General features: G+C 38.1%; 7 protein-coding genes and 1 pseudogene across 12 annotated transcripts; 4 read left to right on the top strand and 4 right to left on the bottom strand.

The window, feature by feature from the left end:
- Positions 1-3917: 3917 nt before the first annotated feature.
- LOC103718193 (cyclic nucleotide-gated ion channel 2-like) lies at positions 3918-39231 on the top strand. 2 transcript variants are annotated; one of them, XM_039134055.1, is made up of 8 exons: positions 3918-4128; positions 4213-4864; positions 7290-7505; positions 36454-36779; positions 37031-37142; positions 37245-37481; positions 38303-38374; positions 38504-39231. In XM_039134055.1, exons 1-8 carry the CDS (start codon positions 3980-3982, stop codon positions 38987-38989), a joined length of 2250 nt encoding a protein of 749 aa, XP_038989983.1. In that variant the 5' UTR covers positions 3918-3979; the 3' UTR covers positions 38990-39231. The 2 variants fall into 2 exon arrangements, with proteins under 2 accessions (XP_038989983.1, XP_038989982.1); XM_039134054.1 differs by having other exon boundaries at positions 38288-38374.
- Positions 39232-40189: 958 nt separating this feature from the next.
- On the top strand, positions 40190-43067 carry LOC103718167. Its single transcript, XM_008806860.4, has 2 exons — positions 40190-40388; positions 41672-43067. The coding sequence occupies exon 2, from the start codon at positions 41812-41814 to the stop codon at positions 42604-42606; it is 795 nt and encodes a 264-aa protein (XP_008805082.2). The 5' UTR covers positions 40190-40388; positions 41672-41811; the 3' UTR covers positions 42607-43067.
- Positions 43068-47029: 3962 nt separating this feature from the next.
- On the top strand, positions 47030-52154 carry LOC103718172. Of its 2 annotated transcripts, none has more exons than XM_017845484.3 (3): positions 47030-47162; positions 49268-49331; positions 49994-52154. In XM_017845484.3, the coding sequence occupies exon 3, from the start codon at positions 50042-50044 to the stop codon at positions 51878-51880; it is 1839 nt and encodes a 612-aa protein (XP_017700973.2). In that variant the 5' UTR covers positions 47030-47162; positions 49268-49331; positions 49994-50041; the 3' UTR covers positions 51881-52154. The 2 variants fall into 2 exon arrangements, with proteins under 2 accessions (XP_017700973.2, XP_017700972.2); XM_017845483.3 differs by having other exon boundaries at positions 47030-47385.
- Positions 52155-55355: 3201 nt separating this feature from the next.
- LOC103718171 lies at positions 55356-64727 on the top strand (annotated as a pseudogene).
- Positions 60377-64263, bottom strand: LOC103718170. 2 transcript variants are annotated; one of them, XM_017845475.3, is made up of 6 exons: positions 64181-64263; positions 63858-63942; positions 63065-63352; positions 62516-62849; positions 62330-62411; positions 60377-61140 (listed from the first exon to the last, which is right to left on the bottom strand). In XM_017845475.3, the coding sequence occupies exons 3-6, from the start codon at positions 63303-63305 to the stop codon at positions 60949-60951; spliced, it is 849 nt and encodes a 282-aa protein (XP_017700964.2). In that variant the 5' UTR covers positions 63306-63352; positions 63858-63942; positions 64181-64263; the 3' UTR covers positions 60377-60948. The 2 variants fall into 2 exon arrangements, with proteins under 2 accessions (XP_017700964.2, XP_038989981.1); XM_039134053.1 differs by having other exon boundaries at positions 63065-63942.
- Positions 64728-68789: 4062 nt separating the features above from the next.
- Positions 68790-76221, bottom strand: LOC103718168 (heparanase-like protein 2). Of its 3 annotated transcripts, XM_008806863.4 has the most exons (13): positions 76001-76101; positions 75384-75537; positions 74963-75101; positions 73614-73782; positions 72163-73533; positions 71561-71597; positions 71251-71434; positions 70907-71058; positions 70598-70831; positions 70271-70460; positions 69719-69844; positions 69510-69609; positions 68790-69424 (listed from the first exon to the last, which is right to left on the bottom strand). In XM_008806863.4, the coding sequence occupies exons 5-13, from the start codon at positions 72382-72384 to the stop codon at positions 69083-69085; spliced, it is 1587 nt and encodes a 528-aa protein (XP_008805085.2). In that variant the 5' UTR covers positions 72385-73533; positions 73614-73782; positions 74963-75101; positions 75384-75537; positions 76001-76101; the 3' UTR covers positions 68790-69082. The 3 variants fall into 3 exon arrangements, with proteins under 3 accessions (XP_008805085.2, XP_008805083.2, XP_008805084.2); XM_008806861.4 differs by lacking the exons at positions 74963-75101; positions 76001-76101 and adding an exon at positions 76150-76221; XM_008806862.4 differs by lacking the exon at positions 74963-75101.
- A 3217-nt stretch (positions 76222-79438) lies between these two features.
- Positions 79439-89154, bottom strand: LOC103718174 (probable galacturonosyltransferase 14). The gene is made up of 6 exons (XM_008806876.4): positions 88714-89154; positions 86083-86141; positions 85803-85958; positions 83233-83820; positions 81848-82150; positions 79439-80292 (listed from the first exon to the last, which is right to left on the bottom strand). Exons 1-6 carry the CDS (start codon positions 88922-88924, stop codon positions 80005-80007), a joined length of 1605 nt encoding a protein of 534 aa, XP_008805098.2. The 5' UTR covers positions 88925-89154; the 3' UTR covers positions 79439-80004.
- Positions 89155-96278: 7124 nt separating this feature from the next.
- On the bottom strand, positions 96279-106312 carry LOC103718175 (probable leucine-rich repeat receptor-like protein kinase At1g35710). Its single transcript, XM_008806877.2, has 10 exons — positions 106103-106312; positions 103284-103431; positions 99923-99994; positions 98993-99064; positions 97523-97594; positions 97305-97448; positions 97059-97139; positions 96820-96963; positions 96638-96709; positions 96279-96552 (listed from the first exon to the last, which is right to left on the bottom strand). The coding sequence occupies exons 1-10, from the start codon at positions 106185-106187 to the stop codon at positions 96462-96464; spliced, it is 981 nt and encodes a 326-aa protein (XP_008805099.2). The 5' UTR covers positions 106188-106312; the 3' UTR covers positions 96279-96461.
- Between the last annotated feature and the right edge of the window lie 6158 nt (positions 106313-112470).

Raw genomic sequence — 112470 nt, 5'->3', positions numbered from 1 at the left:
GGAAAGTAACTTTCCCATGTTTCTCATGGGAAAACTTCCATGAAATGGGAATCACATTCCATGAAATACAACTTTTCCTTCTCTCTCCTTTGAAAACTCCAACCAAACAAGAGCATCTCATTACTTTCCCGTTGACCACACTTTCCCTCCTTCTTTCCCGCGAACCAAACGAGCCCTACATGACATGCACGTCTAGCCAAAACTTCGTATGACAGAGCCATGGGATAGCCTCGTTGCTAATGTTCATCCTTGGTACCGAATACAAACACCTCTAAACTTATTGAGTTTGAATAAAGATGTGGGAATATATTACAACCATCATATCTTTTAGAACATTGGATACCAACAAGGACATCTCGAAAGTAAACTATTTTTACTGCCGAAACTGGGTGAGGTCAAAATAGTCCACATCTAATTTGGTGATCTCTCTATATCATCCTAAATAGTGAAAGCTCTCAAATCATTTCACTAGAGGCCTGATCTTGGAGCCATCTTTAACTCAACTAAAACATTTATCAATCTGCACAAGAGTAAAAAAAGTATGTATGAAATTATTAAAATCTTCCTTATCACTTATGTCAGGGCTGTACATTTTGGCACTCTCTTGATTATTCTTCTCTCGTTTCTAGACATCTACCTCTTTACAAATATAGGAAACAAGGGGCACAAATTGAGAGACAAGGTGAGGCAGAAAGTCACTTGGCAGACCCAAAGGGCATTGTGATACATCTTTCCCATGTTGCATGTTGAATAGATGTAACTCTCAAAGGGCTGTTGGAGGTACCTCTAGGCATGCTAATCTTAAGACAGGACAGAATGGTGGGGGAGATCACTGTGTAATCCTTGGCTAAAATCATGTTGGTGCAACTCCTTGTTCATGTATCAATGCCATCAAGAGGAGTTTTGTTATATATAGTCCATTTTTGGTTCAAGAACTACCAAATGCTTGTTTATTATATTAATGGAAGAGGAGGGCCAAATTTATTAGGAGAAAGGAAGAACATAGTCAAATATTGGACTGATCTGCTTATCATAGAGAGCAATTACAGCAATTTTGCTTCCGGCAATCATGTATATTCTAAAGTAGTAATGGATGTAGCAAAGTTTGACATGAATAACTCCTAATACTCGTTCATTCGCATTCTCTATGTTGTTTTAGATTGCTATAAAAAGCGTCGATAATCTTACGATGCGTTCTACCATCCATGTCATTCTACTTTGGATTTCCTAGATGTAATGTGAGCTTGATAAAATCAATTGCCACCATGGTACACACAATGTGAAAACTATAGGAAAACTTGGAGCTTAGGCACAAGATGCCGAAGGATTGTTACTTGCTAATCTTGGTTTACAAACTAATAAAAGATTCAATGGCAAGATCGCACGGAATCATGCGACGATCATCGGTGGGTGAGTCTTCTGTTGCAATCACAAAATTTTCCATGAAGTATTTTTCAGTAACCTACATCAAGACCATCAGATCGAAATGTTTGCTTCACTTCCTTACTACAAAAATGAAAGATACCTTACAACTACAGAACATTATTTAATACAATAAGATTTAGCCCCAAAACTTTGCACACCACATTTTGCACTAGTTGCATATATGGATGCCTCCAATTAGCCACCGACATGGAAAAGGACCTCTCCAGCCACACAAGTGCAGGGTCCATGATTCACGCCTGCTCTCAGAAAGGTTGAAGAAAGATCACCAGCCAAAAAAAAGGATGGTCTTTCATTTGTGTGTGGAAGACAAGTGGTGCAAATTTGATGAAGGATAGTGCAAACAACATAGGGATGGAAAGCAGTGGAAGGACCGCTTGCCTGCTATTCTCACCCACAACTGGCACGGTCCATCCACAACATAGAAAGCAACGCATATGGACCAGCACTGTGTAATAAAAATAAGAGTACATAAAAATAGAAGAGCAAGAATAGTCTCTGTCCATAAAATATCTTCGGAGCAATGAGCAGCAAAGGCCGCCGTATTTGTCTCCCAAAACACATAAGCAACCTGAAATGAGCTACAACTAACTACCAAGCTCTGGATATCTCTGAGCAGGGAGTGGCCATTGTCCTGTCGTCCGACATTCGGCCGAGTCTCCTTTTAGGATGACGTAGTCTACCCCTAGGATCAGTACTGGTTACTAGAGCAACTTGCACAGAAAAGTATGGCTAGTCACATCTATGTTAGAGGAAATATTATGTGTGTATTTATCAACCTACTAATTATTATGTGTTCATTAGCTGTCTCTTTTAGGTTCAAAACTAGCTTATGATTGGAAAATAATGTGCAAGTAGTGATCCTATTTATATTATTGAATAGTTATCTGTACCTTTGCCAACCTATAAATTATTATATTTACATAAGCTACTATATAATTAAACTTCAAACCAAGTTATCATTTAAGAATCAAAACATAAAAATTAAAATCATAAAATTTAATTACTCGAGCAACTCAAGCTGCAATGCAACTTATGTTACAAGTAGTTGAGTTGAATTATATGTGAAACATGTAGTAGATTTGTGAAATAAATATTTAGTTACCAAATTGTTGGCTTATAAATTTTATAGTAATAGTATTTTGATATTATCTTAGTAATTTTTTATTTACTGAAAGCTATTATTTTATTCATGCTAGTATGTTTCCCTGGAGGATTCTTTTTGAGCTGCTACCTTATATTTTTATTGTATCTCTCTTTTCAGAGCTTAGCTTTTTGGATACATTTTGGGATCTCTAGTGCGAGAGAGAGAAAAAGGAAATAATAGATTGTGTACCTAATACCAAACTAAAATTGAACAGCTCTCTATTATTAGCCATTAATGAAAATTTTTGTTAATCAAAATTTATATTTTCTGTAGCTTAGTTTAGATCATTGGGCTTTGATATTCTCCACAAGCTTGACCTGCATGGTAAGTTTGGGGCATGACAAGAGCCATCCATCCTCCACATGCAGTTTATTTTGATGAAATATTTATTCAACCGGTAGTCGGGATCTTGCATAGATAGATGGAATCGCGAGAAACTTGGATGTAATCTTGAGCACGGATTCCAATTTGCTTAGAAACAATCATTTCAGAGTTTCAAACAGGGATGATCCTATATTCTAGGTGTAGCCTCACAAACTTCCATGCACCCTTGAAATGGATCATATTCTTAGTTTGTGACACCAACACGATTGGACAGGAAACTTCACAAGGACAGCATGATTGGTACCACAACATGCACATAGTCATTATTGCTCAAAAAATAAAATAAAAAAACATCATTAGATAAACAAAATTAAATTGCAGTACCACATCTTCCACCATCCTTTTTTTTTTTCTTCAAAAGATTTTCAAACCAGTTCTTGATTTAGGAAAAAAAATAATTCTGAAACTAATGAGCCAACCATGAAAGCTAACCTAAATAATAGAGGTATGTGTTTAGTGTATTACAAATCTTATATTTAGAGAATCAATAATGAATATAAATTAAAATAAAAAAAAATATCATATTCGGTTTGATTCCAACTTCTATGTCTTTCCATGGTAACAGAGAATTTCTCAGCTTTTTTTTACAGTTTTATTTACATCTAATTATTAGGTGGATCAGAGGACCAGTCCACTAGTCACTCGTCATGTTAATTTTTTCTATTTAAACAATTCAAGATCAAATGGAGGTGTCTATTATCACCGTACAATTGCTTTGGAATTTGGAGACTATGTAATATATTTTACATTTTAAGAGAGAGAGAGAGAGAGAGAGAGAGAGAGGGGGGAGGGGGCGCGTGAAGAGTGTTGTGGTCCGTAGTATTGTCATTTTCGCAAATGTCACCCATCCTCCACGTGTTCCATGACGTGGCACTCACATAGCCACTCTGGCTCCCAAATCCCCAATGCTAAAGCGAGAGAGAGAGAGAGAGAGAGAGCTCACAGCCTCAGAGAGCTCAGAGAGAGAAAGAGGTTTGGTTCCTTTCTTCTAATAGATAACTGACGATGAGCTCCTCCTCCGATCTCTCTCTCCACAGCGATCACATCCAAATGCGGTCCCCCAGCCCTAATACTGTAACCGGATCCGGCAATTCTCTCACCGAGATCACCTCCCCTCGCCGTCGCCACCACCCCTCCGCCCATTCCGGTTGCTGGTAAGCCATCAAATCCAATCCCAACCAAATATCGATGGTCCCATCCTATTCGACGATAATGTGTTTCTTTTTATGTATTTTTAGGTGGACCCGGCTCCTCCGACGATGGAAGTTCCGCCTCGGCGGTGACGCCGACGACGAACGGGCGGCGGGGGATTGCTACGCGTGCACGCAGGCGGGCGCGCCGGCGTTCCATTCGACGAGCTGCGACGGCGCCCACGCCCTCGAGTGGGAGGCCGGCGCCGGCTCCTCCCTGATGCCCATCCAGAACACCGCCCGGGCCTCCGCATCGGGTGCCGGCGAGCGGCGGACCGGGAGGCGGCCGGCGTTGGTGTTCGGGGCGGTGCTGGACCCGCGGAGCGGCGGCGTGCAGCGGTGGAACCGCGGGCTGCTGCTGGCCCGGGCGGTGGCGCTGGCGGTGGACCCGCTGTTCTTCTACACCGTCTCGCTCGGCGCGAGGCCGACGGCGGCGGCCGCGGCGGCGTCGGAGGGGGGAGGGTGCGTGGTGGGAATGCATGGGCGGCTCGGGGTGGCGGCGGCGGCGGTGCGGACGTGCGCGGACGCGGTGCACGTGCTGCACGTGTGGGTGCAACTGAGGCTGGCGTACGTGTCGCGGGAGTCGCTGGTGGTGGGGTGCGGGAAGTTGGTGTGGGATCCGCGGGCCATCGCCTCCCATTACCTCCGCTCCTCCAAGGGCTTCTGGTTCGACCTCTTCGTCATCCTTCCCTTACCCCAGGTGCCCCTCTCTCTCTCTCTCTCTCTCTAGATTAGTATTACTATATTTAGGACTAATCTTCTTCTTCTTCTTCTTAACAAAAAAAAAAATTACGATTGATCATTATCTGAGATTGAGATTAAGTGAGGTAATGATAAATGTTAAATTTAGAAACTAAGAGTCTTAAGATATAAGTAATGGGGGTTTTAGTGGGATTGTTGCATGGTTACACCAATGTTAAGGAGGTAATTAAGGAGTATATGATTGGTGGCTATACTTAAGTTTCCCAATGCATTACTGTTAAATGCTATTTGGTAGTTGGATCTCGAAGTTAACATTGGATTAATGGTTAAACATGGCAAGGGATGTGGTGATGTTGGTTGGTTGTGTTTGTGTTAGATAGGTTTACGGCCAAAATATATATCTTGCATGTCAAAACAATCCTCTTTGATTTTTTTTTAATAATAAATTTAAATATGTAGTTTTTATTGATGAAATATCTTTGGTGGTCCTGATGGTTGGTCATGCAAAACATTGGGCTCGTGTGATGTTTGGTGTGGCAAGTCATGATTCAACACTACTCATGGTTGGTGGTAGTCTCCTTATGCCTGGTGATAGAATGAAAATTTTGTATAATTAGATGAGACCCCTGGCATTACTCTTTTAAAGTAAGTATTTTTCAGGTGTGATACATTTGAGTTATGCTCAAAGATTACATCTCTCATTCGCAATGAAGATTTATTAGATAAAAGTAGTTGTCAAATATAATTCTTTGATATCTAATCCAAATTTGATAATCATCAATCATCTAGACAAAACTTAAGAAGGCATGCATCATAATTGCATTTTGGGAGTTTTTTTTTTTGATACATATGTTCTCTCTTTATTTTACCACGCAAGTTTAGTTAATCATTGGATTTGGATTGCATTCACGGTATATACTTCGCGACAACTTTAAATCAAATAATATCCATTGGGAGCCCTTGTCTCATATAAATTCATACAAATTATACAACCAAGCAATCATTGATGTAAAGGAGACAACAAAGATGCTGCTAGCTCAGTCTACAATGTTCAAATTATTGGTGTATAAATTTAACTGCAAGTAAATCTTGCTCACCCTAATATTTCACATTTTCAGTAAACTAAATTATATCTCCATGAAACATAAAAAAAGGAGGAAAAATCTATATTGTCATGTACTTCCACAAATAATTGGATTCGGAAGGCTACAAAATAGAATAAATATAGTTTCAATTTTGGTAACGGGTCAGGTGCAAAATTTTGCCTGATTCAAGATGACAGCCACCTGTTGCACACCTCGCACGTGTTCTTTGGGCCCCTCGAGGAAAACATGCCTACGGTGTGTGTGGGGGCGGCTCAGCTGTTCCTGTCAGAACAACAAACAGCCTTTCTTCCGCGTCCGCACTCGCTTCACACTCGACACATCACCATAAAAGTGCTGCTAGTTAGCTGTTCATCCCCGACAGCGGATCCGTTGATGGGTCCGGGAGAATCAGGACGGCGGGACGTAAGAGGAGTTACGTGCGATGCCGCCGGGAATGGAAAATTACTACCTACACTGCATACACTATGTAACCATCCGTACAACAACATCAAGCATACATCTTGATATATTATTATAAAAATTAGCAACTATTATTAACTGAATACACGACCATGTTGATGCATGCAGTATAAGCAATATTGTTAATCTGCTGTCACCAGCTGAGCCACAGAGTCGTAGTTCACTTCTTAACCATATTTGTCAATTAGAAATTATTAATTCGATTAAATCCTACAACTCTGTGGATAAATTAAACTATGAACTAATACGAGCAAAGACAGACAAAAAAGAAATAGAAAGAAGCAGACACTATACGAGCATTTATTCGTATTTGTTCGTGGTTGGATTGGTACATCAACTCTGTGGTGGATTAATCCATCAGCTCAGCAGTGGATCTCGTCCAACTAAAAATTTTAATGTTGATGAGTTGCTACCAAGGGCCCAAGTTTCTGATCCCATAAACCACAGCGTCCTGTGGGATTCTCATACGTCCATCAGGCTTACAAAGCTACGTCGCAGTAATTAATATACATCACAATAAATTAATTGTTTTTTTCCTCTGAATATCTTTGCTTTTATAACAAAATAACCTTTCAAGCTGCAAGGAGGGGGTGATTCTAGAGCTTTCTGATAACCATGGCATTTATGTAATTATCAACTAACGATGCTTACATAAAGTTATCTTTATGTACACGCAATCTCTGCATGTCGCCTATTATTAGATTGTGACCCAATTCATGCAATCTATTATTGATTTGCTAAGCTTGACCAAGGAAGTGAGTTGGTCGGGTTTGTAGCTTGTTGGCCTCCATTGATCTATCTCCAGCATTTCACACGTAAAAATTGACTTTTTATTTTTTTTTGGGTAAATTTATGCAGATAATCTTGTGGTTGGTGCTGCCAAAATTGATTAGAGAGGAAGAGCTCAAGCTTATAACAACCGTCCTGCTATTAATTTTCTTGTTCCAGTTCTTCCCCAAGGTTTATCACAGCATATGTATGATGAAGAGTATGCAGAAGGTCACCGGCTACATATTTGGAACCATTTGGTGGGGATTTGGGCTCAACCTTATTGCTTATTTCATCGCATCTCATGTAAGTATGTGCAATTCGCCACCTTAATTTAGACTTGAGAAAGTGTCCTTTGGACTTCGTTTTTAATTATTTTTTGAGTAAAAGAATAAGCATGATTTGGATTGCTTTAGTCCAGATACTTAAACAATGCTAAAGACCTTAGACTATAATTATTGGCTAGTTTTTTTTGGTTTAGATCTTGGATCCTCGCTAAAGATATTAAACCTAATTCTAGCCAAGGCTGACAACAAGTTGTTTTTTTTTTTGTCTTTTTTTTTTCCTTCATTTTCGAGTCAATGATGCTGGGACTTCAAAAGGTACAGAAGTCCATAAAAGAACATAGGGGGCGTTTGGTATGGGGTGATCGTTCCAGGATCAAGGATGATGTGGGTGGAAGTGATAAGATCACTGCGTTTGGTTGCACCACGGTGATCCTACGTAGCGGTGATCTTAAATCACCTTCACTCTTCAAATCACCCTCCAACTCGGTGATGGGATACCCATCGTTGAGGTCGGAAATCCAAGATCACCCCAGGGCAATGATCCTGGGTTGAAAGTTAAAAACAAAAATACCCCTCAATTTAGCAGAAAAATTGATATATCAATATGCCATCAATATATTATGTCAATGTTATATATATATATATATAAAATATTATGTTGATATTATATATTATATTAATGATATATATATAGATTACATTATGTTGATATTATATATTATATTAATGATATATATATATAATATTATAATATATTACTAATCATATTATTATCCTATTATTATTGAAGGATAATTTTAAATTATAGTAGAAATATATTATTATATTTTATATTTATATAATGAAAATATTTAATATATTACTCCTATTTACCTTATTTTTTAATCAAAATAATTATTAGTATTAAAAAATCTATTATAAGTATAACTAAAAATATTAATTCTATAATGAAAAATAACATATTTTTATAAGATTAATAATTTATAGGAGTAATAAATATATTTTTATAGAATATTAATAATTAATATATTTATAAATATATTAATATTTTATTATAATATATTTTATATGATTAATAAATATATACTATGGGCTACTAAAAGTAGAATATATGACAAAATTATGGAGCTATTATAGGAATTAGCATATTGAATTATATTTTTGATTCATGAGAATTAAAAACACATAAAAAATCCATATAAGATATATCAGGGGTATTTGTGGTATTATGTGGTTAGTGATCTTGGATCCCCGTACCATACCAAACAAGTTACTCCTTGATATCCGGAGATTTTTAATCACTAGACTATGTGTTGCCCAGATAGACAACCCAAGAGGGGGGGTGAATTGGGTTTTAAAATAATTTTGCAATTAAAACGTTGTGGATGACTAATTAATGCGTTACCAAGATGATTAATTAATTGCTATGTGCTGTGAATGAAATGAGAGTAAAAGAAAGAGACAAACAATCACAAACACAAGGCTTTTATAGTGGTTCGGAGCTAACCCTTGCTCCTACGTCCACTCCCCAAGTCTCACTTGGAAATTCACTATAACCTCTTGGATTACAGCCGGTTGTTTTACAAGCTCACAACCAAACTTGTTGTTTTACGAGCTCACAACGAACTCGGTCGGTTTTCCCTGGCTCACCGACTAGAACCACCCCGATTGTTTTTCCGGGATCACAATCGAACCCTTACACGTTGGTTTTACACTCGGCTCACCAACCAACCTCTACACCCTTGATTCAATCCCCCGATTGAACTAAGCAAAGACAATATGGAAAGAATAAGAAACAAACAGAAAAACTGAGCTTCTTAAAAAGCAGATTTGCTACAATATAAACTAGAGAGAAGTTAAGAGCCCTCAAACACTTTTGAGTTGGAGTAGAGTAGGGCTTCTTGAACTTTGAGTCTCCTCTGGAATGTCTGGTCGACTTGAATGCAGGAGGAGGCTTCTTTAAGATGCTGGGAAGAGGAAGTTGGATGGAGTTAATGGCGCTCTTCCTTCTTTTCGTTGAAGACAAGTATGCAGAGAATGAATGCTTGATTTCTTTGAATGGAATGGTGCCTCCCTGCCTTGCTACAGTCCTCTGTGGCTATTTAAGCCATCCCCCACGGAAACTAGCCGTTAGACACCTTTTTCTGCCCATTCTGCACACTCTGCACAACCTGACAATATGTCCGTTGGGGGTCGGAGTCGACTCGTGCGATCAGGAGTCGACTCGGCTGTAGCGGGAGTCGACTCATGCTTTTCTGGAGTCGACTCGGCAACTGTTTCGGATTTGAATTAAAGTGGCCTCTTCGACTGGGAGTCGACTCGACTTGACCCGGAGTCGACTCGCCAACTTCTGGAGCTGACTTGGCATTTTCGGAGTCGGCTCATCCCATGAAGTCCACGGAGCTAATTTTCAACTTGGCCCACTCGAGTCGACTCGACAATCCTGGGAGTCGACTCGGCGCTCAGAGCCCGAACTCCCGATCTTCTGTCTTTTGGCTCGTCCAGTCTTGGAGTCGACTCGGACTGTTCTGGAGTCGACTCGGCTCTCAGTTTTCGAAACATGGCCTTCTGCCTTTTTGGTGTAGCGCTGCCTTGGGATCGACTCGAGCTGTCTGGGAGTCGACTCGGCTCTCAGAGACAATAATTTGGTCTTCTGTCTTTTTGGGGTCGCGCTGTCTCGGAGTCGACTCGCGCATTGCGGGAGTCGACTCAAATCTCAGAGTCCGAAAACTGCTTTCTGACTTTTGCCTTGTGAACCACTGAGAGTCGACTCTCCCTTTCTTTGGAGTCGACCTACCAACCATCGGAGTCGACTCGCGTTCCACAGGAGTCGACTCGAATCTCAGGGTCGAAATTCGCTCTCTGACTTTTCTGTCTGTAACTCCTTGGAGTCGACTCATACTACTCCGGAGTCGACTCGGTAAACATCGGAGTCGACTCGCGCATTTCAGAAGTCGACTCGCTGACAGGTTTTGAGTTGATGCTTTCTGCTCGTCTGTCTGTTCTCAGTCGGAGTCGACTCGTAATGATCCGGAGTCGACTCGAGCCCGTGCCAGTGATTCTGATACGCTTGGAGTCGACTCGTAATACTCTGGAGTCGACTCGAGTCTCAGACTTTGGTTCAAACTGACTTCTTAACTTATCCAAAATATTATGAACCAAGTCTAGAAACACTTTAGACAAGATTTTCACTGAAACACTCAATTGAATTCATTAGTAAACAAGAGATATACTCAGATGCTTTGAGCTCATCAAAATCAAATAGGGTTATGATCAATCACTCCACAATCTCCCCCTTTTTGATGATGACAAAACATTGAATATATGTAAAGTGAATTGCTCAATAAACAAGGAAATAAAATCCATAAATGAATTCAAGTGTCTGGTTATTTAATTTATCCAAGCTTGAAAGGTGTGAAACAATAAATTTTGGAATTAAAGCTCCCCCTTTCATTTGGAATTATATAAGCCTTCATATCATGCAATCAATTGTTTGGCTTATATATATTTAATGATTTAGCTTTCTTAAAAATTCAGATTCTCCCCCTCAACATGTGCATTCAACTTTGTTTTGATTCTCTGGATTTCCTTTTAATGCATTGAAGTTTTTGAACTGAAATTTTTGGTTTTTTTTTGGAGGGAAAATCAGTCAATTTGTTCTTGAGTAGGATTCAACTAATCTCCGAATATCCCTTGAATAGATTCTGGAGATTACTCCATTAGGAGCCCCAACAGAGAGATAATGAGCCTCGAGGTACCAAATCCACTAAGAACAAATTATGTTTTAATTTTTGATTCTCATTTTGATTTCTTTTATGTTGATTCCATTTACATATCTACTAAATATTTCTCCCCCTTTTTGTCATCGTATCAAAAAGGAGGTAAGCAGAACAAACAATCAATTAGAGATCAAATTGCACACAATTGAAGAGAATACGTCTACTCATTGTATTGATTTGTATATAAATACATTTGAGAATACAATAAGTAAAGCAAAAAGGAATACATGTCAAAATAAAGTAAAAAGCAGCTAAGGTCTCCTCGAGGATGTGGCTCCTCCTCTCGAGGATGTGGCTCCTCCTCTCAATCTGTTCTGCTCCATGAGGAGAGTGACCGCATCTGTAACATGTCCGAGCTGAGAGATAATGGATGAGGTGGCCCTGCTATGTGTAGTGGAGAGCTCAGTCAGGGTCTCCTGCAGTGTGTCCAGCTTGGCGATCAGTACATTCGCCAAGCGCTCTGCCCCCTGAGTAGTGGTGCGCATGTCATGTCCTATGTCATCGCGCATCTTCCGAGTGGTGCTCGTGACCTCACTCATACTGGAGAACTAGGCCTGGATCAAGCTCCTCACGTTGTAGATCTCTTCCCGTACATGGGCCGTCATGTCAGTCACGGCTGTCAAGGAAGGGACCAACGCTGAAGATGGTGCAGGAGAGGGAGCAGGCACTGAACCCCGGAGCTCCCGAAGTAGATCATCCCGCAGGTCTCTAACTATCTCCTGGCGCAACTCCCGGAGCTGCTCAGGAGCGATCCGGACCTCCATGGGCTGAGGAGCTGAGGAGGAGGGTCCGGCTGAGGTGGTAGGAGCAGAAGTGGAGGGAAAGTCAGGATAATCTGAGTCTGGCTCAGGACTAGGGGAATGTCTGGTGGTATGTGTGGAGGTGGAAGACTTCCTAACCCAGGTCCCCTCTATCTTCCGAAACCCCATCCTGTGTAGGGTCCCCGGACGCATGCGATCTGTCCATCGCAATGCGCGAGAGGGTTCCCCCTCAGGAATGGGAATCTCGGCCTCCCTAAACAAAAGGGTGAACATCATGCCGTAGGGGAGGGTGAGCCTAGGTCTATCTAGTGGCTCACATAGATATCTATAAATAAGTTTTGGAAAGTTGACTGGGGTGTCCTGGAGAATATAGAACATAAGGGCGAGGTCCCTCTCAGAAACAAAGTCGAAGCGCCCAGTCTTCGGGAAGAGGGACCTAGACAGGATGCTCAGGAGGATCCGCACCTCAACTGGAAGTGAGCTAGCGGATACCTCATCCAAGGGGGACTGGTGTGGATGCCCTAGAATGGCCGTAAGGGCCTCAGTCCTATTCTCAGGGTATGCGGGTGCCACCCCAACTTGGGGAAGATGGAGGACCTGAGCAATGATATCCTCCGAAATGAATAATGGGACACCGGCTACCGTGCCCTCTATACCCCCATCGCCCCTGTGGACGGTACCGTAGAACTCCCTAACTAGTCCAGGGTATGTGGGGAGATCTAAGGTGAGGAAATACTCTAAGCCCTGGGCCCTAAGTCTCTCTCCTATCGTAAAGCCCTCCCGGGAGAGATAGTCGAAATCGACGTATCTCCCGGTGGAGACCGCCTTCCCGGCGCACGGCCTCGAGGGAACCGCCCTCGGCGGGGAACGAGCCGGAGGTTGTGGCCTCGCGGGATCGTTCCGAGCCTTGGAACGTCGCTCGGTGCCGGTTGCGGGTTGGGGCCTCTTCCGGCTTGGGACAACGGTTTTACGAGGCATGGTCGACCTAGAATGGAGTAAAACGCTAATGGACGGTGAAAGGTCGACGGGAAAAAGCTTAGGGACGGCCGGAGACGATCTAGGAGTCGGCTCTAGGGTTTTGAACAGTGGCGGCGGTGAAAAGATGTGTTTTCTAAACGATGGAGTTAGGGTTAAAAAGTCGGATCCCGACTGCGAGTCGACTCCACTGAGTCGCGAGTCGACTCGACCTCGAGTCGACTCCAAAATATGCGCGAGTCGACTCTCCTTATGCGCCTGTTTACCTCGAGTCGACTCCCGACTGTATGCGAGTCGACTCCCCCTCTGCTGCCATTGTTTTCGAGTCGACTCCCGTAAATGTGCGAGTCGACTCCCCTTTACGAGCCGACTCTGAAACTTACTCGAGTCGTCTCGAACTCTGGCACGCACCTAAAAATCATGCTATGTTCGTGCCGAATGAGGGAAAATCACTAAGTTATGATCTGATTTGATGATCATTATAAAGAAACTCTAAATTAACCACAATCTAATCATCAAAATCAATGAACTAGTGAAAAACATCACTAGGATGGATCAATCACTCCTAAACCCCTCCTAAGCACACTAAATCTCTCTTCACTTAAGGGTTTTGTAAAAATGTCAGCTAATTGATCATCCGTGCAAACAAATTGTAGTGTCACATCACCATTCAGTACATGATCTCTTATGAAGTGATGTCTTATCTCAATATGTTTAGTTCTTGAATGCTGAATTGAATTTTTAGTTAGATTAATGGCACTTGTATTATCACAATTAATGGGTATTTTATCTTGTTTAATGCCATAATCTTCCAATTGTTGTTTGATCCACAAGATTTGAGCACAACAACTCCCGGCTGCAACATATTCAGCTTCAGCAGTAGATAATGCAACCGAATTTTGTTTCTTGCTAAACCATGAGATTAAGTTTTCTCCTAGGAATTGACATGACCCGCTGGTGCTTTTTCTATCAAGTTTATATCCAGCAAAGTCTGAATCTGTGTATCCTATTAAGTTTAGGCTAGATTCTTTAGAATACCATAAACCTATATTCTTAGTTCCTATTAGGTATTTAAAGATTCTCTTAACTGCAATTAGATGTGATTCCTTAGGATTAGACTGATATCTAGCACACATGCAAACACTAAACATGATATCAGGTCTACTTGCAGTAAGATACAATAAAGATCCTATCATACCTCTATATAGTTTCTGATCTACAGATTTACCTGATTCATCTTGGTCTAATTTGCATGATGAGCTCATGGGGGTGTTGATTGACTTGTTCCCCTCCATATCAAACTTTTTAAGCATCTCCTTGATATATTTGGCTTGATTGATGAAGATGCCTCCTTCAGACTGTTTGATTTGAAGCCCGAGGAAGTAGTTCAGCTCTCCCATCATGCTCATCTCAAATTCACTCTGCATCAAATCAGCAAATTCTTCGCAGAGGCGATTGTTAGTAGCACCGAAAATAATATCATCAACGTAAATCTGCACTAATAACATATCTTTGTTTTGCTTTTTCAGAAATAGTGTTGTATCTACATTACCCCTAGAGAACTCATGTTCTAATAGAAATTTGCTAAGCCTCTCATACCATGCTCTAGGTGCTTGTTTCAAACCATAAAGTGCTTTGTTCAATTTATATACATGATTAGGGTATTGATGATTTTCAAAACCAGAAGGTTGTTCTACATATACCTCCTCATTAATATACCCATTTAAAAATGCACTTTTTACGTCCATTTGAAATAGTTTGAAGTCCTTAGAGCATGCATATGCTAATAATAATCTAATAGCCTCAAGTCTAGCTACAGGAGCAAAGGTTTCATCAAAATCTATACCTTCTTCTTGATTATAGCCCTTTGCTACTAATCTAGCCTTATTCCTTATTACGATTCCATTTTCATTAAGTTTATTTTTATAAATCCATTTGGTACCTATAATTGGATATTCAGAAGGTCTTTCAACTAGATTCCATACCTTGTTTCTAGTAAATTGATTTAATTCTTCTTGCATTGCATTTATCCAATTTACATCTTTTTCAGCTTCTTCTATGTGTTTGGGCTCAAAATGTGAAATAAAGGCTAGATGATTATTCAAGTTCCTAAGGGATGCTCTAGTCCTAATAGGTTGAGACGGATCATCTAGAATTAATTTCCTTAGGATGCCCGTGAGCATACCTTCAAGCTTTAGTTAGCCCATGATCTACTATAGTCTCTTGGCTTGATGATGCATCTTCAATTAATTTTTGATTGTTATCTTGTAATGTCATCCCATCAATCTTTTCTTCAAGAATTTCCGTATCATCATCAAAATTAACTCTCTTACTAGAGGAGATATCACTCGAGTCATCAAAAACAACATGTATAGATTCTTCTATGACTAGGGTTCTTTTATTAAAGACTCTATAGGCTTTACTAGTTGTAGAGTACCCTAAGAATATGCCCTCATCAGATTTAGAGTCAAATTTTCCTAGATTATCTTTCCCATTATTATGAACAAAACACCTACATCCAAAGATATGAAAATAGTTTACCTTTGGTTTTCTGTTTTTCCAAAGTTCATAAGGTGTTTTCTTTATAATGGGTCTTAATAGAACTCTATTTAATATATGACAAGAAGTATTAATGGCTTCTCCCCAAAAGTACTTAGGGAGGTTACTTTCACATAACATAGTTCTAGCCATTTCCTCTAGAGTTCTATTTTTTCTCTCCACAACTCCATTTTGTTGTGGTGTCCTAGGTGCAGAAAAATTATGAGTTATCCCCTTTTTACTACAAAACTCATCGAATAACTGATTTTCAAATTCGGTTCCATGGTCACTTCTAATGGCTATGACTGAAGAATCTCTAGCATTTGTTACTTCCTTATGAAACTTTTTAAAGACTGAAAAAGCTTGATCTTTATGTGCTAAGAACATAATCCAAGTGAATCTAGAGTAATCATCTACGATAACTAGACCATATTTATTTTCTCCTAGACTTGTGGTTCTAGTTGGTCCGAAGAGGTCCATGTGTAGTAGTTCTAGAGGTCTAGAGGTAGAGACACAATTTATAGATTTAAAGGAGTTCCTTGATTGTTTGCCAAATTGACATGCTTCACATATTTTATTCTTTTCAAATTTTAATTTTGGCAAACCTATCACAGAATCTCTTTTAACTAGTTTAGATATTGTGTCCATGCTTGCATGACCTAACTTACGGTGCCATAACCAACTAGCATCATTATCCTTAGTTTCATTAACAACTAAACATGGGTTGTGTTTGGCAAGATCCTCAAGGTCTACAACATACACATTTTCACGTCTTATTCCTTTAAAAACTAAACTATTGTCATTTGGGTTTGTTATGATGCATAGTGATGGTTTAAACATAACATTATAGCCTCTATCACATAATTGACTAATGCTTAATAAATTATGCTTAAGACCATCAACATATCGAACATTATTTATAAAAGTAGAAGGGATAATTTGTACTTTACCTATACCAATGATGTGACCTTGGTTGTTGTCTCCAAAAGTCACAGCACCTCCCTTCTTAGCTTCAAGGGTGAAGAATTGATCCTTGTCACCCGTCATGTGTCTTGAGCAGCCACTATCCAAGTACTAGCAATTTTTGTTGACCTTGGCTGCAAGACACTCCTACACAAGCAAATCATGTAATCTTAGGTACCCAAGTTTTCTTGGGTCCTTCATGGTTAGTTATGTTGGTTCCTTTTGGAACCCATACCCTTTTAACTTTTCTTTTTGTTTTTCCTTTTCTATAATTGCACACATTTGCTTTATGTCCTACAGTTCCACAACAAAAACAGGTTATTTTCTTAGTTTTACTTTCTCCTGCTTTAACAAAGAAGTTACTAAGAAGTTTTTGCTTATTTTTAGGTTTATACCCTAAACCCGCTCTATTGAATACCGCTCGTTGACTGTTAAGTATCATATTCAATTTTTCAGAACTATATGTAAATTTTTCAACCAAAGATTTGTATTTTTCAAGTTCTTTAGTTAGAGTTTGTTTTTCGGTTTTTAGAATGTTTAAGTCTTTTATGAGATTCTCGTTTAAGATTGGTTTATTATTTTTAAGTTCTGAAATTTCCTTAGTTAGTTTTTCATTATCTTTGCTCAAGGTATTAGTCTTCTGAGTTAAGAGTTGGTTACTTGTCTTAAGTTCTAGATTTTCTTTGGTGATATAGTCCTTATCCTTAACTAATTTATCGCATTTATGTAGGTAAGATTGATTAGCTAGTTTTAGCTCTTTATTCTTAATGTTTATAGCCTTATATTCAATCATTAGTTCATTAAATGCATCATACAGTTCATCAAAAGTAAAATTAAGATGTGTTTCGGATGTTACCTCATTTTCATTGGCCATGAAGCAGAAATTGGCCTTTTCTTCTTGTTCTTCATCCGATGATGACGATGATGCGTCGGAGTCCGATAAGGTGGTGACAAGGGCTTTCTTCTTCTTGTACTTGCCCCCCTTCTTTAGTAGAGGACACTCAGCTCTTATGTGCCCCGGCTTTTTGCACTCATAACATCCAATCCCCTCATTTTTCCTTTCCTTACCTTTATCCTTTCGATAGGAATTTGAGGGGCCTCTCCTTTGATGATAGGACTTCTTGTGGTTGATGAATTTTCTGAACTTGCGCACGAGAAGAGCCTCATCATCATCTCCCTCATGATCCTCTTCTTCACTGCTGCTACTGCAAGACAAGTCTTTGTTAGTTGATGTAGATTTAAGAGCTATTACCTTTTTCTTATGGGAGGACTCTTCTTCGCTGTGCTGCTTCATTGTTAGCTCGTGAGTCATTAGGGATCCAAGGAGCTCTTCAAGTGGAAGCTTGTTCAAGTCCTTAGCTTCTTGGATTGCCGTCACCTTGGCTTTCCATGACCTTGGTAGACAGCGAAGAATTTTTCTGACAAGATCACTGTTAGTATAGTTTTTGCCAAGGCTTTTTAGGCCATTAACAATGTCAGTAAACCTAGTGAACATGCTAGTAATTGTCTCATTAGAATCCATCTTAAATAGTTCATACTTATGAACTAATATATTTATTTTGGATTCTTTGACTTGATTCGTGCCCTCATGGGTCACTTCAAGTCTGTCCCAAATCTCTTTTGCAGAATTGCAAGTAGAGACTCTATTGAATTCATTCCTATCTAATGCACAGTAAAGCACATTCATTGCTTTGGAATTGAGTTGTGCCTTTCTCATGTCATGGTCATCCCAATCCTTTTCGAGTTTGGGTACCATGACACCCTCTACATAAATGGATGGGATGTATGGTCCATTTACTACAATGGTCCACATCTCATAGTCTTGGGCTTGGATGAATATTCTCATCCTAGCCTTCCAATATGAGTAGTCGGATCCATTAAAGAATGGGGGTCTTTGGGTGGACTGACCCTCAATGTGGGAAGATCCAAATGGAGTTGTCATTTCGATCTTTTACTCTTAGGGTAGAAGAGTTTAGGCTCTGATACCACTTGTTGCCCAGATAGACAACCCAAGAGGGGGGGTGAATTGGGTTTTAAAATAATTTTGCAATTAAAACGTTGTGGATGACTAATTAATGCGTTACCAAGATGATTAATTAATTGCTATGTGCTGTGAATGAAATGAGAGTAAAAGAAAGAGACAAACAATCACAAACACAAGGCTTTTATAGTGGTTCGGAGCTAACCCTTGCTCCTACGTCCACTCCCCAAGTCTCACTTGGGAATTCACTATAACCCCTTGGATTACAGCCGGTTGTTTTACAAGCTCACAACCAAACTTGTTGTTTTACGAGCTCACAACGAACTCGGTCGGTTTTCCCTGGCTCACCGACTAGAACCACCCCGATTGTTTTTCCGGGATCACAATCGAACCCTTACACGTTGGTTTTACACTCGGCTCACCAACCAACCTCTACACCCTTGATTCAATCCCCCGATTGAACCAAGCAAAGACAATATGGAAAGAATAAGAAACAAACAGAAAAACTGAGCTTCTTAAAAAGCAGATTTGCTACAATATAAACTAGAGAGAAGTTAAGAGCCCTCAAACACTTTTGAGTTGGAGTAGAGTAGGGCTTCTTGAACTTTGAGTCTCCTCTGGAATGTCTGGTCGACTTGAATGCAGGAGGAGGCTTCTTTAAGATGCTGGGAAGAGGAAGTTGGATGGAGTTAATGGCGCTCTTCCTTCTTTTCGTTGAAGACAAGTATGCAGAGAATGAATGCTTGATTTCTTTGAATGGAATGGTGCCTCCCTGCCTTGCTACAGTCCTCTGTGGCTATTTAAGCCATCCCCCACGGAAACTAGCCGTTAGACACCTTTTTCTGTCCGTTCTGCACACTCTGCACAACCTGACAATATGTCCGTTGGGGGTCGGAGTCGACTCGCGCGATCAGGAGTCGACTTGGCTGTAGCGGGAGTCGACTCATGCTTTTCTGGAGTCGACTCGGCAACTGTTCCGGATTTGAATTAAAGTGGCCTCTTCGACTGGGAGTCGACTCGACTTGACCCGGAGTCGACTCGCCAACTTCTGGAGCTGACTTGGCATTTTCGGAGTCGGCTCATCCCATGAAGTCCACGGAGCTAATTTTCAACTTGGCCCACTCGAGTCGACTCGACAATCCTGGGAGTCGACTCGGCGCTCAGAGCCCGAACTCCCGATCTTCTGTCTTTTGGCTCGTCCAGTCTTGGAGTCGACTCGGACTGTTCTGGAGTCGACTCGGCTCTCAGTTTCCGAAACATGGCCTTCTGCCTTTTTGGTGTAGCGCTGCCTTGGGGTCGACTCGAGCTGTCTGGGAGTCGACTCGGCTCTCAGAGACAATAATTTGGTCTTCTGTCTTTTTGGGGTCGCGCTGTCTCGGAGTCGACTCGCGCATTGCGGGAGTCGACTCGAATCTCAGAGTCCGAAAACTGCTTTCTGACTTTTGCCTTGTGAACCACTGAGAGTCGACTCTCTCTTTCTTTGGAGTCGACCTACCAACCATCGGAGTCGACTCGCGTTCCACAGGAGTCGACTCGAATCTCAGGGTCGAAATTCGCTCTCTGACTTTTCTGTCTGTAACTCCTTGGAGTCGACTCATACTACTCCGGAGTCGACTCGGTAAACATCGGAGTCGACTCGCGCATTTCAGGAGTCGACTCGCTGACAGGTTTTGAGTTGATGCTTTCTGCTCGTCTGTCTGTTCTCAGTCGGAGTCGACTCGTAATGATCCGGAGTCGACTCGAGCCCGTGCCAGTGATTCTGATACGCTTGGAGTCGACTCGTAATACTCTGGAGTCGACTCGAGTCTCAGACTTTGGTTCAAACTGACTTCTTAACTTATCCAAAATATTATGAACCAAGTCTAGAAACACTTTAGACAAGATTTTCACTGAAACACTCAATTGAATTCATTAGTAAACAAGAGATATACTCAGATGCTTTGAGCTCATCAAAATCAAATAGGGTTATGATCAATCACTCCACACTATGGCCTACCAAACACATTGATCTTAGATCACTGGGGATCAAATCACCCCAGCATTCAGATCGCCGGGGATCTTAGATCGCCAGGGATCTTAGATCACCATGGTGATCTTGTTGGGGTTCTCAAACGCCCCCATAAGAGATTAATCTTAAGTCCAGATAGAATCCTTTAGATTTTTCCCAAGCCTTTAGGCAATTCCTTTGGCCCTTTGAGAATAGATCAGCTGTTAAGGAAGCAGGAAGCTTTTGGTGATGGCTGAAGCAGGAGAGCTCGAGGAAGATTTCTGAAGTTTCTTTTATTCTAGATGGACCAAGTTACGATCGCAAAGTGCATCACGACATCAAGACGGATGGATGCAGGTCTTTGGAGAAAGAAGTCTTCTTCCAAAAGGAGCAAATGTAACACAGGAGCTTTTGAGTATTTATACAGGACTAAGAAATTCAAAAAATACTCAAAAAATACAACCGCCTAAAGATCTGCCTAGCTTTTTGGCAAGATTTTCTCTGGTGTTAAGTTTATTCAAGAGACCCACCCAAAGAAAGCATCTGATTTAAAAGGGACCCGAGCTTTCCATGGTGATAGGGTCATGGCCCAAAGGATCCCTCTTGAATCGAGAAATTATAATAGGAACCAGAGGAGAAGTTTCTGCGGCTGTTAGGCTTCCAAATAAGCTCTTTAGAAATGAGCTTGATGCAACTGTGAGTCAGGTTTATAGGCCTAAAGTCTAATGGGATTAGTACGAGGGTGGCGTAATTCAATCAAGAGAGATCAACATTTTCTTGATGAAGCTAGGAGAAGAGACAAAAGAGATCAGGTTTGACCAAGCCCCAAGGATTGGAAGAAACAAAAAGATCCGGCCCACGGCTTTTGTTATCCTTAAAGCAGAAGATAGTGTTGCCCAGAGATGGTCACCCAAGAGGGGGGTGAATTGGGTGTTTTAAAAACTTTTGACTAATTAAAAATAAAACACACGAATATATGCACTAAAGTAAAGAAGGAGGAATGAGAAAGGTCAATCGCAAACACAAGGTTTTATAGTGGTTCGGAGCTTCCACTGCTCCTACATCCACTCCCCAAATCACCTTTGGGAATTTCCACTATAATCCACGATTACAGTACGGTAGTTTTGCGAGTTTACTACCCAACTCGTTGTTTTACACCGGGCTCACAACAAACCCTAAAACCCCCAATTTCACTTAGGCTTGGGACGCCTTTCCCTTGTTCCAAGTCCCTTGACTGGAACAAGCACCACAACGAAAGAGTTTACAAAAGAAAGGAAAAGCTCTAAAAAGCAAATATTGCAATTATGAACAATAGAACCCGGAAGAATCCTTTTGCCGTTGGAAGCGTGGGAGATATTGATTCTTCCGATGTGGAGCGCGTAGGATTGAGTGTGAGCTTTGAATCCCAAGCGCACGAGAGTGATTGAGCTTGAAATCACTTGGGAAGCTTGAAAATACTTGATTTCTTCACTTGAATGCCCTCACTCCCTTGAACTTTTCTTTCTTACTTCTCTCTTGAATGATCTAGCTTTGGGTTGGTTAAGAGTTGTTGAGAAGCACTTAAGAGGTCCCTTTTATAGCCCAAAAAGCAAATATAGCCGTTAGAGACAAAGAAAGAAGGATTTGAAATTCAAACCAAACCTGAAAAGCTGTCAGTCGCGTCCCAGTCGCTCCGGGGACGTCTCCGCTTCAACGGGAGACGTCTCGGCTACAAGATTTTACTTTTTCCGTTGTCTGGGGTCGACTCGGCACTTTTAGGGGACGTCTCGGCTTGTTTGCACTTTTTGAATGGGGACGACTCCGCTGATCTGGGGACGACTCCGCTTCTTTATCTCCGAAGAACATGTCCTCTGGTATTTCCTGAGAGAGTCGACTCCGCTCCTTCAGGGGACGTCTCGGGTTGTCTGCACTTTATGCATGGGGATGACTCTGCTGTCTCAGGGTCGACTCCGCTTCCTTATCACCCAAAAAACCATTCTCTGGAAAACCCTGAGAGAGCCGTCTCCGCTATCTTGGGGACGACTCGGGAACTCTCCTTTTTACTTGCGGGGACGACTCGGCTTACTGTGGGGACGTCTCGCGCATATCTCTTGAAAACTGCCTTTCTGCCGCCACTGAGAGAGTCGACTCTGCTACTGAGAGAGTCGACTCCGCTAACGCGGGGACGACTCGGCAGGTGTCGGGGACGTCTCCAAGTGTGCCGGTTCTTCCTGTTTGTGCCAGAGACGTCTCTGAAACTATCCGGAGACGTCTCGGCTGTCCCTGATCTGTTTTCTTTAACTCAAAATATTCTTCAATAAATTCATAAAAATTATGGGAACTTGCCTAGACATTTCTCAACAATATTCTTAATAAGATACATGAATTCCTCAATTAAATTGTTAAGATATAATGGAATTTTACTCTAGTGTTTTGTATTCATCAAAATCTATTAGGGGGTCAACAATCTCCCCCTTTTTGATGATGACAAAACACTGAGTATATGCAAAATTTAAGATTTAAACATATACACAGTATTTGATCAGATGTACAAGTATAATGTTTTGATTAGAACTAGATACAATGTGCATCACTCAAAGTATTCAATTTTCAGTTCTTTCCTTGTGCATAAGATTGATCTTTATAGTTCTTAAATGATTTTAGCATATCAACTGAATTTGAATCAAGTTAAAATGAAGTATTGATGCTGAGGATAATTGAAAGCTAGATTCTTTTTGACTCCCCCTTTCTTTTCCAGAAGGGCAATTATCTTAAGGTCAATATTCTTCAATTTTATCTTTTCTAAATCAACTTTGGAGTATGATTATAAATTTTGCATTCCATATTCAATATCCATATATATAACTGCTCCCCCCTTTCACTATCTCTACATTCAATATCTACTCCCCCTTTTTGTCATCAACAATGAAGGGGACAAATTATCTCTATATTCAATATATTCAGTGTTCATTTTACTCCCCCTTTGATATTCAGGTTGTGCTCCCCCTGTTTCATATGCTTTGATACGTTGTGCCAAATCTGAATACTTAATGTATGTTATGAGATTCTTATGACACATCAAGAGGCACATTCACATTCATAGAAACACATACATAGAGTTGGCAATGTACACAGTTTTCAAAAGGGGTTGTATTCATGTATCATTGTGAACCTTTGAAGTCAGTACATAGTCAAAAAGAAGAGATCATTACAAGTATTGATTTCTAATACAAAAGTGTTTCAAAAATAGCCTAGGATTTACAAAAAGAAGATCCTACAAGATATCCATCATCGGCGACGTTGCTCATGGGCCCTACCAGCTGTATTTTGTTCATAAACCTTACAAGCTGCATCTATGAATGTGTTGATGGAATCCATGAGGGTCTTAAATTGATCTCCTTGTGACTTGTGGAAACCTGCCACAAGTGCCTCAAACTCTATAGTTGCCATTTCAATTCTTCCTCTGAGTTGGGCAACTAAGGTGCTCACATTGCCATCTGGTTTTGTTAGCTCTTTAAGACTCTTGGAAATGCTCTTCAAGCTGTCCTTGAGCTCTAATGATCTGATGGTTTGGGTGGCACCCACACCAATTATTTCTTGTGTTGTAGCTTCAATTTGACTTCTAATATCCTTCATCTCTTGTAGAAGCCCTTCATGTGAAGCTCTGATGGGGACCAACTCTGTGGAGATCATGGATCTCATCTCCTCCCTCATCTGCTGGCAAATGGCAGATGCTAAGGTGCGCATCTGATCCTCTGACAGAAAGGAGGGCCCACTAACTGGAGGAGGTGGTGGCATGGATGTGGAAGGTCCAGCTGAGCTGGAGGGAATATCAGGGATATCCATGTGGCTAGGTGGAGGAGAGTGATGGTCAGACTCATGATGTGGGATCTCAGGCTCTAGGATTTGGGTTTTTCTCTTTGGTACCTTGACCCACGATCCATCTATCTTATGAAATTCCATTCTTCTCATTGTGCCCTCATTGTAATAGTCGGTGTTTCTCAAGGGCTTTGCAGGTTCATTTGTTGGAATGGGAACCTTGAAGTGTTTAAAGATTAAGGTAAAGATCATGCCATAGGGTATACTAAACCTAGAATACCTATGACATAGGGCAATGTAATTTAGCATGAGTCTAGGGAGGTTTAGAGGGATCCCTAGTAGGATGTGGTGCATTATAACTAAGTCTCGCTCCGAAACAAAATCGAAGCGACCGGTTTTAGGAAATAGGACCCGGTTGACAATACTTAAGAGAAGTCTCATCTCTGCATTTAGGTCCTGGGAATTGACAACATCAAGAGGGCCGCAGTCCTCTCTTCCTAAAAGTAAATTTAGGGCTGACTCCCTTTGGGGATGTGAGGTTGGAGCCTCACCGTCCCTAGGAATTTGTAAGACAGTGGATAGGACATCTTCATTGACTTCTACTAATGTCCCCCGGACATATGCAGTGTACCCTTGGTCCCCTAAGGCCATATTGCTAAAAAGTTCTCTAACTAGGCCGGGGTAGGTCAAGGTATTTAGGGTACAAAGGGGCTCCCACCCTTGGGCTCGGAGTCTCTCTCCAATAGAGAACCCCTCATGATCTAAAAATAAGAAATCTATGTACCTTCCGGTCGTGACTGTGCGATTTGCACAGGAAATAGTCGTGGTTGGCGGAGCAACCGGAGGAGACGGCGCGGAGGGTTCTTCCCGCCGATCCTCACCGTCGGCCGCTACCCTAGGTCGCCTTCCACGGGTCGTCCTAGCCTTCTTTGGTGCCATGGATGCTAGGGTTTGTGATGTAGAGCAAACGGAGGCTAGGGTTTGAGGTGGAGAGCAAATGGAGGCTAGGGTTTTTCGTTTTGGTTGGGGATGAAGGAGGAAGCTCGGGTCGGCTCGAGCGATTTCGACCTATTTAAGAAGCCCTCATTCGGTCCCCGAGACGTCTCCGCGACTAAGGCGAGACGTCTCCCCTGGGGGGGACGTCTCTGCGATTTGCCAGAGACGTCTCCGGCACTGAAAAATTTCAGACTGTATTCTATCTTCTCCCAATTTCTGTTTAATCATCCTAATCAACATGATCTCTTTTGATAAACTTAGAGTGAATTTGTTTGTGATCCTCCCCCTTAATGATACATCCTATAATAATTTGATAATGATTTTTGAATTATTAATATTGAAATGAGGAATGTTTGACCAAATTTCGAATACCTATGAAATAGGCTCTGAAAATATCTCCATGAAGAGTCCAAGGGAGGGTAACCATCCTCCGGAAAGTCAAACAGTTCGTCATTTAGCTTACATGAATTCATGTTTTCACTTATGTTTACCTTGAGGTTGATTACTAGTTTGCGCAGCAAACAATGCAATACAAGTTCAATTCATTTGCTAGGATCATACAAGCTCAAAGCATTCCTTAAGAAGTTGAATCTATCTTTACAAAGGGGCTTTGTAAAGATATCAGCCAATTGATTTTCAGTGCATACATATTCAATCATCACATCATTTTTCAGCACATGATCCCTAATAAAATGATGCCTAATCTCTATATGCTTTGACTTAGAGTGTTGAACAGGATTTTTTGTTAAATTGATTGCACTCGTATTATCACACTTAATTGGTATATTATCCATTTTGATACCGAAGTCTTCAAGTTGTTGCTTAATCCAAAGAACTTGGGCACAACAGCTTCCAGCTGCAATGTACTCAGCCTCAGCTGTGGACAAGGTAACTGAATTTTGTTTCTTGCTAAACCAAGAAACTAAATTAGCACCCAAGAATTGACATGTGCCACTTGTGCTTTTTCTGTCGAGTTTGCATCCGGCAAAATCAGCATCGGAATAAGCAATTAAATTTATGTCAGATTGTTTAGAATACCATAAGCCTACATTAGATGTCCCTACTAGATATCTAAAAATTCTCTTAACAGCTTGCAAGTGTGATTCCTTAGGACATGCTTGGTATCTAGCACACATACAAACACTAAATAATATATCTGGTCTACTAGCAGTAAGGTAAAGTAAAGAGCCTATCATACCTCTGTATAATTTGCAGTCTATACTTTTACCTTTTTCATCTTTGTCAAGCTTGCAACTTGAGCCCATGGGTGTGCTGATTTCTTTTGCATCCTTCATCTTGAATTTCTCCAACATTTCTTTGATATACTTGGTCTGACTGATGAAGATGCCTTCCTCTGATTGTTTTATTTGCAGCCCAAGGAAGAAGTTGAGCTCACCCATCATGCTCATTTCAAATTCTCCCTGCATAAGCTTGGCAAACTCTTGACAAAGACTATCATTAGTAGCACCAAAAATTATATCATCCACATAAATTTGTACAAGCAATAAGTCATTTCCTTTTCTTTTAATAAAGAGGGTTTTGTCTACATTTCCTCTCTTAAATTTGTTCTCAATTAGGAAATTACTTAATCTTTCATACCAAGCCCTAGGAGCTTGCTTAAGTCCATACAATGCTTTATGCAATTTATACACATAATCTGGATGTAAGTGATTTTCAAAACCTGGAGGTTATCCTACATAAACTTCCTCCATTATATAGCCATTTAAGAATGCACTTTTTACATCCATTTGATAGAGTTTAAAATCCATGAAGCATGCATATGCTAAAAGCAGTCTAATAGCCTCTAACCTAGCAACAGGAGCAAAAGTTTCATCAAAATCTATTCCTTCCTCCTGATTATATCCTTTGGCCACTAGCCTAGCTTTGTTTCTTATTACTATTCCATCTTCATCTAATTTATTTCTATACACCCACTTGGTGCCTATAATTGAAACATTAGGGGGTCTTTTCATTAGAGTCCAAACTTCATTTCTTTCGAATTGGTTTAATTCCTCTTGCATAGCATTCATCCAATTACCATCTTTTTCAGCTTCTTCTAGTGATTTAGGCTCTATTTGCGAAACGAAAGCAAGATAATTACTAGTGTTTCTTAAGGAGGATCTAGTTCTTATACCTTGTGAAGGATCACCAAGGATTAGATCCTTTGGATGACCATGTGCATACCTCCATTCTTTAGGAAGATCTTGATTTCTTGATGGAGGTTGGTCTTCTTCATCTCGCTGATTTGTATCTTCTTTGATCTCATCCTCATGTTGTTTGTCTTGAGTGGAGAGTTCCTTCATTTGGTCTTCAAGTATACCTACATCACCATCTTCTTCTTTTCTAGAAGAATCTCCATTAGTTTCATCAAAAACAACATGAATGGATTCTTCAACAACGAGAGTTCTCTTGTTGAAGACCCTGTATGCTCTACTAGATGAGGAATAACCTAAGAAGATCCCCTCATCTGATTTAGCACTAAATTTACTTAGATTGTCCTTTCCATTGTTCAAAATAAAGCATCGACAACCGAAAACATGAAAATAACTTATATTAGGTTTCTTACTTTTTATCAACTCATAAGGTGTTTTCTTTAAGATGGATCTAACTAAAGCACGATTTAAGATATAACATGAAGTATTTATTGCTTCAGCCCAAAAATACTTTGGTAGATCCGATTCGCACAACATGGTACGAGCCATATCTGCTAGTGTGCGATTCTTCCTTTCTACCACCCCATTTTGTTGGGGTGTCCTAGGTGCCGAGAAGTTGTGATTGATACCATTTTCTTCACAAAATTTTTCAAAATACTGATTTTCAAACTCGGTACCATGATCACTCCTAATTGCTTTTAGTTTAAGATTGAGTTCATTTGAAACCCTATTATGAAACTTGATAAAAGCGGGAAAGGACTCATCTTTGTGTGCAAGAAATGAAACCCATGTAAAACGTGAAAAATCATCAACAATTACAAGACCAAATTTCTTACCCCCTAGACTAGCAGTTCTAGTGGGTCCAAACAAATCCATGTGAATTAGTTCTAAGGGTTTTGATGTTAAAACTATGTTCTTAGACTTGAAAGAACTTCTTGTTTGTTTCCCTAATTGACATGCAGCACAAATTTTATTCTTTTCAAAGTCTATTTTTGGTAGTCCTTTGACTAGATCCTTTGTAATTAATTTTGAGATTAAATCCATGCTAGCATGCCCTAACCTACGATGCCATAACCAACTAGTCTCATTGACTTTGGGATTCATGGCTACAAGACATTGGCCATCCTTCATGGTGAGATCATCAAGATCTACCATGTAAACATTTCCATGCCTATGTCCTGTGAGTATGATCTCATTGTCAAATGGACTACTAATTATGCATAGTGATGATTCAAATGATACTTTAAAGCCCTTGTCACAAAATTGACTTATACTTAACAAATTATGTTTTAGTCCATTAACTAACAATACATTGTCAATAAATGAGGAGGGTGATATGGAGATTTTACCAACACCAATAATTCGGCCTTTAGCATTGTCTCCAAATGTGACTACTCCTCCTTCTTTTGATTCCAAGGTGACGAAGAGACTCTTGTCACCGGTCATATGCCTTGAGCAACCACTATCAAGATACCACATTCTCTTTTTATTTCCGGCTGCAAGGCATACCTGCAAAATGATCATGTGAAGCTCTTAGGTACCCAAGTTTTCTTGGGTCCTTCGTGGTTAGTGTAGTTGGTTCCCTTAGGCACCCATACTTTAGTTATGCTTTTAGCTTTTACAAATGTATTCTTGTTAGTTTGAATTTTTCTTTGAATACAAGAGTAGGCTTTATGTCCATTCTTTGTACAAAGAAAGCATGTTGGTTTTTCAGTTTTTACATCTTTTGCTTTTACAAAGAAATTCTTTAGATACTTTTGTTGCTCATTAGTTTTATATCCTAATCCGGCTTTATTAAAAACAGCTCTTTGATTTGAAAGAATAAGATTTAATTTTTCAGAGCTTTGTGTAAATTTTTCAACAATTGGTTTGTATTTATGTACCTCATTCTTAAGATTCAAATTTTCTTTGACTAGTTCTTCCTTATCCTTTTTAAGAGATTCAACATTTTGTGCAAGTGAGGTATTATTATCGAGTAGGGATTTTACTTTTAGATTTAATTCCTTAATTAGTATTTTTGCCTTTTCATTTTCAATGCTCAGTTTTGAATTTTTGATTTCTAGGTTAGTAGTGTTAATATTTTTAATGCTCTCCTTTTCAATTAACAAGTTTTCAATATTTTCCTTTAGTTTTTGATTGGAGGCTTTTAATTCTTTATTCTTTGCTCCTAACATACTACAATCACCCATAAGTTCTTGAAAAGCCTCATATAATTCTTCTAAAGTAAAATTTATGGTTGGGTTTTGACATACCTCGTCGTCTTCGAACGCCATGAAGCATAGATTGGCGGTCTCTTCCTTCTCTTCCTCGGAGGATGATGTGTCACTATCATCCCACGTTGCCTTCAATGCCTTCTTCTTCTTCTTTCTAAAATACTTCTTTTGTTGAGGGCATTCGGAACGAATGTGTCCCGGTCTCTTGCAATCATAGCATACGATTGGGTCTTTTTCTTTTTCCTTTTCTTTTTTCCCAATCATTTCTCCCTCCAAATTTCTTTCTTGGGAAGGGTTTCTTTCTTCTCATGAATTTTTTAAACTTCCTTACTATCAAACCCAAGTCCTCATCTTGACTTTCTTCTTCACTCTCACTGCTCTCTTCTTCACATACACTTGAGGTAGCCTTGAGTGCGATTGTCTTTTTCTTTGGCAACTCTTCTTTATGCTGCTTCATCGTGAGCTCATGCGTCATCAATGAGCCCAAGAGTTGTTCTAGCCCCAAAGTGTTGAGGTCTTTGGCTTCTACAATCGCCGTGACCTTTGCTTCCCATGCTTTTGGCAGTGACCTGAGAATTTTACTCACAAGTTCGGGGTTAGTGTAAGATTTGCCCAAGCTTTTTAGGCCATTAATAATTTCGGTAAAACGTGTAAACATGCATGTGATGGTTTCATTAGGTTCCATCTTAAACAATTCATATTTGTGAACTAGAATGTTCACTTTGGACTCTTTGACTTGATTTGTACCCTCGTGGGTAACTTCAAGCCTATCCCATACTTCCTTAGCGGAACTACATGTAGAGACTCTATTGAACTCATTTACATCTAAAGAACAAAATAGTGAGTTCATGGCTCTAGAATTGAGTTGAGCCATCCTATCATCATTCTCATCCCAATCCTCCTCAGGTTTGGGAACTCGAATGCCATTAACCACATGTGATGGTTCTTGTGGTCCCTTGACTATAACCCTCCACAAGGCATAGTCTTGTGCTTGAATGAAGATTCTCATTCTAGTCTTCCAATAGGTATAATTTGTCCCATTGAAGAGTGGAGGTCTATTGGTTGCTTGCCCCTCGGCAGGGACATTGTTAAAGGGTGTTGCCATCTAGATCTTTGGCTAAGACGGTTAGGTCTTTCAAGAAATACACAGAGCACCAGCTCTGATACCACTTGTTGCCCAGAGATGGTCACCCAAGAGGGGGGTGAATTGGGTGTTTTAAAAACTTTTGACTAATTAAAAATAAAACACACGAATATATGCACTAAAGTAAAGAAGGAGGAATGAGAAAGGTCAATCGCAAACACAAGGTTTTATAGTGGTTCGGAGCTTCCACTGCTCCTACATCCACTCCCCAAATCACCTTTAGAAATTTCCACTATAATCCACGATTACAGTACGGTAGTTTTGCGAGTTTACTACCCAACTCGTTGTTTTACACCGGGCTCACAACAAACCCTAAAACCCCCAATTTCACTTAGGCTTGGGACGCCTTTCCCTTGTTCCAAGTCCCTTGACTGGAACAAGCACCACAACGAAAGAGTTTACAAAAGAAAGGAAAAGCTCTAAAAAGCAAATATTGCAATTATGAACAATAGAACCCGGAAGAATCCTTTTGCCGTTGGAAGCGTGGGAGATATTGATTCTTCCGATGTGGAGCGCGTAGGATTGAGTGTGAGCTTTGAATCCCAAGCGCACGAGAGTGATTGAGCTTGAAATCACTTGGGAAGCTTGAAAACACTTGATTTCTTCACTTGAATGCCCTCACTCCCTTAAACTTTTCTTTCTTACTTCTCTCTTGAATGATCTAGCTTTGGGTTGGTTAAGAGTTGTTGAGAAGCACTTAAGAGGTCCCTTTTATAGCCCAAAAAGCAAATATAGCCGTTAGAGACAAAGAAAGAAGGATTTGAAATTCAAACCAAATCTGAAAAGCTGTCAGTCGCGTCCCAGTCGCTCCGGGGACGTCTCCGCTTCAACGGGAGACGTCTCGGCTACAAGATTTTACTTTTTCCGTTGTCTGGGGTCGACTCGGCACTTTTAGGGGACGTCTCGGCTTGTTTGCACTTTTTGAATGGGGACGACTCCGCTGATCTGGGGACGACTCCGCTTCTTTATCTCCGAAGAACATGTCCTCTGGTATTTCCTGAGAGAGTCGACTCCGCTCCTTCAGGGGACGTCTCGGGTTGTCTGCACTTTATGCATGGGGATGACTCCGCTGTCTTCAGGGTCGACTCCGCTTCCTTATCACCCAAAAAACCATTCTCTGGAAAACCCTGAGAGAGCCGTCTCCGCTATCTTGGGGACGACTCGAGAACTCTCCTTTTTACTTGCGGGGACGACTCGGCTTACTGTGGGGACGTCTCGCGCATATCTCTTGAAAACTGCCTTTCTGCCGCCACTGAGAGAGTCGACTCCGCTACTGAGAGAGTCGACTCCGCTAACGCGGGGACGACTCGGCAGGTGTCGGGGACGTCTCCAAGTGTGCCGGTTCTTCCTGTTTGTGCCAGAGACGTCTCTGAAACTATCCGGAGACGTCTCGGCTGTCCCTGATCTGTTTTCTTTAACTCAAAATATTCTTCAATAAATTCATAAAAATTATGGGAACTTGCCTAGACATTTCTCAACAATATTCTTAATAAGACACATGAATTCCTCAATTAAATTGTTAAGATATAATGGAATTTTACTCTAGTGTTTTGTATTCATCAAAATCTATTAGGGGGTCAACAGATAGCTTCTTTAATCTCTTTGAGGATGAAAGGAAATTGGAGGTTCGAGAGGTCCTGATTTGGGTCGGAGTGGAGAATAATGGGAATAACGGATAACCCTTCCTCTTCTCCGATATTCCTGCGACTGTAACCACTGCTGTTAGCTACAGTATATCTTCAAGGATATGCTCCGCTGTATTCCGTTGTGGGATAACAAGCTTACAACCTATATATGTAAAGGTTTATCAATGGAAAACATATCGAGATCTTATATTCTATATGGTATCAGAGCTTTCACTTTCCTCCAACGAGAAGAAATCGATCCTCTCTCATGGCTTCTAGTGATTCATCGAGTGCCACTCTTGCTGTTGTGAACAGCCCCACCACCACTACTTCCCAACTGATCTCGATCAATGCAGCCACCCAACTCCCTCTGAAGCTAACCTCGTCCAACTTTCCTTCATGGCGTGCACAGTTTGTCTCCCTTCTCACTGGCTACGATCTCATGGGTTATGTTGACGGCTCAACCCCGTGTCCGCCGAAGGGAGATGCAGCATCTCTATCTTCTGCATTTCTTTTTTGGTTTCGCCAGGACAAGCTCCTGCTTCATGCCATTTTGGCTTCCATTTCAGAAGCGGTTATTCCTCTGATTGCTACATCGGAGACTTCCCATGCAGCCTGGTCGAAGCTCACTCGGCTCTATGCCAACCGTTCTCGCACCAGGGTCATGCAGTTGAAAGAGGATCTTACCCACCTTCAGCGTGGTTCTTGTTCCGTGACTGAATTTTTACATGCTGTAAAAGCCATTGCTGATGAGTTAGCTACCATTGACACTCCCCTCTCCGCCGATGATATCACCCTCCATGTTCTAAATGGCCTCGAGCCTGATTTTCGGGATATCGCTGCTCCAATCCGTGCTCGTGAGAACTCTCTCACATTTGAGGAACTCTATGATTTGTTACTTAGTCATGAGAATTACATCCGTTGATTGGAGACATCTACTGCCACTCTTGTTGCCACTGCTAACTCCTCCCAATGCTGGACTATAGATTATCACAGGTATCCCGTCAAGAAGAACTCTCGGCCTCAGTATGGCAAGCCCAGAAGCAACCATCGTCCAGCCAAGGATTCCATTGTTTGCCAACTCTGTGATCTTCGTGGTCACTCTGCCAAAACATGTCGAGTGAAATCGAAGCGTGCTGCCTCTGTCAACTGTGCTTCTCCCACTACGTCCTCTAACAAAAACTGGCTTGTTGATTCCGCGGCTTCGCAAAATGTCACTTCGGATCTTGCCAATCTCTCGATTCACTATGAATATGACGGTACCGATGAGGTCGTAATCGGTGATGGCTCAGGTTTGCAAGTAACTCATGTTGGTTGTACAACTGTTTCTTCTCCCTCTCGCCCCTTCAAACTTTCCAATATCCTCTGTGTTCCATCTATTCACAAAAATCTAATTTCCGTTCACAGCTTCACCAAAGATAATGATGTCTTCTTAGAATTTCATCCCACTCATTTTCTTGTAAAGGATCGGAGAACGGGGGCGACACTCCTTCGAGGTAGCTGTCAGGATGGAGTCTACCCACTGCCGGCATCAGTGCACTCGGCTTACTCTACTGCACTATATGGTTCTCGCACCTCCTTTGCTGTTTGGCATCGTCGCTTGGGTCATCCCTCAAATAACATTGTTTCTACTGTTATTCGTCGGTTCTCTCTTCCATGTCGACCTTCTTTGAATGAAGGCTCTCTTTGTGTTTCAGGTCCCAAACAAGATCCAGCGGGCTTGGCTTCGGGGAGGAGAAGATATCCTTGAAAAAGATGTTGAAAACTCCATTGATGTCATTTAGTTTAACAACCAAGAACCTCATCTAAAATGGCTGGCTGAAAAATTTTTGGTTCAAATTTATTCAAATCTAATCATAAGTACCACGATAGATCCTCTATTAACCTGTGCCATAGTGTCCTCTAGTTCATATAGATAGACTATGAGCCGAGTTTATTGTGATACTATTTATCACAATCCAGGAGTTTATTCAAGAAATCTACCGAAAGATATTTTTTGGATTCTTTAGTCCTATATAAGTATTCAAGATTTTTTTCGGTAAATAAATACTTGAGGGACTAAATACATGATTCTCACATTTAGAATTTTGCCATTCCTATAAATATTAGAGATCCAATTGAATTTTTTTATGATAACCTGCCACTTTATGGAAGAAAACGGGGTTGTCATCCCCTTCCATCAGCCACTTTACTTTCGATCGTTGTTTCCAAAAAATTTCTTCATTTCTGAATAATTTGTGCAGCTCGATTTTGAAAAAAACACGGTCCTCCTTCTCCTGAGTTGGGAAAGTGTGGCTCTCTTGACCAATATTAAGATTTTGAATCAATAGAGAGAAGCTTAGATTTGCGCTCTCTCTTTGCTATACAGATTAGAACTCCATTTTTTAAGAGCCGCCTTCACACATCTCAATTTCAAAATAATGCGGTCTATAGCATCATGAAAGGGGGAGTAGAGAGCCAAGCCTGAGAAACAACTTTCTTTAAGGAATCACTGGAAAGCCGGCACCTTTCAAATTTGAAGGAACCTTTCTTGAATTGGTTTATACAGTCAATGGAGAGTAGAATTGGGGAGTGATCCGAGAAGGGTTTGGGGAGAACTTATTGGTTAGAGGAATGAAATAAAGCTTGCCAATTGGGGAAGATAAGGAACCAATTGAGCTTGGCCAGAATTGGAGGGTCTTGATGATTGCTTCAAATGAACTGCTGCCCTTTGAGGTGGAGGTCGATCAGACTGGATGATTTGATAAAAAGAAAGAAGCAATTCAAACACCAAAGTCTAGAATGGCATCAGATGCTATGATTCTGTAGGCTTCCTAGTTTGAGTAGAACTCAATCAGATTGAAGTGCCTCAAAGAATCAATTCTGATAGTACTGGAGATGGTCATCTGAGAGCATGGATAACATGCCTTGCCCCAGAGCAGATTTGGTATCACCTTCTGTAATTGCTCTTTCATATATGTGAGAGTTTCTTGTTGAACTGGTCAGCTGGAAATGCTGCAACCTGGAAATGCCTTGCCCCATGCAGTACTAGATGTAATCTGGAGATAGCCTCAGACTGATTCCTGCCAACCACAGCCTTAATAAATTAGCAATTGCCCCTCCAATTCTCTAGTCTTAAGAACTGAAAGACAAAATCCATTCAGCAAATTAGCTGCTAACATAAAGTCTTGTGTGATGATGAATAGGTATTTTTCATGAAACATCTGTATGCATATATAGGCTCATAAATGCTTGACCCCATTTTGCTGAAGCACTTCTATTAAGCAAGAATGGAGGTGTTTCAGTAATAACCATCATCAAGTTGGATATGTTACAAAATGAAAGTAATGTTGTTGTGATTAGTTGTCGGATAAAATGTTTTCATTATGGTTCTTTTGTGGAATAGAGTTTCAAGGGCTCCTGGTGCAGGAACAAGACCAATGAAATGGGGTGCCACTACGTGTGATATTTTGTATAGATTAATCTCCAGGCTAGCTGAACTGATGAGGTAATTCTGAAGACACTGAAGGTCCATTGAAATCAAATCATGGAGCCAATTCTATCCAAGTTGCCGAATATTTTATCCTATCCAAAGGAAAACATATGAAAAGCTCATTTAATTAGAACCCTTCTCCATATGGGAGAGGACCTGCATGAGTTCGGATTTGGGTGGTGGCATCCCCGCTGTTTTTCTCAGAAAAAAATAAGAAAATAAAACTAAAAAAAAGAAAAGAAAAGTTCATTCTGCTTCACAGCATATGCTCTATTGGCACTTGAACTTGTTCTCATCTTGCAAAACTACTTCAGTTTTATACCTTTCTGGGAAAACAAAAAGTTCACAATCAAATACTATCTGAAAACTAGAAAATTAGGAACCGGCGTAAATCGATGTATTGAAATGATTAAATATGACGACACGGCTAAAATTCTATGTCAATCTTATATACATGGAATGATAAACATATATCCACCAGAAAGATACCCTATAACAACATTGATGTGCTGCAAATTTCATCATACTTTCATTCTTGATGAGCTAGAAGGTTGGTCTAATGTATTTGGCTGCCATTTTCAGGTAGCTGGGGGTTGCTGGTATGTTCTTGCGATCCGACGTGTCGCCTCATGCCTCCAACAGCAATGCCAGAAGAACAACAATTGTGATCTCATGTCGATAGCCTGTTCGAGAGAAGCCTGTAACCGGCCTTCATTACCAGCTGGAATCGATGAACTATCTTGCATTAGTAATCTGACATCTGTTGGAAACCAAAATCTCCATTCATGCTTAAATGTAGATGGGCCATTTCAGTATGGCATATATGATGCAGCTCTTCCTGTCATGTCCAGCAACTCACTTGCTGTTAAGATACTCTACCCTATATTTTGGGGCCTTATGACTCTCAGGTACTTTTCTTTGTCCGAAAAAAAAGAAGGCGAGATAAGAGAAAAGTAACGGTAATTCACGACTGCATTCCTCCCTAAATATGACATATGATATCCATAACTCGCAAAAACATTTCACTTATAAGATTTATGCCACTGTTATCATAAATCTATAGACTGTCGATCTCTCATATATAGCACTTCAAAAAAATAAAAATAGCAGAGATATGGTATTTTCTTTTAATTATTTCTACAAATTTGTTCGGTTGCAGCACTTTTGGCAATAATCTTGCACCAACAAGCCAGTGGCTGGAAGTGATATTCAGTATAGCAATAGTGCTAAGTGGCCTAATGCTCTTTACTCTATTGATTGGAAATATCCAGGTACTTATGAACAATCTTCTAGTTACTTAGATTATCTATGAGTTCGAATGTATATTCTTAAACATGCGACTCTCGAATCCTAACAGCTACGATCAATGCTAGGTGTTCCTGCATGCAGTCATGGCAAGGAAGAGAAAGATGCAATTAAGGTGTCGAGACATGGAATGGTGGATGAAGCGAAGACAACTTCCCTCGCGCTTGAGGCAGAGAGTCCGACAATACGAACGCCGGAGATGGGCCACAATGAGAGGAGAAGATGAAATGGAGATCATCAAAGACTTGCCAGAGGGCCTAAGACGAGATATCAGGCGCTATCTCTGCCTTGATCTCATTAAGCAGGTACTCTTTAAGACTAGGGTGCATATCTAGGACATTCACATGTTGTGAGGTAAAGGATGACACTGTTTATATACCAAGCATGTTTGCTAGGGTATAGCATGTGCCTCAATTCCAAAACCTCCCATGCTATATTTCGAGTGGTAATTCAAACGTAAAAAGGAACAGAGACTGTTAGAGTAGATCGAGGAAGGGGAGGAGGGAAAAGGGAAGAAGAGTCGACATGAATGAAGGGGAAAATGGAAGCAAATAGGAAAACAAAAGATAGTTAGGCTCATGTATAGTTACCAAGTTCAGTAAACTCATGTGAACTAAAGCATGAGAGCATGACATATTTAGATTGTACATATTTGTAAATAATATTTATGGGGTTTCATAGGCTTCTCTTTTGAGAGAGAGTTTCATAGGTTTCTTCCCTTCTATCTTGTTTCGAATCATTAGTTCGACATTGGGTATCCACAACCAGAACCTTTGTGATGGAAACAAGACAAATATGAGATATCAAGGTCAATTTTGAGAATCAATGGCAGAGGCATCTAGCAGATCAATAACCAAAACCGACCAGCATTCATAACCCTGATTTCTCTTTTCTAATCGGCTAAGTTTAAAGGTATGGTGAGTACTCTAACCTAACCGGAATGAGTAGTCCAAGCATTAGCAGAATATAAACCCTGGAAAGAGGATGAGCAATCAAAACATTAGTCAAAGGAGCAACCTGCATTTGCCTATGTCACTAGGATTCAGATAGAAGTTGACAAATACATTATGATATTAACCTGATTTAACACAGATATATAACTGTTCTTTAGGTGCCTTTGTTCCAGAGCTTGGATGATCTTATCCTTGACAATATATGCGACAGAGTTAAGCACCTTGTCTTCTCCAAGGATGAAAAGGTATGCACAGCAACTTACCAGGAAATGCTTTCATCATGCAGTATAATTTTCAGGCACTTTGGCTGTTTCTATTCTTAATAGTGACTGCAGGTTAGCATATCTTGACTTAATCCCTTAATATTTGGCCAGATTATTAGAGAAGGAGATCCAGTACAACAAATGGTTTTTATCGTTCGGGGGCACTTGCAGAGCAGTCAAAAGCTCAGCAAAGGGAAGGTAGCAACGTGCAAGCTAGGCCCTGGAAACTTTCTAGGGGATGAGCTCCTTTCATGGTGCCTACGTCGCCCATTTATGGATCGCTTACCAGCTTCATCTGCTACCTTTGTTTGTGTTGAGCCAACGGAGGCCTTTGGCTTAGATGCATGCCACTTACGCTACATCACCGAGCATTTCAGGTATAGATTTGCAAATGATAAACTCAAGAGAATAGCAAGGTACTATTCATCGAACTGGAGAACATGGGCAGCAGTTAACATACAACTCGCATGGCGCCGTTACAAGGCCAAAACTAGAGGTGTGGTGATCCAACCATCAGAATTCAGTGACAGCGAACGCCGTCTTCGGCTTTATGCTGCAATGTTCATGTCGATGCGACCACATGATCACCTTGAATAGTGGAGAAGAGCTCACTTCTGAGCTGACACATTTCTGTGGGAGCTATCCAATTTGCTAGCAAGGAAAATAAATATCAAGAAGATGGATTCCCTCTGGAACAATGAGAGAAAGATAGAGAATATTTCATCCAGAAAAATGCAAATGAACAGATTGCTTCTTTTGAAGATGAGAAGAATGGAGTAATTTTCATTGTTTTCTGAAAAGAATAAATTCAATAAAGATACTTGTTCTATAGAACTCAATACTAAGTGTCTTTGCTCCATGGACAACTCAACATGGATGAGATCGATGTATGGTATGGCGTCGGATGTCGCAGCTGCGGTTCGCAGTCTTGGAGAGATTGTTGTATGCTCTCTTCGGATGCTAAGGAGTGTTCTTTAAAACAGAGAAGGGATAGGGGGACATGATGTCCTAACCTAAATGCACTACATTTTCTCCATTAATCTACTAACCTCATTTTGTACAATATATATATACACACAGACACACACACACTTATTTCACGTCCTCTAAAATGACAAAATAATTTATTTTTTTATTTTTTTATTCAACTAAACTATTTCAATTTTTTTATTAGGTTTTTTTATAAATATCTTTCTAAATATCGAATTTTATATAAGTATCCTCCTAAATTGATATTTGAATATATACTCTCGTAGAACACTTATTTTACTATTCTACTTTTTTTATTCTTATTTTTACCTATGTAACCATACCATCTAATGCCGTAAAAAAATTAACAATTTTCAATCAAAATAACCAAAATATTTTTAATGGATAGATGCGTAAAAAATATATTTATAAAGCAATCATGATGGAAAATAAAAAGATAATTTCAAATTTTTATTTTATTTTAATTAAAATAAATATGATTCTTATTAATAATGTTAGAAGAACTGCTATATTAGAAGTATTTGTATAAAAATAGTATTTTATCAGGGTATAGGAATGAATACAAATTTTAAAAAAATATTTACATAAATTTAAATTTTTAGGGGAGAGTATTCACGAAAAAAAACTTTTTTTTATTCCAGTCGCAAACGCAGCGGCCGACACTCGCTGGCGGTGAGCGGAAGCCAGACCGCACCACACCGTGAACCCAACCACGTGGCAAACGGGATGGAACAGGCCAAACGACCGCCGGTGTTTCTTATCCCACTCGGCCCCCTCCTCTTCACCGTCAAATCTAAAACGTCGTTAATTGGAAGATCAAGTCCCATCCAGTCTTGGACCCTATAAGAGAGAAGAATCTCGATTCGTTTCATGGTGTCCGCGTGCGTGATGAGGGAGAGAGAGAGGGAAGGAGAGAGAAATAGAGGGTTTCGGCTGCTTCGTCTCTCCTCGATCCTTCGTCCCCTCCTCTTGATCGCAAAATCCCTTTGCTCGCGATCATTAATTGGTAAGATCGCTGTCTGATTTAAACCTTGTAGGCATATTCTTTCTTGGCGTGGGAAAAGAAGCAATTTTTTTGATGAAATATCGGTTTTTTTTTGGGGGTTTACTAGAGAGAGGGATCCGTTTCTCTGTTTTCGATTTTAAGGTGCTTGATTTATTGTTTTTGTGGCGCTTCTTGTGGAAATATCGTTTGCTCTCTGAATTAAATGTTCTTCATTGTGTAATTTGATGTGGGGTCTCAGTTTCTAGATTTGCTTCTTTTTTTTTGGGGGGGGGGGGGGGGGGGGGGGGAGATTTTTTTTTATATTTAAAATCATCTTTAAATGCGTTATCCTCGATCTTTCTTGGGATTTTTATGGCTTTATTCTGCATTTTCTTGGATGTATGATGATCTGCGCGGGCTTAATTAGATTTTTTTTTTTTTTTTTGAACTGTTGGATTTTGTATTAATCTTGTATGGCATGTGATGTGAATTTTTTAAAGTCTTTTTGTGACTTATGCTATACGCCTTCGAATAATGTTTCCAGATTTGGCATCCTACCTATATTTACTAAAACTTTAGCGAAAGGTTAGCTTTACCTTAAAATATTTAAGGGGAGGGCTGGTCATTTAGATGAAGGAGAGCTATATTCGTGTAATTGGTGGATATTATATGATCTCTGACTAGGAAATATGACATATTGCTGGAAAATTGTGGTTGTAATCTGTTAAAAAAAAAATTGATGAATAGTGAGCATAGTTTCAAATTGGTACTATGGTAAGAAGAGATAGATTGATTGATGGATCACGGTATGTATATGTGTTTTGTAACTCAACCTAAAAGTTTAAGCTGATGGTAAGTTTGTGACCTTTCTATTAGATGTTTTGCTGATGACTGTCATCCAGCATTTTTTGGATAAATTGCTTTCAATGTTATACCTTGCCCTGCATTTTTGTTCCTTTTCTGCTGATTTGCCTGCGATCATCTTGAACTTCATTTTCCTTTTATTCTCAATTCATTTGACATGAAGTTCATATCGTCTGTTATATTACATCGGATAGGTTTGATCTATGATACGGATATGCTACATATGGTGTTTATATGTGCTATCTATAATCATTTCAGATGTATTCTTGCTTGTATGCTACATATGGTGTTTATATTTGTCAATGTAAATCCTTGTCTTTTGTTTGTGCAAATAACAGTTCTTTTATATGTAACTTAATCTTGTTAGGTGGCAGGTTTTTCTGTGAGATCTCAGTATAGTATAATCACTTACATCCTTTTCACATTCTTTTGGATTTCAGGTCTCTTATAAGGGACTTTGAGCACTTGTATCGAGCTTGAGGATTGGATGTAGACATCATATCCATCTGTTGCTTTGTTGTCTACACTACCATCAGCATAGATGTCTATTCTTTAGTTTGCCATTCCATCCGCCATCACAATGTGGAGCTTTGCTGGAGGCTTAGGTCCAGAGAACACCTGCAAAAAATCAAGCACATCTAATCCTGATTGCTCAGATGACGAGGTTTCTTCATGCACCAGTAGAGAAGAAGGCCTGGAATGTCCAATATGCTGGGAATCATTTAACATTGTTGAGAACGTGCCTTATGTTTTATGGTGTGGCCACACTTTGTGCAAGAATTGCATCTTGGGACTTCAGTGGGCTGTTGTTAAATCTCCAACTATACCGATCCAGTTACCTCTCTTCATCTCCTGCCCATGGTGCAATCTTTTGTCACTCCGGCTGGTTTACAAGGGTAATCTTACATTTCCCCGCAAAAACTACTTCCTACTCTGGATGGTTGAGAGCATGAATGGTAACAGGGTGAAGTCTCAGTCCTCAATCTATGGGGAGCACCATCCAGCCTGGCCTTCGAATAGCAGCGTGGTCCTCAGAAGTAATGCTTACCGCCATCACAGTGCACGAAGAACTCCAAATACTCATGCAGAACAATCCCGCTCTGATCAAAATCATGCAAGCCTCGTCAGTAATTTCTTCAATTCAGAGAGGATCCATGCTTCGCTACGTAAATCACTGGCTTTCTTTGTTCAAATTACTGCCAAGTTCCCCCTAGTAATCATCTTCCTTCTCATAGTCCTATATGCCATCCCTGCTAGTGCTGCTGTCTTGGCCCTCTACGTACTTGTCACACTCCTGTTTGCAGTGCCATCATTTTTGATACTGTACTTTGCATACCCTAGCTTGGATTGGCTTGTCAGAGAGATCTTTGCTTAGAGTTTTTCCCTTCCGTCCAATCCAAAGCTAGAGCTTCACAGTGTTATTAGCCAGTGAAGGGCATGAACTATATGCATTGTCATCCAGTCTCGTCTGCAGTGATGTACAAAATGGTTATCTGGCGCATGGTCTGGTGCTCAACGTACGTTATTTTGGATGACTAGTCACTCAACATTGCATTGCATATGGATCAGTTGGAGATCGGTGAGTAATGCATGTCATTCAAGGCATTAGCATCATGGTTGACCAAGACATCAATGTTCCACCTTGAGGAGTTAAATGTGGTCATGTTGATGGATGAAACTCTTACATCATTTGTATGTTTAATATTCTTGTGCATAGCAACCCTTTTTGAAGTCATGGCTTGTGATTTTAGATTGTATTGGTGGTATATGATATATCTAGTTCCTCCTTGTATGGATTTTGTTAGTGTTTAATCTTTCACCTTGAGGTGCTCCTTATCTCTCTTTTGGATCGGTTAGGTATGATAAGTTTATTAGGAAACTTAAGACATCTGAAATTTGCTAATCTATGGTAGCGGTGCCTGTTTTTTTATGCTGTGTTTGGTAGAGAGGCTGAGTTTTGGAGGGATATCCTTTGTGCCCTAGAAGGGCTAGGTATTAGTTTTCTTTTGACATTTGAGAAAATTGCCATCTTACTGTTTTTTTTTTTGGTATTTAAAGAGTGGATGATGGCAAGGTAGTAACCAGAGGGGTTAAAACTTTTCTATTCTGTGGGATAACTCTAATTATATAGAAATGATGGAGTAGATTTAAGTATTTACCAACTGTGCTCTGATTTACCTCCTCCTAGGTTTTTGCTGTCTTTTGGTATCTTAGTGATTAAGATGGATGGACTCCTACGATCCTCTTCCTAAGGGGAAAAATGAATGCTAGTTGACATTACTTAAATGCCGACCAATGAAGGCATCCAGTAGAAGTTTACCAAAAGCATCTGCTGAAGTGAGAGTAAATCCTTCAAACAATTTACAGAGTTCATTTGGTTAGCGCTGTATTAACTCTATTTGGTGAGTTGATCAGTCATTTTACAGAGATTGAAACTGCTGCAGAATTGAAACTCTCAAGTCTTCTTGGAGTTGCTGGAGTTTTGTGAGCCACACTCGGTTCTATTTTTTTTTTATTATTTTCTGAATGTTTCAGTACACTGCAAGACTTGGATTTCTGAGGAGTTGATCTTGTCATGATTTCCTTTAGTTGGATCTGACAAAATGAAAGATCTGGACAAAGAATAAATCAAAAGAATGCAATAATTTGGATTTGATCGGCCCTTGCTCCGATTTCAATCTGTCTTTCTCCTAGCTTATTTAAGGACATTACCCAGTTATAATCCCGGCTTCTGAGAGGAAACTGGAGGTAGACCTGATTTTTATTTTATTTTTTACTAGAAAATGGCTACCGTAGGATTTCAAACTCAACAAAAAAAAGTTTGCTGTCCAGAGATACACGATGCGCGTGAAAGCAAGAAAACAAAATCAGTTTCATCGATGCGTTCCTTGCAGGATAAAAAACTTACATGAGAATAAAAATTTACATGAGAATTTGTATTTTTTTAGATAAGCATTTCTCAGACAACATTCAGGCAAAAAAATAATTTACTCATATTTTTTATGCATTAGAAAATAATTCCAGAATTTATTATTTATGTTATTTAGTTTTACTACTTTTATGGATGAGTTGCTTATATCTATCTATATTATCAATATTACTCTTTATTATATAACTATTGTTATAGATAATATATATTATACTTTATTATATTATATTATATTATAGAGTTAGAGGTATTTTAGAAATAAAATAAAAGGAGTTATTTTTCCAACTGATGAAAAAAATAACTTATCCACTTTCTAGGAGGGTAAGGCATTTCAGCTATTTTATGGATAAATGCTATCTATGGGAAATAACTTTTACCCATATAGAGAAGCAAAGCAAAAGAACGTGGTTAAGTTGGTCAATGAAAAAATTGACCAACTTTTTTATGATATCTACCCATCAAAGTTCGGGCATTAAAAGTATGAATTTAGTCTGTTTGTATTGCATGAATCATGCTGTGTTCAAAGAGGTCCAACTTACCTGACTCTAACACCCTTGAGCAGGTTTCTCCAAGGCTCATGGCCAACCGCATAACTATACTCCCCAGAAGCTAAAAAACAAAAATACCAACTCTCTTTCCCTTCATTATGAGTTATGACCAGTGCACCATTAGAAACCTGCAAACTTCTACCTTCTCCTGCATATTTGCAGCCACTGGAATCTAGTGTACGCTAGATACCAATCCTCAATCCGATTCCCACCTTCTGTAGGGAATCCAGGAACTTGGGTTAAGCAGTTGAAGATTCAGGAATTCATAGTGGAACAGGGATTGGAAAGTATTCTAAATATTTATTTTAGTGAAAATATTTTTTTGGAAATTAACTCTAAATCAAGTTATAATATGCAGATTAATTGTATTTTAAGTACGCCCAAAACAATTGAAAACTCCCTCGAAAGGTGTCCTTCATCTGCAAATGTAAATATTGACTTTGGAAATATTCTGTATATGCATGGAAGCATAAAAGAGCTCAAATCTCTGATCGATTAAAGTTTTATTTTTTTATTTACTTGATAAATCATATCCTATATATTTATTTTACCTCTCTCCTTAAAGTTAAGAGTATGGATTAAGCCAAGAGAGATGTATTAAATTGAATTAAGTGTAGTTAAGATGTGAAGAATTAGTTGTCTGATTTAATGAATTTGTATTGTAGCAACATGGATGATGAATGCGAACCTAATGAGTTCTCCATGTTTGCCGCACTTGGTAGCAAGTCAAACAAATTGAGAGTTATTCATTATCTTTGGTTATATTTCCTTAAATTCTTAATATTATTTTTAAATAGGTTTATCCATCATTTTTGACAAAATTATGGATTATTCATCATTTACTCCTAATCCATGGATTTCGGAGACAATCCATTATTTCTACATTGCACACACATCATTAATAAACCAATGACACCGCCCATCTTTTGGCATTATTTTTATGCTATTGTTGGTTTTGTTTTCTAGAAAGTTCGAACTTATAAAAACTTAAAAATTCAGGAGAATTTGGTGCAAATTATTTTCAATTCAGCCAGTGCACAAATTGCTTTTGCTTGGGCCTAAGCCAGCAGCCCTCGACAAATTTAACCGAGATCTATTCGATTTAATATGATTGGTCCAGTCAAGTTTCCACGAGATTGGATTTGTTCAAGTTGCATGCAACACTATATTTTTAGCCAAATCTTTCCATATCTAAGAGATTTCAAGTCTACCATGATAGAATCAAACTCCCTAAATTCTATGCACAACCCACAAGCCCGGAGTCCTCATTGGATTGGCTACTTGTTGAATTTGACTCGCGCCGCCCTTGAACCTTCTTCGCTAGCATAATATGTCTCATAGAGCTTTTTTTTTTTTACCTATGAATATTAAAAAAGAAATCCAGAGAAATCAGAAAATTAATTTAAAATTTTTAATAGTAGTTTTTTTTTTTTTGGCTAATGCCAACCTAGAAAAGATCATTTATGCTCAAGGCTAATGCAGACCTTGCATATAAGCCATAGCCAATTGCTTGCATTGCCACATCAACATTTGATTTGGGATCACACCTAGGAATAGCATTTTTGGGCACACCAATCTCATTACCCAAGTCCACCTATACAAGATGTTTAATTATGGCAGGCACCCATCTATCAACATCACAATCCTTTCAAAGGTGTTTTGATGAAAAAGTTTTTTTCATAAATATCCTCCTAAATATTGAATATTGCATTAATACCTTCTTAAAATTGATATTTTGCTATTTTATCTTTTTTATCCTTATTTTTGCATAAATACCCACACTATCTAACGCCGCTAAAAACTTAATGGTTTCAAATTAAAATGACTAAAATATTCTTAATAGGTAGATGTGTAAAAAGAAATATTTATAAGACGGTCGCAATAGAAGATTAAAAAATAATTTTAAAATTTTATTTTATTTTTAATTAAAATAAATATGGAACGATGTTAGAAGAATCATTATATTAAAGATATTTACGGAAAAATAATGTTTGATGAGGATGCAGAAATAAATATAAATTTTAAAAAAGTATTTATATAACTTTAAATTTTTAGAAAAATATTCATGCAAAATTTTTTTCATGAAATTAAAGTTACTAAGCTAATTAAAAGCCGAAACCCTTCTTAAATCCTAACCCAACTTGCTAAGCAAACAATGAACAATAATTTAACCCCACTTATCAAAGACACCAAAACGAACCTAAATAATCCCCAGCCTCACGTTCCCCACCACCCCTTGGTGGGCAAGCCATGGTTTCAACTAATAAGACCCTAAATTTAACTTTTCCTATTTTTTTCCTTTTATTAGCAAACATAGAGAGAGAGAGAGTGAGGGGAGAGAATCTAGAGAGAGAAAGAGCAAGAAGTTGGACTGTTCAGCGAGGAGAGACTTTAGAAGGTGTTGGGCATCGAAGTCTCTCAAATTCCAACAGCCATTTCCGACCGTTTAATCAGGTTTGTGGCGACGCCTTCTCTCCGCTCCTTTCCGCTAGCTTCAGTTTCCTTCTCCCCAACAAACTCACAATCTTTACTCTTAAAGCAACGCCGAGGTTGCTTGCACGATCCCTGAGAGGGAGGAGACCAGCCTCGGTCTTTCTCTTTCCGAGGAGGAAGGAGGGGAGGGAGTCCTCAGTTGGGTTCCTCCCTCTTAGGTTTCTGGTGTTGGGATCGCCGAAAGGTACGATCTTGATGCGTGCTTTCGACTTTTTCTGAGCTCGAAAGATCTCTTTTGTTTTTTTTTTTTTTGCTCTTTTTTTCTCTTTCTGGTGCTGAGAATTGCCTAAAGGTGCGGTCTTGATGGATTTGATGCTTGTCGTGATCCGTAACCTTCTTTTTTTATGTCTTTATTTGTTTTATAGATAAAAGGTTGGATTTATATATATATATATATATATATATATATATATATATATATATATATATATATTGGAGTGTTTGCTTTTTTGTATTTCTTTGAGTGCTGGTGAACTGTTGAAAGATACAATCATGATTCCTGTTTCTTGAGCTTTTTGTAAGTTGAAAGAGTATACGAATATATCTTCTAATTTGGTGAAATTAAGATGGGGATTTTCCGTGTTCTTGGCTTCTTTCTGGTGATCTTTACTAAAGCTTTTGGATGATTGATGAAATCTGTTTTTACTCTTAAATGAGTTTTTGGATTTCTTATTGGTGGTGAAGAGATCTGATTGGATCTTGATGGGTTTCTTTTGGATCAAGATAAGGTCATTGATTTGATTCTTGTACAGTAGAAAGCTGTTGCTGTTTTAACATGTTCTGTTTTCTCATTGAAACTTGTTAATCCATTTAGTTGAAGAGATTGCATATTTTTTATTCCAAGGCTTTTTAAATGGGTTTCATTTCTTTCCATAGTGGCAGGGAATAGTGAATGATTATGACACATGATCTTGAAACTTGATGTCTTTTTATATATTATATTCTCTCCATAATGTCTTTGTAGAATGATGGTGACGTTTCTTTAGTTTTGAGGTCCCTTAATTTCTCGATTTAGTGGATTTATGTTCTTGAAGCTGTTGTGATTTAATAGATTGCATTATCTCCTCATATTATCTATAGAAAGATGGTGATATTTTCTTACCTTTCATGTTTTCTTGTCTTCCTGATTTGTAAAGGATAGTAAGATTCTTGTATATTTCTTTATTTTCAGCTTCCCTCTTTCCTTCTCTGATCTGTATATTGGATAAAGATGACCTCAGTTCATTTATTTTAGTTTTTCTGAGTGATCATCTTAATGCTGTAAATGCACAATATGCTGGTTTTGGGAATTTTAGTATTCTAAACATTTTGAAATTTTCTCATTTTAGTTTAATATATTTCATTCTTTCTTTCACTTACTGAAATGGATTGCAGAACTATGCAATTTCAAATGTTTATTTTATTAACAACAATTGTTTCAGTTGTATCATACAAGGAATATGTTGGATAGGAGAAAAATGCTGCTGTTTGCCTTTCAATTTAAATGATGTTGCCCCTCCCCTTTGTGTCCTTTGTGTCCTTAGTGTGACAAATTTTCTTGCCTAAAATAAGATCAGGTTTATGTTATCGATGTTATATAGAAAGATTGTCTTCTATTTTCGTTTTCCATTGTTAGATGAAGATTTAAGGTTGTTTTTCTCTTGATTGGTGGTGCAAGTTTGCGGAAGTTCATTGCCTTTATGTTTTAACCCATGCTTTCTTCACATTATGGGTGGGCTCTGCTTTTTTGTTTTCGTTTTCTTCTTGTCATATTGGGGGTTGAAGTGGGCCTTTGTACACCAATAATTCTTTGTCTGTTATCATCTTGTGTGTTTCTATGATTTTGCAAAATATTGTCTAATCTTTCAATAAACAATTGCATGCTATCCTTTCTTAGTTTGTTTAATTTTAACAACATAAACAGAAAATTTACTTTCTATAATTGCTCATTAATGATGGTTGTCTTGGTGTCAGCATGAACATCTGATTGATAAAAAAGAACGAGAAATGTTTTTATGGCTTACTAGATTTCTGAAGAAGTTCTGATGAGATTGTGAATCTCTTTCTGTTTATTATTTGTGTTTCAGGTTGAGAAGCAATTAGAGGATTCACAGCACTCATCCTCAACTCACTTTCAGAATAACACACACGGTACCACTAAGAAACTCTTTCAGCCTTCATTTTTCTGCCCTTTTTTTTGTGTGTGGGTAGATGTTCTTCATCCTCCCTTTTGTGTTGGAGGGGAGGTTGATTGCTATGGAACTTTTTCTTATGTGATAGATCAGGTTAAAATGGACACATGCCTAATGATAGTCTGCTATATATTCACTGAAAAGGCCTTACTTTAGTGTATTGATATTCATCCAGTTTGCACCTGTGATTTCAACAGCATCCTTGTATACTCAACTGGGTTATTTGTTTCTAATGAACCTGCTTTGTGAGTTATGTTGGATTGGAGCATCAGTTAGAACAGTCCTAAGGCATTCTTAGTTGGTCCAGCATTGAAAACTAAAGCTTGTTGAATGATTTGTATTTTATTCGAACTGCTCATTTCAGTTTAATGAAATGACATTGGTTATTCACAATATATACGGGATGTTAATTGTTTGAACCTAGCAGACGAAAGAATGTTTTGAAGCTTTTTTCAGTATCCCGCTATATCCTGTAAATCATATTTGCTGATTAAATATAGTCACTTTATTGCTAGAAATATCACATAATTTATTGAAAACTATGCCTTTTCCTTAGATTGTTCTCTTCCATTCATTTTCTTCCCAACATGTTTGCTAACGGAATTGTGAATCTTTTTGCAGTGGCATGCAATCTTAACTGCCAAAAATCAAGATCCTAACCTTCTCCAAATGGATGAAGAGGCAACTGAGAGGGGTACTATCTTAGCAACCCTAGAGGTTATTAAGCCTATAGGAGGGGTGAGGAGAACTTCGACAGGAAAAACATCCCCCATAGGTTCGCCTTCTTTTTCAAACAGTGATGAAAAGACTCTTCCTCGCTATCTCCAAACTTCTATAAAGTCATGCCATGATTTTTGTAAGTATGGAAGGAAACATGATTTTGAAGGAAAGGAAAAGCAAGCCTTTCTTCACAGATCAAGAAATAATCTTGTCATAGTTGAAGAGCAAAATGAGGCAAAAGGTTTGGATTTTGGAGAAAGAAGGAAGAAACCTGTAAGTAAGCTGAAGTCCTCATCTATGCAGAGAATTGGATTTCCTGATAAACCAAAAGCCATCAAGCAGAAGGCTTTGTCAACAGCCAAGGGACCTGGATTGTTGGACAATCCTGTCAACAAGAAGTTGCAGACTTTGTCGCCTGGCCAGAATAATGGTGCATCTAGCAAGCAGGCAATTCTTTCCCCATCACCAGAAAATGAACATATCAAGTTAAAAAGCCTAAGTACAGTTGGCAGAAAGGAGAGACAGGCAATCAAACAGAAGACTCCGCTTCAGTTAAAAACATTCCTCAACAAGCCCAAAGATTTGGAGCAAAAGGATCTGAACTGTGGCAATGAAGTTGATGCATGTGGGAAACCTGGTAGTACCATGAAGGAAAACACTGTGTTGCTTTCCAAGAAAGGAGTAGCATCTGTTAAGCCCAAAATGCTCAGGAAGATATCTGTGAAGAAACCCATGACATCTGCTATACCCATGATCATTAAGCAAAAGGTGTCGGTGCCTCCCAAGAGTATCGGCATCTCTGCTAAACCTGAAATCTCTTTGAAGGAAAAGAAGACTCCAGAGGTAAAATCTGCATCTACATTAACTCATCCAGCATGTCTGGTGAGTCGAAGGAATCGGGAGGACAAGATGACTATGAGTCTTGGAATGACAAAAGTTGGAGAAAGGAAAGTATTGAAGCCATCAACAGCTTCTTTGCCTACCAAGTCTGCTGCTGATTGTGTCTCAAACTTGAAAGCAAGGAAATATAGGAATGCGAAGCTCGCTCCTCCTGTGAAGCGCCAAGAAAATGTTGAAAAAACTGCACATGATAGTGGAGAAAAGTTTGAAAAATCAGAACATGATATTGACAGGAATGAGGAGAAAATATTGTATGTTATTGAGCCCAAAGAAGAGAATGTTGATTTGGATTCCGCACAACAAATATCTGATGGCCTCCAGACATTAGAATCAATGTCACATGATGAAGAAGAGGCAGAGGAACCTGAAAGTGTGTCTGGATTTAGTAACTCAAGTGAATCACTATTTGATGATGTGGGAACTGAAAGCAAAAGCAGCAATGAACTTTCAAAGGGTGAAGACAGAAGGAGACCACGAAGGACTGCAACTGTTCACCCAGAAGATGGTAATCAACCTTCCAAGTTGAAGTTTAGGAGAGGTAGAGTAATTGAACCTCTGGCTGAGAGCAATGGACCAAGAAGGCTCATATTCAGGAGAGTAAGAGTGGTGGGGGAGAAGCCAAATGGCAATCATCTAGCAGGGAGGAAAAGTTTTAGGCGGAGGAATGGGATAGATGTCTTGAAGGATCCCAATGCAGATGCTCTAGGTGTGGTCCTGAGGCATCAAGATACACAGGGGAAGAAAGAGACACAAAGTTTGTTCAATAACGTGATTGAAGAAACTGCAAGTAAGCTCGTAGAGACCAGGAAGAGCAAGGTGAAGGCTTTGGTGGGTGCGTTCGAAACTGTGATCTCTCTCCAAGATAGCAAACCGGCATCTACAGCATAGGTTGGTAGTTAAGTGATAAGTCTTTCCATGGAGATTACTGGAATGCTCATGGTCAGACTGCAATATAGTATATTGTTAAATATAACTCAGAATTTCTTGAATATGTATCATAATAAGATCGACTCTACAAGTATATATAAACTTGGATTTGTGGAGAGGTTTGTGCATATCTGTTAATGAAGTGGTAACTTGGGTTGAAGAGGTTTGGAGTTTGCAAAATTTTTCTGCTGTCTTGCGGTATATCTTTTGCTGGAAAGGACTTCATTATCTTTTAGTTCATTCTGATTTGGTTCTTCTTGGAACTGTACTTAATAAGCTTATATTCGGTGGATTAAGGTATGTTTGAATGAGTATATTTGGATTTCATTCCATGAACAAATTGGCCTGGTTTTTTTTATAGATAAGGTTGGATTTTGCAAATTACATGCATGTAACTCCGTTTATATTTATAAATAATGGCAGCCAAATATCAACAATTTTCTCAGAGAGGGATTGGTTTTGTGATTTATGTTACGTGCATCTGTGCATATTTATTTATTGATGGCAACCAAAATCGAATGAGGCATCTTGGATTGTGATGGTTTTCTTTGTTCTGCTTCTAGTTTTTCTCCTGTGATTTACTATCACATGACTTTTATTTAAAATTTGGGAATTAGATTTGATGAGTCTATGCATCTTAGATTGCCAACCTTTATCTGAATGTATTAAATATGTGATCTAGATAAGTTAAAGCTCATTCTGAGTTTATGACTTTATGACAAACGAGGTTGAGATTTTCAGGTAAACAGGAAGCACGGTGTATGTCTTTCTGTGCATAAAGGAACATATGTTAAAGAAAGTTGGACCAAAAGGTAGACTGACCAAAAAGCTTTACAGGGCTTGCATGTTGCCTTGCTGTGAGCTAGTGTCTGTTGTTGAAGCGGGTTGGGTCAAGTCGGGTCATGGGTCAACTCGACTTATTTGCAGCCTTATTTGCAACTTAGCTTTTCGATGTAATGGATTTTGCTTCTAGATCCTATTCAGCCCTATCTGTAGTAGTCAAAATAGTCTACATTGAATTTGGAGAACTTTCTGAATTATTCAAAATTTTGTTTTTCGTTATTAATACTTTATATATGCTGACGTACGCACATATATAAACATATACGTGTGTGTGCGCGCGCGCGCGCTACCTAGAGTATTACTACTATACTGAACTTCTGTGCTCAATTTTAAGTGATTAGCTTCAACTAACCTGCAATTGCCCATATATTGATCTCAGATGTTGCTAAGTTTTTTCCTGATTGCACACCTCTAAATTTTATTTAACTTTGATATTTCCTTCTGAAACACTCCAAAAAGGTTAGTAGGCCTCAAATCAATGCAATGCTTGCTGCCTCACTTAAGGAGATAAATATATAATTCAAAACCTTGTGCTGTTTAGTACTATTTTCATTTTTTTTTATTTTAGAAAAAAATAAATTTTATTTTTAAAGTTTAAAAATATAAAGATGTTAGGTGTGCTTAATTATTTTTAATAATATAAATATGATTATGATGGCTACGACGGTGGTAGTAATAGTGGAGATAATGAAGATAGTAGTAGTGATGATAGTGATGACAGCGACAGCGAGGTATAGGGATGGTGGTGGCGACGAGAGCGGTTTTAGGTACATAGATAATATAGTGCTCGTGGCTATAATGGTGGTGGGATGTAGTATAGGCCTGATAGAGATCGTTGTAGCAGTGGCGATAACAGTTGTGACAATGATAGTAGTTGTGGTGGCGACAATGGTGGAGACAGTGTTGGTTGTAGTGGTGGTGATCATCGTAGTAGAGATAATGGTGGTAGAGTGGCGGCGATAGTGGTGGTGGAGATGATGGAGATAATAGCTTCAGCAATAGTAGCAATGATGAGCTTTGTGCCGATGGTAGTAGCATGAGTTTTTTATTTTTAAAAATAGTAAAGTAAATTTTTTTTACAAAATAAAAAAATATATTTTTAAAATAGAAATAAAAATAATAATACTTAACCATAATTTTCCTTGATTCTATGATTCTATTTTTAAAATAAAAAAAAGAAATAAAAACAATGTTAAAGAGGTTCTATCAGGTTTTCAGATTAAATCGTTCAAGGAAAAGCCATGGCTGCATATAGAATATTGCTCTTCTTTATGCCCGCATTACAAGCTTTCTACCATAGAAATTTACTCTAGAGCAAGTCCCTCAGGTCTCTTTAAATCGCACCAACCATCTTATTATCTTATACTATGTTCAAAAGAAAAAAAAAAAAGGAAAGATTTTGATGCAGACTTTCTTGACAGCCCATCTACTCCCCAACTTGGAGTCACAGCCGGCCAAGTTGTTTAGATGTGGCTTCACTAGCTTGGGCGGTTTGATGTCAGCAAAGATGGTAGGTGAATAGATATCATTTAAGTACTTCGGATTATAAGAATACACCCTCTCACCTGCCCAAAGATACTAGTAGGAATAAAATAGATAGGGGAGAATAATGGTTAGCATTAGTAAGAAAACATTAACAAATATTACCTATTTAAAAATAAAGGTGGCAATATTTAACTGTTTAACTTGTTTAAACTTACTGTACATCGAGCTAGATTACCCGTTTAATAAAATAGTCAGAACCAGATTTACATCTACCTTGTTTAATAAATAAATCAGATTTAAGTTGATATATTTTTGATGTATCTTATATTCGATCCAATCTGTACTTTATCTAATCCGATCTGATTGCCATCCTTATTTAGAATAACATCATAGCTTCCCTATATATCTATAATAAGGTTTGAATATGCAACCTAGTGTTAAATTTGAAGTAAGAAGAAATCAAAAATCTAGTTATAGGGATCAAAACATAAAAATATCATAAAATAATAATGAACTTTTTGACTATAATAAACACTCTATGTGCCATCTCTTCAGTACTTTATAAGTATTCTCCCGTTAAGGTCGCAAGTAGGTAATTATTAGTGTTTTATGACGTGTGGCTATGAAATTTTTTGTTTGCGCAAAGGAAACTTAATATTTGGCCTGCAGTTATTGCAGTTATTGAGTTTCATAGGTGAAATGGCTATCTTCTGTTCAGAGAAAATAGTTGGTTGATTGGTTCTAAATGATGAGGGATGAAAGGGTTGTCCAGGTGAAGCATGTATTTAGAGAAGCCAATGAAGCTATAGATTGGGTGGCTATCTATGTGGATAACCATTCCGATAGCATCCTGTAGATGAAGGATGGGGAGCTGCCTCGAAAGCTCTAAGATATTCTATTTTTTGATTTTATTGAGTGCGTCCATATACATGTTATATGAACCACTAGGTCTAGCGGGAAAAAAAAAAGAAAAAAAGAAAAAAAAAAAAAGAGAAGCCTTTTGCAGTGCACGTGCACGCTAGAAACTGTGCACCGCGGACACAATGGAACATCTCCGAGCCTCTAAGCCTCCGTTCTCGCTCTCCTCTCCAGCCAGAAGGCTAGTGAGAGATGGGGTGACGGAATTTTTTATTAAGACGCAAACACCCCCAGAAAAGCGACAAATGTCTTGGTGCTTGTCTCGTGGATAGGGTGGCATTTTCGGAATTCTTCTATTCGCGAGTGGGTTGTATCAACCGTCCTTCCCTGTCGCCATGCGAGCCCTGATCTTTCTTAGTTCTCTCTCTCGCTGAGCTCTAGAGCTAGGGAGAGGGAGAGGGAGAGCGAGAGAGAGAGAGAGGAGGGAGGATAAGAGAGAGAGAGAGAGAGAGAGAGAGAGAGAGAGAGAGAGAGAGAGAGAGGCAGCTTTCTCCTTTTCTTGCGCTCTTCGATGCGAAGAAGGGAAAGGAGGAGGAATTTCTTCTGCAAAGGTGAGAGATTGATTAAGTTTTGTGCTTTTTTGGCGAAAAATGTCGCCTTTTTTGCTTATTTTTGTGCCTTTTTGGGGGGTGGGTGGGTGGGGGTTTGAGAAACTTACACTATTTTGTGTGGGATTTTTTTTAAGTATAGCTGACGGATAGATGATTTTGCGTAAGGTTTTTGATTGGGCTTGGGGTATTTGTTTTGGGAATCGTGGGGGAGGGGAAAATGGGATGCGAGTCTTGCACGCATTGGGAATCGTTGGAATAGGGAATCGGAGAGGAATGCTGGAATTATCATGGATTGGAAGCATGGGTGTGCACGAAGATATGGGATTCGATTGTGAAATTATTTTTAGTGAACCTGGAAAAAATGGATTGAAGATTTTCTTTCCCTTCTCGTTGGCTGCGATATGAGACTTTGAAGTTGGAAACCTACTATTATTTTCCTATAAACTTTGATAGTGAAAGAGTGTCGAATGATGGAATTTTGATTAACGACCTGCGATAAATGTATGAGTGTGATAATTATGTTTTTCTTTTATGGATGAGATTTCATTTAAAAAATGAAAGCTTGATGAATCAATTTTTTACCTCCATCCAAATCTTATTTATATGCTTAATCCTTTGAACCTGAAGCATAAAGATACATTAAATTAAATAGGATATATTTCTATTTTAATCCAGTAAGGATGTACACATGCAGCATTTGATGAAGGTTTCCTGTTGATGCCTATTGTTCTTGTGAAGGTTATGATGCATGACATGGATGAAACTTTTTGATCTTAACCACCATCAGTTGCTGTGGGCCAAACTAAGAGTCATCAACAAATTGACTTCCCCTCTTTTTTGGGGTAATGTGTCAAGATTGATCAGTTAGTAAATTGTGGTGCTTTTTTTTTTGAAATTTATTTTGGAATTTAAGCAGGATTGGGATATGAGAGTGTGATTTGTGCTTTTCCGATTATTATCAGGGTGGAATGATGTTGGTAGCAAAGCAGCACTGCTGCACACACTCATCGACGTGTATATGTATGAAAGGTCATCTGAGGGAGGATGCAATCTTTCTTGTGTTTCAACACCTAAATTGGAACCCCAGATTGATTGCCGTGATGTCATGTGTTTGCAAATAGTTTGATGAGATTGCTAGGCGGGTTCTGTGGAAGGAGTTTTGCCGAACAAGTGCATCAAAGATGATGCTAGATTTGCAATCCAGTGGAAGCCACAGTGTTGATGGAAACTGGAAATCACTTGGGAAGCTTCTGATTTATTGTTCAGGATGCAGCAAGCGGGGTCTGTTTAATACCATCCATATCCCAGGTCACTTTGTTTACAGGACTCGGTTTTCTAGGACTTCGGGGAAAAGTTTTCTTATTCCACAATGCAGAACAGATGTGTTGCATGTATCAGACCCTTGTGAGCATCTTGATCAGGGAGAGGAAGGTGATGCGGGCTTTTTCCGTGGTGTCTTCAAGTCATTCTCTGTTTCGAGAGTTAGGAAGATGCTGATTGACAGGCAATCCAAGTTTCATCCCACAGAGGTGTGTCCATACTGTAAAGCAATGCTGTGGAGCATGCTGCAAGCAAACATGATACCAAGAAGTGCTGCCAGGAGGTTAGGTGCTTATGATGATTGCATAGAGTATTATGTATGCCTCAACGGGCATATGCTCAGAATATGCACTCTCTTACCCCTCTCAGATTCTGAGGAGGCTTCAGAGTAGCAGTGATGCTCAGAATTTGATGCAGGTATCCTCCTGATTATTCTGTCTTCTCACCACGATTTAAATTTTATAGGAACATGAATAGTCCACTGAATCTCCACATTTTGTGCATTACAAAGTATGTAACATGTAGGTATCATAGCCTCACTAATATGTATCTAATTCCATGTAAATCTAATTGTCCATGCAACTATGTGAATATGCTACAAACTTTAAAAAAAAAATAAATAAGAAATAAAAAAAGATTGGCTTTAGCAAGGAGCTTTCCCAAATCTTATGTTCATTTATTTGTGCTGTTATTTAAATTTCAAATAATTGCAATTTCACCTTGCAGTATTGTATTAGTTTCTCCAAAATAATTTTCACTATTCTTATTAATCAAGTTTTCTCAGTTTGCTGATGTTATTGGAAGTAATGACTGCATATCAAAATTACCACCATGAAGGTTATGTTTATATATTTGAGATTTCGTGGTCTAATTAATCTGTTATGTGGTTCGTTATGATGGAACTGACTTGAGTATCCATGCTAAAAAGAGAAAAAACGTGATCCAAATCCAAATTCAAAAAACTTTGAATATGTATAGTACATGATTTATGAATTAATTCTTTGATTTGATGCTTTGGTGAACTTTCTGATCTCTTTTTCTTCTAAATATCCTTTAAATGTTATTCCTTTGATGAACAGATTTCCAAGTGTTGAAGATTAAGATTCTCTTTGTGTTGGTGTATTACATTGTGGATCATGTTGGTTACTGTTCAAGAAAGAGTTGGTAGATTTTCTCTTACTATCATATGTAATAGGGTATGTAGATCATATAGGAGTTTGTCTTTTGGATCTGCAAGCAGACAGAAAGCTGTTCTTAGTCTGTCATTCTATTTATTACTTCAAATGAAAGGATTCACGTGATAGTTGTAGTCCAACATCACTGGAATTGAATTATCATAATGTATTCCATCTCCATGTGTACAAATGTGCTCTGCATATGTAGATTTATGGCATTTTGGCATCCCTGAGATAAATTGTTCTGTGTTCTGCTTGGAAGCATGTGCATTCTTCATTTTCATTGGTATCTTGAGCTTTTGTTGTGAATGCCCAGTCTAGGACCAATCCACTCGATTGGCCCGACAGGGCCCATGGAGCGGCCAAGCGGAAGACTCCCAAAGGGAGTCTTCTTCTCCTTTGGTGACTTCGACTAGGAGTCGGAGTCCTAGGGTCGCCAGGACCCTAGGGCTCCTGTATAAAGGGAGAGCTCTCTCCCTCCAGAGCTCTCCATCCCGAGCAATCCTCCTCTTTTCCTCTCCTTCTTCCTTCTTTTTTTCGTTGAGTTCGCGGCTGCCCGTTATTGTGCTCGCTGGAAATCGGGGCTGCCGCCGGAGCCGAGGTAACGCCTTGTCCTTCCTCTCTTTTCTTCTTTCTTCCCACAATTCGGAATCACGGCCGCCAGCCGAGAAATTGGCCGAAAATTGACCAACAAAAGGGGATCCTATTTTTCTTCTATTTTTACCTGTCCTTTTTCCTTTTCCGACCACCGTCGCCAACACTTGTCGCCAAAGCTCTCGGCCTCTCCCTTGTGTCGGCCTCTAACCGATGTCGGAGCCCCGGACACCGGTGAGCGGGCAAGGACACGAATCCACCGATCCAAGACCATCTCTGTTCTGTCCCTATTTTTCATCATCCTCTCTTTTTCGGCCACCGATCACTACCAACCGCCACCACTTGCAGTCGAACCTTCGATTGTATTGTCGGACCTCCGGCATTGACCCCTACCATGACCGCAACCACCAGTCCACTCTCTTTCTCCCCTGTTCACCAAGAAAGAAAGAAAGAAGAGGAGAGGGAGAGCCCATCCCTCTCTTTAGGAGACCTATGGATCTTAGTACAGGGTCCTATTGACCTGATCTATGAATCCGATTTGATCCCTGAAAAGAGCCCCTAAATTGTCTTAGTGCCTGGGCCACCTACTAGACTGATCACTCTGGCCCTGCTGAATGAAACCCTATTGATGAACCTCGTTGATTGATCTTGGCATGATTGAGTCCGATTCATTGAGTAAATTGTCTAGACCTGACTTACTCGAGACCATTGTATGCTCGGTCAAGTCTTCTCGTGTTATTTTATTAAAGTCATCAATTATAAATTAATTTTACTGTTAATATTTTTAATAGGTCTAGCAGAGTCGCCCAGTGAAGTCTGACAGTCTAAGACAAAAGAGGCAAGTAAATTTTATACTTCTTATTATTTTTAAATTATCATGTTTTCCATGCATATGATATTGCCAACAAAGATGTCATGTTTTCTTAAAATTATGGATCAGCTTATGTGTTATGAAAATTATATTTTATGAAAAATAGTTTCATGAATATTTTAATAAAAATAGTTTTATTATGAAATATGAATCTGATCATGTCATTTAGTGTTTTTCATCTATTTATGTGTATATTTTAAGAAAAAGATATAAGCTCTTACAAAGCTCTCAGATAGCTATGTATGATTTCTAGAATTGAGAAAATCGAATCCGAAGTTAGCATCTATACGAACACAGGCCTTGCCGGCAGGTATAAAGTTGGCATACGAAACATGAATCTATGTCGATTATGAACACGAGCCTTGTCACTAGTATAAAGTGGCCGTAGCACGAATATCTGTGAGCAATGTTATGAACTATGATATGGCTAAATGATAAAAGAATGATTTATGTATTTATTTTCAAAATAAATTTGGAACTATATTTATGAAATATGAATGATTTGTTCATGCATGATTTGCTTTATGACTTGTTTTAATATACTGTACTATGAAATGGTTTATTTTGTAATATCTGTTATTTTTTTTTAAATAATGCATTGATATGAAAAAGCTTATACTTGATCCGATAAGGTAATGTAAGATTTACTTACTGAGCTATGTCACTCATATATCTCTATTTTTATTTTTCTCTCTGTAGGAGAATAGGGTCAATAGGAACGAAGGATGGTTCAGACTTCGAGTTCGTGCTAGCAAGCTTGGCGATCTATATAGCAGAATTTTAGTTCTTCAGTTGATTATGGATTTGTAGCTCAATAATTTTCTAAATTTTGAAGATTATGGATTTGGTATTTAAGTTTGGATTTAGATGCTCTGAGCCAATATTGGTTGCATTTAATGGATAATAAAATTGGATTCATATTTATTCTATTTTCTTTAAGATGAATTTGGAAGTTAAGATGGATTTGAAATCTAAGATATAATGTTTGGCTTCGTGTTATTGTGGGTTGTACTCCTCGGTAGTACGGTTATGTCATGCTCCGGATTTGGGGCATGACACTTGCTTTCATTTTCATTTGCTAATTTCAAGGGATATTTGTATGTTATATGCATGACTTCCAAATTTTCAATACAATATATGATTCTTTCTAGCTTCTTTGCCATGTTCTACTTTTTATGCTTGGCTTAGCAGAAGCTTGGAAAGCAAATTCCCTTCAAATAATACGGATGTGATATCATCTGGTTGTGCTGCTTCTACTGTTTAGGTGATTAATCATAAGCAGGGGCATGCATGGGGAACTTTTCCTGTCGATCTCATCTTGTTAGCCTTCTCAATTGCCTTATATTCATCATTTCTTTTTCTTTCTTCTGCCATAGCTCTTGCTCCACTTCCAATTTTATCAATCCTAAACATTTCATTACGATGTTCTTGTAATGTTCTATTTCGTCTCCTTTCCAATTCCCCCTGCAAATTTGGCAAAAAGTAGTTAGGTTCAGAATTAACCTTTTTGTCTATGGCATCATACATGTGCTATATGTTGCTAGTATTCTTAAAATTGTTTGAACATTGCCATTTTCTATTATCTGACCCACAGGATATGTGGCTCTGAACTTGATAGTGATGGTGTAGAGGTTACCAGAAGAAGTGCAGAGTTTATATGAGAAGGATAATATTAGGATGACCTTCTGGGGAAATGACTGCATCTGGAGCTTAAGTTAAAGAACATTCTTGTTGTTTTAAGGCACTTTGGCAAGATTCTTTATTAGGGATTTTTTCCTATAAGATTCTTAGCTTTTCTAGAATGCATGGAACGTGACGAATAACATAGTGTTTAAACATGCTTCTAGGTGGGGGAAAGTCATCTTGAAGTGTTTCTGAGTGTGAGCATGAACAAGAATGAACATACTTTGGGTATCAAAGAACATGGAGCAAATTTGTGAGTGGGCTCTTACAAAAGTTGGCATACTCTAGCCAAGCAAGAAGTGTTGATAGTGAAACAAACTTTGGCGGAAAAGAATATTAGAGCTTTATTAAATTTGGCAAGCTATTTTGTATGGAGGAGATGCTTACATAATGATATATTGCTTGAAGAGCACTGGAGAAAAAGAATTGGTCATCATTTGGATTTATATGCTCCTAGACATGTGGGCCAAAAGGCACTGATAGTTCATGTGAAATTTAGATGCTAGTGAGATGTTGGCTGCTTTGTTATAGGAGTCAACAAATAGTGTTTGGAAATTGATGTGATTATTTCAGTGCATTGACCTATAGGATTTATACTTCCAAATGATCATTTCTCAAATTGGACTTTGTTCAGTCTTTTAGTAAGAGCAAGTTATGGAAGAACTGGAACTTCATCCATTTTTCTCCTCAGAGAGGTCATGTTCTTGTCTCCTTTGAAGTGTATTAGGAATCTTGATTTCTGGTTGACTTGTTATGCAACTGTTTATCTTGGTCTATTGTTCAGTGATTGATGTCAGCTGGCATTTCTTCCAGTTTTATCAACCAAGCTTGCGGTTCATCAAGGGGTCAGGACCATTACGGTCCAGATACAAATATATAATTGGGTTAGCTGTGGCCTTTAGCTAGAAAGGGGAAAGCAAAAGTGAAATGTAATCATTGCACCATAAATTCTAGGATAGTCAAGTTAAACCTCTTTTCGGTTCAATTGGCATTTGGCCTTCATCTTCTTTTCATTCTCCCACTCCAAAATGGTGGCATTCATCTTTTCATACCTGAAAAAGGCATGTTGTACGCAAATTAATTCGCTGGAACATGATGCCGTGATACCAAAGCATTTTATATTATGTTGAATGATCATTAAAAATCATCAGATCACCGTCTTTTTATCTTAGCCATCTTTGCTTTTTCCCAGGCGTCTGCTTTTGATTCCAATATAGTAGAGTCGGTTGTTTTCCTACGGGCATTTCTGAATCTACAAAATGGAGCTGTAGGTTTTCTTGCAGATGGTGCTTGTTGCCCCCCTTGATTTTTTCCAAAATCAATTCTCTTGCTACCCGTCTCATTTAGATAACTGTCAGAGAAAGTTGGAGTTTTCTTGATGGTAGGAGTGGTATGCATTTTCTTTTCTGTCACTTTGTGATCAGCAGCAGAATCTTCCAGCAGCCTTTGGCCTAATGTTGCTGACTTTCTGATCGAACTATCATCTGAAACTGTGTGGATTGTTACTTGTTAAATAGAGAAACTCTCCTTTTAGAGCTCATGCTTAGTTGTTTTTTCATTTTTTTGTTTTGCATTTATTATGAGAAAGTTGGTGCCACATGCAGCTGTGTTAACTAACATATAATTTGAGTTGGTAACTGGTTACCACATTGACTATGCATTGTTTTAGTGAATTTTGTATAGTGGAAAGACAATAAAAATGTACCTGATGATTTCCTATCTTCTTTTGCCTCCTTACCACTGAACCATCTGGAAATTTTGCTGCTATCACTTAACTTATTTATGCTTTCTTCCCTTTTGCTTTTGGTCTTAGTTAAAGGGCTTCCCAATTCTTCAACGGACCTTTTCTGGTTCAGTGAACTTTCTTCCTGTAATGTGATAGCATATGCAGATGCTGCAATTGCAGTCTCAAACTCACCATCCCTTCCATCTTTTACCTCACTCATTTGGCCAGCGAATGACCTCTGGAACCAGTTTTGAGTCTTTTTTCCTTCTGCATAAACAAAATTTTTGTTCCCTTGCTACTTATTCCAGAGCATGACCACAAATCATATTGTTGCATATATTCAAGTTAAAAGTCGAGAACTTGTATGGCATTGCAAAAGAGATGCATGCATTTTTCTTAATAAGGATAATCAAAAAGAAAATACAATTTCTATTCTTATTGTGAACTAATTGTGTGCTTGATGGGAAAATGTGCTGGTAATTAGGTGAAAGAAAGGGAATAAATCTAAATATTAGAAACAAACTACAGTTGGCCAACCAAGTGGTGGGTAATTGCCTGTATGAGTTATGTGGGCTATGTATAGACGGGGATGGTCATCCTGAAGAAAAGATCAGCTTCTGGTAATTATGTTCACAAGTGGCTTGAAAGACGGATGACATCAATTGCTTTTTTTGAAAACAATAAAAAATTAAATTTTATTACTGTAAGCATTGGCTTTTTGCAATTCGATATTTGACTGAGAGAGTTGAAAGGAACAATCAGATATCAATACCTTCCCTGAAGGACACTTTCTTTTGCGGTGGTTTCCTTCCTTCTTGTATATTATAGCAATCGTCCTCAGTTTTCCCTTCTAAACCCTAACAAGAAATTAATGTCTGAATCAGGAGATGAATTAATACAAAGAAGGCAGCAGGAATAGAAGGCATGCAGATTAGTTTGTTGCATAAGCATTAAAATAGCAGCTTGTGTTGTCATTTTTCAGAGCAGTTTTATGAGCTCTGATATATTTTTGATAATGCATATGAATATCACGAAAAAAAGTTCCATACTAATGAATATCATGAGAGCAGTGCCATACTGTTTGATGGAAATTACCTTTGTTGTTTGAACAAATTGTCCATTCTGGTGATCTAATGCAGTTTATGTTTGGAGCCCTCAGGAGTTTGATGGATTGGCGCAGGAGGAAGAGATCTGTGGGACTTTATTGAAGGCCAAGCTTGGAAGCAAAGTCAGCATCGGTAGTTTATTTGTTTCTTTAACTGTTGATGAACAGGGAACAAGGGGGGGGAACAAGCAAGGTGAGGTATTCTTGCTATGCAAGTGCTGATATGTATTGTAAAGCTGGTGGATGAAGGAAGGGATCCCTCTTCTCCATTGGGCTAGGTTTCAGCTCCTGTCTTTATGCTGTTGGCTTTTGCCTTGGCTAAAAAAAGATAGCTTTAAGGCTGAGAAGTATGCTCCTTTCACTTTTCTCATCTTTTGCTTGTAAAGAACATTGTGAAAAGCTTAGGGAGAATATGGTTGTTGGTGTTCAATTCTTCTTGCTTATTTTTTGCTCCCTTGCTACAACCCTGTCTCCAAAAAAACAGAGAGGTTTGTTGTCTGTGGAATATATAAAAAAAAATGCCAGGCATTTCTTTCATTGTTTGGTGAAAGAGTTTCATTCAGAAAGGAACCTTTATATCCCTTTATTTAGGATTATGATTGACGGGAAACCATTGAAAAGTACAGAGAAAAATATCACCCTTAACAAAAATGTGACTGCAGGAAGCTGATCAATATTGATCTTCTGCTACATCGGGTATAAAATGGAAGTGCTTGATTTCACTGGTTTTCAGATGTGAATATATATACTTCTATTTTTTTTCTCTCCCCTGCATTGATGGATCCAATGCTATCTCGTTTAAGAGTTTGAACTCCCCTCAAACCAAGGAAGCTTTATCTGAATAAAGTTCCAAGGTTTGATCTTGTTGAGGCTTTTAGGATGAGGACTCACAGGGAATTAGATTCTTGATACTATCTGAAAATGCCCACCACTTGCACTGGGTTGGTCCATTTTGTAACATTTTCTCCTCCCTTTCTTTGCCGGTTTCGCTTTTAGTGGCACTTTGACTGCCATTAGCATATACAATAAGATCTTGGTGTGTACGATGCATGTTCTTTGTTTGCGAAGATGATGGATGTGATCAAAGATGCTATGAAGTAGAGAACCTGAAGAAGAAGTCAGTGACCATGAAGGGCAAGAGGAAACTGATTAGAACAGATTGGACAAAGAGAAGTCTAAAGAAAATGAAGCAATGATATTGATGGGTGATTCATTTTTCTCGTTATAATTAGAGGACGGTCAGCTCATGGAGGAAGAACAGTGGAAATCTTCAAAAGCTTCACACACAGATGGCTTCAAGAAGTTCAAATTATAATAAAAATAAACAAATGCGTATATAAGAAAAAAACTGAAGTGACTATATGGCACTACTGCATTATAATGAACTAGTATTGGGCGCGAACAATGCTACACTGCATGTGGGAAAGTATGGATGGTTTTAATTTTTCATTTGGAAATTCTTTCTTTTGTTCATCCTTTCTCCTACATGAAGTTTAGATTGCTTTCAAATTTGTAAGTATACTATTGCAGTTTTGAAAAAAGAAACAATACATTGGCTATTGCAGTAAGAGAGATGTTCTAACTCTGGTGGTGCAATTTGGGAAGGTAGAAGTATGATGCCTCCTAGCCAATCAAACCTAAATTTAATATGCCAAATCGAATTCAGAAAAGCATTAATTTGATCCATCGCTAATTGTTTGATGCTATTTACTGTAAACATGATTATTATTCAATCATATGAGATAACAATCATCTATCATGCAAATCTAAGGTAGTCTTGAGTGATAAATTTTATCTAAATGTCATTTATGTAATGCACTTGTTTAAAGTACTTTTACGTCTATAGTCTCATATAAAATAGTCTGATTGGTGCATCTCACTCTCTTGTTTGGTATACTCTTCTTTATGTGACATATAATCCTTTATTTTCATTTTTAATTAAAAAATAAAGAGAAACTTAATAAAAAACCCCTATTTGGTTCACTTACCAAATAATTCTAGAATATGCTGGTCATATTAATCCAATAGTTTTTGTTGATTACCTTATAGAAGAAATTCTTTACTTTCACATCAAAACTTAAACTTTTGTTTATTTCTTAAATTTCTCTTTTGAATTATGACCGGCAAGGGTGGTTTCAACATCCCAGTACTTGGTTCTATATTGAAATGGTATGATACCGACTATACAATTCTAGACTGTTTTTGAGTTCATGCTTACTATCTCAAATTCTTCAAGACGCTTGAATGCTTCGTACCTCTATGCTAGCTTTTGAATTCACTTATGGTTGAATTTAAATGGATTAGGATCCTTACCCTAGCAAGGATATTAGAGCTTAAATAGGAATATATGAAGACTTGTATAGACATATGATTAGTCCCATATTAGCTATGTGCTGGATAAATCTTGGATACTTATACAAGAAACCAAAATAATAATTTTCAACGAGTCATTTGAGTGAGACCTTAGTTGTTACATAAAAAGTATCTATCCTTTGTACATACACACTTCTGCCAGGCATGGGATCATGTGTATCATTGACCAGAAAATTTACAAAAATTTGTAAATATGACCGACTTTCTAGAGCACTTGCTTGGTCATTCTTCACAAAACCTTTCAAGTGTCCCCTTCTTTTCTTGACACTACTACAGATGATGTTTTTTCCCTGAAAGTCCAAAAAGTTAGCAACACCGATTGCATCTCCCCAGAATAAATGCTGAATAAATCATCTGAACCTTCAGTACAACATGTTTATAGCCCACCAATCAGACAATGGTGCTTTAGGAGGGCTGGCTAAATCCTCCACTTCCCTGAATTTATCTTCATTCCTCAGTAAGTACCCAGCCATCTTCTGATAACAACAAAATCCAAAAAGCTTTTACTGAAATTCTTACAGGCCATAAAGAACTTTCTTAATCCACCGATGAGCACTACTGATTATGTAGGTAAGAGCATTCATAAAACTGAGGTATCCCTTGGACCTTATATGCCTATTTGAGAGCATGCTGAATAATGGACTTTGAAGATAACTGTTTGTGCCTCTCCAAGTTACACTGAAGACCTTGAGGTCTCAGCTGAAAAAAATTCTTCTGCTTCACATAAAACACAATATTTGTATAACAGTTACCATATGAAGTATCGCAGGTCTCTTTCCCCACTGAAGAACTGCTTGATTTCCAGGATAGAATAAAGCAAAGTAACCAAGAACCAAAAGAGATTCCAGCAAAAGTATACCAACATATTAAAAAAAAAAGCAAATTCTTCTCTGTATCTCTATTGGACTTTGACCAACCCTTTATCGATCCTCTCCCGATAATCATAGAACACAATAGTATTATTTTCACAAGAACTTGATCTTTCCCTTAATATATAAAAATAAGATCAACAGTTTTCTTTTTCAATTATAACTATTGGTAATTATCTAGTCAAAATGAACTCAATGACAACATATTACATGTGGATGAGTTGGCAATTCTAAATTCTCAAAATGTGTCGTCAAACATTCTTTTTTTTTTTTTCGTTTATTTGTTTGTTTTGTGAGGCAGATGGCTTACAACTAATACATGACGAGTATAAACACATCCAGCAACATCGAAATACAGTATATCTCTAAGCTCTTGAGTACAGTCACCAGTAGTTGTCATGAGAAAGCAGAAGAGTGGTAAGCCACATGTGAAGCCGCCAAGTCTACAGGTCAGTTTCCCTCTTTGGATGCCTTAAAAGAAGTCAGCCCCTGAGCCATGAACCAAATGTTGAGAAGCAGTTGGCAAACATCCAATAAGGTTGAAGCAGTTTGCCGACCCAGTATACGACCGTCTACGAGTCGCCCTCCAACTAGATACATGTAGCATGAAGCTGTAGGGCAGCATGGACTAACCCTTCAAAGGCAGCTGCAAGCTCGGCCATAGGAACATTTGTTTTCAGAAGCCTTCTTCTACCAACATAATGTGTCCTCTTTTATTGTCATATGCATGCTATTAACTTCATGCTAGTAAATGACAGATAAATTATGTCAACTTAACTTTCAGGCAAAGATAACCATCTTATAAGCAAGATAATAAATCCAATAACAGAGCTGTTCAACTTACCATACAAAGACATTGACCATGGGTTCTGCTTGGGTTGGTGAAGCTGGTGGTTTCACCAACAATATCAGCCATCTTATTATATCCATCACATTTATAAACAGTTTCTGGTTATCATATTTACCTTTTCTATATTCGTTGTTTGCGAGTCAACATTCTGTAGCTCCCCCTCCCTTGTATTCATTAATTTGATTGCTGACTGAGACTTTAATAACATGTTTCAGGTACTTTGATCAACTCGGAATGGCATTAAAGTACAATACAAAAGTTTATTGCAGGCAGATTCTGATTGGTGGCAATTATATGGTCTCCTTGACATAGAAACATTCATACCAAATCCCATGGAGCTTTTGTGCAGTGAATTCTCTCAAAGTAGATACATGTATTTATTTTTCTTATTACTAATGAGCTTCAACTGTAAGTTGAATTTCAAAAGGAGTCCTGCTTGCTCACAATCTCTGGCTGGTTTTAGTTGCTAGAAAGATGAAAGAGGAAAAATTTCAAGCCACCAAGAAAAAGGAAAAATTCTACTTGCTTAGATATTATAGCTTGAGAGATGAAATAAATAAATAAATAAGAATCAATCACTTGATCATATTGTAAGGGTGCTGGAATGTCGGTCTCTCTCTGAGAGAGAGAGAGAGAGAGCTTTGAAAATTCAAAGTACTTTTTGGCTGAAATCCTCTTATATTACTGAATGCTGCACTGCTTGTCCAACATGCAAATGTGAAAGAATAAAGACAGCAAAGAATGGTAAAGCGCAAATTTCTTCAACGCATTCAACTCTGAAATGTTTAGTAGGAGGCTTATCAATGATTGCCACAAGCTGGAGCTTTGAAGTCCTTGAATCTGACAAAGACAATCGAGTAAGGAGCAACGTGTAGAGGGGCAGCAGTATCAGCAATGAATGGGGACATTTCAGGGATCTGCCCATCACTTGTAGGTTTCAAGGGTTGCCCATTAAGAAGCAGAACTCTACTTTGGATGTTCCCACCTTGAGGAGTCAGATGGTACTCTTCCCTCTGTCCCTTCTCTGTTACCGACGCTAAAGATTCAGTCAGTAGAGGTGGATACAGGTTCAGGTCACTGGAAACTGTGACATCGAAGGATGTTGAGTTTGATAGGTTGATCAGCAATAAAGTAACCCCAGGCTGTCAAAGAAAATTGAAGACATGAGCAATATAGGGAGACATAGGAAACAGAAGTAGATGAAATGGACCGAATTTTTAGTCTTACCTTTTGTTTGGAGCAATGAGCATAGGCTCGAAGGAATGGTGAGCTCTGGTGAGTGGCATGAAGAACACCAGGTCCCATTAATCGATGCCACAACAGAGCACTGATCAAAGGAAGGAAGAAAAAGGTGAAGGGGAGATAAAACTCGTCAGCCGTTAGACATTTGAGCAGAATTTGTATTGATAACTTGACTCCAACTTATTGAATCTAACCTATAGAAGTCTGGGTTGGGGATGAATGTGGTGGTGTTAAGGAGAGCATAGTTTCCTCCAATCAAGGCTTGCCGGCAGAAGACCTTGTGCTTAAATGTGCTTACCATACCAAGCTGATCTAAATACCTGATCAAGCCAAACTCCATCTGTTAGTTTCTCATCAGAATTTTTTTCTGGATAGGTTTAACAAAAAGCCACAGAACAGGTTTAAATTTATAGTAGAAATAAAGGACAAAGAACTGAATTAGCATCAATATACCTACAAATTATGAATTAGTACAAGGAACAGAGAACTTTCTACGAAGGCAACAAGAAAATGGGAGATCCAGCATCTTAATTATTATTTTAGTAGAAAAGGGCTTGATTTGGAGAATGCAAGAGCTGTTGGAAAGTGTGGAATATGCTGTAGACTAGAAATATGAATTAAAATAATGTATTTTATATAGAAGAAGAGAAGATGCATGTAAAAAACAGTTAAACCAAACAAGCCATTGTCATGAGTTTGTTATAAGGCTAAGTATTAGACAATTGAAGGCGATCAAATTGCCTCACCAGAAACTATTTGCAAAGGTATTCGACACATCTTTGCCTCCACTGTTGTAGGCGCCGCCTGCTTCACCAATCCAAGCAGAACTCCATGGGCCAAAATCCTTGATAACGGCCAGAATATCATTATATATCTGCGCTATCTGATACAAATAATAGGGGTCTTGAATCCTATAGATTAGCTCTTTATCAACACCTGAACACAGGAAATCCGAGAAAAGTTATATTCTCCTAATCTATTTTTCTTGTAAAATTCAGAAGTGACTGAATTGCCCTTGAATGCATTCATGAAGACAAATCCAAGTTTAATCAAAGACATTTAATCTAACCGACCTGCACCAAGGTTGTAGATATGATGAGTAACACCATTTACAACACCAGGTCCTGATGTCTGAAGCATGTCAGCGAACCATTGTGCTTCAAAAAAACCACCAGGGCCCAATAGCTTCGGTTCAGTACTGGAATTCTTGTATAAATCACCGATCAGTTTTTTCAGGGCAATCAAATCCTTGCCATACTGCTTAGGATCCACACTTGCACCGACCCCTTGCCCAGAGAGCTCATTTCCTATCAAGAATTGAAGCAGGAATCAATATCTGGAACAATTAGGGAATCAATAATTTTCATCATGTCGTTGAGTACCAAATTCCCAAGATTCAATCTTATAATTCTTCAAGACAGAGTATCTGATGAGTTTCCGAGCGTTAGCACTGTCCCAGTCGCCAATGTAGAGGTTACCCTCTGGGGCTTTTCTCCTCCCAGCAAGTGCATTCAGTCCGAACGTTATTATAGCTCTGCAGCCATCAAATAATCAACAACAAGATTTCAGCAAAGTTTCGGGATAGTGATTGTTCCAGAAAAATTCATGAAAACATATCAATGGATGTTGTTTATTGACATCACAAAAATTGGAATTGTACTAGTGGAGATCTTTCTTAAGTGCAAAGATTTGTCGTTAAATTTCAAATATACTTAAAATTCAATACCCAGTTTTATTTAAAAATGCATTGAGTTCATCCCATCTAGACTTGCTGAGGCAGCCCCTAGAGAAGCCAAAGAGCCCATTTTGATCAAGCTTGAAGTCTTCACACTGGGCAGGTTTTCTTCCTATTTTATACACCACGTGGTCTTGCAGTGACCCTCCAAGCCTAACCCTCAGAGACTTGAAAGCTGCAACACAAACCATAAATTCCTTTTTTTTTTTCTTGGAGGGGGGGCGTGAAGATCAAAGAAAATTGCTCTGTAATATAATTGTCTGAAAAATGTCTGAAAAACACCACCTATGAAACAATTTACCTTTAATGGCATTAAAAAGAATAGTGTTGTTCAAGTCCTGCAAGATAATAGAGCCAAAGTTCAGCTTAATGTTACAGTACATAAACATGATATGCAAGCATGGACCCATTGTAATTTCTATATAATACTCCTAATTGCTAATTTTAAATTATATTTAAGGCATCCTTCTATATGTCCCTGTGATCTCATTGCAAAGAATGCCCAAAAATACAACACCAAGGACTATGTTTTTACAGTTGTTCTTCCTTTTTTTATCATTAATCTTAATGCCCTAGATCTTTGCATGCATGACGGGTGCATGCATTTGTTAGGACATACATATAGTATTGCACATGTTAGCACATTAAAATCTATGTTCACGAAACATTGGCCATGCTGCATTAGCAAGAAAACTCATGCATGCACATAACCATGTGTGCTAAGAACATAAAGCCATAGATAAACACAATGACAAAATCATGGCCAAGTGGCACGGACAATGCATGCTAGCATGTGCAAAAACAAGAATATAAGACATAAGACTAATCCATCAAAATCATAGCAATGCCATGCATGGAAAAAGACAAACTTGGATGGCCAAGATAAGTAGAGGACACACGTACCAAGTTAATGATGGAGGAATTGTACCAAGGGCACATGTTATAGTTGCACTTCTCCTTGGGCCACCAGTCGATGGTTGCACAGATGAAGTTGTCATCTGTTTGGGCAATTGTGGTCACTGCCTTCACGGTCACAGTCACCATGTCCCCTAGACCCAAAGAGAAGCTGGAGAAGAGCAAAATAGAAAGGAAGGAGGATTGGACACCCATGGCTCTACCACCCATTGAGAAGGCCAAAATTTTGAGTTAGAAGACACGGATGGTACAAGAGGGAGGCGTGGGATGGAAATACTACAGGATCTGGGCTTTTTATAGATGGATAAGTTTTCTAAAATTAGGAATGTCATTAACAGAAAAGGTAAGGATTGTTAGGAGCTCAAACCATCATTGACTATATTGTTAAGTACCTGGCTATAAATAGGTAAAAATTTAACCATCTCCGAGACAAGACAAGATAATACCCAATCCTTTGGACAGGTTTCTTAACTTCCCGCTGTAGATTTCAAATGAGCCTTCCCTTCAGTTTAATCCAAGCCTAGTTTCCTCATGAGTCAGGCTTGGGTCGTTCCAGCCAGGGTTGCAGCTTAAGACCCATAGCTGGCCTACGCAATTTAGACTTATTCACACTTGAACTTAAAACCTATGTGTCAAGCATGGATCCCAAATTGGAAATTGGAAACTGTCTGCCTGAATTGGCTCAAACCCTAGGTGATTGATGAGCTGGATCTTGATGCCAATTCAGGTTGTGTCTGGGTCAAGCTAGATTCTGACCCAAACCAAACTCTCTTGCAGCCCTATGTCCAACTTAATCTAGAGCCAACCTTTGTATCAATCATTATAATTTTAAGACTCGGTTTGGTGTTCATGAATCATAATTTAACATCAGGCTTATTTGTCTAGCACTTTGTTTCAGGGATCAGATTTCCACAAGGCTTTTTCTTAAAGTTCAGTTGCTCTAGATGATGGGACATAAAATGTATATAAGTAGGCCCTCTGAAAGTATAGACTTTGAGTTCAGGTTGATAATATTTGTTCAGTTGTGCAAGACGAGATAGTCGATATGAATCATTACTAGACTTGATTCCATAAGGGGAAAGAAAAAAACTAATATTTGTAGCAGCTTTGCTGAGGCACGATATAGATCTTTGTTTATGCAAATGCTTACTTTTGCTCCAGCACTACTTTGCCGGTGATCATAAATATACTGACTAAATAGATGTCTGGGGTCAGGCACCAAAGAAACAGGACAAGATAATTGATTAACACAACCAGGTGACCTTCCTTCTGCTTTTCTTGAAAGAGCATATCACAAGACAACACAACTGCACTTATTCTTTTTTGGTTTGCTCGATACCCTCTCCGCACATGGATAATCTATGAAAATAAACAATCCGGATTTAGAGCAAGAGAAGCAAGATACTGGAATCTATTTATCAAGTATTGATAATACAAACCAGTCCATCTTTCAGAAGAGGGGGGGGCAAACAACAACATGCATAGTTGTAACTTCAGAAAAATCACACATTGGGCTCCTGCACTCCGCTAAAGTTCAATTGTTCTCTAATATTTTCCCTGCGCTAAACAACTGAAGATTGTCTGCAGTCTATGTACCATTCTCCTTCTCTGTTGTTAAACACCATTTTGTGGAAGAGATCTGAGTCAGCAGTGCTAAAAAGTAGCATAAAGGACATGGAACAAAGAAATAAACCAATTAAATGACTAGATAGCATACATGCTGCATATTATACAAAAGAAAGAGAGACACAAAACATAAAGTTTATATATGTCGAGTACTTGATATTCTAATACAGATGTCACATTACTGCTCTTTCTGTAAACCTGAAACTGAATAACCTTATGCCTCTTCTTATAGTTCAAATATCAAGCATATATCAATCAAATAATTGATAATAGATGCTTTCTGTCAAGGGAAGAACAGGTTATATTACAATATTTCTTATTCTAGTACAAGTGCATAGCAAGCGTCAACAAGTCACATATCCATTATGCCTGCCATCAACAAATTTCTGAGAACTTATGATGCATTGGAACATGAAAGTATTCTTATAATAGTTTTGAAATATAACTTTTCCAATTTAGTGATCACATAGGAGACATATATCACACCTGAGAAGTACTGCCACATGATGCTCCAAGCTATGTGAATCACTAAATCTTTTCCTAAATCTTTGATCAAAAATTTCTTTCTAATGCTGTCATAGTTGAGTGAAAAATGCATCATTTATGTTCTGGATAGGTTTTGTACATAAAATTCATTTTATTGTGAACTAACTATCTTCTGAATTATCTATTCAGTTTGTTGATGCATAGAGTTGTCACCTCAAATTTCAACCACTCCAGAGACCAACATTAAGAAGATCCAAAATACTGATTTGAACATCCAAATATGACAACTGTTTTTGTAGCAAAGTATGATATGAAGACACACTTACCAAATAAATAACATTGGATTACTGATTTTGGTAGATATTCATAATATTTAATATGAAACTCTCATAATGTACAGAAATTACCCCACATTAAGGTTTTCTTGAGGTTGAAGTGTCGGAGATTAAGGATGCCTTGATAATTGGAAACCGTACCAAGTGGCTCAAGACTAATAAAGGTTTACATGTGGCCAAAGTTACCCACATTTTCCCTGATAAAACCTCACTGATATCTTCCAACTTTTATCTTTATTAAAGCTTATTCTATCCAGTATACCACAAGTTTATATCAGTATACTGGTTACTGTGAGTGCGGGGATCTGTTCACGACTTGGGACAAGAGATAAGGTCCTCACCACATTCGTCCAGAATCTCTCAGCATGCCTTCATCAATAATGATGAACCATAATGAAATAGAAGACACGACTTACAAGATGAAAGCAGAATTTCTACCATCTGTACTCCAATAATTGCCATAAGGTTCATCAGACAAACCTAAGCACAGAAATTACAAAACATAAAACCACAATCACAAAAAGACTTACTGTTCTATGAAAACATAGGATATCAAATATACAGCAAGGAAGTATGCTTGGCATTAAAAACATGACAGTAAAACTCAACAATCTTCGCACAAATATCAAGAACAATACCATAACAGGATCCAACAATTATATGAAAGATTCCAGACCATATTTGTATTTACCGAAATAAGTCCAATAAATAAATCCAAAAACACTCAATTATAAGGTATAGATCATATGATCAAAAGCCAACCTTTAGGCCACTGAGCAAGGATGCTTTCTTTGAGGGTGGCAACACATGTAACAGGCGCACACTTCTTGAACCAACGTCAGAACCATCGTGCAATCGAAACATGATCTCAAGCGGCCCTTGCACTGCAGACATCTCCAAGGGTCGCATAGCGACTCTGGAATCAAACAACCACAAATTCCTGAGCAAACCTCTCTGTAGTTTTTGTTAAAAAGCCATTTCTTTTTTGCGAAAAAGAATCCCAAAGACTTCATTTTGATTTTTTTTTTAAAAAAAAAATCGTTACAAAAATTAACTTGGTCATCAAAAAAGAAAGAAAGATGACAGGGTTTTCAAGAGAACATAAAATATATAAAGTTACGAATAACTTCATAACAGAAAGCAAAATCCACCCAAATGTCGATCCGGGTCTCCTTCCACACACACCAAAAAAAAAAAAAAAAATTAAAAATCGCGACTTTTTTCCTTGAATTACCCAAATTTAAATCTATGCCTTCTCCAAAACGCCAAAGAACCCTCATATCCCTCCAAGCTCCGCCAAAACAACCCAAATCTCGAACTTGACGCTCCCAAAATCCGTAAAAAACTGAAAAAAATTAGGTAATAAATAGGCACCGAACTGGAAGAATGGTAGTGATCCGAGTTCTCTAAGTCGGGTGAAGAACCCCAGGGCCGCAGCAGATTGGAGAGAGAGAGAGAGAGAGAGAGAGAGAGAGAGAGAGAGAGAGAGAGAGAGCATGCCTATCGGATGTTTCCTTCCATCCCTTACCTTCCCTCCTTGTCTCCTGACCATGTCTATTATTTTCCTCAGTAGGTTGACACCACTGCTGTGCGCTTTAAAAATTTGTTTTTTTTTACATATTTTTATTATTTTTAAATATATGAAAAAGGGAGATCTTACTTAGGGTTGCAAATGTGTTGAGGCAAGTAGAGATCTTGGGTTGCTCTATATAAAAGATGATAGAAATGGAGCTGAGTTAGAGTTGAGTTTAAATGCTAAATGTTTATGCTTAGTTCCTATCCTAAACAAATGAGCTTGAGCAAGATTAATATCAAGTTGATCCCAAGTTTTTTTTTTTTTTGTTTCTTTTTTTGTGAGCCATCCAAGCATGGTTATTTTTTATGAGTCAAGCTTCATGTAAGATTTATTCCATAATAAACCATAACTATGCTATACGAAAGAGCTCGGGTTGTTTGAAGGTAGCATTGGTAAAACCTAAAATGGCACCAAAACATAAAACAACCAAGGCAGTGGAGTTCTTTTATGACTAAGAATCTGTATGACTAGAAATACTATAGTAGAAAAAACTCTTACAACTCTCTTTATGAAAGAAAGAAAATATTAAAAAAGGCTAGTAATAGGAACCATAAGCGATTGTTCCTCTAAAATAGATAGTAGTGGATTGCTTACCAAAAGAGTTTAGAATCACACAATTGATAAAATTATTGATGTTTTGGGTCCCATCCTTGTAACTGCAAAAAATCTCCAAGGCCATCTCTCATAAGAGGATTGGTGCTTTACATCAATGAACACCCATGAATTGCACCAATCCCTTGTTGTCATGTGGTGCCAAGTTCGAAAGGTTTTTTTTTAATACTAAGGTTGGTCATGTAGATTTTTTATTTAAGAAACATAAAAAATATTTTGAAGCATCTAATTGTACGCTTACACCCCCATTCAGTGTTAGCTTAGCAATAAAATATTCAAACAATTCCTACAAATCACACCAATCATGTTATGCCACATGACAAAAAAACTTTTCATATGCATGAAATATATGCTGCCTAGCATCATTGAGATACACAACTTCATGTATATATTTTTTGTTTTTTAATATTAGGGCTGAAAAGTCTGGATGTTATCCTACCGAATCTATTTTCATGTTCGGTTCAAATTGAATTTATATAGAAATCTTTGTATCCGATCTGATTCAAATACGGTTATGGGCATTTGCTTACAATTTTGCTGAATGTCAGATATAGATTTGGATATTCAGATTTTTTTCGGATATCAGATACAAATTCATACATTAAGGTTTTTTTCAAGATCCGAATTCAAATACCTGGCTTAAAAAATCCACAACCATATAATCGGTTTTGTGGAGCATGCCAGCTCTAAAAAGGACTTCTTATGATGCTAAGGTTGGCCATCCAGATTTCTTATCGAAGAAACATAAAAAATATTTTCAAGCATCCATTTGTATGCTTAGTCCTATAAAGTGTTAGCAACAAAATATTGGAACAATTCCTCCAAGTCACACCAATCATATCAGGCCATATAGAAAAAGATCTTTTTATGTGCATGAAATGGATGCGGCTACCATTATTGAGAAACACAACTTTATGTATATACATCTCTTTCTTTAATAATTGATACAATATGTATATATTTAGAAGAATTATACTTCTGGTTAGTATAATTATTGTGTTCTTTTAATAGTTTCAAACTATCATATTCTTTATTAATTTTTTCCTTGATTCAATATTTTGAGGACTCTTATATGAGAAATTATTCAAACTTTTATTATCTCAAAAATCGTACGGTAATAATCATGCATCATGCATTATTTAATCAAGAACAACTTGCAATTAAATCGTAACTACTCATGTACTATCAATTGATAGTATACAAAGTTACTACCTCTTGTATGCATACTTTCTTTGTGGGTAATATTTCCAAATATTAGAGGTCCTCATAAATTTTTGAAAGATGAATGATATTATTTAACTTAAAATTTGTATGTACTCTTTATGAGATTTATCAGCTCCCTTATTGTTCTATGGCATGAGCACTTACTACCTCAGAGTTAAATTGATATATAGAAAGTGGAGAGAGTACCATGGCATGCAGTGGCTTATTTGGCTTGATCTTATCATTATTATGTTATGCATTAGAAACAAATAAATTCATATGTAAGCAAGAATCAGGCTATAAACACCTATTTAAATCTAAAATGAATTACCACATTGACCATCAATAGGGGAAAGCAAAAAAATCCACATTCAACACAATCTTTTTACTAAATCATGTGCAGTCTGTTTCATGTAATATCTATTAACTTCACATGATCCCCATGGCTGAAATACATCAAGATAAATTCATAAGAATTTTACAAGATAAATCCAATTTATTTATGCTTTTGCAAATCAAGGCCATTTTATTTTTGTGGAAAGAATTTATAGTAAAGTTTAGTTGACAATTGACTCCTTTCTCATGATTACTATATAAACATTTTTTATATATGCATTGACATGTCTAATGCATACACCCATCATCAAATTATGTGCATCAATTATTATTTGTTTGCATCAATTTATTATAACATGCACCAAATGAGTTCATTCATTTGAGGATAGAGAACAATGTTTCGGCAAAGATTCAAAACTGAAAAACTCTGCAAGTAAAAGAAAAAGGAAAGGGAGAAGTGGGGATAGACAGGCATAATCCAGAAGCATAAAAAAGGAGACTGACAAAAGGCTAAAAAAAAAAGAAAACATCCCTAAAATGGGTCTCCCTGGCAGGATTTTATCCCAAGAACCCATAGCGTTCTAATCGTCCTCCCTGATTAGAGGGACTCTGGAATTAGAGAAAATTTAGTGTCCATTGGGTATTGCTTCTGTTTCCTGCAAAAATCTTAGTAAAGAATTAAACCAGAATGAATAAGTATGTATGGAAACCCTTCTGCTTTTTAAAATTGTTTGTGAGACCGTAGGAACTTTTGGTGGCAAAATTTTATGACTTAAAAAAATGAAAATAAAAAGAATGGCTGATGTTCCATGCAAATGCTATCTCTGACATCAATTTCCATGGGAATGTTTCATATATTTGTAGGGAAAGAAAGGCACAAAAACAACATATCTAACAGGCCCTTAATTTCTTTGGCCATCCCATCACCGTACAAGGAAGAATCTTGAGATTTTCTGACATTAAGCCATGAATTTGTTAAAGGTATTTCTAGTATAATCCTTCCTGTAGGCACTTAGTGTCAGGAGTTGTCATTCAGTTGCACAGAGGAAAAAAAAGATGCATTATCCAAAGTAAAGAAAGCAATTCTGTATAACACAATCCAATAGGAAAAAATTATCGGCACATTGCCAATAATATCTCATGAAATGGTAATAAATATCAGTTCCCTGCAAGTTCAATGGGATCCCTGCACTAACAAATGTCTACATTCTAACAATTACCGGATGAATACATTTAACAGCATGAAACAAAAATTTGGGAGTACAAAAAATATATAGGAAAGGGGAAAAAAGAAGATAAAGATAAAAAATCAATTTGGCGTGCCTGAAACAACAACAATCCAGGCCTTTTGTTGCTCCTGTAAGACTGACCAGTGCAGTCTGCAGTTCCACTGCACTTCTGTGAGCACTTTACACTTAGCTGCTCTTATGCACCAGAAAAGGGATATTATATCCCCTCAGATAGGCTTTGATGAAGTATACCAAGAGAGCATGCATCAATACGTTACAAATTAAAGAATCTCTCATGCCGCCAGTGATATCTTGGTATCTGCATAGGTTGTGTAACCCATATTTCTATTATGTATGCTGTGTCCTGAGCTGCAAAACTCACATCAGTCTACCTCCTTTCTTTTAACTTGTCCAATCTTCTGATCTATCATTGAGGCTCAAAGATATGACAATTCCTGATGAAATCATTGGAGTAGTTGACATGTTTTGTCCAAAAAGGCTGAAGGTGTTTAAACCCAATTTCCAACCATGGCTTACACTGCCCATTGTAGTGGATCACGGCAGCCTTCTTCACACTGTCAAGGTTGGTTTTCTCCTGGTATCCCAAGCCTAGCATGTGCCATGATGGGTCAATAGGATGCACATGGCCCCTAAATGCTATAAGGGCCGGTGGTAATGTTCCAAACTTCCAGAGTGTCAAATTGGCCACCAGATTCTGCAACCCAAAAAATAAATATAGGTCTGTAAGTTAGTTTAAGAGCTTCCCTGAGCTCTTATGAAATCATTCTTGGTGAAATCTACAATATAAACAGTAACTTCAACTGAGACCCCTTCTCTTATTAGGCAAGCTTTGGATGAAAAATAGCAAGTAAGATGAGCAAGACCTAAAATATCAGATTAAAGCCATCAGAAGGTATATGACTCACACTGAAAGGGATCAGTGGCCTTAGATAGTTAAGTCACTGGCAAAAAAGGAAGGTTATTCAAAGGCTTACCCCAACAGACAATGTTTGTTGTTCAGAGTTGAGCACTCGGCTAGCTTAAATGCATAAATCATGTTTCCCAGATAGAAACTTCTAGACTTCTTATTTGTATGAATTGTTGTTAATTCTTCTCAAGGTTCCATAATGTACTGTTGCAATCATGTTTTATGGGTACAATAATCTTAAGGCATCCCAACCACATAGTGCATGCTACTCATCCAAGTGTATGCTGATAATCTAGTGATTCTAAATCAATTCAGGTTCTGCATTTGCCATGCCTAGATTTCTCCACATTCATGATCATGCCTACCTTTTGTTCATAGACCCAAATACAGTACAACAGCCATTCTACAGTGGTCAGGTTTAAAAGTATCTGTTCTACTAAAAGATACAACCAGAAAGTCCCGTAAGAACTTTTAATACCATTCATTAAATATTATGGAAACCCGCAAAAAAATGGTACCAATTTCCTAGCCAAGGCAACTTTTTCACTAGGAGAAGGGGTTGCCATGAAACCTAAAGTGCCAGTTGGTAGGTAGGACAGCTAAATTTTCGAGTATCTGGTCAAGCTCATCTAACACTATCAGGTTTTATTTAACTAAAACTTTATAACAATCAAAAAGATTCTTAAGAACTTATACTACCAGTTAATTACAGCTGATACTGATCCACATAGATAGTTCCAGACACCTAGGCAGGCCAACTTTGGTTTAGACAAGGCTGATAATACAACCTATTTCTGTTTCTGCTCATGCAACAACAGAGGCACCCTTTACAGCTCCCCAGGACTCGATAAAAGTCCACACGAAGAAAAAGCAAGTTGCATTCCTCTGACGCAAAAAGTATAAGCCAAAGATCTGTATTGAAACACAATTCATAATCTAGTTGCCTACTTACAGAAGAGTGTTTGGGTGTATAGTGAAAAAAATATATAATACATCTGACAAGTATACACGATGCAATAAAATGTTTCTGATTGCTCTCTCTCTCTCTCTCTCTCTCACACACACACACACACAAATGCACCTATCAATGCATGCAATTTGAACCTCTTGTCACCACCTGATGAGATTTTGTTCAAGATGTTCAGTATGTCCAGGAAATGGAAGGTCAATCCAAACTAGCATACAAATGAATGCACGAGATTGTACACTATTCATTTCTAAAACCCAAGATACCATCATTAGAAATAAGGATAAAATTTTTTATGCAAAATTTAACATATAAAGATAGTTACATGTGCATATTGAAAGCACATATTAGATGGCAAGTGAATTCATATGTTACCTCTTTCAGCCAGTAATGATATTTTTCTCTAATGTTTGTCTTCCTCCATGCACTTAAGTCAAAGATATTCATCCCATATGCCCATGCACATTCATCAGGGTCCAAATTATTGGCTATAAGGGGATGAGAGAAGTTGAAATATGTCCTGAAGTGCTTTGACATCACCCACTTGTCTTCGCCTCTGCAAGTTTCTACAGCCCCATTTACCTTTCCCGCAAGATCGATTTCCCACAGAGGTGACAAATCATGCTGAATAACAATATCATCATCAAGAAAGACCACCTTGTTGAGGTTTGGAAAAAGCTGTTTGGATATATTACAAAGCACAGTGTCACCATAGATGGCCAACAAAATAACTCGATTATGAAAGAAGATAAATTCCATTCTAAGCCAAATGGGATCAATGCATAAATCTCATTACACAATTCAGGTAAGGAATTAGGACTTATCATATCAAGTCCACTAGAACCGTTGAATTGGCTGCAAGTGAACATCATGGGGAAAACAAAACAACCTTGTGCTCTTAGCAGTCATGCAAGTGAGTAAGATTCTCTCTTTACATTTTTTAAAAAAATTGTCCTGCAGTTCTTTTCTTAAATGGTGAAGCTATGCTACTAATTAGCCTTGCTTCACAAAACCAGGCGATACCAAAATCCATGGTATGTCATACCAGCCCGAATCGTGCGGTACAGAGCGTACTGTACCATACTGTTCGGTACCGGTATCCGGTACGGATGGCATACCGATACTCGGTATGTCAAAAAAATTTCACACTGTACCGTACCGACACTGTGCTAGTGTGGCACTGGTATAGGGTCTGGTACCAAAACGGTGAACCTTGCCATAATTTCTTTTTCTTACCCATCTTTAGTTACCCTCTAGAGGCAATCCTATATTTATGGCCAGAAGAAAAAAGAATTTGGAGGTCTCCCCACCTCCTGACCTAAGTATCTTTAAGGTCAAGTCCCTCTCCCTTGCTCTATTGTCACCACCTCTGTTTTTCACCTCATGAAACACCCAAGCATCTTGGATGTCAAGTCTCCCTCTCTCCCTCCCCTCCATTTTTCAACTCTTGAAACATCATTTTTTGAAAAGCAAAATCATCTTAATCCATCTTAAAACCCAACTCCTGCATTCAAACACCTCTCTCGCTACTCTCTCTCTCATGTCTTTTGATTTCAGGTTCCCCACAATCCAAGTTTCAACCTTTCCCAGCAGCTTGAGCAAACATTCAGCTTTTGTCCAGGCCTTCCACTAATTTTTTGCCAAAGCAACTTTTTAGTCTCATGCAAAAAAGCAATTTCATTAGGTTCCCTAACAATCTTCAATAAAAGTAGATTAATCTACAGCATCAAAGAATATCTATAACGATCGAGTATATTTACCTCAGGCAGGTAAATACGGAGATGGTTGAGTAGAGAAATGTATTTTGGACTCCTGGCCTGCAGTTTCGAAGCAAAAACCCTTGGATTGTCAGTATCATTGATCCCTTTGACATGATCTCCATGATAATGGTTTCTGACACCATGGTGGTTCTCTATAGCATCGAGAACAGGTACATTTTCTCTTGTCAACCAGTCAAACTGGTGAACACCTTTTACCTCAACAATGGCTGGAGAAAGAGGATTCAGTGCAAACCATGAATGCATCCCTGGATAAGTCTTCTTGTCGGTGATGACATGAAAGACTATCTCCTCAGGTTTCAAAGAAGATCTCACAGTTGAGGTGACAACAACGGAAGCTGCAAGGATGTTATCACTTGCTAGAATAAAATGTTTGTAGGAGTTATCCGAGAGCATGGGTAACAATTCTGGAGGTGGCAACTGCTTTCGTGCATGAGCATTGGAAGAATACTCATCTGTCAGACGTAAAGCGAGACAATGAATGCCTTTTGGAATAGCACTTGCAGCAAAATGTTTGTTCAACTGCTCTGCCAACCTTGCTCTCTTGACCTCTCTGTTCATATTTTCCATCTGCAATGATCGGTTAAAAAAAGTTTCTTAAAAAGCATTTACAATTACCAAATACAGAATTTCAGGTGTAATCAGAGAATATTCATAAGAAATAAGTGCAAATATGATTTATAGTATCACTAAATATCCTATCATATAAATCAATAGTTACAAGTTTTGACCTCATCAATATGATATGGACGACAGAGGAAAAGACATATATTTACATTTATCAATGTAAAGTTATTCAGTTTTTTAGCAAATCAGTTCTTAAACATTACTAATGCAAAATGTGGATGCAAGTAATAACGCAACTGGTTCTTATTTAAGATTTGCAATTTGGAACTATTTGAAAAGGTAATGTTTTGCAAGATCTGCTTTCCTTGTTGCTAAGTTGTGGTTTGGAGTTGTTGATATAACATAAAGTATTTATATTAGTGATATAAATGTAAAAGAAAATGCATATACAAGAAGCATTGTAGTGTAGATCAGCCAAACATGTGGATTAAATATCAAACTATGTCAATCTTGTTGATAAAACGATAAGGATTGTTTAAATAATAAACCAAGGGTTTTCAAGTATATATTTGTGAAGTATCTTCTCACAAACTTGGATATCCTTTTGTTCTAGGGCAACCAATACACAATATGGCATGAAACATTTGTTTTTAAATCTCACAATACTGGCATAATATAGTATATTGCTTGATGATGATTATGATATGCTTTTTAAGCCTTTACCAAGTCGAATCATACAAATGAGGTGCAACTTATAAACAAAAACTAAATGGATCCTACCAAACTTATGTAGATCAATATCTTGAAAACATATTTGGCAGAAGTCTTCTAAGATAAGAATGGCAGAGTGCAACAGTTAGGTGCACATTTGACATAAGAGATCACACATCAACAATTATGTGAATGAATATGCATAGTCAACACCCTATCTGCAGAATGTTGAACAGCATAGTGATTTTGATGCTAAATTTACAAGCGCACTAAAGGATAAGAATTCGAAAAGGAATCACTTTAATGTGAGTGAAACATACATGAATTCCACTATAAAAACCATTGGTACAATCTGCAATCTAACTGCTTTCTAGAAGCAATAGAATCAGGAACTCTAAGACCATTAGGACGAATCAAATGTTTCTAGGTCTCCTTTGATGCTTGCATACATATGTAATTCCAACTCAGAGAGTATCATACCATCATATAATAATCATGTGAAGACCTAACTAGCATGATACAAACTCATCATATCTTGAGCATCATAGTGTGCAAATTGATACACTATGTTACATAATGATACATGTGCTATATTGCAACAATCCAGCACCTTACCTAAAAAGGCTAGCTAAGAAGTTATATTTTGGGCAACTTGGTTTGTATAAATACGTACGAGCTCCCCAGCATCCAAGCAAAGTGGGAGTGCAAATACATGCCTGCGTGGGCGTGCTCACATACTCTCCACGATTAAGCCCTAGCAACCTTGCCAAGCTAAGAAACTAGCCCATGGCCCATGTGGACTTGCGAACACTATAGCACGGGCCTTTTAGAGCTGTCCATAGGCCGATCATAGTGTTTATGATTGAATTTGATTAAATTGGAGGTATGGTATAATGTATTAGGAAATGTGCTTACGTTGTAAAGTGGATCTTGTCTCAAATGTTTCAAATTGCAATGTATTTGTCATATATTGTTGGATCATATGATTTTTTTCAAGGATTTTAAATTTTGATTATATTTTGATTATTATAATGGTACATCTTGGGACTTGCAGCAAGTTGAAATTTCAGGGTGTAACAAATAATCTCAAGCACATAATATCCAGCGATTTCATGCACAAAGACATGCTGATCATTGAATAAATGGCAACAGAGATATTTTGGTTCTCTTACTGAATAAGGAAAACAACTGACATATCTGAATCTGTCTCCAATGCAGTGATCTCAACAATGCAACGACTAAATGGATAAAAAAACATACAGCCAATTGCATACCGTGGCCTTCAATGTTATGGCAAATGTCCTGGCATCATACTGGTTATTCTTCATTTCAGTAAGAAACTCACTGAATGATTCAGGCAGCACCAGTCCAACAGGAATTTCCTTGGAATCCACTTGATTAAGTATCTTATACAGATCTCTTACAAGCTTCTGCACCAATTCAATCAGATTAGTCAAGAAAACAGAGCAATTATGTTCTTCATTCACAAATCAAACCCATCTAGTGATTGTGACATCACAAACAAAGCATATATAGTAAAATGTCAATATTTACCGCAGAATCATCACCGCCCCTACCAAGGAACCTTGGCCCTAGTCGCCTTCCCAGACAATCTGGAACAAAGAAAAAGATGAAAGTTAAGATATGCATGCAACATAGATTTTTGAATCCTCAAATTTTTCCTCCTGTGTTTTTTTTGTCTGTGCTGTTATTCAGTCATATGTTGAATTTTTCTAAATTATAGCTGTCGGATGGCAGCATAAAGTACAGTACATTTCATTGCCAGAGTAAAGCTTTAGCTGTCGGACAGCAGCATAAAGTACAGTCCCTTTCATTGCCAAATTTATGCATATAGTCATTTCCCCTGGTTAGATTACCTTGGCTTGTGCAATCATTATATTGATGTCCTTGTGATAGGTTAATAGAGTATACAACTTTAGCTTCATTGAATTTAACATCTTAACAGGAATGTGCCACGAGAGCAGTTATGCTAACTGCTTAGCTTCTCGTTTAAGTATGGCTTGCTTGGTTTTTTGCCACAAAAAACAATGTCGATCCAAAATGTCACAAATGGAAAAATGATTTTTGAAATGAAAAATAAATAAAAAACAGGAACTAAAAGGAGAAAATCATAAAATCTTAATTGAACTGTCACAGTTTGCATGTAACTTGATTTAATGTAAGATGCCAAGTACAAACCAAATAAGAGTATAGAAGAATAAAAGAAAAATGAAATACATATCATATAACCTGGACAACTGAAGGTCAAATTTAAATCCAAATTCATCATCAACCCTTTTCATTTAGATGATGTGATAATTCACTAAAGAGTGTCAGAATTTGAAAAGTGACGGAAGGTTCAGTTTTGCATTCCAGACAATCAAAATGATAAGGTAAAAAGAATACCCAAAAGGCAAGAAAAGTGCAAAAGACAACAAGGTGGTTCTCTAGACAAGAATTCATCCTCCATTATCCAACAGAAGTACTATTCTTTTTCCTAAAACACCATTGTGTCTGGCTTTCTTTTCACAAATACTCCTGCTTTTCCTGCTGTCCACTCTTTCCCCCAAATATCATGAGGAGGAATTTTTTCCTAGCATGAACCATGGATATTATTGCAATAATTTCCCAGCTTTTGTTGCTCAATTGTGCACTTTAAATTTTCCTAACTGCAATGGGGTACAATTTATCAGGAGCTTATGAAACCACCAGGAGCCTCATATCATCCATGTCGATTCTAATTGAGGTGTTCTTACTAATTTACACTGAACATCATAATCACAATTAAAACAAATTAATAAGTAGTAAACCTCACTATCTATCAAACTTTTTCTCCTCATAACAAGAAGTCAACATCATCATACGGAAGACATTGGAACCCTTGTAACTACAAAGTCCTTAACTAAACCTTTCATTACTCAAGTATGATATCATCTTCTTAAAAGAATATTCACCAAGGAAAGATAGGATTCCTTTGACAGAGGCCTTTCTAGCAATAAATAACTTTCTAGCAACCTAGTTAAGCAAAATAGAAAAAGAGAGCAATTATGACATAATTTGTAATCAACCAGAGTAAAGTTCTTTTTAAGGTGCACCTGGTTGAAGGAAAGCAAAAGCCAAAAAAGATGAACAGTATAGCAACAATATAAGTGCTAGGCTAAACTCCTTTTCTTTGGGGCAGGGAGGTGGCGAACATTACAAAAAGTATCAGACGAATGAAAGAATATCTACAAACAAAACCTAAACCTTGAAAGTTGTAACCGAAATTCAGTTTAGCTAAAGCCCAATCATCCTAAATGCAGATGAAGAAGGCGGCCAGACTGAACTCCAGAATAGTATCAAAAAAAAGATCAAAATCCAAGATGTCAGAATCAAAAGCCAGAATAGTATCAAAAAAAAAAAAAAAAAAGATCACTCGTGCTAAAAGTCAGCAATGCAAATTCAGAAACAGTCAATCAAAGAACCAGAAGACTAAAGATCATCCCAGCTCAACTCAGCATCTTATCTGCCAATCCAAGCATTATACCCCACATCCATCAAATAATAAAAAGACAGCTACCAGTACAAATCAACATATAATCCACCATTATACCAACTCTTTTGGAGCCAACACTAACCTCCAAACTAAAATTTCGAAAGCTTAGCAAGAAAATGTGAGCTCGCTGAGCACTGAGGTATGAGTCAAAAACAATCCAAACAGAACAATTCCAGCAATTCCAATCCATAACCATAGCAGATCAACTCATGAAGAACCAATCTAAGACCACCCAAAACATTACACAACCAATACCACTATCAGCTCAAAAATTCAAAATTTGGCAAGGGAATGGTGAGCTTAATGAGGGAGGACTGCAAAAAGAGCCCATCCAAAACAATACCCAACTTGGATCAGCCCATCCAAATCAATACCGAAATTGGATCAACCCACAACACACGCATTTGCAATCACTCAAACATTGAATACCTCTCCAGTCGATGCCAAAACCAACATTGAGCTTAAAAATTGGAGCTTTTCACCAGGAAATGGGAATTCACGACCAATTCAAATCCGAAGCTCATCGGATCAACCAAGAACGCACCCATTCACAACCATAAAGCCATGAAAACACCTCCATTTGATATCAGAACCAATGTGCAGCCGAAAAAAGTCGAAATTTCGGGCAAGAAAAAAGGAGTTTCGCTTACCGAGGGAGGAGCACTTGTTGACACCCTCGAGGGTGATGACGGCAGTGAGGATGAAGACGAACGGGAGGAGGAAGGCGAGGGCGAGAATCGTGTGGAAGAGGGTCCGGTAGGGGACGTGGCGCGCGGCGACCCTGACCTTCATCGAGTCGAGGAACCCATTGCTGCTGGATATCGTGATGCTTCTCATGCTCGGCGAGATCCGAAGCTGCATCGTCGTCGCCGACGCCGACCCGTCGCGGCGGCAGAGGTGGGGATCGCGGCGGCGGCAGCGGCGGCGGCGGCCCTAGCAGCAGAGGCGGCCCATCGAAGCGAGCGGCGGCAGCGGCGATCGGATCGGGAGGAGGAGGCGGCGGCGGAGACGGAGCGGAGGGAACGCGAGGTGGGATTTTGGGAGGCCTCCCGATCCGACATTGGGGACCCGAAAACGGGGGTAGGAGCGATTCATAAGTTTGCCTCTCTCTCGTTTCTATACTATATTAAATTTTAAAATAAAAATTTACGATTATTATTATTATTATTATTTATTTAATTTTTACGATGATTTATGGAATGGGTGGGTCGGTGGGAAGATTCTTTCCTCCTTCCATGAGAGAGAGAAAGATTTGTCTTATTCTATCTTTCTTCCTCCTTGTTTGAACTTTTTTTTTAATAAATAATTTGAATATATATTTGCATAAAAGCACACCAAAAATAAGAAATAAACTCATTAATCAATGCTTATTTTTTTTATAGCAGTGCTCACAAGATTAATATGAAGCCGCTGTACCCAAAAAAAAAAAAAAACTTTTAGTTGTTTTGGGGTTTCGGATCCTCAGTCAACAAAAAAAAGAGAATGAGAAAGAGGAAAATGGAAAAAAATGAGGGGTGATTTTCTATTTGTAGGGGGTTGACGTGGAGGAATTAAAGGTAATGAAGGAAGTAAACCTCATATAACAATGGGTTGATAAGAGGATATGACTCCAACTAGTTAAGTTGAGCTATAAGAGGATAGGGGCATAATTAAATGACTTAACTTGGTGGGTTGATAAGAGGATATAGACTCCAACTAGTTTAGGATTAAGGTTTTGATTAAATTGAGCTATAAGTGGATAGGGATATAATTAAATGACTTCGCTTGGTCTGTGTCTTTCTATACTTTGGAAGTCTTGAATATTGTCCCCATTTAACTAGATTTGTACCTAACATCCTGACCATTAGAGTTAAGGTGGTGATATTACCAAAGATAGTTGTATTGCACAAATTGTTCTAGTAAAGTTTAATATTTATATTCTATTAATTTTAAGGACATAATAACTAGTGTCTAATTTTTTGTTATGAAAACAACAAAATCAGCTGAAGATATCAGTAGCTTTTTAAACAAGTGATATTTGAAAGCCCTTCCTATCTACTTGGAGTTGGCTAGTTTGCAAATTTGACTGGTTAATATTAGTAGGAAGACTTTGACGCAAGGGCCGGTGGGAGCTGGTAAATACCCATTGAAGGGTTTAGGGTTGGTGAAAACTATTAGAAATGTCTATAAGTCTTAAGAGTTCAAAGGTATTAAGCCAACAAATATTTGAAAGAGAGAGTATAGAGATTAGGTTGATGAAGAAAGATGGATCAAAGAGTAAAGTTTCACTATCAGAACCCTAGACATGCAATATTGTTTAATTATCATAATTGTTGCATAAAATGCATATAACAGTTTAATTTATTTATAAAAAAACACACAATGGTCTCAATAATTAGCTAATAATATTTCTATTTAACTCGTAAAATGATTGGCCGATGGATTTAAAGGGTTTATTCGGAGTATGACATGAAGTTTATCATTTATTTTGTAGCATTATTTTTTTTTCTTGATGCATTCAAGTATTTTTTTTTTCTGGTTAGCCAATAGGTTTTTTCTCTAAGTCAATACTAGGTACAAGATTTCCTATTTTCAGATTCTTTCTTCCCCACTATAAAGTGGACTCTGACCGGAAAGATAAGAACAAGTGTAGAGCAATCCTATTTACCAATGTGATGACTTTTTGTTGTCATAACTTTTTGTGAGAAATAGTGTATATAGTCATAAGTAACACATGAAACTTTACATCATCTAATATCTCCTCACCCTGTGGTACCGAGTGCCTATTAATATCATGCAGTACTTACAATCATATTTTACCGTTGTATTATCCTTGTATCACTTCTCAAATAGTCTAATCTCACTTCCCTGAAGCATTCTCTATGTCTTTGCTATATTGGCAGGCTGACACCTCTATATTCCTAGTTTATACGCAACTCCTTTTTTTGGCACCTTGGCATCAGAAGAGCAATATCTAATATTACCAAGAAGAACAATATTAGCCAACAGATACATAGATGAAGGACGAGACTGGTGGCCATAAAATTGAGCAGGCTATTGGAGAATAACTCGCTCGTACTCTGTCTTGGGGGCAATTTGTTTGCAGAAAACTATTAAGTTTTAATATATTTTTTTTGATACCGAATGTCGGTATACCACCTATTCCGGTACAGTACGGTACGTCTCATACCGTCACCATCCATACTGGTACAGTACGGTACATTCCGTACTGTTCGATTTAGACTAATGGCTAGAAAATATTATCTGGGTTTCTTGATATTATATAAGTACCCAGGTCTACCCAGCGAATAATTGAGGTAGGACTAAACACGGATCCTTACATACTTTTCCCATTTAAATCCTAACGTACTCGTTAGGCTAAAGGTCCAAATCCATTCAAATCTAATCACAAGTACTATGATCGGCTCGTAGTTAGTCTCAATGAGTCTGTGCTGCAGTGTCCCCCTAGTCGACATGGGCCATGAGCTAGGTCCGCTCTGATACTATTTGTAACAACTCAGGATCTCATCAAAAAGGCTAGCATGAAGATATTATTTAAGTTTCTTGATCATATATAAATATCTAAGATCTTTCCAGCGAATAATCGATATGCGATTAAATATACGCTCGCATGGTCCTCGCATACCTTGGATGGGAATGTATAATGAAGGACTTTGTGCATTTTATTAATAAGATGAGTTGATTGGCTTATACTGAGTTGATGCAGGATAAAGTGGATACACGTCCTCCCTTTCAATGGCACTCTGACCAAGTATAAGCCATAGGCATAATTTTAACCACAATGCACATGCCTTCCTCCACTTGAGGAAGGCAGATCTTGCAAAATACTATTTTAATATGATCTGTCCTTTGTGTAAGGTTCAACTTAAAAACTTTTCCTTGCTCAAAGTGAACATAAATCATGTGATATGGTAGTTTATATAATGTTCCTCCCATTTATGTTAATTTTAAATGCCTATTGGTTTGCATGGCGACTTTTAGCACCATATTCTAAGCATGTTTCTTCTACTTGTAGTATAAGATTGAGTGATGTGAGATGTTTAGTTTCATAGATGATTGAAATAGAGGGGAGCAGACAGAATATATTCAGTATAAAACAGAAAGAAAAAAAAAAGACTTGGAGAGCACTTAAAACTTTTGATGTTCTTCATAAGAGTGTTCTAGCTATCATTATAGCATGCCAAATATTCATTTTTATGTATTTTTCCTAGTTCCAAGGGACCAATTACAAGTGTCTGTGTAGTAAGGACAGCAGTACTTAATAGGACTTTCAAGTTGGACCACTCTTGCATGCTTTAGAAATGGATCTCTAGCCTTGTAATTTGACAAAGAACAGAAGCTACAAGCATCAAAGATACCATACTTCATGTGATGATTTCAAATTTGAAACCAAGACTCATGGCTGTTTGTTTCTTGAAAGGAAACCAAGCGCTCAAGTTGCAATCATGAATTGATGGTCTAAGCTAGACTCATCCTCATTACTCTAGTTGGGACCCCAAGCCTAATGCCTCTAGTGCCTGAGAACTTTATAATGTATTGGTTGGGATCATAACATTTGGTAGTTCTCATCTGATAAAAAATATTTAGCTATTAGGGCCATTAGTAAGGAATCTTTTGAGCTGCCATAACAAAATTATACTGGATCAGAGTGGAAGTTATTACATGAAAAAAAGGGTCATATGGACCAAAGCAAGAGCCATCTAAAAAGTTGGCGATAAACGAACCTTTATTTTATTTTTAGTAGAAACAGATAAATTAAACCAAACAAGTACATAAGAATCAACAAATCAAATATTTAACAATGAAACAAGAAGATGTGCCTTAGAATCCTATAATATTGATCCTGTGTAGTTGGCCACATAAGATGCCACACAAGCAACTGTACTATTAATTTATATATAAGAAACCTCAAATAAGAAGAAAAAATATAACAAGCACCAGCAATTCAACGCAGCAAACGATCCTCCAATAATGTTGTTCTTCGCTATCATGCTGGTTATGACCCAAGCTTTACCCACCCTCTACCATTGGCATACCTCCAATGGTACCCTAGCACCATATCACATGCTATTTGGACTTGTATGATAGCTCTCTCACTTAAAGTATTTTGGTGAATTATTTTAATTTGCTTGTTGTTACGCTAATATGATTCAAATTTTAGAGGACATGATGATAAATTTCATGGGGCCACCAAAAGGAAAAAGTGCTGCTTCATAGAAAGTAATGACGCCCAAAGGCCTTTAATAGATAAGAAGAATATAATGGGATTGTATGGCATAAAGCTTCTCAAGGGCAAGTAGCATATCTTTAATGATGTTATGCGGCCACTTTCTGACACTTTTGTTCATGGAGCCTTTGTTTTATGCTCTCCGCGTCCAGGACTCCCACCTACCTCTCATGCATGATGACAGAACTCTACAAAGGGTAAAGCATCCTGCAGGCAATTATAGAACTGTTTGACTATAGCTGCAGTTTAACATGACAATGAAGGCATGGTTATTAAAAAAAAAAAAAAGGCATGGATAGGGTGATATAGGAGACAACCAAAAATACCACAGCAAAAGAATAGGAAAAGAAGACAGAAAGGTCTCAAACTAGGAAGAGCTCTCAGTAACCAAACAACATGAAAATCTTTAAGTTCATAGCCACAAGATCCAAGGGGGACTCAAGACTAAACTATTCTGTAATTTTTTTTAAAAAAAAGGCAGGCCTCATCCTATAAAAAGTCGAGAAAGAAGAAAATTAATTTTAAAAAAAACATTATTTTATAACTAGGGTTGGAAATAGGCCCAGGCAGGCTGGATCAACAAATAGAATTGGAAATCGTCCCGAGCCAACCCGAGACCTATTAGGTTGGGTCAGTTTACAAGTCATGATGTAGGATTGTGCCTAAAAGTAGGGTCCAAAAAAATTTTAAGATGGGCTCAGGCCAATGTTTGGCCCCATCTAGGCCTGGCCGGAACCTAAGTTCAATGGCTGGACCTAATCCAAGCCTGAACAAATCTCTCTCGCATCTCTCCTCTCTCTCTCTCTCTCTCCTGATCTCTCTCTCCTCTCTCTCTCTCCCTAGTCCTCCCAATCTATCTTGCTTGATCTCCTCTCTTCCTCCCGATCTCTCTCTAATCTCTTCTGCCTAGTCTCTCTCTTATTTCTCTTCCTCCCAATCTTTCTTCACCTCTCTTCCTCTAAATCTATTTTTCCTCTCTCTCTCTCTCTTCTCTCCAAATGCTCTCTCTTTTCCCTCTCTCGCTTATTTTGCACCAAAGCCCGAAGGAGAAGCTCAGGCCTAGATCTAGGTCAGGCTTCAAACTGAGTTCAAACTCGAATTTTGAAAGAAATTTCAAACCTCAGCCTGACTTGGAGCTCTAATTTTTCTGTTCGGGCCTAGGCTGTATGAAAACTCGACCCAACCCGACCCATTCCAACCCTACTTGCAACACATGGACTTCAACTTATAAACAAGAAATTAAATATTGAGTCACTACAAGATAATGGGATGTACAAAAAAATTCATCTTGTATTATTAGAAATGCAAGGGAGCAACACAATCCCTTAATATTGCAATGGATGAATACTGTTGATGTTCCTTGCTTGGGAATCCCTCATGCAACATATTGAAGGGAGGAAAAACATGCATATATTGCTATAAACATTTGTATATATCAGAAGCCTTGTTTTCTTTAAGCTGTATTTGGATACTTGCTATTTATTGGTTAAAGGTGGGTTCGTGGTTTAAGAAGCCAAGCACATGCCAAAAAGTGATGATTAAAGTTATTCGGTCAATCTTCTAAAAGTCACTTAGCCTGTTTAACTTTATGTCATGGAGGAGGTAATCCCCAAAGCTCTCTCTTCTGTCTCTTTACTTTTTTACATTTTCAATAAAGGTATCACTAAATACGAAATATCAACCAAATAGCAAAGAGCTGGTTAGGGGTTGTTACAAATGATTAAATCTATCTATCCCTAGTTAGGTATTAAGTATTCGAACATGGACTTAGCAAGCATGTAGAGCACTTTTTGAGATCACCATTATCATATGTTTGTCACGAAAACAAGAGCACATATCTATTTCCCTTCCCACCCATGACTTCAGCTCTATCCTAGAAAACGATATAAGATTTACATCCCAAATATTTTTCTTCTAATTAGTTCTTTTTTTATAATAAGACTTCTTGGTTTCTGGAGACTTATGTCAAGCCACCAAATTAGCATCACCATCTCCGGTATACTGGCATTATGTGTGCACACTCTATTTGTGGCCTAATTTTATGTTCCATATTCCATCTCCTTCTTTCATTGCTACTAGAACTAATTAGCATGAAACCAGAAACACAACTAATTCATATGCCAACAATTTTATTATTGTTGTTGTTCTTTTCTGCTGTTTCTGCTGCTACTATTACTCCTAATGCTACACCATATGCCAACAATTTTATTATTGTTGTTGTTCTTATCTGCTGTTTCTGCTGCTACTATTACTCCTCATGCTACACCATATGCCAACAATTTATTATTGTTGTTGTTCTTATCTGATGTTTCTGCTGCAACTATTACTCCTAATGCTACGATGTTGAAAAGGAAAGATAAGCCACCCAAATTCACTAAGAGAAGAAATAATTCCAGAAGAAGGGGAGAAGGAGCAGAAAAAAAGAGGAAAAGGACAATCACCATGCTAAAAGTAGAACCTCAACAAGCTACCTATTTAATGTTGTATCAAAGCTTAGAAAGCCTTAGCATTTGCTTTTGATTACATAGAATAAACTTGTTGGAGAGATTGATGCTTGTAGAACCAACCTTTCCTAAGCAAATTTGATGAAATTTTTGATATTTTTTTCCTTCCAAAATGACCCTAATTGCAGCACAAAGTTGATAATATACCCATCGGATCTCTTCTTGAATGCAAGATCTTTTTAACCACCCGTGATGTTATCATGTTTTATGCTATGGTCTCTCTCTCTCTCTCTCTCTTTGCCGGAAAGACCGCGAACTCTTGAGATAAAATTGCTGAAAATGCATAAACGGGAACAGGATTAATGTCTAAAGACAGCATCTGCAGAACATACCACAAGCTCGAGCGATAATCTAATCTTCATATCATCCTGCATTTTTTCCTTTCTTCCTGGTTTCCAATAGAAGGCTTAGCCTAATAACCAATGCTTTTTCTACATGAATTATTTAGACTGCAATGTAATCAAACACAAAATACCAATTGGAATTGGCAATCTGCAAACCACTCGCAAAAGTTGCATCCTCATTGAACATAATGACTCTGTATTGAATATCAGATTTATTTGGGTATATACTACAAAACATAGCTAATCATATACACAGTTTGCAGGACTCTAGCAAAATATAGTGGGGATAATCCCTCAAGAAATAAAGGATTATGTGGGGTTCATTAGAACACAAACTCGGTGTCAGCGACTTCAAGAACCTTATGTGTGCCCTTTGGCTTTGCCCCAGGCTTGAACTGGTTACCTTCAATGTACCTGCAACAAATTTACTTCTGAGAAAATATTCATTGGATGATACAATATATACAGCATGAGAAAACCAAGACATTAGGAAGCTCACAGCTCTTTCAGGAAGGGGTGCTTATATAACCCAACAGGGATCCTCCCTGTGAATGCATTGTGGTCCAAGTACCTGATAACATGTTTAAAAACAAGATACAGATGAGTGCCCAATAAGGAGGAAGCTATCAAAACCAGATTGGATTAGAAGTTCCTCATTTAAAGTTCAGATGGTACGCTCACAAATAAGTCAATCTTGGAATATCAGCAAGCTTTGGAGTTACAGGTCCAGTCATCTTGTTGTATGATAGATACAAAATTTCCAGGTTGGTCAAATTTGCAAGCTGATCCGGCAGGCCACCACTCAAATGGTTATTGTTCAGGTATCTAAATATCACAGTTTGAGTTCAATATTTAGGAAGAATATATACAAGCTCAACAGAAATAATGATAACATTAAATACAGAGAGATATCCACATACAAGTTGCGGAGGGAAGGAAAGCAATCCCCATTGCGGATGAGGTCTCTTAATGTTCCCGTTAAGTGGTTGTTACCAACATCACTGAGAATTAAACGGTTAGCAAATTATAACAGTTGGCCAGCATAATATCATTAGGGAACAATAAGAGGGAAGAATCTAAGAATCTCTGATTGGTCAGAAATTCAGATCAATGACTGATCCTTCCAGAGGGTCATACAAGAGAGAGAGAGAGAGAGAGAGAGTTACAGGTGTCGTAGGTTTTTGAGATTTCCCAACTCTGGAGGAATTTTTCCAGTAAAACGGTTCTCATGAAGATAGAGATAACGAAGTTCTGGTAAGTTTGCAAGCTCCACAGGAATTTCACCTTTAAAATTATTGAAGCTCAGGTACCTGCAGAAATCTCATATAACAAACCTCAAAGAAGGAAACTAAGTCCAAGAACTGGGAAATTCTAGCATGCGTACAAGTGTGTTAGTTTCTTTAGTTCGCCAATTTCAGGAGGAAGAATATCTTGTAGCTTATTCCATCTCAGGTTCCTGAGAAGCAAACAATAAAACAATATTGCATAAATGAGATTATTAATTGCTTAGGTAACAACTTGTCAGCTTACATCAGCTTTTCTTAACTACAATAATGATAATATTTAACAAGGCAGGTACAGTTATTTCTTGCATAAAAAAATAATAATTGTGCAAGTGTAATTTAGATTGCAACACCCAAATATGAATATAGAAACATGCGTCAAAGGCTGACGTTTTTATTTGATGTAGAGCCTGTCCATAATCTGACCAGTTAGACTTACAGCAAGACTTGATTGCCCTCCATTGCATGCATTACAAAAATAAATTTCTCTGGGAATTATGAATCAAAATCAAATAATGATAGTTTAATAAGATCACATAGAAATTATGAAATAAAATTTTCAAAAAGATGAAGGATAATGAACAATTATTTTACACTATAATCAAAATTTTTGGACTAGCTGGTTTACAAGATGCATTTCAATGTCTTGTAACTCATTAACCGGAAACATGGACATGGGTTTTGGTTTTCTGACAACAATATATTCTTGCTAACATCCAGTTGAAAAGACCAGAAACTTCGGAGACTTGTCAGTTGCAAGATTATCTCAATTTTAGTGGAAGAAAAGAACCAAATCAATAATCTACTTAATCAATACATTCATAAAAAGCATATCAGCCTAATACTCTTTGTAACTGTTTTATCATCACTGACTGCACCTACTTGTGTTCATACTTCATTTCTTCCTCTACCCTGGACATATTCTATGTCAATATAGCAAGAAAAAAGTCCGAATAGTTCTCAAAAGTGGATTTCTCTTATGGTTTACATTAGATATCCTGAAAGTGGTGGTAAATAGTAGCTGATTTACTTTCATGAAAATTAATGCATCAGCATTTTGTTATCTATCATCATGAAGAAAGAATTGAAGCTAACAACAAAAAATCACAGAGAAGATTTCAGATGAACACCTGCTTCGACTTCAAAGTTGTTCTACACATCACATTGAACATACTTTCACTATTATAGTATCAATATCATGTGGAAACGAATAATTATGAACAAATCATAAAGCCAAATCTGAAACAGAGGAAGCATCTTGTATTTTATTAAATTTGCTAATAATAATTGTTAATTTCATAAAAAATGGGTATCCTAAAAGTTAAAATTAAGCATCAAAGATGATAATTGACTATATTTTTTCATGAAAAAAAGTCTCCAACTGACAATCCTGCAACCTGTATTAGCATTTATATAATGGAAGATGTTAAAGACAAAATCTGTACAATGTGTTTAAGGCTAACAACGTAACATGAGAAAATTCTCAAATATTTGAATGTAGAAGTAGATCACACAGAAAATAAAATAACGCAAAAAGTGAATATTAGCCAACAAAATCTGGAGAAGCATACAATATCTTGAGGTGCTTCAGCCGCCCGATTTGAGGAGGGATGGGCCCAGTCAACTTGTTATTATGGAGATCCCTGTAATTTGAATATGTCAGGTTGAGCAGCTGCATTGCATAGTTACACAGAATTTGAATTGAAAAAAAAAAGATAAACACGCTTCCATAGGAACCACCCAGAACCCAGAGGTGAATTTGTTTTGCCTGTATAAATTGATTATGCCCATCATACCCATAAACAAATTCAGACATGCTTCACCATTCTTTCACCCCATAAAATGGGGAAAATCTCATATGCTTAGAGAACCACAATGACACATCTTCAATGACTAAAACAAAAACATTTGATATATTGAATATATTGGTAGCATAGCAATTACATTTGTGTTAGTCTGTTAGACTTTAACAACCGCACCTAATCGAGCTTAGCATTTGCAGAGATTAATGAATTTTCAACATACAATTGAAGAGTATCAGATGTCAGTAGTCCAAGCCATCCACATTCATAGAAACAAGCAAATATCTATGGCTTCAATATCTATAATCCAGCATGAGCATGTTTATCCTTGTCACTGTTCATTCTAGACTGATTCAATAAGCTGTCTAAATGTGCTGTGCCTGTAGTTATTTCAAAGTCAAATTATCATTGGTAACAGGCTCAGGCGGATGCCGAAACTGCTATAGATAACGAGGAGTCTAGGACAACAGACAGACATCAATGAAATTATTTTCTATGTTCAACAGCAGAATTGACTTATCAAACTCTGAGGATCAAATACATATGCAATGTGAATAATGCACAATGCAAGTATTTCTCTTATTGTAACACACTATCCGGAAAAGCATTGCAAACAAAGAGTGATCATTAAATAACAGGCTTAGGATTTTTGAGATTTCATGAACACAAACTTTGACGACAAGAGGAGAGAATTCTTACAGCCTTGTCAGATCCAGTAGATTTGTAACAGCAGTAGGAAAAGGACCAACTATTGATACAGCATACACTTCCCTGCAAGTGAAATAGGATTATTATAATATGTTATATATTAAAAGGGAAGTTCAACATGATCATCACTTCTAGTTTCTTCACCAATAACTATATCCGCAAATTTGAAACCAATATTTTTTTCTTAGAAAGGTGGTAGCTCTCTAAGGGGGAAGTTTAAAAGAAAATTCACATCCAAAGTAACATTTCAGCTATCAATTCTCAGCGGGAGAATTAACTGCCACCATTCTCCCGTGCTAAGATTATGCACATGCAGAAAGGAGAGGCAACCGGTGATCTCTTATTATGCTAAATTATTTCTATGATGTTACAATGACGAAAGCTGCCAGTCAATAATGACATATAAAACCTTAAATTAAATATTTATGTAATTCAAACTGAAAATTTCTAACCGATGCAATACTATCATGGTTCGGTGATAAGCAAAAAGATGTTCTGGGAATTGCTATACCAGTCATATACTCATTTCAAAGCATCGGTAATATAAACCAAGCAATAATGGAGTGCATATTCAATCTTCATATGGCATACCAGACCAAGAGCATGACCTATGCATGTGAATGTGCATAAGAACACATTGCTTTTAGGTTTACTGACTCTGATATATGTATTGATTGCAGCAGAGATGCTAAATATGGGCATGAAAAAAAATATGGTATATTAAGGTGTCTAGGATTATCAATAGACTTCTAGCACATACAAGCTACTATGAACCAAATGTACATAAATTGAACTATGGATACAAGACATTCATCAAGATTTTCGGCTTCCTTTTCTGATATTTAGGCTGATCGATATGTTAAATAAGCAATTTGACATTCTGATACATAAACAAGCATTGTGCATACATTAAAATGTCAGATAACTATAACAAATTAAATAAAATAAAATAATTTTACTATGACCGATATGGACATTAGTACTACAACTCATATGATATTTATGTACTTGTAGCCAATAGCATTGGTTTCCATCTTTCTAAAGGAAATGCATGTTAGCAACATTGAACAATGTTTTAGAATGGACACTTTTCAAAAGTTTTCTTATACATAGGATATGACTACAGATTTATGCTAGTCGTCAACCTTCCCCAACCCTCCTACTCTATAAGGACTCATGTTCATAGGATCTGCACTAAGTCCTTACCTTTTTGCACTAGTTATGGATGAGCATGCAAGCCATATTCAGGATAATATTCCTTTGCATATATTATTTGCGGTTAGCATAATTTTAGTGGATGAAACTAAGGTTGGAGATAATCGTAAGTTGAAAGTATGGAGAAGTGACTTGGAATCTAAAGGTTTAAGTTAAATAGGCCCAAGAAGGAATATATAGAATGTAGTTTTAATAAAATTAGTAATATAGATGAAGATAGCATGAAAATTGAGGTCATGAAGTTCTTAAACGTGATTATTTCAGTATTTAGGATCAATTATTAATAAGAAAGATAAGATTGAAAAGGATGTTATCCATAGGATTAAAGCAGATAGGATAAATGGAGAGGTACAACTGAAATATTATATGATCACAGAATATCTACCAAGTTGAAGAAAAAATTCTTGATGATGGCCATATAACCAGCTATGCTTTATGGTGCAAAATGTTTGGCTGTTAAAAACATGTGCATATGATAAGTGTGGCCAAAATGAGAATGTTGAGATCCATATGTAATAATACAAGAAAATATAGAATAAGAGATGAAGTCACTCGTAAAAGGATAGAGGTAATACCAATCGAGGACAAATTGAGAGGACAACTTAGATTGTTTAGCATGATATAGGCCAAGAGATGCACCAGTATGAAAGTGATTTGATACATGTAGAAGGAAAGAGGGATAGATGTAGGCTGAAAATCACATGGGATGAATTAGTCCAGAAAGATTTGATATCTCTACATTTTACAGAAAGCATCAGCTTAAACAGAGGGGAATGGAGAAAAAGAATTCATGTAGCCAACCCGAACTAGTTTGGATTAGTTGAGTTGAGTTAAAGTTTTCAAAGGTTATTTAAGTTAAAATATCTACTCCAAGAAAAATTCAATGCTAGCCAAAAATGCAAAATCATTTAAATAAATTAGATTATTTTGCTTTAACTCTTTCAAATCTAGTAAACCACTCTAAAAGCCTCTTCTTTTGTTTAGTTTGATATAAAACTTATTATGCTAGTTTATGTGTGATTCTTCTTTATATCATACAGTTTACATATTTATGACAAGTTTATCCACAAATCACATGTCTTTAGTAGGATTTAAAATTATATGTTGGTTTAGAATGGTCAAAAACATATTTGAGTGTTAAAAACATATGTATATCCCGGTTGTAAGCAATTAATAGTAGCCTATATCACCCTGCCCACCCCACCCCCCCACCCCACACAAAAATAAAAAAAAAGTCTTGGCATCTTAGTGCATCAATTATGTACTAAATGGTAATCTTACATATAATGTCATGTTCGTGATCCATGCTGAATGTCAACACACTGCAGTACGTGGTTTGTGCCAACACCTACCAGGATAACCACAGTAGCAATAGGTCACTCCTTGATATAGAGAACTACGTACCCAAGCATATAATCTAGTGTTTGAATATCAATCTGCAAACTGATATCTACATATCTTTCTTATATCAAGTAAATGTCTGTAATTGTTCGAGGTTACTATTAGAACCATTTTATAGCTATATCAGTCATATCTTTCTTATATCAAGTAAATATCTGAACAGCGCATTATTCCCACTATAAATTAATGATTATGTTTTATGTTTCACATTGCAAAACAACTTCCCTGAACCATATTTTTTTGAATGCTCAACATATACAAATGTGTTTTCTTACCACTAAAAGCCTTCCTTTGCCTTGTAACTTTTAGTTCAGAAGTTCCCACAAAGGGAAGGGTATCTTTTACAAATTGCACAACTTCACGTTCATATATGATCTACTTGAAAGATCAAAGGATGTAGACTGGGTTGTTCAGGGTTTTCCTTTGTAGCTCCTATATTAGCAGCTACATGACATATAAACTAAAAGATCATATGAAATTAAAAATTCATTCTTCCATATATCCTACTAGGGTATGCTTTTTACCTTTTTTTAAATAATGCGCTATTTTATTTTCTATTTCATCTCAATATAAAATGAATTCTATGATGCATATCCTTTAATATGACAAATTTAGTAATGGCCATCGCTGATATCAATAAAGCTAAAGACTGTGCAACTTTGGGCAGTACAAACCAATGAAAACACATTTATGAGAGAACAAGCAAAGGATGGAAGAGAATAGATTGCTTTCTTACAATTCTGTCACAACCCTGTAATCTCCCTGTTGAGAACATGTAACACCGGACCATGGGGGAAGGTCACCATCTCCACAAGGATCATCTCCAACCCATGCATAAACCACCCTCCATCCAAGTGAAGCCTTGATTTCGTTTAATGCTTTTACTGCAAGAAAGCCAACTTTTAAGCCCATTAGAGAGCACAAGAAGGTCTTCCATCCTTAATTAAGATCAAATATATGAATGTTCTTATTATACTACAAAAATAACTAGCCATTTGAATTCAAATGATAATACAATGCATTGTCAGCAAGAATTCTAATCTGGTTAAGTGATATACGTTTTCCATTTATCCAATTAAGTAAATTTTGAGATATACAAAGTTTAGTTCACAGTAATCAGTATTACCAACAACTAGTATGAGGTGTCCATTTCCATACATTTTATGGAATACATAATCCAATCTTAACCACATAAAGGATTTCTTGTCTTTCTGATGAATAGCATACTTTGGATAGACCATAGTTTTGTGGTCAAATTTGAGAAAGGAGAAGAGAGACATATAAGAAAGGAGAAAAAATAGAGCAAAGTGACCTATGGGTTCCTTGTTGTCCAGAATTTAGAAACAGAGGTAAAATAAGAGGACACACATAAATAACACCATATTTTTGGTTATTGGTGGTGCGGTGGTGAGTAGCATACTTTAGATAGACCATATTTTTGCAGACAAATTAGGAAAAGGAGAAGAGATACAAATAAGAAAGGAGAAAAAATATAGCAAAGTGACCTATGGGTTCCTTTTGTCCAGAATTTAGATACAGAGGTAAAATAAGAGGACACAAATATATAATGCCATCCATTTGGTTATTGGTGGTGTCATGGTATAACAACATCTGAGGTGGTACATGGAGGAAATGGTGACATGGTGAAACCAGCAACATCGGTGGTTGTCAGATGCCATGTGGGCTACATTATTTGGCACTGTGGTCAAATTATCCAACATCACTCTTGACATATGAGATGAAAGATGCATATTACAATGCCCTGCTAATCTTGAATCTTGATACACTTGAGTGATTTAGGAAATAAGATTCTAAGAGGACCACTGATAAAGTTGATGACATGTCAATTTGAGAAGATGATCCCCATGATAAAGCATAAAGATCATATTCTCACTTTGCAAGTAAGGATGGTCCTACTACAAACCAGCCTCCTTGTGTTTTAATCTACAGAAGACCCATGGTTAAGAGGAATTACCTCAGCTTTCATCTTTCCCCTCCATCTTAGAATTTCTTCACAACAATCTATTCTAGAAGTATGATAAGATCAAGATTGAGCTTTTGCAATGCTAACAAACAAACAGCAGTGTGGTAACTACACTACAACTACTCTACATCACTATAAGGATGGCAAAGGGGCCGGTTCATGCAATGGGAAACCACATACCCATCATGTGAGTATACTTAAATCCCCGAACCCGCCCCACCCCGCAATGCCTAGACAAGGCATATTGGGATGGATCGGGTTAGGTAAAACTACAAAAGTCATCTTTTTTTCAGCATACAAATAAAAAAAAAAACAAAAAGAATATAACATTAAACCTTAGTATCTCACATAACATTAAATAAAGATTCCAAGATATAGAACTTTAACAAACCAAATGTTCAACAATAATACAAACAACAAATAGAAATATAGTTCCTTAGGAAATCAAAGATACCTTAAACTAACAAAAGCAAACAATTAAAAAGGTCATTTTAGTAAATACCCAGAGTCAGGTTCAGGGCAGGTATGCCATTATTCGCCTCCGCCCCAATCATGCAATGGTTTTTACTAAATACTTGTCCCCACCGCTGAGTCTAAATAGGTCGGTAAAACCCGCCTCATTAGGGTCGAATACAGTCGAGAACCCAACAAGGCAATGTAAATTGCCACCCCTACATGACTAGGCATTTCCCTGCCCTCAAGGTAATATCTTGTCACTTAAGCCATCCAAGAACCATGTTCTCAACAAAAAGGATCCCATTTCTTCTAAGAATTTCTCCTCCCAGTTGGATATGTCGAAGGCTTGTCAGGGGACAAAAAAACTAGTACCACATCTCAAACTTCCTGCTAAAAGGTCAGCTTACAACCTTCTCTGAATTAAAGGAGAGGATCGACCATCCACTGGACAAAGAGACCATGTTGTAAAGGCAGCAGCCATCCAAAAGTACTGACATAAATTTCAGTAAATCAGCTAAATCAAGGTGCAATCCTAGACTACATTGACCCTCCACGAAAGCCTAGCATCCAGACAGCAATTCCGGTAATATTTTCTGATGTAGATAAGAGATAACACAAAATGTTGTATTTCTGGGGGAAAAAAGTGACATTTGTTTATTAAACTGCAGCTTGTAAATTGAACTAAATTTCCTAATAATTAGCAAACATCAAATCTCGTCGCCACTTTAGCCCGCAGAAATCTAAATAGCAACAACAAAAATTTATTCTTTCCGTTAAAATTAACAAATTTACAACAAAAACTGCAGCCTGATCTAAAGCGAGCAATCTATATCTACTAAACAGAAGAATAAAAATCAGATTCAGTTAAAATTCTTCGTAAATAACAAATTAAAACAAAGTTTACTACCTAAGGAAAACCTCAAATCCAATTTCAACACTAATGTACTCCATCTCACTAAAATGAACGAAAAGTTAAAGAAAAACAACATATTTCTAAAATTCGACCGTACCCAAAGCAAATTTTCCCATTTCAGTACGAACTTACAAGATCCAGACAAACTAACGCAACCTTAATCTCAGAACGAATTGGAGATTGGAGTGGAGGGAACAAGTACCGTCTCGCTTCACGGTCTTACAGCAGGCGAGACTGAGGAGAAGAAGGAAGCAGCAGATCGAAGCCAAGGTCGAGGAGCCCCCCATCGGAAATCTCGATCCGAGCGCGAGGGCGAAGAGATCACCTCGCGCTGCCGCGTTCCAGAAACCCCATTTTTGGCGATGCGAGTAGCAAAGCAAGAGCACGAGTCGGTGGGAGGATAATTAAGTAATTAAATTAATCTCTAGTCAATTATAGTTTATAGATCTCGAATATCTACTAGTTTGGCTCTAAATCCACTCATCAGTTCGCTGCTTGCGAAAAGGGCCAGGCGAGGAATCCTAGCCATTAAATTAGAAGAATTCTCTAATCCGGATGGATCGCGGCAATCCGTGCTTTATTCAAGTGCATGGCACGTGTCCAGGGCTAATGCGGGACAACTATGGAAATCGGCCAAACTCTACCTGAAAGTCGGTTGGGTGCTGCCGACACCAACTACATCACTTTTTAGCCTTGCAGGGGTGCAAAATTTAGAAAGAGGAGTGTAATCATATAAACTAAATAAAAATTGGTATCTTTAAAAAAATCTTGTTAATCTAATAAAGACCACAGCCACGCCAATCATCAAGTTGTATTCATGTGGGCCGATCACCGAGCGAGCGCATTATAAATAGGATCCATAAGAACGCATCTTAGTAACTAATATGGTGCATGGCCACATGATACACGCGATACAGAATATAATTTCTCATAAATCGCCTAACCAAGCTTTTTATTAGTGGGTCATTTAAGTAGATGAGGTGATTTTTATGCTATTAAATATGGACAAATAAGGTTAAGTATAACATGCATGATGCGTAAGTAAATAATAAAAATATAAAAATTAATATATTAAATAATTAATTAAAGATAAAGTTGGTATAAATAAATTGGTATAAATAAATTGCACATAAAGTATATTTAATAATTAATTGAATCCAAAAATACCATAAATTTTATAGATGGGATGGGGAAAAAAGTAATGACTAATTTAATTGATAGAAGAGAGGAAAACAAGGCTTGATCTAGCCTCACTTAATCATGTTTGGAATCTCTGTCATTATATTACGTATTTGGTTGGATTCTAACCTAAATTTTGACCAATTTAACTAAACATGCATGGATTAAACAAGAGGGAACAGAAAAGGAAGAAATTGAAAAGTAGAAAAATTAGGGTATTGTATGTCTGGCTTTCAAGTTGATTGTGGTTATCTCTGTATGGGTGAGACTCATGCTCTGCACTCCAACCACCTAATACAGTCCCCCATTGGCTGCAATTTTTCAGAACAAGATAGGATGCACAACTTCCATTTAGCATGCTACGATATCCAACCATTCCCTTTAGTATTAGCTTTTCTCTTGTCTTGTGCAATTTCTTGTCAAGCTCGGATCCTCTACAGTGCGGAATTTGCACCGTTGGATGCTATGCTAACCACCATTTGTATCTATGCGTATTGTTTTGGATCCAATAGTTCTGATAAAACCAATACTTTAAAGCTTTGAACAGGGTCCCCTTAGCCCATCTCAACCTTTTCATCATAACGCCTCTTTTCCATCCCCTCTTGTCCCTCCTCAAATCTTCTCCTACAACATTGTCGACACAGACTTCTTCCATGCCATGGCCAATCCCTCACCATCCCCCTCCTCCTTTCCACCTCATCTAACATCCCATTGCCCATCAAGTTGTTGTTCCCCTTTGATGGCATCGTCAGCTACTAATTAAGGCCACTTCCAGCCTCCCGCCACCTTTCAAGTCACTGAACTCGGCGATGGCGTTGCCTTCATCGGGTGCGTCGTTAACCATGCCATTGTCAATGACACCTCCTTATTGAACTTTTTTAATACATGGGTCGAACTCTACCACGGTGTTGCCCCCTAGACGACTCCATAGTGGTGCTCTAGTTCATGGATGGTGTCAGCCTGGAGACGACCTTCCCAATAAATGCTTTATTTTGCGAGCAAATCTTCCACTTCAGCTAGAAAGCAATCCGAGAACTCAAATCGAGGGACAACTATTGAGCCCATTATTCGATCGCCGAAATATATGGAAAGTAGATCTACAGCGAAGAAAGTAACGACAACAACCATAGCAACAAAGGAGGAGGAGATCTCATCGAGCTCGGACGTTTGCTAGCATGGTGGTAAAGGTGGCAAACGATGGTGTTGAAGGATTGTAGCACCTCCTCTATGAACACCGTTGAGAGAGGAAGATTGAAAGGGAGGAGAGATAGAAGATCTGCCTGGACTTTTACTGAGAAAGACAATATTCGGATCCACTCGGTCTTTCATGCTGTAGAAGAGTTCTGCTCGGACTTTTTTTATGATAAGGGAGCGCTTGGGCTCAAAAAGGGGGGGAGAGAGAGAGATAGAGAGGCATTGTAAGGGAGAGTGGGATGTTGTAATGTTATAATTTTTTTTTTTTATATGAATACATCCAAAAAAAATTAAAAAATAATACGTTATAGGCTCCTCCAAAATTGTCAGCCACATAAGAGACCACCTAATCCACAGCTTCATTAGCCTCTGTCTCCACCTACCATAGTCCGAATATTCCGAAGCAAGTGATGTAATGCTATTAGAAGCTTTTAAGTGATTGGTTTCATTATAACCATTGGATCCACAATAATATATGTGGATCCAATCCGCATGGTGCAAATTAGGATCTGCTCCCTTTGCGGCCTCTGCCAAGTACTTCAATCTTTTCAAGTATAAATTTATCGCAACAATAAAAAAAAAGGAAAAAAAAAGGGAAGATGAGAAGACAATCAACTATTCAAAGGAAGACAGAGGGAACAAGAAAAAACAAGCAACCGTGCCAGGGTTAAACTGGGGATGATAACAGCACCTTTAAAGGCATCTTCAATTAGAGACCAATGAGGGAAAAGAAGAGCACGCATTATAAATTAATGTAGCATAGAATTTTCAGAAGCCACCTACCATTCACAGCAAGATTTCTGGTCAAATCTATCTTTATCCATTGGTGCATCTCTTCATTGTGGTTAAATGCCTTCTACCGTACGTGATATGAATGTCAAGGCTTTAAGGTGCTAGCAACGGCATCAGTTTCGAGTTTGCCATCGAGTGATCGATCCACTCTTCTGAGTACCTGACAGTTAATGGCCTTTGAGGAAGAACCACTAATAAGGCATTCATGAACTCTCATTCATTGTAAGCACAGCAAGCATTTAGTTTGGGCAGGTGTTCCATCAGCGTATCTTTCTTTCATATTGTCTAGCCTCTGCTTAAAATCCAACAAATTAGAAGGAGCTTGATGATGGCAGTTGAGAGAGCTACAGCTTTCCCATCGGATGAAATATAAGAGTATATATTGCTAACAATGAGGCAAGTAAGCCTTCCTTGTTCTAGCAACTTCAATCCTAATAACTTAGAACTCTCCTTTTCTTGCATCCTTTAGATGCAATGTTTATTGTGTAAGGACCCATATGGAAATATGTTTAATACTAGAACTACTAGATATTGAGTACTTATACAAGATCAAAAAAATCTAAATAATACCTTCTGGTTAGCCTTTTTGGATGAGGTCCTAGGTTGTAACAAATGTTATCAGAGTGGACCCGGCCTATGGCCTATGTGAACTAGGAGACATTGTAGCACGGGTTCATAGAGGTTGACTACATGCTGATTATGGTGCTTATGATTGGATTTGAATGAATTTGGACCCTTAGCCTAACGCTTGGCAAGGACACTAGAGTTTAAACCGGGGGAGTATGTACAGACTCGTGCAAGCGTGTGTTTAGTCTCACATCGATTATTCGCTAGTGTTGTGGGATGGGGTTCCCAGTTTAGTCCCACATCGGTTAATCAGCGGAAAGGTCTGTGCCTTAAATGGGGGGCTCAATAACCTCTTCTTACCGAGGCGCCTTTTGGGACAAAACCGTGAGGGATGCCTAAGCCCACCGTACGAGCTCCGCGCCTGCGGGTGGGTGCGCACCCCGTGCGAGCTCCGCGCCCACGGGGCCCAGAGCGGACAATACCTCGGTGGGGACGCATTCGCTTTCCCTGCTCGGCCGGTGTGCGGGCTGTTGCCGGGGTGAAAATCCCGCAACAGATGGCGCTAGAAGGAGGGCCCCGCCCACACACAGACCTTCCCACTGGGGGGGCTGTGTTGTGGGATGGGGTTCCCAGTTTAGTCCCACATCGGTTAATCAGCGGAAAGGTCTGTGCCTTAAATGGGGGGCTCAATAACCTCTTCTTACCGAGGCGCCTTTTGGGACAAAACCGTGAGGGACGCCTAAGCCCACCGTACGAGCTCCGCGCCTGCGGGTGGGTGCGCACCCCGTGCGAGCTCCGCGCCCACGGGGCCCAGAGCGGACAATACCTCGGTGGGGACGCATTCGCTTTCCCTGCTCGGCCGGAGTGCGGGCTGTTGCCGGGGTGAAAATCCCGCAACAGCTAGATAAATCTTGGGTACTTACATAGAATTAAGAAATCTAAATCATACCTTTCGCATAACCCTTTTTGGGTAAGGTCCTAGGTTGTGACATATTGTGTTGGCTGAATTGATTCTCTTTAGCTTATTATAGCATTGTCATGCTATTCTGTTTCTCATAATATGAAGTGCAAATTAATTAGTTGCTGAAGTTATGGAACAATGCCTACACTTCATAGCAAAGGAGCATACTAGCAAATTGACAACCCTGATTTATGATTGCAAGGTGACCACTGCAAGTGATCATCACCTTAATATTTATGTGCCAGTTTGTTGGCTGAATTGAATGAGGATCCAATTAAAGTTTTATGCAATCAAATGCTGGAAATCTGCTTGAGGCTAGTGTGACTAGAAGTCTAGAACACTGTATCCCTCCCTCATTAGTGTGATTATTGTTGGATTTGTACCTACGCCTTGCTTCTGCTTTGATCTGAACTTTTTATTTGATTCCGTGGTTATGTATAAGATATTGGTAGTAAAAGGCTTTGGATGCTCACCCTGTTGCTGTGATTTTTTTTGAAAAATCCTCTTTGATTATGTAACTTAATAAATGCTCTCCAACTATATATTGAATGGTGCATATTTCTCTTGAATCTACCCCTTAGCTGAAGTGTTCTAGATATAAACGTAGGTTTTTGGTGGTTGTTATATCAACGTAGTTACAAAGACGAAGAGAGTGTGGTGAGGTCCATGAGGTATTATATTAAAAACAATTCATCATAATTGCCTCATTGATGGGTTGCACGCTATGGGCCTTATTGGCTTTTCAAGGGTTTATCTCAAGGTTGGTTTGCCTTGTAATAGCTGAAACTTGAATAGCTCACAGTGGAATCATGAAGGTTAAAAGAAGGGTCTCTCTCTTCGCTAATAGTTTGATTTCCTCAAGCAGTTATAGTCCAGTCTTAAGCTTAATATGTCATGAAGACCATTATTACTGTCCGTATCAAAAAAGATAATCTTAATTAAACTGAACCTGAAAAATATACTGATACATTTTCTTGATAACAAGTTAACAACGGGCATACCGATGAACTTTGTATAACTAGAATCCTAATTAAAATCTCTACAAATGTATTTTGATATATAGTGATCTCTAGCTCTTCATTATTAGTTTGATTCAATACCATAGCAAAATTTTGGATATCAAAGAGAAGAGGACTTCGTAATCAGCTAATTAAATGGATCAAAGGAACATTCTAGCTTCATAACTCAGCTCTCTGATCACTCTCTAGGAGTTCTCTATGAGCTTAAAAACTATATATCTTGACAAACTCACAAGCTTGAAAGGATTTATTATACTTTTTTCTATACTAATTTCCTTAAAAACCAATGAGAAATATTGCTGCATGAAACCCTTCATCAGGGTGCAATAATAAAAAGTCTAATAAAGGCCAAAATTTCTTGAACTGCAGAAATTTAGACTTCGCACAGAAAGAAAGTGCCATCCAGCTACCAGATGCAGAGTAAAGGAAAAGTAAAGAGTAGGAAGAGGACAGGAAATAACCACTAAGTTAAGAAATATATAGAGGAGAAGGAAAGAATAGCAAACTATATCCAAATCATCAAAGAAAACACGAGCAGATGAATACTTTAATTGTGGTTGGAAGTTGGCTGCCTCTCCCAAAAAGGTGGTGTGCATTGATTTCCTCAACACCTTCCAATAAATGAACTCATGGGCTTCTGCTGAGCTCAATATATATATATCCATCAAGAAAAAAGATCATACTGGGACCAGAAAATTTAAAGATACTTTGTAACAATCAAGTAGAACATTAAGATGCATTTAGAATGAAGCCACATCCTCCGTTGTAAGTCCTTCCCATTCAAAACTACTACAACCTTCAAAGATGTCCCATCCTTCCTAGATAAACAAAAAAACACTTAAGAAATGGAAATAAAGT

This window comes from Phoenix dactylifera, chromosome 15 (assembly GCF_009389715.1).
Source record: "Phoenix dactylifera cultivar Barhee BC4 chromosome 15, palm_55x_up_171113_PBpolish2nd_filt_p, whole genome shotgun sequence".
Classification (NCBI taxonomy): Eukaryota; Viridiplantae; Streptophyta; class Magnoliopsida; order Arecales; family Arecaceae; genus Phoenix; species Phoenix dactylifera.
This window is presented reverse-complemented; position numbering and strand designations above follow the sequence as displayed.

Bases quoted from the DNA above. Each gene is read 5' to 3' on its own strand.
- LOC103718168 (XM_008806861.4), bottom strand. From the start codon at position 72,384: ATGGGTGGTAGAGCCATGGGTGTCCAATCCTCCTTCCTTTCTATTTTG. The intron at 71,598-72,162 runs GTACGTGTGTCC...ATTATCTTGCAG, and splicing joins ATTCCTCCATCATTAACTTG to GACTTGAACAACACTATTCT. The intron at 71,059-71,250 runs GTATTGAATTTT...TGATGGCTGCAG, and splicing joins GCATTTTTAAATAAAACTGG to AGCTATAATAACGTTCGGAC.
- LOC103718174 (XM_008806876.4), bottom strand. From the start codon at position 88,924: ATGCAGCTTCGGATCTCGCCGAGCATGAGAAGCATCACGATATCCAGC. The intron at 83,821-85,802 runs GTATGCAATTGG...CGATCATTGCAG, and splicing joins CCATAACATTGAAGGCCACG to ATGGAAAATATGAACAGAGA. The intron at 80,293-81,847 runs GTAACATATGAA...TTTGGGTTGCAG, and splicing joins ATCATTACTGGCTGAAAGAG to AATCTGGTGGCCAATTTGAC.
- LOC103718175 (XM_008806877.2), bottom strand. From the start codon at position 106,187: ATGGGGGGCTCCTCGACCTTGGCTTCGATCTGCTGCTTCCTTCTTCTC. The intron at 103,432-106,102 runs GTACTTGTTCCC...GCTTTCTTGCAG, and splicing joins TAAGACCGTGAAGCGAGACG to TAAAAGCATTAAACGAAATC. The intron at 97,449-97,522 runs GTACGCATGCTA...AGATTTCTGCAG, and splicing joins CTAAAGAAACTAACACACTT to GTACCTGAGCTTCAATAATT.
- LOC103718172 (XM_017845484.3), top strand. From the start codon at position 50,042: ATGGATGAAGAGGCAACTGAGAGGGGTACTATCTTAGCAACCCTAGAG.
- LOC103718193 (XM_039134054.1), top strand. From the start codon at position 3,980: ATGAGCTCCTCCTCCGATCTCTCTCTCCACAGCGATCACATCCAAATG. The intron at 7,506-36,453 runs GTAAGTATGTGC...TGCCATTTTCAG, and splicing joins CTTATTTCATCGCATCTCAT to GTAGCTGGGGGTTGCTGGTA. The intron at 36,780-37,030 runs GTACTTTTCTTT...GTTCGGTTGCAG, and splicing joins TGGGGCCTTATGACTCTCAG to CACTTTTGGCAATAATCTTG.
- LOC103718170 (XM_039134053.1), bottom strand. From the start codon at position 63,305: ATGAGTGAGGTAAAAGATGGAAGGGATGGTGAGTTTGAGACTGCAATT. The intron at 62,850-63,064 runs GTACATTTTTAT...CAATCCACACAG, and splicing joins AGAAGATAGGAAATCATCAG to TTTCAGATGATAGTTCGATC. The intron at 62,412-62,515 runs GTGATCTGATGA...TGCCTTTTTCAG, and splicing joins ATGGCTAAGATAAAAAGACG to GTATGAAAAGATGAATGCCA.
- LOC103718167 (XM_008806860.4), top strand. From the start codon at position 41,812: ATGTGGAGCTTTGCTGGAGGCTTAGGTCCAGAGAACACCTGCAAAAAA.